This window comes from Oncorhynchus mykiss, chromosome 25 (assembly GCF_013265735.2).
Source record: "Oncorhynchus mykiss isolate Arlee chromosome 25, USDA_OmykA_1.1, whole genome shotgun sequence".
NCBI classification, from domain to species: Eukaryota; Metazoa; Chordata; class Actinopteri; order Salmoniformes; family Salmonidae; genus Oncorhynchus; species Oncorhynchus mykiss.
The window spans coordinates 17,312,489-17,446,090 of NC_048589.1; the positions used below are offsets into that span (position 1 = coordinate 17,312,489).

At 42.5% G+C, this 133,602-nt stretch overlaps 6 protein-coding genes and 1 pseudogene across 9 annotated transcripts; 5 read left to right on the top strand and 2 right to left on the bottom strand.

Annotated features, from left to right (window-relative positions):
- The first annotated feature begins 12,172 nt into the window (after positions 1-12,172).
- LOC110505464 (kelch-like protein 28) lies at positions 12,173-22,079 on the top strand. The gene is made up of 6 exons (XM_021584699.2): positions 12,173-12,541; positions 14,020-14,280; positions 14,397-15,034; positions 15,182-15,625; positions 17,308-17,516; positions 18,042-22,079. The coding sequence occupies exons 2-6, from the start codon at positions 14,020-14,022 to the stop codon at positions 18,203-18,205; spliced, it is 1,716 nt and encodes a 571-aa protein (XP_021440374.1). The 5' UTR covers positions 12,173-12,541; the 3' UTR covers positions 18,206-22,079.
- Positions 22,080-22,980: 901 nt separating this feature from the next.
- LOC110505467 (uncharacterized protein C14orf28 homolog) lies at positions 22,981-29,812 on the bottom strand. 2 transcript variants are annotated; one of them, XM_021584702.2, is made up of 6 exons: positions 29,587-29,812; positions 26,567-27,091; positions 24,527-24,616; positions 24,305-24,439; positions 23,881-24,065; positions 22,981-23,782 (listed from the first exon to the last, which is right to left on the bottom strand). In XM_021584702.2, the coding sequence occupies exons 1-5, from the start codon at positions 29,670-29,672 to the stop codon at positions 23,882-23,884; spliced, it is 1,020 nt and encodes a 339-aa protein (XP_021440377.2). In that variant the 5' UTR covers positions 29,673-29,812; the 3' UTR covers positions 22,981-23,782; position 23,881. The 2 variants fall into 2 exon arrangements, with proteins under 2 accessions (XP_021440377.2, XP_021440376.2); XM_021584701.2 differs by having other exon boundaries at positions 23,871-24,065.
- Positions 29,813-36,543: 6,731 nt separating this feature from the next.
- LOC110504198 lies at positions 36,544-53,778 on the top strand (annotated as a pseudogene).
- A 1,447-nt stretch (positions 53,779-55,225) lies between these two features.
- On the top strand, positions 55,226-59,148 carry LOC110505465. The gene is made up of 2 exons (XM_021584700.2): positions 55,226-55,333; positions 55,944-59,148. The coding sequence occupies exon 2, from the start codon at positions 56,072-56,074 to the stop codon at positions 57,746-57,748; it is 1,677 nt and encodes a 558-aa protein (XP_021440375.2). The 5' UTR covers positions 55,226-55,333; positions 55,944-56,071; the 3' UTR covers positions 57,749-59,148.
- Positions 59,149-59,970: 822 nt separating this feature from the next.
- LOC110505463 (coiled-coil domain-containing protein 9B) lies at positions 59,971-87,208 on the top strand. 3 transcript variants are annotated; one of them, XM_021584696.2, is made up of 15 exons: positions 59,971-60,218; positions 60,529-60,635; positions 68,377-68,481; positions 68,793-68,897; positions 69,594-69,749; positions 69,960-70,130; positions 73,841-73,912; positions 78,366-78,550; positions 81,732-81,781; positions 81,895-81,945; positions 82,073-82,169; positions 82,840-82,873; positions 83,559-84,072; positions 84,173-84,255; positions 84,651-87,208. In XM_021584696.2, exons 1-15 carry the CDS (start codon positions 60,200-60,202, stop codon positions 84,675-84,677), a joined length of 1,776 nt encoding a protein of 591 aa, XP_021440371.2. In that variant the 5' UTR covers positions 59,971-60,199; the 3' UTR covers positions 84,678-87,208. The 3 variants fall into 3 exon arrangements, with proteins under 3 accessions (XP_021440371.2, XP_021440372.2, XP_021440373.2); XM_021584697.2 differs by lacking the exons at positions 59,971-60,218; positions 60,529-60,635 and adding an exon at positions 63,867-64,148; XM_021584698.2 differs by lacking the exons at positions 59,971-60,218; positions 60,529-60,635 and adding an exon at positions 64,550-64,818.
- A 7,541-nt stretch (positions 87,209-94,749) lies between these two features.
- LOC110505468 lies at positions 94,750-97,071 on the bottom strand. The gene has a single exon (XM_021584703.2). The coding sequence runs from the start codon at positions 96,618-96,620 to the stop codon at positions 95,958-95,960; it is 663 nt and encodes a 220-aa protein (XP_021440378.1). The 5' UTR covers positions 96,621-97,071; the 3' UTR covers positions 94,750-95,957.
- Positions 97,072-107,033: 9,962 nt separating this feature from the next.
- Positions 107,034-132,172, top strand: LOC110505469 (phospholipase C, beta 2). Its single transcript, XM_036963009.1, has 32 exons — positions 107,034-107,640; positions 107,934-108,011; positions 109,428-109,496; positions 110,312-110,452; positions 110,991-111,070; positions 111,155-111,208; positions 111,467-111,542; positions 111,691-111,791; positions 111,989-112,155; positions 112,363-112,509; positions 112,809-112,966; positions 113,721-113,803; positions 113,994-114,078; positions 116,896-117,097; positions 117,221-117,339; positions 117,425-117,521; positions 117,734-117,818; positions 117,918-118,042; positions 118,372-118,523; positions 119,112-119,276; positions 119,378-119,477; positions 119,761-119,865; positions 120,064-120,125; positions 120,321-120,408; positions 120,534-121,040; positions 122,351-122,534; positions 123,520-123,661; positions 124,948-125,012; positions 126,538-126,597; positions 129,587-129,652; positions 130,562-130,640; positions 131,641-132,172. Exons 1-32 carry the CDS (start codon positions 107,557-107,559, stop codon positions 131,809-131,811), a joined length of 3,897 nt encoding a protein of 1,298 aa, XP_036818904.1. The 5' UTR covers positions 107,034-107,556; the 3' UTR covers positions 131,812-132,172.
- The last annotated feature ends 1,430 nt before the right edge of the window (positions 132,173-133,602 follow it).

Below are 133,602 nucleotides of genomic sequence, written 5' to 3' on the forward strand. Positions count from 1 at the left end.
ATTTACTCCTGAGGTGCTGACTTGCTGCACCCTCGACAACTACTGTGATTATTATTATTTGACCATGCTGGTCATTTATGAACATTTGAACATCTTGGTCATGTTATAATCTGTTATAATCTCCACCCGGCACAGCCAGAAGAGGACTGGCCACCCCTCATAGCCTGGTTCCTCTATAGGTTTATTCCCAGGTTTTGGCCTTTCTCTGGAGTTTTTCCTAGCCACCATGCTTCTACACCTGCATTGCTTGCTGTTTGGGGTTTTAGGCTGGGTTTCTGTACAGCACTTTGAGATATCAGATGATGTACGAAGGGCTATATAAATACATTTGATTTGATTTTGATTGGAGTTAAGAACAAATTCTTATTTACAATGACGGCCTATCCCGGCCAAACCCAGACGATGCTGGGCCAATTGTGCGCTGCCCAATGGGACTCCCAATCACAGCCAGATGTGATTTCAAACCAAGGACTGTAGTTCTGGCTCTTGCACTGAGATGTAGTGCCTTAGACCGCTGTGCCGCTTGGGAGACCAATAAAAGATTTGTGAAATGATCGACTTGGAATCTCATAGAAAGATAAAAAGTTTGAGCGTCCCACTTGGAAAGTAGCAGAATCAACCAAATAGGAACTTAAGAAGCTCTATGCAACAACAACAAAAAACATGCTCAAATTTTAACTTGGAGTTCCGAGTTGTCTTAAACTCTGCATTTACCTGAGCATTGGGATATGTATGGAGTTATATATTTAGGTTGAGAACATAGAGAATGATAGATGACTCATTGTATCTATCCCATTTGTCCATACACATATACATTTTCAACGAAAATCACGTAAGCGGGGTATGGAAGCAATTTTTCACCTTTGAAAGCAGTTAATCCATGCCTGATTTCAAGCAATAACGAAACACATACACATATAGTACCAGTCAAAAGTTTGGACACAGCTACTCAAGGGTTTCTTTATTTTCTACATTGTAGAATAATAGAGAAGACATCAAAACGGTGAAATAACATGTAGAATCATGTAGTTAGCAAATGTTAAACAAATCAAAATATATTTGATATACTTCAAAGTAGCCAACAATTGCCTTGATGACAGCTTTGCACACTCTTGGCATTCTCTCAGCCAGCTTCACCTGGAATGCTTTTCCAAAAGTCTTGAAGGAGTTCCCACATATGCTGAGCACTTGTCTGCTTTTCCTTCACTCTGTGGTCCAACTCATTCCAAACCATCTCAATTGTGGAGGCCAGGTCATCTGATGCAGCTCTCCATCACTTTCCTTTTTGGTCAAGCAGCCCTTACATGGCCTGGAGGTGTGTTAGGTCATTGTCCTGTTGAAAAACAAATGAGAGTCCAACCAGATGGGATGGCGTATTACTGCAGAATGCTGTGGTAGCCATACTGGTTAAGTGTACCTTGAATTCTAAATAAATCACTGACAGTGTCACCAGCAAAGCACCCCCACACCATCACACCTCCTCCTCCATGCTTCACAGTGGGAACCACACATGCGGAGAACATCCTTTCACCCACTCGGCATCTCACAAAGACACTGTGGTTGAAACCAAAAAAACTCATTCTCATAGACTCTTCAGACAAAATTACAGATTTCCACCGGTCTAATGTCCTTTGCTTGTGTTTCTTGGCCCAAGCAAGTCTCTTCTTATTGGTGTCCTTTAGTAGTGGCTTCTTTGCAGCAATTCGACCATGAAGGCCTGATTCACACTGATTCTGAACAGTTGATGTTGAGATGTGTCTGTTACTTGAACTTTGAAGCATTTATTTGGGATGCAATTTCTGAGGCTGGTAACTCTAATGAACTTATCCTCTGCAGCAGAGGTAACTCTGGGTCTTCCTTCCCTGTGGCGGTCCTCATGAGAGCCAGTTTCATCGTAGCGCTTGATGGTTTTTGCAACTGCACTTGAAGAAACTATCAAAGTTCTTGAAATGTTCCGGATTGACTGACCTTCATGTCTTAAAGTAATGCTAGACTGACGTTTCTCTTTGCTTATTTGCGCTATTCTTGCAATCTTCTGTATACCAACCCTACCTTGTCACAACACAACTGATTGGTTTAAGAAGGAAAGAAATTCCACAAATTAACTTAACAAGGCACACCTGTTAATTGAAATGTATTCCAGGTGACGACCTCATGAGGCTGATTGAGAGAATGCTAAGAGTGTGCAAAGCTGTCATCAAGAGAAAGGTTGGCTACTTTGAAGAATCTAAAATCTTAAATATTGTTTAACACTTTATTTGTTACTACATGATTCCATATGTGTTATTTTTATAGTTTTGATGTCTTCATATAGCTTTCCTCCAAATGTTGTAAATTATATATATAATAGTCATCAGTCAACAATATTACACTCAGAAGTTACTTCAACTTCAACCAGTAAAGGCTAGTGATGGCTAGCTATGCTACTTGTTATCCTAGTCTGTCTTAATGAGTGTTAGCATGCTAATAGTACACCCTGCACAACTTTATTAAAACATTTTAGGGGTACGCAAGTTGATAACCATATCAAGTATGTTGCATTGTACATTTCAAACAACATTCCCAGCTAATGAGAGAACAGTCATCAACTTAAGAGAATGAACTAAATTTAACAAGGTTACCTTGGGGCTAATTAAATGGGTGCCAACAAAACAAACTTGTGTTAGAATTTGAAAATCAATTAATCCACTATCATTAACACAATGGAAAAATCAAATGATTTATTATTTAATTATTGAAATAGCATGGGTGACAGAGAAAAACGAATTGGTACAATTTAAGGCCATGTGGCAAACAATAATGCAGGCACTAGGAATGAACAGTTGAAGTCGGAAGTTTACACACACTTAGGTTGGAGTCATAAACTAGTTTTTCAACCACTCCACAAATTTCTTGTGAACAAACTATAGTTTTGGGAAGTCGGTCAGGACATCTACTTTGTGCATGACAAGTAATTTTTCCAACAATTGTTTACAGACAGATTATTTCTCTTATAATTCACTGTATCACAATTCCACTGGGTCAGAAGTTTACGTACACTAAGTTGACTGTGCCTTTAAACAGCTTGGAAAATTCCAGAAAATGATGTCATTGCTTTAGAAGCTTCTGGTAGGCTAATTGACATCATTTGAGTCAATTGGAGGTGTACCTGTGGATGTATTTCAAGGCCTACCTTCAAACTCTTTGCTTGACATCATTGCTTGACATCATGGGAAATCAAAAGAAATTAGCCAAGACCTCAGGAAAAAAATGGTAGACCTCCACAAGTCTGGTTCATCCTTGGGAGCAATTTCCAAATGCCTGAAGCTACCACGTTCATTTGTACAAACAATAGTACACATGTATTAAAACCTCTTGGGGCTAGGGGGCAGAATTTTCACTTTTGGATAAATAGCGTGCCCAATTTCAACTTCCTGCTACTCATGCCTAGAATATAAGATATGCATATCATTCATAAATTTGGATAGAAGACACTCTGAAGTTTCTAAAACTGTTTGAATCATGTCTGTGAGTATAACAGAACTTATGTAGCAGGCAAAACCCGAGGACTAACTGTTCAGAATTTTTTTCCCCCCTTCTCTGTTGCCTGATTTGTCATTGCCAAGGGATATTTCTTAAGAACCTGTTTTCAGTTCCTACCGCTTCCACTGGATGTCACCAGTCTTTGGAATTTGGTTGAGGTTATTCCTTTGTGCAATAAAGAAGTAAACCAACTAGGAACTAGGTAACACTTTTGTGAGTAACGCAAGACGTGAAAAGTAACGCTGGTTTGTTTTCTTCCTGTATTGAAAACAGATTGCCCCGTCTACAATTTGATCGATTATTAACGTTAATAATAATAATAATAATAATTAACGCTACAAAAGTAGTTTGAAATATTTTGGCAAAGTTTATAGGCAACTTTTGAAATATTTTGTAGTGACGTTGCGTTTTTTGTAAGCTGTTTTTTTCTGGATCAAATGCGCTTTATAAATGGACATTTTTGATATATATGGACGGAATTAATCGAACAAAAGGACCAATTGTGATGTTTATGGGACATATTGGAGTGCCAACAAAATAAGCTCATCAAAGGTAATGCATGTTTTATATTTTATTTCAGCGTTTTGTGTAGCACCTGCAGGGTTGAAATATGCTAACCCCTTTGTTTACTGCTGGTACTATCATCAGATAATAGCTTCTTATGCTTTCGCCGAAAAGCATTTTAAAAATCTGACATGTTGGCTGGATTCACAATGAGTGTAGCTTTAATTGAATATCTTACATGTGTGATTTAATGAAAGTGTGAATTTTATAGTATTTTATTTGAATCTGGCACTCTGCATTTTCCCTGACAATTGGCCAGTTGAGACATTTGCGTCCCGCCTATCCCAAAGAGGCACCATGGGACCACACAGCTGTCATACAGCTCAGGAAGGAGAGGCGTTCTGTCTCCTAGAGATGAATGTACTTTGGTGCGAAAAAAGGAAATCAATCCCAGAAAAACATCAAAGGACCTTTTTTTTTTTTTTTTTTTTTTTTTCACCTTTATTTAACCAGGTAGGCTAGTTGAGAACAAGTTCTCATTTGCAACTGCGACCTGGCCAAGATAAAGCATAGCAGTGTGAGCAGACAACACAGAGTTACACATGGAGTAAACAATTAACAAGTCAATAACACAGTAGAAAACAAAGGGGGAGTCTATATACAATGTGTGCAAAAGGCATGAGGAGGTAGGCGAATAATTACAATTTTGCAGATTAACACTGGAGTGATAAATGATCAGATGGTCATGTACAGGTAGAGATGTTGGTGTGCAAAAGAGCAGAAAAGTAAATAAATAAAAACAGTATGGGGATGAGGTAGGTGAAAATGGGTGGGCTATTTACCAATAGACTATGTACAGCTGCAGCGATCGGTTAGCTGCTCAGATAGCTGATGTTTGAAGTTGGTGAGGGAGATAAAAGTCTCCAACTTCAGCGATTTTTGCAATTCGTTCCAGTCACAGGCAGCAGAGTACTGGAATGAAAGGCGGCCAAATGAGGTGTTGGCTTTAGGGATGATCAGTGAGATACACCTGCTGGAGCGCGTGCTACGGATGGGTGTTGCCATCGTGACCAGTGAGCTGAGATAAGGCGGAGCTTTACCTAGCATGGACTTGTAGATGACCTGGAGCCAGTGGGTCTGGCGACGAATATGTAGCGAGGGCCAGCCGACTAGAGCATACAAGTCGCAGTGGTGGGTGGTATAAGGTGCTTTAGTGATAAAACGGATGGCACTGTGATAGACTGCATCCAGTTTGCTGAGTAGAGTGTTGGAAGCCATTTTGTAGATGACATCGCCGAAGTCGAGGATCGGTAGGATAGTCAGTTTTACTAGGGTAAGCTTGGCGGCGTGAGTGAAGGAGGCTTTGTTGCGGAATAGAAAGCCAACTCTTGATTTGATTTTCGATTGGAGATGTTTGATATGAGTCTGGAAGGAGAGTTTGCAGTCTAGCCAGACACCTAGGTACTTATAGATGTCCACATATTCTAGGTCGGAACCATCCAGGGTGGTGATGCTAGTCGGGCATGCGGGTGCAGGCAGCGATCGGTTGAAAAGCATGCATTTGGTTTTACTAGCGTTTAAGAGCAGTTGGAGGCCACGGAAGGAGTGTTGTATGGCATTGAAGCTTGTTTGGAGGTTAGATAGCACAGTGTCCAATGACGGGTATATAGAATGGTGTCGTCTGCGTAGAGGTGGATCAGGGAATCGCCCGCAGCAAGAGCAACATCATTGATGTATACAGAGAAAAGAGTCGGCCCGAGAGTTTAACCCTGTGGCACCCCCATAGAGACTGCCAGAGGACCGGACAGCATGCCCTCCGATTTGACACACTGAACTCTGTCTGCAAAGTAATTGGTGAACCAGGCAAGGCAGTCATCCAAAAAACCGAGGCTACTGAGTCTGCCGATAAGAATATGGTGATTGACAGAGTCGAAAGCCTTGGCAAGGTCGATGAAGACGGCTGCACAGTACTGTCTTTTATCGATGGCGGTTATGATATCGTTTAGTACCTTGAGTGTGGCTGAGGTGCACCCGTGACCGGCTCGGAAACCAGATTGCACAGCGGAGAAGGTACAGTGGGATTCGAGATGGTCAGTGACCTGTTTGTTGACTTGGCTTTCGAAGACCTTAGATAGGCAGGGCAGGATGGATATAGGTCTGTAACAGTTTGGGTCCAGGGTGTCTCCCCCTTTGAAGAGGGGGATGACTGTGGCAGCTTTCCAATCCTTGGGGATCTCAGATGATATGAAAGAGAGGTTGAACAGGCTGGTAATAGGGGTTGCGACAATGGTGGCGGATAGTTTCAGAAATAGAGGGTCCAGATTGTCAAGCCCAGCTGATTTGTACGGGTCCAGGTTTTGCAGCTCTTTCAGAACATCTGCTATCTGGATTTGGGTAAAGGAGAACCTGGAGAGGCTTGGGCGTGGAGCAGCGGGGGGGGCGGGGCTGTTGGCCGAGGTTGAAGTAGCCAGGCGGAAGGCATGGCCAGCCGTTGAGAAATGCTTATTGAAGTTTTTGATAATCATGGATTTATCGGTGGTGACCGTGTTACCTAGCCTCAGTGCATTGGGCAGCTGGGAGGAGGTGCTCTTGTTCTCCATGGACTTCACAGTGTCCCATAACTTTTTGGAGTTGGAGCTACAGGATGCAAACTTCTGCCTGAAGAAGCTGGCCTTAGCTTTCCTGACTGACTGCGTGTATTGGTTCCGGACTTTCCTGAACAGTTGCATATCACGGGGACTATTCGATGCTATTGCAGTCCGCCACAGGATGTTTTTGTGCTGGTCGAGGGCAGTCAGGTCTGCCTTGTGAAGATGCTGGAGGAAACAGGTACAACATCATCAATATCCACAGTAAAACGAGTCCTATATTGACAAAACCTGAAAGGCCACTCGGCAAGGAAGAAGCCACTGCTCCAAAACCGCCATAAAAAAGCCAGACTACGGTTTGGAACTGCACATGAGGACAAAGATCATACTTTTTTGGAGAAATGTCCTCTGGTCTGATGAAACATAAAGAGAACTGTTTGGCCATAATGACCATCGTTATGTTTGGAGGAAAAATGGGGATGCTTGCAAGCCGAAGAACACCATCCCAACCGACTGGTGTACTTCACAAAATAGATGACATCATGATGAAGGGAAATTATGCACCTATATTGAAGCGACATCTCAAGACCTCAGTCAGGAAGTTAAAGCTTGGTCGCAAATGGATCTTCCAAATGGACAATGACCCCAAGCATACTTCCAAAGTTGTGGCAAAATGGCTTAAGGACAACAAAGTAAAGGTATTGGAGTGGCCATCACAAAGCCCTGATCTTAATCCCATAGAAAATTTGTGGGCAGAACTGAAAAAGCATGTGCGAGCAAGGAGGCCTACAAACCTGACTCAGTTACACCAGTTCTGTCAGGCGGAATGGGTCAAAATTCACCCAGCTTATTGTGGGAAGCTTGTGGAAGGCTACCCGAACAGTTTGACCCAAGTTAAACAATTTAAATGCAATGCTACCAAATACATTGAGTGAATGTAAACTTCTGACCCACTGGGAATGTGTTGAAAGAAATAAAAGCTGAAATAAATCATTCTCTCTATTATTCTGACATTTCCCATTCTTAAAATAAAGTGGTGATCCTAACACAGGGAATTTTTACTTGGATTAAATGTCAGGAATTGTGAAAAACTAAGTTTAAATGTATTTGGCTAAGGTGTATGTAAACTTCCGACTTCAACTGTAGCTGTGAGCATGGAGTACTTTTATATTATGGAGTACTTTTATATTATGGGGTATTGTGTGTAGATTGGTGAGAAAAAAAAGCTTTTTAATATATTTTCAGTTCAGGCTGTAACACAACAAAGTGTGGAATAAGTCAAGGGGTATAAATACTTTCTGTTGGCACTGTATGTAGTTGTTGTTTGTGTGTGTTTGTACGTTGTAAATGTATGTTTGTTTTTGGTGTAAAAAATAAAATATTATAAATGGTGCCAATGAAACATTTACCGTAGGAAGCTAGGCTGGCGTAGGCTACGGATTAGCTTGAATATTTTGGTTAGTAGATATTGTCAAACCGCTCAATCCACTAGTTTATTAGTGACTCATCACACTGACATTTCAGCTGTATCTAATTTTGTCTTGTTTTGGTCAGCCATCAACTGGATGAGTCTCCATTCAGTTTGGTGGAAATTATCCAACCATTATGTAGGGTGGTGGAAATCCCCATCGACTGAGGATGAGAGGTCTCCATTATGTAGATGTGTAAAAATTACATTGAATAATAAACTACATTTATCAATCTGACTCCAGTATTATGTGAACGCTATAGACCCATAATCGTAATCAGTGGGTATAGCCAAGGTTGCGAGCCTTGCGTCACCACTCGGAATACTATAAAATGCTAGAGTCTATGTTTACCGTTATGCAATTATTAAGTGGCTGAGGAACAAGGAGTTAATATCTTGCAATCTATGTCTTAGCATTAAATTATTGACTTAACCTTAACTCAGAGATGCACAATTAGAGACCGAGTATATATGCTATGTATATTGTCAATAATATTAACCATTAGACATGTCAAATAATAATTCAAGGAATATTACTCAGAAATGTGAGGACTACGATTCATATCCATTTAAAAGTAATCAGATGTATTACAGTTACGCAATAAGAATACAATTAACAAATGGTACATACCAAAAATCTTCACAATAAATATAATACAAAATATCCTAATTCTTAACAGCATATAAAATTAATCACTATGACATACAAAATTACGTCAGGAGATCGGTTTACCAATGACTCCATGATCTAGGTTTAAGCCCAGCTTTTTTTCTTCCAAGAGCACCAAATATCTCCTATCGTCTAATTAATATAACCTTGCATGGCCCAAAACATTAAAACAAAATGCATAAAACTTCACCAGCATTCTCTACAGGTATTCCCAAACTGCCATCGGGGGTACGCCAAATAAAAATGTGATTCACATTTTTTTTTTAAATCCTTCACATTTTCAAACAGTCTATTTATATTCTCCAACGGGCTATATATTTGGGTGAGGTAGCCTCGTTTCACTGCCAAAAATAAAATTAAATTAGTGTTCAGCGAAATAACAACACAATTGTTAAATACAGGTAGCCTAGTCAAATAATTAACATCCAATCACATTAACCGTTACTTTCTGGCAGGAATTCCACTAACGGTCCACATGAGGGAGACATAGTGGAGTGGTAATGCGCTTGCAAGCAGTTGCTCCCGACTCCACTTGGGTACACTGCAGCATCGACCGAGAGGCTCTTAATGCCTAGAGAATGCCTGAAGAGCTTGAAAGATGTTTTGGACACTACAGTGAAAACGGTTAACTTTATTAATGGGCAGCGACCATGTAACGCTTATTCTTATGTTTAATAAATATATTGTATAGCTTGTGTGTGGCAATTTGAGAGTGCGTTGACCCTGGTGCTAGAGGGGGTACGCAGCTGGAGGTTGAATGTTTGAAGGAGTACGGGACTATAAAAAGTTTGGGAACCACTGCTCTAATCTAATAATCACACCTCAACACTGTATGATAAGAGCACACCCGTGTCGCTCCACTTTGAATTATCCGCCATCCGACAAACAGAATAATATAGTTTCCCTGTAACAATAAATCCATAGCACTTACAGTTCAATGAAACATATCAGAATTCATAGCTCTTTATAAACTATTAAAACAATCCAAATATGATATTTTAATTCACACTAAGGTTCATTTCATCAATTCAAGTTTCATTAGTCGTCACACCTCTCCTGGCGTGACTTCCATGAGACTGCCAGTTGCTAATTGCTAGTTGCGATTATCACCTTCTCTCATTCTTCCACTACAAGAGGGTTGACTCCAACAACTCTGATGGCAGGAGTTGGAATCGTTCACCACTAGATTTACCGCCACCTGCAGTTATGGAACGTTTGCTCATGATTATAACTCATTGGCTGATCCCTCCTGATGACCTGGATGGAAATATGTGATCAATCCTTAATCCATAGGAAGTCTTACGCAATGGTGCTGCCCATGCATTTTTTTTAACTATCAGTGTACAGTGATATCTTTGTATTTCACACTACATGAACAAATAGCCAAGTTTATTAAACACATGATATATATATAAAATATGTACACTGATCTTTCAACAATTTATATACTCTAGCTTGACACCTTGATAAGCTAATTTCCTGACTATGGCTCACCACTCATTATACTGGGTGACTTCAACCTTCCGACGCCTAACTTGGATTAATTTCTTTCCACCTCTTTCTTTCCTTTCCTCTTTTGACCTCACCCTTTCACAGTCCCCTCCCACTCAAGGCTGCCTGCAATGCACTTGACCTCATCTTTACTAGAGGCTGTTTGTCTACTAATCTTGGTGCAATCTTACTGCGATCACTACTTTGTTTCCTTTTCTCTACCTCTCTCCTTCAACGCTACCCACCCGGCCCCTACCCAGATGGTCAGGTATCGTCACAATCTTCGCTCTCTCTCTCCCACTACTCTCTCCTCTTCTATCCTATAATCTATACCTTCTGCTTTAATTTTTCCTCCTGTCTCTGTCTCTTCTACCCTACTCTCCTCCCTTTCCACATCCTTTGACTATTACTGTCCCCTCCCCACCTGCTCTGTGGCTGAGTGACACTGCATGCCCACAGAACAGGGCTGCAGGCAGCTGAGCAAAAATGGAGACAAAATTCAGCTTCCGGAGGATCTATAATCCATCCACTCCCTCCTCTCTGCCTTCTCTTCCTCTGTATACACTGCTAAAGCTGCTTTCTATCAATCTACATTTCAAACTACAGGTCAAACCCTGGGAAACTCTTTTCCCCATCCCTACTCCCTCTTTGTGACTGACTTTGTCAACCACTTTGAAAAAAAGTTTCAGATGAAATTCTGCGGCTAGTGATGTCCAGCTGCCTGACAACCTGCCCCCTCGACCTCCTCCCTTCTCCAAACTATCTCTGGAGACCTTCTCCCATCCTAACTTACCTCATCAACTCATCCCTGACCACACTTCAGACTTCAAGATGGCCAGAGTTGTTTCGCTCTTCAAGAAACCAACACTCGACCCCTCTGACATCAAACTACAGACCAGTATCCCTTCTTTCTTTTATTTCCAAAACACTTGAGCGTGCTGTCTTTGACCAACTCTTGTTATCTCTCTCAGAATGATCTTCTTGAGCATAACCAGTCAGGTTTCAAGATGGCTCACTCAACTGAGACCACACGTTTCTGTGTCATGGAGGCTCTCCGCTCTGCCTTAGCTGACGCTCTCTTCTCTGTTCTCATCTTCCTAGAACTATCCTCTGCCTTCTACACCATGAACCATCGGGAACCTCCTCTCCACCTTTTCAGGGCTGGGCTTCTCAGGCTCTGCACACTCCTGCATTTCATCCTACCTGCCAGGTTGCTCCTACCAGGTGACATGGAGAGGATCTGTGTCTGCACTACATGCTGTCACTACTGGTGTCACCCAGGGCTCCGTTCTAGGCCCTCTCCTCTTTTCTTTATACACCAAATCACTTGACTCTGTCATATTCTCACATGGTCTCTCCTATTATGGCTATTTGGATGATATTAAACTGATTTTCTGCTTCCCCCTTCTGACACCCAGGTGGCGACAAGCTTAGTGGTTAGAGCGTTGGACTAGTAATATTTTATTTATTTAATCCATAGAATAAGGCTCTAACGTGGGTTCCCGAGTGGTGGGGTGGTCTAAGGCACTGCATTTCAATGCTAGAGGTGTCACTACAGACCCTGGTTTGATTCCACGTATCACAACCAGCCGTGATTGGGAGTCCCATAGGTTGGCGCACAATTGGCTCAGCGTCGTCTGGGTTAGGGTTTGGCCTGGGTAGACCATCTTTGTAAATAAGAATTTAACTGACTTGCCTGGTTAAGGAAAAAAAAAATATATATATGGAAAATGTCAAGGGGTCTGAATACTTTCCGATGGCACTGTATATCATAACTGTTCTTGTTCAAATACGTTTATAAATGACTAATTGTGATATTGTAGCCCTTCTAATGACTATGTTGATACCAGCAGAGCCTCATATATTGATTTGCTGGGCACCTCTGCTGGGAAACAGAGGGAGTGCAACTTCTACCATAAAGCTACTGTACATTTGTCAATTTAGCGAATTGACAAAGTATTACACTATTTCATCATACCAAATTAAAATTGGGATTTCTTTATGTTGATATTTGTATTTTATTTTCATGACTCCTAGTTGGTTGTTGCCTTCTTTCCGTTCTAACTTGTATGATGTACTATGGTTGTGTATAAAAAAAGATTATCAATGGCAATGTGTGCAAAATAGCTACAAATATACCATTCCTTTAGAAGTACCCGGCTTGCTCCTAAAAATTACGCAGCATAAAGTGTTTGGTTTTTGTTTTCCTGACAGACGCTGGGGTTCCTGCGGTTTCTGGATTATACTCCGCTGCTGCAATAAAACCGATCTTGTCGGCTCATCTGACGCTCAACACAGGTTTGTCTAGTTTGCATAGTGTTGAACATTTTTTGAAGATATTTAGCTAGTAGCTATCACACGTTACAATAGATAGCACTCAACAAGCTGGAGATCAATGTTTAGCTTGATTAGTACTGTTTTTATTTTAGCAGCAACAGTGTACTGGCTTCGTGGTAATGCATTGGAAATAACACCCTTGTTGCTAGCTAAATTAATTTCTCACACGATGCCTCAAACCCCTCAAACATCCGATAGCCCGGTTATTGCAGGCTACGCATTATTACTAGCTATATTATAAAATGCAAGCAATATTCATCAGCTAGTCTGAAAAATCAGAACAGTAATTTTGTAGCTTGCAAGGCTGTTGCTATTTATGCTAAATGGGCCGACGTCGCGAAGGCAGCTACTGATACTATCCAGATTAGCTAACTAAACTAGTAGGGTTCATAATACACCTTTGCTAGTCGCTAAACAGATGACGTTACCCTTGAGAAATGTAATGTTAATATTTTACATTGGTATTCATTACAGGTCCTCGACAAGTTTTGAAAGGATTGGAGCACCGATATTTGGCAAATAGATGCTGTTGTTGTGCTAAACTGTTAGCAAGCTTGCTCGCTCAGTTTAGTTATAGCTAAGCAATGGTAGACTAGCTAGTTTGCTGACAACATTTGACAGCTAGCTAACGGAGCCTTGCAGTTTTGAGGCGTCGCTCAAGCTTGGTCGAAATATGCTTTGAAGATGCAAAGCTACTAGCATAGCCAAATATACTACCGTAGCTAGATGGCAATGTTTGACAGGTAGCTATGGCAGAGTTCTTAAACATCTTACATTTTAATATTATTTAGTAACTGGGGTTATTATTAGCTAGTTGGCCATATAACTAGCTAGCTAGATGAAATTTGCTCAATTCTAGCGATTTAAGGGAGCTAAACTGTACGCATTCAATAGTGAAAGAACACGTCTTTACTAAAGGATTATCAAGGCAAACTGAATTCTTGTTGATATACATATTTTTCACCGTTTTGTGTAAATAAATAAAAGGCTGCTTAGATTTTCAGTTGCTGTGTCCTCTTTTATCAGGCCATTTTTTTAAAATGCCATTCCCTACTCATCAGATTTAGCTAATTCGCATCCCTGATATGAAACGTGTAGACACACACTCAGATATATTGTATGCTGTGCACTGCATATTGTATGTTGTACTTAACTATAGCATAAACCATATTGGCATGACTTAGGTGGCTCACGTGTTTACCTTGCTAGATACTGCAAGTCAATTCAGTCCTTCCCTTAGATTTGACCTGGAGAGGGAATTGTTGTCTTGAGTTTCCTCCTCCACTTGTCTATAGTTCTGTATTTTGGTTTCATGAAATTGATGCTGTTATCAGGCTGTCCTGCAACTTTACATGGAGATTATGCTGCAACAATGTCTATTTAAACTGTACGTGTCCCTTACATTTGACTGCATGGTAATGTGTGTTTTTTCTTCAAAGATGGACCAGCAGGCCCAGTCCTATATGCTTGCCAGTCTGACGCGGCCCCACTCTGAGCAGCTGTTGCAAGGCCTCCAGCTGTTGCGGCAGGACCATGAGCTGTGCGACATTGTGCTGCGCGTGGGTGAATGCAAGATCCATGCCCACAAAGTGGTGCTGGCGAGCATCAGTCCCTACTTCAAGGCCATGTTCACGGGCAACCTGTCAGAGAAGGAGACCTCCGAGGTGGAGTTTCAGTGCATTGACGAGGCTGCGCTACAGGTAATGCTCATTTAAGCTCACTGTCATCATTTGGAAGATTCCACTCTGTTTCCTAAAAGCACACTTTGTCTGGCTTTTTAATAGCATGATTGTGTTTTTTATTTCTCCCCCTGTAGGCAATTGTTGAGTATGCCTACACTGGCACGGTATTCATCTCACAGGAAAGAGTGGAGTCCCTATTGCCAGCTGCTAACTTGCTCCAGGTCAAGCTGGTGCTGAAGGAGTGCTGCTCCTTCTTAGAGAGTCAGCTAGATGCTGGGAACTGTATAGGCATCTCACGCTTTGCTGAGACCTATGGCTGCCATGATCTCTGCCTGGCTGCCACTAAATTCATCTGTCAGAATTTTGAAGAGGTGTGCCTGACAGAGGAGTTCTTTGAGCTGACACGGGCGGAATTGGATGAAATAGTGTCAAATGACTGTCTGAAGGTGGTAACGGAAGAGACTGTGTTCTACGCCCTGGAGTCGTGGATCAAGTACGATGTGACTGAGCGGCAGCAGCACCTAGCTCAGCTACTGCACTGTGTCCGTTTGCCTTTCCTCAGCGTTAAGTTCCTCACCCGCCTCTACGAGGCCAACCACCTTATCCGGGATGACCACGCCTGCAAGCACCTCCTCAATGAGGCCCTCAAATACCATTTCATGCCTGAGCACCGGCTCTCCTACCAGACGGTGTTGTCCACAAGGCCACGCTGTGCTGCCAAAGTGCTCCTTGCTGTGGGAGGCAAGGCTGGACTCTTTGCCACCCTCGAGAGGTAATGCTGAGCCCCAAACAGAATCATTCAAAACTGTTTGTCAACCCCCCCCACCCCTTTTTATTTTTTAAATATGTAGATTCTTAATTTGTTTCATGTGAATTAGAAAGAAATTGAACAAATGTAACTTATTTCTTTCTCTCGTAGCATGGAAATGTACTTCCCTCAAACTGATTCATGGATTGGGCTTGCCCCTCTTAGTGTGCCCCGCTATGAGTTTGGAGTGGCAGTGTTGGACCAGAAGGTGTATGTGGTGGGTGGTATCGCCACACACATGCGACAGGGCATTAGCTATCGGAGACATGAGAGCACAGTGGAGAGCTGGGACCCTGACAGCAACACGTGGTCCACAGTGGAGCGTATGGCAGAGTGTCGCAGCACCCTGGGGGTGGTGGTCTTGGCTGGGGAGCTCTATGCCCTGGGGGGCTATGATGGCCAGTACTACCTACAGTCTGTAGAAAAATATGTCCCCAAGGTGAAGGAGTGGCAGCCTGTGGCACCTATGACCAAGTCACGCAGCTGCTTTGCCACGGCTGTGCTGGATGGCATGGTCTATGCCATTGGTGGCTATGGACCCGCCCATATGAACAGGTACGTTTTCACTTCATCTAGCCAATCTGCGGTGGTATTACGGATTTTCACAGGCTTTGCTCATGAGGGTTCCAATAGACTTTTGAAATACTAGGTCTACTTCAAAACCTGCCATCAACCTTTTTGTTCGTTGACCGTTTTCACATCAGAAAGGTTATTTATGGTCGACCCCACAACCTTTGAATGCTTTGATCCATCCATTCAAAGAGTTTCAGCCCCCTGCTCTGTTACTAGCCTGCGGTGCCACCCATATTCTGTAAAAACAGGATTTGTTGTCTTCTACTCAGATGGTTATACAGTGCCCTCTGTAATTATTGGAACAGTGAAGCATTTTTTCTTCTTTTGGCCCTATACTTTAAAAGATGGGATTTGAAATCGAGCAATGAGTGATGTTGAAGTGCAGACCGTCAGCTTTTTTATTTGTGGGGATTTTCACCTTTTAGAAATTACAGCACTTTGTGTAGATCGCCCCCCCCCCTCACATTTTAGAGGAGCAAAAGTATTGGGACAAATTCACTTGTGTATTAAAAAGGTTAGTATTTGGTCCTATATTTATAACACGCAATGACTACGTCAAGTCTGTGATGCTGCATTTGTTTATTTTGGTTGTTTCAGATTATTTTGTGCCCAATAGAAATTAATGGTAAATAATGTACTGTCATTTTGTAGTCACTTTTATTGTTTCTAAACACTTCTATGTGGATGCTACCATGACTACAGATAATCCTGAATGAATATTGATGAGTGACAAAGTTAGATGCAGAAATATCATACTACCATATTCTATTCTTATTTACAATAAAAGTGACTCCAAAATGACACACTATATTATTTACCATTAATTTCTATTGGGCACACAATAATCTGAAACACAACCAAAAAAAACAGCAAATGCATCCAACAAATTTGTAGAGTCGACACACTTGATGTAGTCATTGTGTGCTATGAATATGGGATCAAATACTTTTTACTACTATAATACACAAGTGTCTCAATTATTTTGCTCCCCTAATATAGGGGGACTGCTGTAATTTCTAAATGGTTCACCTGATATGGATGAAAATACCCTCAAATGAAAGCTGACAGTCTGCACTTTAATCTCGTAGTCATTGTTTGATTTCAAATCCCAACTTTTAAAGTATAGAACCAAAAGAAGGAATTGACCCAATAATACAGCGGGCACTGTAGTTGCTTTCATAGAATAAGTGCTGGCTTGCTGGTTAGACCTCTGTTGTTGACTAGAGGGATGTGTTACAGTTTCCTTGACTCCCCAAACCCCTCAGGAGAATGTGTTTGGACAGGGAAGCTGTGGGGACTTATTTGTTCCAAGGTAATTCCCAAATTGACAGTTTTCCGACAACGTTGTCGAGGTTTTCATTGCTTTGATATTGCCAGAAAAATATAGGACTGGAATAGATGGCCTCGTTAAATGGGGCTGCATTGGTTTGAGATGACAATGGCACAGCTATATAATGTCTAAGAACAAAAAATAGCAATAGTGAATTGTATTGGCTTTGGTACAGGAAAAAGTGAGTCAGTCATTTTATGATGGCTATAATTCCTGCTACTGTACTAACCTGTTTAAAAAGACAGCAGTGATATTGTCAATGTACAGTATGACTATAACTGTGCCACTTGAAGGACAGTGTTTAATTTATTAACTCTGTCTTTCTACTGTGCAGTGTGGAGCGGTACGACCCCAGCAAGGATGCCTGGGAAATGGTAGCCCCCATGGCAGACAAACGGATCAATTTTGCTGTGGGTGTCATGCTAGGGTTCATATTTGTGGTTGGGGGACACAATGGGGTATCTCATCTGTCCAGCATTGAGAGGTATGACCCACACCAGAACCAGTGGACAGCCTGTCGGCCCATGAATGAACCACGCACAGGTGAGTTGGGAAATTACTTTTATTTTTTTATTTCACCTTTATTTAACCAGGTAGGCAAGTTGAGAACAAGTTCTCGTTTACAACTGCGACCTGGCCAAGATAAAGCATAGCAGTGTGAACAGACAACAACACAGTTACACATGGAGTAAACAATAAGTCAATAACACAGTAGAAAAAAAAAGGAGTCTATATACATTGTGTACAAAAGGCATGATGGAGGTAGGCGAATAATTACAATTTAGCAGATTAACACTGGAGTGATAAATGATCAGATGGTCATGTGCAGGTAGAGATACTGGTGTGCAAAAGAGTAGAAAAGTAAATAAATAAAAACAGTATGGGGATGAGGTAGGTAAATTGGGTGGGCTATTTACAGATGGACTATGTACAGCTGCAGCGATCGGTTAGCTGCTCAGATAGCAGATGTTTAAAGTTGGTGAGGGAGAGAGAGGTTTATGTTGATGCTGGGAAGTTGACCTATTATTCCTGGCCAGGAATAACCATTTATAATATTTATCTTCCCAGGGGTTGGCTCCGCGATCGTGGACAACTATCTCTATGTGGTGGGGGGTCACTCGGGATCATCCTACCTGAACACTGTCCAGCGATACGACCCCATCACAGACAGCTGGCTGGACTCAAGCGGCATGATGTACTGCCGCTGTAACTTTGGCATGACTGCTCTTTGACCCATGGCACCCCTGGGTAGGACTCCTTAAGAAGACTTAGACAAAAGGCTATTTTTTTTCTTTCTTCCCTCCATTCATCGCCAACAGGCTGAGGAGGCCTCCACACTGCTGTGGATCCCAGAGAGAGAGAGAGCTTGTTGCTGGATGAATGAGCCCGGCTGGCACCAGGGAACCACAGATGGCCAGAGTGAAAGGGTCTGGGTGGAGGAGAGGAGCAGATCACCATGAATCTTGTCACAGAGAAGAGATGACTGCTGCTAGACCACAATGACAACTTTTCACAGGACCGTGGGTGAAAACTGTCACTTTTTTAATTGTAGACTTTTTATTTTTTTCATTTTTTTCATTTTTTTCTGCTATGAGCAGAACATGTTCCAGTTGTTTTTTTTTCACTAGATCTTTAAAGTATGTGTGTGGCGCAGAGTGTCTGTATGCTTGTGAGTAGACGCATGATTGTTCTTCTGTGTCTGTGTGCAGGACTAAAGCTCAGGCAAGGTGATCGGCTCACAGTTTGAAATGTCTGCATCTAAATCAGTGCTTCACAAAGAGAGATCTGAATATTTATATTCACTTAAAGGGCTGCCTTTTTTTCTCTGTAAATAGTTTAAATTTAAAGAAATGTATAGATAATAATATCCTCTAGTGCATTGCCTGTAAATGTTTTTTTGCACTGGGTTACTAGTTATGCTGTGTGTGTGTATACATGTATTTGATTCAAGGGTTGAGGTTGTGAAGGATTAACAAACCCCACTGAATTCTCTTGAGAGTACTTGCCACCTGTCTTTCATCCTCGGAGCAATTGATAAATCCCCATCTTACGGCTTCTGTTACATCTTCCTGAGGTTGGGTCACACTTCATCCCTCTTCATAAGTATTGAAGTTATCCTGTCCTGCTTTTCACTGTTGGGTTTGTACACAATACTAACTGGTGCTATTAGGATTCAGCTGTTGTCTGTGTTGCCTCAATGTATCAGGTTTCTTTTATTTGTTCTTCTGTGTTGTTGTAGATGTTGGTTGTGCATCAAAATGCCCCCATGCTATAAAGCAGTGTCTTGCTAGAAGGCAAGCTTGTGACTGGAATACCTCAACCACCAGTCTTTACTTTGAGCCCCGTTTTTAAATTGGACTCGTTAGGTACCATCTATGGATCCATTTATGATCTGATGCTTTCCCTCTTGAGCCCCACTGCTGTCATTCGTTTAGCGATAGTTTGTCTGAAACATTGTCCCTGCATTATGAAGTAGTGGATCTGGTTGTATGGCTCACTGCCAATTTCCTCACAAAGAAAGTCTGAGATTGTTGGTCTCTAATGGGTTAGGAAGAAGCCTAGCGGTTAAGAGTGTTGGGCCAGTAACCGAAAGGTCACTGGTTTGAATCCTTGAGCCGACTAGGGGAAAAATCTCTGTGCCCTTGAGTAAGGCACTTAACCCTAATTGCTCCTACAAGTCGTTCTGGATAAGAGTGTCTGCAAAATGCCTAAAATGTAATGACCCCTACACCCCCGCTCTCTGCTTGCTCTGATGAAGCATGTGTGAGAAGCCACATGTGGCCAAGGTCTTCCTGAGGAGCTCAGGCAAGAGTACATATACACAGCCTTGTGAAGTGCCAAAAGATTACCTGCTTTCACAAGTCTGGTGTAACTTTCTCCTGTGTGCCAGAATCAAAAGGGTTATTGTCACTGCTAATGCATAGTACGTGTGACATTCTGTCATATGGATGGGGTGGATATGGAGCAGTAAGGGCTGTGTTCTATGTCAAGCAAAATTGTCACTGTCACAGAGAGAGACATGGCAGACAGACAAGGGCATGGAGACATGACTGAGCTCAAAGTGCTCGCCTGGGTTAATGGCTGCAGGCCGAGTCTGGGTGTTGTAGCCTTGGGGCCACGCTGAAGGACAGGTAACATGAGACTATAGATCAAGAAACTCAGTCCCTGTTGTTGGTCCAGAGTGTAAGAGCAGTTTCCTTGTATTGTACATTTTATAGATGTTTGCACATGAGGAAAACTTAAAGGGAGCTCTGCATTGCACTTACTGGACTTATTGATGAGTGGTGCAATTTCAATTTGTACATAGGTCTCAATTTAGGTTCATGGAATTTAAACAATGCAATACATTTGTGGATAATTATTTTTGCTTTGAATTTAGCCTCAAAAGTCAAGGCGTATCATTGCTGTGACGTTATCACACGTTTTATATTGTCTGAAAGACCACCACCGTTCAAACCTTTTGTCTCTGTTTTCCCCATCCCACTTTGCATCGTTTGCTCTCATCTTTGAAGAGCCATTAACAATGTTGTGCAAGTCAATTCACATGTACTGAGGAAAGTTTGCAGACAATCAAATGGATTGTATTCCAGTAAAAATTCCAGTTTGCATGTAATGTAAGATTGGCACAAGACTGACTGTATGGGTCTTGCTCTAAGCCATCTGATCTAGTTACTCACCAGAGAGCAGCCTTGCAGTTACAGTGCTGTGTTGTGTTCCATTTACACACTTGGCAATTGTGATTACCTATACTCTTTAGCTCTTACCCTCTAAACGTTACCTTAGACGTAATAAATTAAGATCAAGGGAAGCCCTGCCCCCCAAACAAACATCTTAAGACTGTTTATTCTTGCTCTAGCAATAAGAGACCATTGTCAGCATCTCAGCAGTATGAGAGCTTGTCTGAACAAGCATGCAAGTTCTTCACTTGACTTCTCTTCTTTAAATGCTGATGGTTGAATCTTAGTTGATGTTAAATTGCCTTTAAAAGTGAATTTATTACTAAAACAAGTTGTTTCATGGTTAGACCTGCTGCTGTTTCCCCCCCATCTTAGAATAGTGGGCTTTAACATTTCACAGTGGAAACATCTAAATTAATCTACGATTGCAAAAAAAGTTTACGCTGCCATGGGGTGGAAGTAAATATGCCATTTCAACCTGCATGAATGTACAGCTCCTATTCACATAACCATGAATTGGTTTTCATTTTCTTCAATGTCCTTCGTATGAATAATCAACGCAAATCCAACATATTGCAATAGGTGAAATATGACATCCTTGGAACATCCTAAGATAACTTAGTGCACATAGTATAAAATGAACTAATACTGTATTACATTAACCATTTTAATTTAATAGTCTTTTCCCTTTTAGATTTTCTTGCAATTGGGCTTTTCTGTTTCAATTCTTGATGTTAGGCAAATTAGGCATTTGTCCATCCACAACATCTTGGGAGGATGAGCCAGAACAGAGTGAAAATCACGCAGGCATGATTGTCTGCAGCTGCCATCCATTGTCAAGCATTTGATACTACATTTTGAAAGATGTTATCCTTGGGGATATTGAAGACAACATACATTTTAGGGATGAATGTATACAGACTTAGTCTTTACTGTGCTGTGGAGGGACATTTTTTGACCATACGTGCAATCTGAAAACGTGAAACTGCAAAATGAAGGGATGTATAGCTAAATGTGAATTTTTTTCAAAGAAAAATAAGTGTACTTTTATCATGCCCTAACCATGTCTTGTTTTGCCACCACTCACCAAAGTGCTTGTTTTATTTATGAATGCAGAGGGGATACTAAAATCAAGTCTGGAGGAAGTCATTTGAAACTGATGTCAATGTTAGCCAAATTATCTCTGCTTCTTTTACATTTCCCATGAGTGTCTGAACTGGCTTAAGGTGAAAATGTTGAATTCTATATCCTGTGGATTATTACTGGAACTACAAGAACCTTGATGTAGAAGCAGTATTTTTGTTTCCAAAATGTTATCATGCTTTGATTGAACATACATTTTAGCCAGTTTGTGTGTGCCGTTGTACCGAGTTAAAATGAATAAATGCCTGCCTTAAAGGCACGCTGTTCTTTGGCTCTTGTTTCTTAGTTATGGTGCACAAGCAACGAAAACAGACACGTTCGCATATAAAACATTTGTATTGGTAAAAAAGAACTTAACAATGAAAGCATAGATACAAGTATTTTTGTTCTAAGAGTTTCATTATGTAGTTCTGTCAAGACTGAAATTGTACACTGATAAATTGGCAAGAGGCACAATGTGATGGTTCAATGCTCTGTTCATTTCTAAATTATCAAATGCATTACAAAATCACATTTGTATACTAATATTTACTACAGGTTTGACATCTTTAGATTGGGATGTAGTAATTTACCTTATTGAATTGTGCAGGATATCATATGCTACTATGAAAGGCAAACAAGCGAGCACTCAAGAAGCACTTCTGTAATGTCACTTTGCTGGGGTACTTGTAAGTAATTACTGACATTAAGACAGAACTGATGTTATACAATTATTGGAGCATGTATTCTAACAATCACTGACATCAAGTAGTCAGCAGCATACCACCACTGCTGGCTTGCTTCTGAAGCGAAGCAGGGTTGGTCCTGGTCAGTCCCTGGATGGAAGACCAGATGCTGCCGGAAGTGGTGTTGGAGGGCCAATAGGAGGCACTCTTTCCTCTGGTCTAAAAAATATCCCAATGCCCTAGGGCAGTGATTGGGGACACTGCCCTGTGTAGGGTGCCCTCTTTCGGATGGGACGTTAAATGGGTGTCCTGACAGGTCATTAAAGATCCCATGGCACTTATTGTAAGAGTAAGGATGTTAACCCCGGTGTCCTGGCTAAAATTCTCAATCTGGCCTTCAAACCATCAGTCACCTAATAATCCCCAGTTTACAATTGGCTCATTCATCCCCCTCCTCTCCCCTGTAACTATTCCCCAGATCGTTGCTGTAAATGAGAACGTGTTCTCAGTCAACTTACCTGGTAAAATAATGGATAAATAAAAAAGCTTAATGGACAATTTAAAACAAGCAAGTAAATCAAGGATAATGATTGAATTTCCACAACATACAAAGCAATACTTAAACGGTTTCTAATGTTTTCAAACCACAGTGGAAATAGTATTTAAAAAAGCACCAGTTTAATCTGAAGTCAGGGCTGGTATGCACAAATAGATTGTAGTATTGTACCAACTCTCACAGAAGCTTTGCTGGTCTAGCTTATATACCCTGTTGACAAGTCTACATCAAAGTTGAATTAGCTGAATTTGCTTCTCTGAATGCCATCCCACCCAAGAGAACACACTGCAAGCAAACTTTTCAACAAACATTTACGCAGTAAAACTATTTAAGTTCGAGTCCATTCTTCAATATGCATACCTGCCCAGAACTACTATAGTTCATACATAAATTCTTGGATTCCAAGCATGCCCAAAGAGAAGACGCACTTATCACTTTGCACACAGAGTTTCAGAGGCAACAGTAAGGCAAAATAGAGCACATCATTTCAAAAATAATCTTAAAAGTATAAAACAGAACAAGGAAGTTGTTGACATGTCATTAAAATATGATTTGGTGCAACAACAAAAAAGTTGTGGCATGTTCTCACTGAGGAATGGAAGACAAAACCATGATTAACTAAATGTAAGGTAAAGGGTTATTTTTCTGTGAACTAAGGGCAACAAAAAGACAGGAAGGTGTAAGTGTAGGGTGAGCAATTTTCGAAAGATTCCTTTCTATTAGTGCTGTCGAGTGTCTCCCTCCTTCCTTCTGTGTCCCGTCAGGACCCTGGTGACAAAGTTGGGGTTAATTCTATTCAGGAGAATTTTAATTCAAGTAATGAAAAATGGATCTGACCCCATCCCTGTTTGGTTACTTTTGTGCACCTCATTTGTCTGAGGCGCGGATGTAGACAAGGGAAGAGAGCAGCAGGAGTTCAGGGGGCTTGTTTAACAGGATCAGATTGTCGCTCCTCAGCCCGTCATAGTGCATCCAGTAGCCGTCTATCTGGAAGGCTGCAGAGTAGTGATGCTCTTCCTTGTTGAAGAGTGTGGCACCTTCCAGTGAGTACCTATTGAAAAGCAGAGACGGTTGTATTTTTTAGCATGTTAAAAACCAGTCTCGGTTACCAGAAAAAGCTTAATGAAATCAATGAAAATAGCAAAGTACAGATAAGGAGGTTACTGTTTCAACAAAATAAAAAAACCAGACGGGCGATATTGACATTAAATGAACAACCAGGGAGAAAAATAACAGCATCAGACAATGAGGCTGGGATCGGAGTCCTCCTGCTCTACATGGTTTCCTTACCTGTGTTGGGACAGAGCCAGATGGTAAGGAACGTAGGACAGCTCCTCAGACTTCCATAGCTGCATGTTGAGAATGACAAAAGGAGGTGGGCCATGGCAGAAGACCCTCTGAGAGAACTCCCTCAACCCATTACACCTGCACAACAGGAAATCAGTCAGCATCATAGAAAAGACCAGGAGAGATTATAGGATATGATGGTTCAACATTCACGTTATGTCTCACCCCAGTTCTTTGCAGAGAATGATTTTGGGACAGAAGAACTCCTCCACCGCTGACTGAATGGGATCTCTATGGGGCAGCTCATGAGGAGGACTGGGAAAGAAGAACAAGGTTAAGAAGTTGAACTCTGAACACCATGTAGTTAGGGTTAACTCTAACCATCACCAGTATTAGGCTACATAGATGCATTTACACAAACCTAATTCATAATTTTAATCTCCACCAGAAAGAAAAGCACCTATGAAAACAACTGAAATAGTTTTGATTTGGTAATAGGTATAGTCCACTGTCTAAATACAGCCAACTGTGGGTAAACATACCTTTATAAGGCTCTGGCAGAGATTGAACCAGAGCTGTTTAGAAACCAACTGCTCTCTTCATTATTTTCTACTGTGAGCCAGGATTATGCTCAATTCTTTCCAATTCAATTCAAGTAGTAAACAGGATACAGAATTGCAATATAATTGAATTTTGTGAAATTCAAATGCCTCTTCTATTCAACACTGAGTGTATAAAACATTAGGAACGCCTTCCTAATATTGAGTTGTACACCCTTTTGCCGCCAGAACAGAATTAATTTGTTGGGGCATGGACTCCACAAAGGTGTTGAAAGCGTTCCACAGGGATGCTGGCCCATATTGACCCCAATGCTTCCCACAGTTGTGTCAAGTTGGCTGGATGTCCTTTAGGTGGTGGACCATTCTTTATACACACGGGAAACTGTTGAGTGAAAAACCCTTTGGAATTTTGGCAGATGTCCTTTATTTAATTCCCCAGAGTCAGACGAACTCGTGGATACCATTTTTGTGTCTCTGTGTCCAGTATGAAGGAAGTTAGAGGTAGTTTTGCGAGCCAATGCTAACTAGCATTAGCACAATGACTGGAAGTCTATGGGTATCTACTAGCCTAAAGGCATCTGCCAAAATCCCGAAGAATACCTTTAACCTGTCTCCTTCCCTTCATTGAAGTGGATACAACAAGTGACATCAATAAGGGTTCATAGCTTTCACCAGGATTCACCTGGTCAGTCTAATGGAAAGAACAGGTGTTTCTAATGTTTTGTACACTCAGAGTATATTATGTGTAGTCTATACAAATATACATCTTGTATATAAAACATCAAGCATGTCGTTATATACATTCAAATAAAATATTGATGATACAATTGATTTTAAAAAATCCTTTAAAAAAAAATCACAAAGAATATATTACATGGTATGAAAGAACACTCCAAGGTTGCAGCTTCATACAACTCTTCAAACAGAGAACGGATACTGTATACTGGCCTTTGACCAATTACTTGGATTCCTCACATTGTAATCATTGTTAAGAAGAGGTTTTTGTGCAAATCGAACATTAGCTACTATATTTATTGAATACTATATAAATCCTATAAATTGAAATGGCCAATTTGGGTGCAATCAACAAAATGGTGCAGAAATGCTTATCTTATCTCTTTCTAACTACAAACAATTTCAGAACAATTGGAGATGGTGTCAAAATCTTATGTGCTTTTTGATGTGGAACAACCCACCTGCCAGATTCAATTACACTCTTATGTTCTATGACTGTGTGGAATTTCTTTGAATTGCACAGAATTAAAAATTCTACTTCCTGCCACTCAAACTCAACATGTGGGGTGTGGCCAATTCAATTTCAACTCATGAGTTGAATGGGAGTCAATTCTGAATTGAGCACAACCCTGCTGTGAGCATTATAGACAGCTGGGCCTTATTTTAGTCAAGCAGCGAGTCAAGGGGAAGAAATAAAAGCTTCTTGAAGACAGAGGTGTAGACCAGCTGTCCAGAAGAATTAGCAAAGCCAGCAATAGAAACAAGGAAGGCCCTCCCATTTGGACATAGTCCAGTTCACCCCACTGAACTAACTGAGTTCATACTTTATTTGTAGTAACTAACTATTCATTTATATACTAATGGAGGATCACTGTTCTCTGATCAGAAACTCTGGGAGATACAGAACAAATAAAATCCTCCCACACTGACCAGCTATCAGACTTTGACTTACAGCCTCTGCCTCTCTTACTTGATGTTGATGGTTCTCTGTAAGAACTCCTGGAAGCGAGCAGGACAGCTCCAGTTGGTGCATAGGCTCTCCTGCATAGTGGACAGCATTGTCTCTAAGTTCTTGGTGAAGTTCTCATGTTCGTTACCAAACAGATCGATCTCCAACGCTGCATGGTGGATCACTGAGCGGTACTGCCTCTTGGACATCCTGTCCCAGATCCACAGCATCTTAACGGTGGTGTAGTCATATGAGTCCATCAGGTAGAGGAAATGCTCTACAAACTGCCTGCCCAGAAAGATGCCCACCTCTCGGGGAAAGCTATGGTTGTCTCTCAGTATTATATAGAGGATCATGAGGAACCCGTCAATTGTGCAGGTGTTCTTTAGGCTTATCTTAACATACAGAGGCGTGCATGAGATGGCCCTCCTCCCCGCCTTGATGGTGTAGACACCCCCCCATGGGAGCACAGGCCTCCAAAAGGAACGGTCCTCTTCTTCATTGTTGTTGATGGATGCACGGATCTCCTCAAACAAAGTCTTTGTCCTAAGGAGACAACATGAAGGTACAGTGCCTTGCGAAAGTATTCGGCCCCCTTGAACTTTGCGACCTTTTGCCACATTTCAGGCTTCAAACATAAAGATATAAAACTGTATTTTTTTGTGAAGAATCAACAACAAGTGGGACACAATCATGAAGTGGAACGACATTTATTGGATATTTCAAACTTTTTTAACAAATCAAAAACTGAAAAATTGGGCGTGCAAAATTATTCAGCCCCTTTACTTTCAGTGCAGCAAACTCTCTCCAGAAGTTCAGTGAGGATCTCTGAATGATCCAATGTTGACCTAAATGACTAATGATGATAAATACAATCCACCTGTGTGTAATCAAGTCTCCGTATAAATACACCTGCACTGTGATAGTCTCAGAGGTCCGTTAAAAGCGCAGAGAGTATCATGAAGAACAAGGAACACACAAGGCAGGTCCGAGATACTGTTGTGAAGAAGTTTAAAGCTGGATTTGGATACAAAAATATTTCCCAAGCTTTAAACATCCCAAGGAGCACTGTGCAAGCGATAATATTGAAATGGAAGGAGTATCAGACCACTGCAAATCTACCAAGACCTGGCCGTCCCTCTAAACTTTCAGCTCATACAAGGAGAAGACTGATCAGAGATGCAGCCAAGAAGCCCATGATCACTCTGGATGAACTGCAGAGATCTACAGCTGAGGTGGGAGACTCTGTCCATAGGACAACAATCAGTCGTATATTGCACAAATCTGGCCTTTATGGAAGAGTGGCAAGAAGAAAGCAATTTCTTAAAGATATCCATAAAAAGTGTCATTTAAAGTTTGCCACAAGCCACCTGGGAGACACACCAAACATGTGGAAGAAGGTGCTCTGGTCAGATGAAACCAAAATGGAACTTTTTGGCAACAATGCAAAACGTTATGTTTGGCGTAAAAGCAACACAGCTGAACACACCATCCCCACTGTCAAACATGGTGGTGGCAGCATCATGGTTTGGGCCTGCTTTTCTTCAGCAGGGACAGGGAAGATGGTTAAAATTGATGGGAAGATGGATGGAGCCAAATACAGGACCATTCTGGAAGAAAACCTGATGGAGTCTGCAAAAGACCTGAGACTGGGACAGAGATTTGTCTTCCAACAAGACAATGATCCAAAACATAAAGCAAAATCTACAATGGAATGGTTCAAAAATAAACATATCCGGGTGTTAGAATGGCCAAGTTAAGGTCCAGACCTGAATCCAATCGAATCTGTGGAAAGAACTGAAAACTGCTGTTCACAAATGCTCTCCATCCAACCTCAGAGCTCGAGCTGTTTTGCAAGGAGGAATGGGAAAAAATGTCAGTCTCTCGATGTGCAAAACTGATAGAGACATACCCCAAGCGACTTACAGCTGTAATCGCAGCAAAAGGTGGCGCTACAAAGTATTAACTTAAGGGGGCTGAATAATTTTGCACGCCCAATTTTTCAGTTTTTGATTTGTTAAAGCTTGAAATATCCAATAAATGTCGTTCCACTTCATGATTGTGTCCCACTTGTTGTTGATTCTTCACAAAAAAAATACAGTTTTATATCTTTATGTTTGAAGCCTGAAATGTGGCAAAAGGTCGCAAAGTTCAAGGGGGCCGAATACTTTCGCAAGGCACTGTATAAGTTATCATTCTCCTAGGCTAAGGGGTGAGTGAAGTTGATTTTAAACAGAGCTAGGCTCAGCTTATATCCTCGATCCTAAATCGTCCTTATGACTAATAAGGGTTTTCCTGTATGGTCTTGATGAAGGAATGTATTCATTATTTACTAAATGCCTAATTCATTAAAGTACAAATGAGTGTACTGCAAAACATTCCTCAAGCCAGAGCCCAGGGATCACCTTGTAAACGTTAGCAAGCAAACTGTCTGATGCACATTTGAAATGCAATCCCAGGTAAAATTACATAAAATCTTATGCTACATGCTTCGTAAACAACAGGTGTAGACTAACAGTGAAATGCTTACAGTGCAGAGAATAAAAAAAACAAATAGAAAAATAATAACACGAGTAATAAATACAGCCAGTTACATTATACATAAAAAAAATATATATTATCAGTTTTTAGTCAGCATTGTTATTGTAGTCAACATAATTTGATAAATTGAATAGAAGATGAACATGGCAGCTAACGTTAGTTAGCTATAATTAATGCTCTTGCACGCAAACTGCAACACACACCATGGTATACGCCAGCTGACGTTAGTTTGCAGACCATTAAACTTGTTAATTATGTACCTCCATTGTAACTGACTAGTATTAACGCTAGCTAGCTATGAAAATAGCTAGTTAGATAGTTAGCTACCTAGCTAAGTGCAACCTTCTAAAACCTAGTATTGATGCGTTTAGTTGTCGATGCAATATTGAATACTGTTGATATCGGTTAATCTACTGTTTGGCAATATATTTAGTTATTGGTTTGCTAGCCTAGCAAGCTAGCCCCGCCAATGAAATTTAGCTAGCTAGCTAACGCGTTACCTTTCAATTTGCTGATTATTTTCGGTACTTGAAATTAGGGTTCTGAGGTCTTCTGTGTCGGTCAAAATGCAGAATTTGCTCTCCATCGTTCTCTGTATTTCTTCATGTCTTAATTCAGGCCAACAGCCACAAATCCTTATATGACCACTATTGGTATTTTCTGTAACCCTCGAGAAAGCTTAAAAACATCCTGAGCAATGTCAAGTTACGCCCATTGCACCACATAGCCACGCCCACATTCATTGTTTTGTTACGCCCTTCAGCCCTTTTTTCAGAAGTGCAATGCTGCCACCTGCTGTCTAAAAGATCTTTGCTTTTCATGCGATTTTCCACACATCTGCCTCCTCATCAAGAGGAGGCGCGCAGTGGTGTACATTTTATTGCGTCCTCTGTGGTAGGGGTTTAGAATGATTTTAAGACGCATGTGATTGGCCAACAGTTCCTGCCCTCAACTCAGACTGTTCTCTGGTAGGTTGACCGCATTGACAGCAACACAAATGTCTCCACCCACTAGTATTTTTGTCTTTAGTTACTTATGCCAATATTCTTAGAAGTTTTTATGGCCATATCGAAAAATTGTACGAGCATTATTGATGTGGGCTACGCTAGCATCGTAGCTCATTCACAACATTACCACCATCAGTAATCAGAATCAAAAAACAGTCAGACTGAAAAGACAAGCTGAGAGAGAGACAGAGTTCATGACCAGATGAGCTCCTGCATTTTTCAGCATGTTCTTAAAAAAGATAGATTTAGACTTAGGTAAACTTTTATTTTTTTGTCAGGAACATATACAGGATACTACACTCTACAACATAACCTTCACTCCAAATCAAATCGTACCAACTGATTTTGGACGTAATAACGAAATCACCTGGAAGGTTTACAACTACCAAAGCTTATTATTCCAACACTGCAGCAAATGCTCTGGGAAAACAACAGAAACCTGAAAACAGCATCCAACCTGGAACTGAGTGAGTAATGTTTAGTAATGTTTAGTCTGAAGCTATATTTTATTTCCAAAAGCCATGATGAAAAATACATTACATTAACTTTATAAGGACTGCATGCTAAATTAAGGCTGCCAAGCTTGATACAACTTAAATTAGTCCTGACGTGTCAAGTGAGAATGTCAAAGCCCTTTAGCCCGACAATGGCAGGAGAGTTGAACAGTCTACTCCAAACAAATGGAGAGGCCTTAGAAGCTGCCTCCTGCTGTTCAGAGGTAATTCAAATACAATAAAGAATGATAAGGCAAGAAAAGATCACAAAATGAAGCTCCTTATGGAAAATCAAGAGACACTTTTTGCTGACTATTATAAACATGGGAACATCAGCAACCTTCCACACCAACCATCCCCTGGCAAGGCCCAGTGCTATATTAGCACACTACCCCTTTGTTAAGAGAGGGGTTGTTAATGAGGGGTACTAGACACCGAGGACTCCTGAGTCAGCTAATATAAATCTCTATAAGTCTGGAACAGTAATGGTACAGGGCAACCCCAAACAGTTTTAGCTGGACTTTCACCTAATCAAATACTTGGCCCAGCAGGATAAGCTCTCCCTTGAGAAAGATACCACCATCCCGAGCGGGTCAGACCAGACCTCTTCATTATATAACCCCACAGACGAGCAACCCCAAGTGGAAAGTCAACCTCCCAGCACAGAGTACTACTCACTCAATGAAATGAAGGATATATTTGCCCAGCTGGAGGTAAGGCAGGTGGAGCTGGAACAGCAGGTGATTACATTCCAGTCAGCACAGACCCAGACAACAGTCCAGCACAACAACAACCCCTTAACCAGACCCGGAGAGCTGTAGGTGGAAAGAGATATCTGCACTCTGGACTGTGGTGAAACAACTTCAAAAATATAAAAAGCAAGAGCAGGAGAAGAACAGAGCACGAGAGGTGAGGATCAGACTGCTAGAGGAAAGGTTGAGGGGGATGGCGTGTGACTGAGAACAACCCACTAGAGTTGGCCACCCCTGCAGAGAAGCCAGCAGAACAGCCCACCTCAGCTCCCGACAAAAGTCTTGTCAGCAGAACAGTCCAAACCAGACCCTGACCATAGCGTCAACATCGCAGCAGAACAGACAAATGAAGAACCCCAAGCCACCCTGATATCCCTCCCGACAAGCCCCCCACACCCACTGAGTGAGGGCATACACAAGACACAGAATGTACTCCTTATGGACTCAAATGGGAAATATATTCAAGAAAAAAACACTTTTCCCCAAACACAGTGTGTCTAAACTCTGGTGTCCTAATGTCCAGCCCGCCCTAGATCTTCTGTCTGAGAACTAACTAGGATCACCCAGTACCATAATAATACACACAGGCACAAATGACCTGAGAACACAGCAGGAAAGGGTGGCCACAGCACTGAAGGGAGTGATTGAAATAGCTTCTTCTACTTTCCCCAATGCACAAGTGGTTATCTCCACCCTGCTACCATGAAAAGACTTCCACCCTGCTACCATTCGGTGGGTAAACACAAGTATTTCCCATGACTGTGCCTCAAAACCAAATGTTTTCCTGGCCCACCACTCCACCCTGGTCTTGAACAGCCTCTATGACCAGGTCCACCTATACAAGGCAGCAGTGCCCACCTTCGCCCGGACTCTAAAGGACATCGCTCTCAAATGTAGCCCCAGCACTTCACACAGGAGCAACAGATCAATAGACACCCCCACCCATGCCAAGAGGACCTATATCCAGGACACAACACCACCAGCCACAAACACACCGCCATCCCAACCAATCAACCCCCCCCCCCCCAAGTCAACCATGCCCACACCCCATTTAGGCCCCCTCAGATCAGACCTATGCCCCTCCTGCCCACCCCATACACCCCACCCCCGCAAAGAGGGCCTCAACATGGATACAGATACGCCCAGGCCGTGAGCGGGAAAACAGGCCCAACCCCCACTCTTACACTAGCCCAAGCCAATGGCATGTACCAGATGCTCAGTAGGCTCTGGTCACACTTACTGGCCTGAGGCCAAACCACACGACCAACAACATTGGACACTTTATGGGACACAAAGCCTTCACTATCTCATCCTGGAATATCCAAGACCTGAGGTCATCTGCCTTTGACCTAAAGAGCAGGAACCTAGACTTCATCAAAGAAATCAGAAATACAGGCATTGTCATCCTACAAGAAACCTGGTATAGAGGATGGACCCACTGGTTGCCCTCTAGGTTACAGAGCGCTGGTAGTCCCATCTACCAAACTACCAGTGTGAAACAGGGAAGGGACTCAAGGGGTATGCTAATTTGGTATAGAGCAGACCTAACTCACTCCATTAAATTAACGAAAACAGGAACATTTTACATTTGGCTAGAAATTCAAAAGGAAATGATCTTAACAGAGAAAAATGTCCTCCTGTGTGCTACCTATAACCCCCACTAGAATCCCCTTACTTTAATGAAGACAGCTTCTCCATCCTGGAGGGTGACATCAATCATTTCCAGGCCCAGGGACATGTACTAGTCTGTGGCGACCTAAATGCCAGAACCGGACAAGAACCTGACACCCTGAGCACACAGGGGGACAAGCACCTGCCTGGAGGTGACAGCATTCCTTCCCCCATATCCCCCCCTAGGCACAACTTTGACAACATAACCAACAAAAACGGGTCACAACTCCTGCAACTCTGTCGCACGCTGGGTATGTACATAGTCAATGGTATGCTTCAAGGGTACACCTATAGCTCATCTCTTGGCAGTAGTACTGTAGACTACTTTATCACTGACCTCAACCCAGAGTCTCTCAGAGTATATGTTCACAGTCAGCCCACTGACACCCCTATCAGACCACAGCAAAATCACAGTCTACTTGAACAGAGCAATACTCAAATCATGAGGCATCAAAGCCAAAGGAACTGAGTAATATTAGGAAATGCTATAGATCGAAGGAATATAGTTTGGAAACCTAACAAAAAACAATTAGGCAACAACAAATTCAATCCCTTTTAGACAACTTCCTGGATAAAACGTTCCACTGTAATAGTAAAGGTGTAAACTTGGCAGTAGAAAATCTTAACAGTATATTTGACCTCTCAGCTTCCCTATCAAATCTAAAAATCTCAACTAGAAAACCGAAGAAAATTAACAACAATGACAAATGGTTGATGAAGAATGCAAAAATCTAAGAAAGAAATTGAGAAACCTGTCCAACCAAAAACATAGATACCCGGAAAACAGGGAAGTCTAAGCCTTCACTATGGTGAATCACTAAAACAATACAGAAATACACTATGGAAAAAGAATGAACAGCACGTCAGAAATCAGCTCAATGTAATTGAAGAATCCATCAACTCTAACCACTTCTGGGAAAATTGGAAAACACTAAACAACAACATGAAGACTTGTCTATCCAAAATGGAGATGTATGGGTAAACCACTTCTCCAATCTTTTTGGCTCTATATCAAAGAACAAACAGCAAAACCATATACAATGGGGCAAAAAAGTATTTAGTCAGCCACCAATTGTGCAAGTTCTCCCACTTAAAAAGATGAGAGGCCTGTAATTTTCATCATAGGTACACTTCAACTATGACAGACAAAATGAGCAAAACAAATCTAGAAAATCACATTGTAGGAGTTTTAATGAATTTATTTGCAAATTATGGTGGAAAATAAGTATTTGGTCACCTACAAACAAGCAAGATTTCTGGCTCTCACAGACCTGTAACTTCTTCTTTAAGAGGCTCCTCTGTCCTCCACTCGTTACCTGTATTAATGGCACCTGTTTGAACTTGTTATCAGTATAAAAGACACCTGTCCACAACCTCAAACAGTCACACTCCAAACTCCACTATGGCGAAAACCAAAGAGCTGTCAAAGGACACCAGAAACACAATTGTAGACCTGCACCAGGCTGGGAAGACTGAATCTGCAATAGGTAAGAAGCTTGGTTTGAAGAAATCAACTGTGGGAGCAATTATTAGGAAATGGAAGACATACAAGACCACTGATAATCTCCCTCGATCTGGGGCTCCACGCAAGATCTCACCCCGTGAGGTCAAAAGGATCACAAGAACGGTGAACAAAAATCCCTGAACCACACGGGGGACCTAGCGAATGACCTGCAGAGAGCTGGGACCAAAGTAACAAAGCCTACCATCAGTAACACACTACGCCGCCAGGGACTCAAATCCTGCAGTGCCAGACGTGTCCCCCTGCTTAAGCCAGTACATGTCCTGGCCCATCTGAAGTTTGCTAGAGAGCATTTGGATGATCCAGAAGAAGATTGGGAGAATGTCATATGGTCAGATGAAACCAAAATATAACTTTTTGGTAAAGACTCAACTCATCGTGTTTGGAGGACAAAGAATGCTGAGTTGCATCCAAAGAACACCATACCTACTGTGAAGCATGGGGGTGGAAACATCATGCTTTGGGGCTGTTTTTCTGCAAAGGGACCAGGACGACTGGTAAAGGAAAGAATGAATGGGGCCATGTATCGTGAGATTTTGAGTGAAAACCTCCTTCCATCAGCAAGGGCATTGAAGATGAAACATGGCTGGGTCTTTCAGCATGACAATGATCCCAAACACACCGCCCGGGCAACGAAGGAGTGGCTTCGTAAGAAGCATTTCAAGGTCTTGGAGTGGCCTGGCCAGTCTCCAGATCTCAACCCCATAGAAAATCTTTGGAGGGAGTTGAAAGTCCGTGTTGCCCAGCAACAGCCCCAAAACATCACTGCTCTAGAGGAGATCTGCATGGAGGAATGGACCAAAATACCAGTAACAGTGTGTGAAAGCCTTGTGAAGACTGACAGAAAACGTTTGACCTCTGTATTTGCCAACAAAGGGTATATAACAAAGTATTGAGATAAACTTTTGTTATTGACCAAATACTTATTTTCCACCATAATTTGCAAATAAATTCATTAAAAATCCTACAATGTGATTTTCTAGATGTTTTTTGCTCATTTTGTCTGTCATAGTTGAAGTGTACCTATGATGAAAATTACAGGCCTCTCATCTTTTTAAGTGGGAGAACTTGCACAATTGGTTGCTGACTAAATACTTTTTTGCCCCACTGTTTATTTCCCATGCCAATTTTATTTTTTAATTTTTTAAATTTCATTTAACCAGGTAGGCTAGTTGAGAACAAGTTCAATACAGCCCCTTGAATTTAATTGTTGTCTCGGGACGAACTTTCTTTCAGCCAACAATGCCAGCCCAAATCATCAGTGGATAAGATGTTTCTGCGTAAGAGATTTACTGTCCGTTTCTGTAATATTTCTGACCATGTCTGTTGGATCAAAATGGTACTGCTGCTGGGCGACCACAGCAAGTGTATCACGCACAGCAAGTGTATCACGCACATTTTTGTAACTTTGCTCGACTAGCACACAGCTCTTGTGCAGAGGGTTTAGAAAGCACTATGACGTTGATTTTGTGTAAACCTTTGACATAGCTTCCTCGTAGCAGGTTGCTTTTCTCACGTATCTCTACGTTCTGTTGCATTCTGCAGACATTGTACATGGTGAACAACAGCCACATGCATCAAGCATGACTTGGCAACCTCATTCTATTCATAATGTTCTGTAGAATTTCTACCCAAAACTTTGCAAACCACAAACAAGGTTGGAACAGATTCTGAAGAACGTGTTCCTGAGAATTCCATACATCCTTTATTCTGGTATCAACAGTATGCACTTGTTAGTGTGTAGCTAATAACAGTCTAATTCCTTAGCAAGACTTTCTCTGTCACATATCATATATTGCTGTCCTCTCCCATGCCAAAATAACCAGCTAATACACCCAAGGTTGCCTGTGGTCTGAGTCTCTTAGCGCTATAAGGGCTCTTTCCTAGCATTGCACTCCAGGGGTTGCTCTTTGCCATACTCCTGGAGTTGTCCCTCAGCTGGTAATCATGCTGCACCTCACCTCCTGCAAAGATCTGAGTTGTGCTGTGGACAGTTGGAGGATGGAGGTCCATGGCTTCAGTGGTGTCTGGGAACACCACGTCCCTGTAAGACTATCCAGGTTCTACCCCCGAGTAATGGTCCCCTGCTTTCTCTTTGTGAGACTGTAGCTTGTCTTATGTCCACAGCCAGGTGAGGGAGAGGCTGCAGAAGAATGTGGAGCAGATGAAGTCTCAGGACCCTAACTTTTGACCAAGACTGGTTGTGTTAAAGGTAAGAGCAAGAGTTTGTGTTTAGGGCTGCAGTTCAAATCTTGATTCTGTCCATGTAGCCTATTTTCCCATGGCCTGTTTCCTTAGATTGTCTATGGGTAGTCTTTGTATCATTTGAGTGTACTTGAGAGGGTAACGAATTTGTGTTGTCTGCTAAAAGGGATACAGAATAAAGCCTGGGGGTCATATCTTTCCTCAGGCAGATTCAGAACCACTCAGAGTGGAGAGAGGAGAATTTATTCCATTCTTATACAGTTGAATTATGAAACGTAATGTACATAATAACTGACATTGGTTATTCAATCATTATTGCAACAAATGAAGAATACCTATTTGCTCCAATGTGCTGTGTACTTTTCAGGTGGGGGACTGAGATGATTCAAGCCTCTACATCAGCATGAAGCTGAAGGCAGCAGCCGAGGTAAATAACAGTAGAAAGTTTGACGTGATTATTTATGTCTGATACATGTTCCACGTTGTTCCCTGTTCACTTCATAAACTCTGTTTTTCTTGTGCCTATTGTAGATTGGAATAAATGCCACACACCTAAGGCTCCCGAGGACTGCCACAGAGGATGAGGTGAGGAGGGATCCTGAGGGGGTTGACTTCACAGCTTGCATAGTGTTTCTTCCTAGTGGTCCCTGCAGGCCACTTTCTGTCGCTCTCTTTGTCTCAGTCATTCCCTTTCTTGTGATTTCTTTCCCTTCCTCTCTCTTTTACACACCCCACATCTCTGTAGGTTCTGCACAGCATTACGGAGGTGAATGAGAACTCTGCTATCCATGGCCTCGTCGTTCAGCTGCCTCTAGACTCCATCCACAAAATAGATACTGAGAAGGTGACTAATGCTGCGGCCCCAGAGAAGGATGTGGATGGGAAAGCACTAATATGTTTCAACATGTTTGTCATGTTCTGTGTGACCAGTTTACTGTCAATCAAACTGTGATAAACTCTCAAAAACGGTTTTCATTTTATTTTGTGACACTCCGGCAAATCATGGAGATTTCACATCCACATCTTTGCCATTCTCGGAGCGTTCTAGTTGAATTTGTGAAGTATAATGACGCCACAAGCTTGGCACCCCTGTATTTGGGGAGTTTCTCCCATTATTCTCTGCAGATCGTCTCAAGCTCTGTCAGGTTGAATGGGGAGCGTCGCTGCACAGGTATTTTCAGGTCTCTCCAGAGATGTTCGATCGGGTTCAAGTCCGGGCTCTGGCTGGGCTGCTCAAGGACATTCAGAGACTTGTCCCGAAGCCACTCCTGCGTTGTCTTGGCTGTGTGCTAAGGGTCATTGTCCTGTTGGAAGGTGAACCTTCACCCCAGTCTGAGAATCTGCTCCATGGCGCTCAGGATTTCATCAAGAATCTCTCTGTACTTTGCTCCATTCATCTTTCATTCAGTCCTGACTAATCTCCCAGGCCCTTCCACTGAAAAACATCCTCACAGCATGATGCTGCCACCACCATGCTTCACCGAAAGGATGGTGCAAGGTTTCCTCCAGATGTGACACTTGGCATTCAGGCCAAAGAGTTCCATCTTGGTTTCATCAGATCAGAGAATCTTGTTTCTCATGTTCTGAGTCCTTTAGGTGCCTTTTGGTAAACAAGCGGGCTGTCCTGTGACTTTTACTGAGGAGTGGCTTCCGTCGGCTACTCTAGCATAAAGGCCTGATTGGTGGAGTGCTGCAGAGATGGTTGTCCTTCTGGAAGGATCTCCCATCTCCACAGAGGAACTCTGGAGCTCTGTCAGAGTGACCATCGGGTTCTTTGTCACCTCACTGACCAAGGCCCTTCTCCCCCGATTGCTCAGTCTTCCCAGCCTGTGGGCCAGCTCTAGGAAGGGTCTTGGTGGTTCCAAACTTCTTCCATTTAAGAATGATGGAGGCCACTGTGTTCTTGGGGACCTTCAATGCTTCCGGACATTTTTGGTACCCTTTCCCAGATTTTTGCCCTCGACACAATCCTGTCTCGGAGCTCTACGGACAATTCCTTCAACCTCATGGCTTGGTTTTTGCTCTGACATGCACTGTCAACTTTGGGACCTTATATAGACAGGTGTGTGCCTTTCCAAATCATGTCCAATCAATTGAATTTACCACAGGTGGACTCCCAAGTTGTAGAAACATCTCAAGGATGATCAATGGAAACAGGATGCACCTGAGCTCAATTTCGAGTCTCATAGCAAAGGGTCTGAATACTTATGTAAATAAGGTATTTCTGTTTAATAAATTAGCTAAAATTTCAACAAAAAAACAGCTGTTTTTGCTTTGTCATTATGGGGTATTGTAGATTGTGTAGATTGAGAAACAAAATAAATTTAATCAATTTCAGAATAAAGCTGTAACGTAATAAAATGTGGAAAAAGTTAAGGGATCTGAATACTTTCCTAATGCACTGTAATAGAGAGAGATATTGTATGTCTGACCGTATACAAATGTAAGCTAGGTTTAGTCAAATATTACTAAACCTTGAGCATCCGCTCAAGAACAAATCGGCGCGCGGCTGAATCTATACTGAACAAAAATATAAATGAAACGTGGGTTGGTCCCATGTTTCATGAGCTGGTATAAAAGATCCCAGAAATGTTCCATACGCATGAAAAGCTTCTCTCAAAATTTGTGCACAAATTTGTTTACATCTCTGTAAGTGAGCATTTCTCTTTTACCAAGAAAGTCCATCCACCCGACAGATGTGGCATGATTAAACAGCATGATAATTACACAGGTGCATCTTGTGCTAGGGACAATAAGACCAATCTACAATCTCCGGTTTTGTCACACAACACAATGCCACAGATGACTCAAGTTTTGAGGGAGCATGCAATTGTCATGCTGACTGCAGGAATGTCACCAAAACTGTTGCCAGTGAATTGAATGTTAATTTCTCTACCATAAGCCGCCTCATGTTTTAGAGAATTTGGCAGTACATCCAACCGGCCTCACAACCGCAGACCACATGTAACCACACCAACCCAGGACCTCCACATCCAGGTTCTTTTCCTGTGGGATCATCTGAGACGAGGCACCCAGACAGCTGATGAAACTGAGTTGTATTTCTGTCTGTAATAAAGCCTTTTAGTGGGAAAAACTCATTCTGATTGGCTGGCACTGGCTCCCCAGTAGGTGGGCCTGGCGCCCAAGCGGGTGGGCCTATGCCCCCCCACCCCTGCCCATTCATGTGAAATGAAGTCACTACAGAGAAGTCACTACAGTCCCTGGTTCAAATCCAGGCTGTATCACATCCGCCCGTGATTGGGAGTCCCATAGGGCGGCACACAATTGGCCCAGCGTCGTCCGGGTTTGGCCGTCATTGTAAATAACAATTTGTTCTTAACTGACTTGCCTAGTTAAATTTAACAAAAATGTCATTCAATTAAAAAAATACTGTATCAAGGTTGGGAATACGCCGACATTAACAATAGAATGAAACATTATTGTTCTGTAGTAGCAGCTTCACCCAGGATGTTTTCTCAATATTCCCTTAAAGCTGCAAAAAAATGGGGGAATTATGTAATTTTATACTAACACAATTGCTCAGAGAAAGATTTTGTTTAATGTGAATAATGATGAGTAATCGTGAATAATGATGAGTACCCCCAAGATATGCTAACCTCTCACCATTACCAATAACGGGGGTGTGATCTTTGACCTCTAACTTTCTCACTCATCATTATTCACGACTCATTCAGGATTATCCATGATCATGATAGGATCCACATTAATATAGTAGTGTTTAGAACCACTAGGCTACCCTGGGGTAGCAGGGCAGTTAGAGCGTTGGACTAGTAACCGGAAGGTTGCAAGTTCAAATTCCCGAGCTGACAAGGTACAAATCTGTCATTCTGCCACTGAACAGGCAGTTAACCCACTGTTCCTAGGCCGTCATTGAAAATAAGAATTTGTTCTTAATTAACTGACTTGCCTAGTTAAATAAAGGTAAAATAAAAACATATTCTATTCTTATTTAGAATAAAAATGACTCCAAAATGAACTACAAATGCATCCAACAAGTTTGTAGCATCAGAAGCATGTTGTGAATATGGGACCAAATACTAAACTTTTGACCTTTTATTTCTAAGAATCTTTAAGGGTGTCAATAATTTCGACCCCCTACTTTGTTTTAGAAAAAATATGACTTATTAAACAAAATTGTATTAGCAATTGTATTAGTATAAAATTATATAATTTCCAGAATGTTTTTGAGCATATAATATAGCTTAGTATTTGAATAAACTATTTAAAAAAAAAATCATTATCGCTCATCTTTATCAAAGGTGTCAATAATTTCGGACCCCACTGTATGTGTAAGTATGACTAACTCTTAGTGGTTAGAATTGTTGATCAGAAAACGGATGCTGATAATGAGTGTACTGTTTGTGTGTTCCCAGTCTGACTAGTATAAATGCAGGGAAATTGTCCTGTGGGGACCTGGGTGACTGTTTCATCCCCTGTACTCCTAACGGCTGCATGGAGCTCATCAGACAGACTGGTGGGTACAGTGGAGAAAATAGGACTAAATGCCAGTCAGCTGAATCACTTGACTTGAATGATAATGCAAAATATAGATTTCCGCCTAAATAGACATAGCCAAAAGTTATAATTTTTCATGATGCCCATAAACAAAAACTAGTAATGCTGCCTAGTTCTAGAAAGGACGGGAACTCACCTTTCTGGTAGAAATAATTATAAATTGCTGAGTTGAACTCACTTTTGAGGTGTTCTCAAGTACAAGCTCAAGTACATCTTACAAATATTGTGAAAATATAACAAAAATCTTCAAAAGTGTGGAAAAACGACTTGAAATGACTGAAAAGCTTTTAAAATATAGTAACAATCAAATTACGAATGACTTATAAGATTAAAATTTTCTTAGAACTGGAAAATAAATATGATCATATTTAGTTAGTGTACAAATGTGGCTCCATTTCATAACTGATGACAGAGCATTTTCTGTAAAGTCTCCTCTGAGTGATGCAGAGACACCATTCAAATTGCTGCAGACTCGTTAGAACTTCAGCTTTATGCACAAAGTGACCAAGTGAAAGTGGTTATAATGAGATGAAACCACAACTGCTGGAATCGCTAGACTGTCCTCTTTCATATGCAGTCTCCAAGGTTGGGCTCCCGTCGTTTAGAGGGAGAGCAAATATATTATTTGTCTGGATAGGCCAGACAATGTGACACGTCATTCCCTATGCAAATGTAGAGTGTGAAACCTGACACTTCAAGTCTGCTCCGCTGACAGAGTGGTTGTGGAGAGCGGACAGCTGGGGCTTTCTGGTACTATAAGGCACTGGACCCTACGACTTTCAGATCGCTTTGTACACCAAAATGTCAGTCAGAACCAGTCCAGAACCGCTCAAAGTTCATAAGAGGTATGTAAAAGTGCTCAATTTAATGATTGTGTGTCGGTGGCTGGGAAGAAAACTGTAGTGATTGGCCGCAGTAAGATAGTGGGTGCGCCCATGCATGACCTGCTGCTGTAGAACCACGCTACCGTGACAACCTGCCATTAAAAAACTGCTGACCTCGCTGCTGAGGTAAACCCAAGCCCAGAACATGTCGCACGCTCACTCAGAACATGAACACACTCACAACCATAACCTGTCATATACAGGCCATTACTACATCCAACTCGTCACGATCATGTATACAGGTACAGTGCCTTGCGAAAGTATTCGGCCCCCTTGAACTTTGCGACCTTTTGCCACATTTCAGGCTTCAAACATAAAGATATAAAACTGTATTTTTTTGTGAAGAATCAACAACAAGTGGGACACAATCATGAAGTGGAACGACATTTATTGGATATTTCAAACTTTTTTAACAAATCAAAAACTGAAAAATTGGGCGTGCAAAATTATTGGCCTTTTTATTCACTTTTATGGCACTCTGCAGTCCACGGTTGCTCAGAGCACATTCCCTTAGAATTAATAGCTTTTGTCCATAAGGCAGAACCATAGCAAATTGCCTTCGAGTTATGTACAAATTCCAAGCTGAACGTGTAGTCAGAGCTTTTTATTGGCTGTGTGGTTTGTGACTTTTCTTCATCTCCAGAACACAGTGCCAAGCGATTCCTGGAGTCTCACCAGCCAGGCAAGTGGAGCATCACCTACATCAAGCTCAACCTGCCTGTGCCAAGGTTGGTCCCCTCATCCTCTGCCTACCTTCTCTGATGTGGAATCACTCTATTTCGTAGTCACTTAGTCATACTTTTAATACTCCTCCATACTGTTGCTGAATAATTCAAGCATCCACTAACTGAGGAGGCTCTAGTCTTGAGTCTCTACCTTCATGGTGGAAAGCCCTAAACCTGGTCCTCAGAGGCTTGCGGAACATTTTCTGTCTGCTGTTACTGCTGACTAGATGAGTGTGACCCCACTGTGGCCCTTAGTGACATCGTGATCTCACGTTCCTGCGCACTCAAGCCCATCGACCGGATGGCCAGGGAGGTGGGGCTGCTGTTGGAAGAGGTGGAGCTCTATGGGAAGACCAAGGCTAAGGTGCAGCTGGACATCCTCAAACGCCTGCGGGCACAGCCTGATGGGAAATACGTGGTGGTCGCTGGGTACGCTGTCTGTCTGTCTCGCTAGTTATTTTGTACTGGGTACAATAACCTTTTGTTCTTGACTTGAATCTGTTATTTTTCTTTCATGCTGTAGGTGTAATGTACAAATGTGCTCCTTGTCACTACAGTGGCCTGGTACAGAACTCTTGATTCATCAAGATTGATGATCTGTTATGCTCTTTGAAACTTTACAGTGTTAATGTTATCTGTATCTCTAGAATCACCTCCACCCCGCTTGGGGAGGGAAAAAGCACCACCACCATAGGACTGGTCCAGGCTCTGGGGGCTCACATGAAGCTTACCGTCTTCACTTGTGTTTGACCATATAGCTTAATTCTGATTCCAGTTCAACCTCCACCTCACTGGCGATATCCATGCCATCACAGCTGCCAACAACCTGGTGGTGGCAGCCATTGACGCCCGCGTGTTCCACGAAGCCACCCAAATAGACAAGGTGAACTCTCTCTCTCTCGACCTCTGTTGACCTCTGTTGTTGAGAAAGATTGCACTGCACAAAGTGGTATTTCATGTTTGATGAATGTGTGTCAGTCCATTTCTTATCTTTCTCACTTATTACCTCTCCCACAGGCTTTATATAACTGTCTGGTCCCCCTTAGTGGAGGTCAGCGGATGTTCTTCCCCATCCAGATAAACAGACTGAAGGTAAAAACATCAGAACAAAGAACGGCTCATTGGATGACAATTGGATAATGCCGTTATCATCTTGGCTGTGCTAGTGAGAGAATTTCTCTGCAAGTGTCTGTGTGTATGACTCCTATAGAGAGTGTGCATTGAAAAGACTGACCCCACCACTCTCACTGAGGAGATCAACCGCTTCGCCCACCTGGACATGGACCCAGACTCTCTTACCTGGCATGGAGGTACTGGAGATGCACTGTGTCTGGGAGACACAAGCAGCTGTTATTGTGCATACTGCATATTATCAAAAATCATGAGAAATATAATGTTTTATGGGTCTTTGCGTCATTTTCAGTGTTGGACACCAATGATCGTTTCCTGAGGAAGATCACCGTTGGCCAATCACCGACTGAGAAGGGACACACTAGTTTACCATTAGTTAGTCACCTAATACTGACATGTTCTGTCCCTCTCCCCCAGGCCCAGTTCAGTATCTTGGTGGCCAGTGCTGGATCTCACCAGCAGCCTGGAGGACATGGGCCAGCGCCTGGCCAAGGTGGTGGCCACCAGCCGCAGCGGGCAGCCCATCACCACAGAGGATCTGGTCAGTGGCCCTAGTCTTTTTCCTTCACTGTTAACCAATACATAGGCCGTCAACACATTCAATTGCTCTGTTTTTGACAACATTTTACTGTGGTTGTGCAATGATCAGTGGTTGGATTGAGGTTTGTGATGAGTGCTTGTTGATTCTGGGCTTGAAAGGTTCTTCCTATGCTTTCACTCTGTACAAGGTGTGAGCGGAGCCCTGACTGTGCTGAAGAGGGATGCCATCAAGCCCAACCTGATGCAGACTTTGGAGGTGGGTGGGGGCCACAGAGCCGGGGGGGCTGAACTGTACTGGCCCGGCGACTGGAGGAGAGGGAAGCAATGCAGTGTGGGAAAATGGGTTTTAGATTTATTTAATTGGTTAGGGTAGTGTGGATGTGAGACTTCCTACATTATCCCGGAGCAGTGATAACGCAGTCTGGAATAGACAGAAGGCATCTGCTTGTGGCTGTTTTTTAGCTTAGTTACTAATCCCCTATATCTCTTTTGAGAAGTACAGAGGCAGGATTTGGTCTAATCAACAGATATTTCAAAGCCTAGAACTTGCTTAGCTAAACTTATGTTGACTGCAGATAAGGGATTCTGAGTCAGTATGGCTTTTGATGTGGTAGACTGACTGCTGTGAGTCTGAGTGGTGACATTGCCACAGTCTGTATGTTCTGCTGCTGTGTGAGGCATTTCTCTCAACAGAAAACACCCGTGTTCGTCCATGCCGGACACTTCGCCAACATCGCCCATGGCAACTCCTCCATCTTGGCTGATAAGATGGCCCTGAAGCTGGTCGGCCAGGAGTGCTTTGTGGGTAAGTGGAGCTAAAACACACAGCCTCTACCTTGGCAAGAAACAAAGCTATGAACGAGTCATGCAATGTGAGTGTTGGTTGTCTCTCTCATGGGATAGCAACGGTGGCTGGGTTCGGTGCTTCCATGTCGGCATGCTTCAACATCAAATGCCGCTACTCCGGCCTCACGTGGTGGTGCTGGTGGCCACTGTCCGAGCCCTGAAGATGTTTTATAAATTGTTTTTATTTTACCTTTATTTAACTAGGCAAGTCAGTTAAGAACAAGTTCTTATTTTCAATGACAGCCTAGGAACAGTGGGTTAACTGCCTGTTCAGGGGCAGAACCACAGATTTGTTTTACCTTGTCAGCTCAGGGATTCGATCTTGCAACCTTTTGGTTACTAGTCCAACACTCTAACCACTAGGCTACCTGCCGCCCCATGCACGGAGATGCATGGAGATGGGCCAATGGTGAGTGACTGCACAGTTTTACCGGGGGTCTCCGAATATCTTTCCATCTCTGTCCTAACGGTGGTGACAACGGGCAGCTTTCAGAAAGACTGCTTCAGAAAAAACTATCGAAGGACAGGTTTTTATCCTCAAAGGAAAAAGAATGGTTGCTCACTGCAGTGAATTATAATCATCAGATCAGCCTAGAGAATGTTCACACGTTATTGTCACATATCTTCTCGTATGGAATGTTCTATCCCGCGTCAATGAATGCAGGTGCACTGCTGAGAATGTAATTACATTTCCTGCTGTTTGGCGGTCACACAGGAAGACCTCATTCATATTCACTCTGCTGCTGCTTTAGTTCTATCCCCACAAACACTAGTAAGTTTCATGTCATTGGGTAGGGATTGATCCCATAATTGCTTATGCTAGTTTGGTGGCTTTTTGACTGGACATCTCCCTTGCTGCAGGTTACTGCTGGACTGCCCGTGCCCAAAGAATATGTGGAAGAGGTAAGACACTACTTCGCCCCTCACCCCCACTGTCTTAACCTCACCCCCTCCCCCTTCACACCTCATCACATCAATGAAAGGGCATCTATCCTAAATGTGTCACTTCCCCTTTATGAAAATGTTTTGTTAATGACATATTACCCATCCTCTGCACTATGTCTTGGTTGTAAGACTCAATCATTCATTAGAAGGCATCAAGGGCATGAGCGTGGTACTTGCTCTGTCTTGTGACCTGGTTTAATTCTCATCTGATGCTATTAGTTGATCTGAATTACCCAGGCCCATCCATTATGGAGTGCAATTAGGTCCAGTTCACAAGCTCCCTTCATTTACATGGACCAGTGCATACTGCTGCACTTAACTTGGCTGCACTTAACTTGCTCGTCAAGGTCACTGGGGTGTCTCTACAAAGGCAGAGTATACACAATATGTTATGTAATGGGTATATATCAACAAGACCCATTGTGTGTTCTTGCGTAGAACCTTGAGCTTCTCGGAAAGGGCTGCAGTAACATGAGGAAACAGGTGGAAAATGCCACACACTTTGGAGTGCCAGTGGTGGTGGCCGTCAACGCTTTCAAGTAAGTCCTAGTCATGGTGAGCATCTGAAACTATTTTACCCCTATTGTCCTGTGTATTAGTGCTTTGACCTCTGACCTTTGTGACCCTGACTGCAGGACAGACACTGAAATCAGAGCTGGACCTGATCTGTAGCCTGGCCAAGGCAGCGGGAGCCTTTGATGCGGTGCGCTGCTCTCAATGGGCTGAAGGGGGTGCTGGTGCTGTGGGCCTGGGACAGGCTGTGCAGAGGGCTTCTGAGGCCCCCAGCGACTTCAAGTTTCTCTATGATGTAGAGGTAAAGCGAGCGTTGGACCTTACTGAAAGACCTTGGTTTTCACTTTATGACATAGGTGCATTGATTTCATCCTGCTCAGGTCGTAAAGATTTTTCTCATCTTGACTGTTCACTGGCTGGACTTCCATTCATACCATCTCACTATCAGTCTTGTGTCATGTCCGTAGATTAAATCACTGATTCACTTCTTATGCTCCGATGACTGTTTTCATCACAGAGTATCCATACATCAACCCCATGTCACTCCATCAGTCAATGTGCGACTGACAGGTGAGGAGAGATGTGCCTGTGACCCCTGAGTCGAGGTTAGTCGAAATGTGAAATGGCTCTATTCTCCACTACAGTGGATCTGTCAGAGACAGGAGCAGGACTGCTGCTGTACGCCCCTCTGGTGATTGGTGACTGAGAGCACAAGGGGAATCAGAGGAGAGGAGCAGTGGAATATTGGTTGATTCCTGATATACAGTGCCTTGCGAAAGTATTCGGCCCCCTTGAACTTTGCGACCTTTTGCCACATTTCAGGCTTCAAACATTAAGATATAAAACTGTATTTTTTTGTGAAGAATCAACAACAAGTGGGACACAATCATGAAGTGGAACGACATTTATTGGATATTTCAAGCTTTTTTAACAAATCAAAAACTGAAAAATTGGGTGTGCAAAATTATTCAGCCCCCTTAAGTTAATACTTTGTAGCGCCACCTTTTGCTGCGATTACAGCTGTAAGTCGCTTGGGGTATGTCTCTATCAGTTTTGCACATCGAGAGACTGAAATTTTTTCCCATTCCTCCTTGCAAAACAGCTCGAGCTCAGTGAGGTTGGATGGAGAGCATTTGTGAACAGCAGTTTTCAGTTCTTTCCACAGATTCTCGATTGGGATTCAGGTCTGGACTTTGACTTGGCTATTCTAACACCTGGATATGTTTATTTTTGAACCATTCCATTGTAGATTTTGCTTTATGTTTTTGATCATTGTCTTGTTGGAAGACAAATCTCCGTCCCAGTCTCAGGTCTTTTGCAGACTCCATCAGGTTTTCTTCCAGAATGGTCCTGTATTTGGCTCCATCCATCTTCCCATCAATTTTAACCATCTTCCCTGTCCCTGCTGAAGAAAAGCAGGCCCAAACCATGATGCTGCCACCACCACGTTTGACAGCGGGGATGGTGTGTTCAGCTGTGTTGCTTTTACGCCAAACATAACGTTTTGCATTGTTGCCAAAAAGTTCAATTTTGGTTTCATCTGACCAGAGCACTTTCTGCCACATGTTTGGTGTGTCTCCCAGGTGGCTTGTGGCAAACTTTAAACAACACTTTTTATGGATATCTTTAAGAAATGGCTTTCTTCTTGCCACTCTTCCATAAAGGCCAGATTTGTGCAATATACGACTGATTGTTGTCCTATGGACAGAGTCTCCCACCTCAGCTGTAGATCTCTGCAGTTCATCCAGAGTGATCATGGGCCTCTTGGCTGCATCTCTGATCAGTCTTCTCCTTGTATGAGCTGAAAGTTTAGAGGGACGGCCAGGTCTTGGTAGATTTGCCTTTGTCTGATACTCCTTCCATTTCAATATTATCGCTTGCACAGTGCTCCTTGGGATGTTTAAAGCTTGGGAAATATTTTTGTATCCAAATCCGGCTTTAAACTTCTTCACAACAGTATCTCTGACCTGCCTGGTGTGTTCCTTGTTCTTCAAGATGCTCTCTGTGCTTTTAACGGACCTCTGAGACTATCACAGTGCAGGTGCATTTATACGGAGACTTGATTACACACAGGTGGATTGTATTTATCATCATTAGTCATTTAGGTCAACATTGGATCATTCAGAGATCCTCACTGAACTTCTGGAGAGAGTTTGTTGCACTGAAAGTAAAGGGGCTGAATAATTTTGCACGCCCAATTTTTCAGTTTTTGATTTGTTAAAAAAGTTTGAAATATCCAATAAATGTCGTTCCACTTCATGATTGTGTTCCACTTGTTGTTGATTCTTCACAAAAAAATACAGTTTTATATCTTTATGTTTGAAGCCTGAAATGTGGCAAAAGGTCGCAAAGTTCAAGGGGGCCGAATACTTTCGCAAGGCACTGTAGGCTATGCAATGGCTTCCCACTGGGCACAAATTGGTTGAATCAACGTTATTTCAACATAATTTGTCAATGTACTGTAAAGTGGAATCTATGTGGAAAATACATTGAATTTGATCAAAGTAATCGACGTAAACTGTTGAGGGTGAAATTTAAACCACAGGATTATGTCATGGTAACCAAATTTCAACATAGGAAAAACCTTGTATAAAATATGTTGAATTTGTACCTTTAAAACGTCAGATCTTCAACGTTATATCCACTATCACAAAAAAAAGATAGGCAGGGACGCATCTTTTGCTTGGATAGTTATATCTGTGCCACTGCCTTAGTCTGGCTTTAATTCCAGTTTGTTTGCAAATGAATAATTGATATGTTGGATTTACGTCTCAATCTCAACTAAAAACCTAAGTTAAACAATAGGACTACATCAAATCAAACTTTAAATGCACTTTAAATAAAGTTTTATTTGATTTAGTCCTATTCTTTAACTTAGATTTTTGGTTGAGATGGAGATGTGAATCCAACATATAACTTATTACTTTGCAGACAAACTGAAATTGAAGACTAGTCAGTGGCACAGATGGAATTAGCCAAGCACAATATAAATCTCCTTCAAATGTTGATATTTAGTTGCATTGACAACCAAACACAATTCAATATCACTTTTGAAATACACTATATATACAAAAGTATGTGGACACCCCTTCAAATTAGAGGATTTGGCTATTTCAGCCATACCCAATGCTGACAGGTGTATCAAATTGAGCACACAGCCACGTAACCTCCATAGACAAACATTGGCAGTAGAATGGCCCGTACTGAAGAGCTCAGTATCTTTTAATTTGGCACCGTCATAGGATGCGATCTTTCCAACAAGTCAGTTTGTAAAATGTCTGCTTGTAAGTGCTGTTATTGTGAAGTCAAAACATCTAGGAGAACTTGCCGACTCAGCCTCGAAGTGGTGAGCCACACAAGCTCACAGAACGGGACCGCCGAGAGCTGAGGCACGTAGCACGTGAAAGTCCTCGGTTGCAACACTCAATCCCGAGTTCCAAACTGCCTCTGGAAGCAATGTCAGCACAAGAACTGTTCGCTGGGAGCTTCATGAAATGGGTTTCCATGGCCGAGCAGCCGCACACAAGCCTAGGATAACCATGCGCAATGACAACCGTTGTGGCTGGGGTGGTGTAAGGCTCGCCATTGGACTCTGGAGCAGTGGAAATGCCTTCTCTGGAGTGATGAATCCCGCTTGACCATCTGGCAGTCCGATGCCAGGAAAACACTACCTGCCCGAATGCATAGTGTCAACTGTAAAGTTTGATGGAGGAGGAATGATGGTCTGTGGCTGTTTTTCATGGTTCGGGCTAGGTCCCTTAGTTCCAGTGAAGGGAAATCTTAACGCTACAGTATACAATTACATTCTAGACGATTCTGTGCTTCCAACTTTGTGGCAACAGTTTGGGGAAGGCCCTTTCCTGTTTCAGCATGACAATGCCCCCGTGCACAAAGCGAGGTCCATACAGAAATGGTTTGTCGAGATCTGTGTGGAAAAACTTGACTGGCCTGCACAGAGCCCTGACCTCAACCCCATCGACCACTTTTGGGATGAATTGGAATTCCGACTGTGAGCCAGGCCTAGTCACCCAACATCAGTGCCCGACCTCAATAATGCTTATGTGGCTGAATGGAAGCAAGTCCCCACAGCAATGTTCCAACATCTAGTGGAAAGCCTTCCCAGAAGAGTAGAGACTTATTGTAGCAAAGGGGGGACCAACTCCATATTAATGCCCATGATTTTGGAATGAGATGTTCGACGAGCAGCACACCTGCTTGTGTCGTGTAAAATATATAGCCTATTAACTTGTTAACAAATGATATGCTGGATTCACAACTCCAACTCAACCAAAAATAAATGATAAAGAATGGGATTAAGCCAGTGGCTCAGATGGAACTATACAAGCAGTAGATGCATACCCTTTAAATGTTGATATTTGGTTGTGTTGTCAACCAAACACAAGTCAATATGACTTTTACATGAAATATAGTAAATAGCCTAATGTTAAGGCTATCTTACAAACTAATGTAACATTCAACCTTAAAATGAGGAACACATCCATGGCCACATTGAGGTTAATGTGACTATAAATTTGTTCTTATGTAATCATATTAAGGGTGCATGTTCAAGATCTCATGCATGGGTCGTCTCAGGTCTGTGGAGATCTTCACAATTGCTGTTGCTGTTGTACTGTGCAGAATCTGGAACAGCATGTGTGACAACTAAACCAAAAATTGGACTTTGTTTTTCGATTGGAATTTGGTTGTGCTTTTATATGGTTGAAAGCATAGTGATAACACACTGGAAATTCAACTTACTCATTGACCAACGTCTCAACCAAATATTACCCAATTGTCCACGTTAAAATGACGTGGTGTGCCCAGTGGGTTGGTACTGTTGCAAATGCACTAAATTGAAACGTTGCCGAATCCGTGTAGATGACCTGAACCAGTTTTATGGTACTCATATGTCATGCATATGTGTGTGTTTGTCTGTCTGAATCACTTTTAGCTGCCCATTGTGGAGAAGATCCGGATCATTTCTCAGAAGATCTACGGGGCTGATAACATAGAGCTGCTGCCAGATGCCCAGCACAAGGTGGAGCTTTACACCAAATGGGTACAATGGCTATGAGACCAAGGATTTTAATCGAGATGGTTATTTGTTTACATGATATGTGGAGCTCATTCTACTCAAGGACATGGGCCTTCCGTTGTCAACTTCATCCTTGAAGGTTCAAGAAAAAAAAAGAGACTTAAGGCCAGACTTTATTTTTGTTGGTGAAATTCTGTCAACAGACTTGCATTTCTATTTGAGGTTTTAATCTCCTTTCAATGAATGCCATTACTGTCTTGTCCAGGGCTTTGGGGAATCTGCCCATCTGCATGGCAAAGACCCATCTGTCCCTGTCCCACGAGGCGGATAAAAAGGGGGTGCCCACAGGGTTCGTCCTGCCCATCAGGTTGGCATGGTAAGAAAGCACTGGCCTCAACAGAGAATCAACTGAATCTCTTGATCAGAGGACACAAATATACTGATATTGTTATTTTTTTCTGCCCCATCCTAGATGCCCACGATTCCAGGGCTACCCACAAGGCCATGTTGCTAAGACATTGACCTGGACCCTGAGACTGAGCAGGTCAACGGACTATTCTAATTGGTGCTCCACCCTGTGTACCTGAAGGAATCTGCTAACATTACAGCTAAATGAACGACATCAATACAACAACCCATACTAGTTTACAGATATGCTTGATGTCTGTGATGATTCTGGATATTCTCTCTTTCGATCTCTCCCTGGTCTGTAGTCTGCAGCACCCACAACGAGCCCTAATGAAATGTGGTGGAGCAATAACTGGAAGCTCTTCCCTCCCCTGTCAATAATGTCCTTCATTTTTCACTCAGTCTCTGACGCCTGTCAATAATTCATTTTGCTCTGCCTGTGGCCACTGAAGGGTAAATGTAAAGAAACTTAAACTGTTTGTCCCTCGAGACTAACTCTGTATTAGTATTCTAGCAGGGAGAAATGACCTACTTAACATTCCTTCAATAATCACCTCTAAAAATAAACAAACCTTCCCAGAAGCTACTGTATCTTATCCCTCCAGAAGTACAGTGTTGTGTCTGATAATACTGTGCATGGCAAGGAGACCCTAGGGAGAGGGAAGTCTCAGATCATGAATCGGGTGGTTATTTGTGTGTAAATCAGACTGTCTACTGCTATGGACTGGTAAAGATTCAAAACAGAGTTGAAAATTAAGCAGAACAAATTCAGACATTGCTGCATTATAAAAACTTCTGACATTGACCATCCTTGTTGTTTAAAGATTTGTCCTAATTGTGCCTCTCTTAAATGTTTCCTTTGGTCATTCTATATTACAATATAAAATAGAAACAATGTCAAATACTGTTAAAGTACTGTACACTAATTGATTCTGTGAAATTTGAGCATGTTGCTTAAAATCAATATGACACATATCAGAAAAAAACAATTAAATGGAGAAAAAAAACAGTTAAAATGGAAAATGTCTCTGTTCATTGGAATTTTTGGGGGGTTTTAATATATAGCACAGGTGTGATATAATTTTTTCTAGAGTGGATTTCCCCACTGAGGAGGTTGCTGTGTGCATTAGTTTTGTGACTGGTGACCAGAGAAGCTACAATTATTATAGAGCTGAGTCTGACATGGACCACCTGCTGGGGCTGCCATCTGCCTAGCAGCACAACTACATGCAGAATCAGAGCCAGGTAGCATGGCTGTGCAGCTAATTTAGAGAAGAGCAGGAAAAACAAACAGTACTGTAATCTTAACTATTCACAAAACGTTATATTGTATTGGCTGCAACCTTTACCCTCTTTGTCCCTGTTATTGAGACAGGTATTTATCTGTCTACACTGATTGTAGTATCAATCAGAATTGAGGGGGGTGGCCTTGGTGCATAATTATATATTGGTGCCAATTTTGTGTCAATTGAAAACAGAAATTCACAAATACAGTGCCATCAGAACGTATTCATGTCCCTTGACTTATTCTACATTGTGTTACATGCTGAATTCAAAATGGATTTCTCACCCATCTACACACAATTCAGAATGGCAAAAGTGAAAACTTGCTTTTAGAAATGTTTGCAAATTTATTAAAAATGAAATATGTAAATGAGATATTTCTGTAAGTATTCACACCAGAGTCAACAATTTGTTGCACTTTAGGTGGTGATTACAGCTGTGTGTCTTTCTGGGTAAGTCTCTTAAGAGCTTTCCACACCTGGATCGTGCAACATTTGGCCATTATTATTTTCAAAATGATTCAAGCTCTGTCAAATTGATTGTTGATCATTGCTAGACAACCATTTTCTGGTGTTTTGCATGTGCTTAGCTCCATTCCTTTTCTTTGTTATCCTGATAAACTCCCTAGTCCTTAAAGATTACAAGCATACCCATAGTATTATGCAATCACTTGAAAATATGGAGAGTGGTACTCAGTAATGCTATGTAATGGATTTCTCCCAAACATAACACTTTGTAATCAGGAAAAAAAGTTCATTGCTTTGCCACATTTCTTGCAGTATTACTTTAGTGCCTTGTTGCAAACAGGATGCATGTTTTGTAATATTTTCACTCTGTCAATTAGGTTAGTATTGTGGAGTAACGACAAAGTTGTTGATCCATCCTCAGTTTTCTCCTATCACAGCCATTAAACTCTGTAACTGTTTTAAAGTCACCATTGGCCTTATGGTCAAATCCCTGAGTGGTTTCCTTCCTCTCTGGCAACTGAGTTAGGAAGGACACCTGTATCTTTGTAGTGACTGGGTGTATAGATACACCATCCAAAGTGTAATTAATAACTTCACCATGCTCAAAGGGATCATCAATGTCTGCTTTGGTTGAATCTGTGTTCTGTGAAATCTGTGAAATTCACTGCTTGACTGAGGGACCTTACCGGTAATTGTATGTGTGGAGTACAGAAATGAGGCAGTCATTAAAAGAGCATGTTAAACACTATTATTGCACACAGTGAGTCCATGCAACTTATGTTAAGCAAATGTTTACTCCTGAACTGATTTAGGTTTGCCATAACAAAGGAGTTGAGTACTTATTGACTCAAGATATTTCAGCTCTTCATTTTTAATACATTTGTAAAAATGTCAACAACAAAAATATCCACTTTGACATTATGGGGTATTGCATGTAGTCCAGATGGAAAAACATCTCAATTTAATACATTTTGAATTCTGGTTGTAAAAAAATGAATGTGAAAAAGTCAAAGGGTGTGAATACTTTCTGAAGGCACTGTACGTTGTAGTGATAGTGGGCAGGGCATCGTGCTACAATCCAATCAATGCGTCACTATGGAAACCGGGTAGGATGCTGCTGCTTTGAAACATGTAAATGAAACATACTGCTTGCTCTCTGAGAGCTCTGTCGGACACTTGCACGCGGACTGCGGCTTGTCAGGACGTCTACAGGTATTGTGCCACCATGTATCTAATGGCATTGGGAAATTAAAAAATATTTTCCTACATAGTTGTACAAATGGTAAGTAGAACATGATTATTTACATATTATATATATTTTCTGAATAATTGTATTTGAATTGCTACTTCACCATTTAAATAGATGCAGTTAAATTATTCATTCATTGAAATTAATTGTAATTTATTAGGTTAGGAACTATTTGAAGAGAGGAGTTATTTCTTCCAAAGGTATCATTTGAGAGAAAATCCTATTGTTGTTTTGCTCAATGCTTTTACCTGATTGTAACCACCTTCTACCTTTCATCTCTTCTATATTAGCCTAATAAATGCAAATGTGATAACAACCTCAATATTCATTGAGTCATGGATGAGTCATGGGGTAAAAATAGACAACTAATGTTGGGTTGAAATGATCTAATTGGCATAATTAGTCTCATAATTGTGACTCATTCATGACAATAAAGACCTTTAAAGTTAGAAGCTGTAATATTGATGCATATTGTGCTTCTGCAAATAAGAACAAAGCCATTTGTTGCATCTCCTTTGAGACTCCTGTATCTGATACGTATACCTCAAAACACGCTTACTACTTTTGCACCAGGAAAACGTTATTGATTGCGCAAATCTTCACACTTTCGAACAATTCATCAATGTGTGCGTTTTATTCATAGGGCTGATATCCTGCCAGAGGGTCTTCAAGGATTTTGTCCCCTGGTGTCATGGTTGAGTAATGTTTTGACACATCCAACTTCCTCTGGAAGATAAATAACTGAAGAGCTGGTCTGATAATAAATCAACCATGTCAGTCAAAGAGGCTTCGATTGGACACGCTCAGGGAAGAGTGGGGCTGAGGAGAAAGCTGACAGGTCCTCCACGACGACTCCTTGGTAAATCAAAGACTAGCAGTGACATGGAGAGGAAGGGAAAGACTTGCGCTTGGGGACAGAGATCAGGGGATGGCAAAGGGACCAAGGAAGATTCCATGCCTGGCTGTCAGGACACCATCTTTGAAGAGGTTCCACTGGAATCTACCACAAAGAGCCCTCGGAAATCCACTGATTCCAAAGAGGAGGAAACACTAGAAAACACAATGGAAACCACAAAGTCACTCTCCACAGAACAAAGTGATGTAAAAGCTGACCATTCAAACCAAAAGCACAAGAGGGAAAAACAAGGCACAAGGAAGCGATGTTTCTCTCCATCACTCATCTGCATTAGAAGGTGGAGGAAGAGAGCTGGTGAAAAGGAAGACAAGGAAGGTCATGATATCACATTTTTCAACAAGCAAACCAGAGACTTTGCTGTTCAACCAACTGCAGTTTATGGGGTAACAACCAGTGAAAAGCAAGTTAATAATTGCTCTAGCATGGACACTCCTGCGATGAAAGGAAAGGATGAAAAGGTCAAAGTTAAAACCTGGAGAATCTTCAAAAGGCTCATGATCGCTCCCAACGACCATTCAGAAACAAAGCAAGAACAGCTAGGACCAGAGATTTCTCTACAAGATCATTCTCCTTGTGCTATTTCCTCCAAGAAAAAGACTGTGAATCTCTGGAGGCACAGAACCAAAAAGCCCTCTCCTTTCTTCCAGGAGCGTATTGGAGGCACACAGGAATACATTGAGGAGGAGACTATAGTCCTGGCTAACAGACATGCTGATGATATTACTGAGCTCATGAATCCTAATCCACATCCCCTAGATTTTGTCAGGGAGGTTAAGGGGCATTGCTCTGAGACACTAACAGTGAGTGTGGATGTGAGTGTTATGAAGTCAGAGGACACTGAGGTCAGAGACACCATAGAAACAAGTAAAGAAGAAACTAAGGCTTACGAAAACCCTGCCCCTACAACTGATAAAATGGAAGCTAAAAAATATCCTGAAAATAGACTGAAGCAGGCAGATGAGATGCTGGCAACCCCATATCCCATAGAGACCTATAGTTGTGCCGGCAATGACGGGGTGAATCTTGTTTCAGAGGTAGAGGAGGTGCAGAGACATTCAGGCTTTAGTGAAAGTGTTACCTCAAGCACAGTTGCCGCAGAGGATCCATCATTGGGGGGGGAATTCACATTAAACGCTTTTAACAAACACATTGACTTAAATGCAATTTGTGAGGATGCTTTTGTACATAATGGAATAAAAGCAATAGAGGAAAACACTCCAACGAGCATAATTGTAAATGAGAGTGTTAAAGAGGATTCACATTTAGAGAGTAACATGTGTGATGACGTGCATTTATACCCCATTGAACTGAACAACTCTTTGAAGACTGGTTGTGACACATTCCATGAAATCCTCAATGCTGAAAATAATGGTGATTCTAAGCAGAACTGTGATGTGCAGCAGAAAGAGGTCCACCTGCTGGAGACAGCATGCTCTGTGGTTCAGGTAGTCATAACCGCTGCCTTGGATCAGCTCAGAGTTGAGCTGGTGAACTCAGATACCACACTGACCCAAGAGGAAAAAGAGTGCTGAATGTTCACGTGCAAAGTCCAAAAACTCTCTCATTCAGAGGTACAATGACCTTTGCATCATCCTGCTTATGATAAATGATGAACCTGTATCACAACAGAAAGCTATGGTTTTATTGTTTGTATAAAAAAAAAAAGAGAAAACATGCTGTCTAAAGGTATAGATAGTTGCTAATATGTCATCTTGATCTTTGTGAATTTATGTCTTAGAAATATGATACTGTATCATGGATGGATAATATTTAAGCAGCTTCTTGCTTTTCTGTCATATTGTTTGTTTAGCAACTCATCGTGTGACATAACACCCCAGATTGTGGAAGACTTGTTTCCATAGCAATGAGATCCATATTATTATACTGTACTTTTACATGGACAATAAACTTTTGTCATGCCTTTTCTTTTCAATTTATATTCAACCAAATTAAAAAAACAAAAATGTAATCTGTGTACAAACATGCCATTGCTGTATAAATAACTGCATTTGAGAGACTATTTAGTAGCACAGACCCTGAATGTATTATCTTTAGAATATATTTCATAGGACATGTATGAGACAGCTAATTTGAGATGTGTATCCCTCTGGTGGTAAAGGTCACAACTGCAAGGACCATTGGGCGGCAGGTAGCCTAGCAGTTAGTGTTGGACTTGAAACCGAAAGGTTGCAAGATCGAATCCCTGAGCTGACAAGGTAAAAATCTGTCGTTCTACCCCTGAACAGGGCAGATATTTTCAATGATGGCAGTTCCTAGTTAAATAAAGGTCAAATTAAATTGGCCCTTTTACTGGGTCAATGCTGTGGGCTTTTTGTTGTACACAAACATTAGTCTTGGATTTTTTTTTCTGAAATGTTGTGGAAAGGATTGATAACAAGGGCTTATTACTAACCCGTTGGTTTATGTTCTCTATGTGAGTAAAATCATAAGAATTACTTAATTGACTGTTTGATCTGGGCAGTCTGGCATACACAAGAATGGTGGTGCGTCTCACTGACTCTTGACATATAAGGTCCTGTTTAGATATGTCATCGTATGAATATTTGCTTATGCATTAAGAAGTTAAACAATCATTTTGCTCAGTTTTATAAGTATGTTTTATTTGAGATTTGTCAACTTTACAAACTGTTTTCTTTGCCCAAACTGTTTTCTTTGTAATAAGTGTTGACAACAGATGCATGATCATATCTTTAATGTCCGCCACAACCTCCTCTTGCTCCGTGATCACCTCCTCCATGTTCACCTCCTCTACCACCTCTTCTCCCTTACCCATGACCGTGTTCCCCTCCACTATTGCCCTTCCCCTGGAAATTACCCCAAAAAATGACATCCTAGACTCACCCTTCCGACTCTCCTTTTTTTTTGTTTTCCCAAGTTAATGTTGATAGTTAATAAACATTTTTGCAACGTGTAAGCCACGTGTCCTACCTCTTATTTGCCCTCTCTTCCGGAGCCCTGTGAAACAGACAGTATTCTGTTTACATCCCGCAGGACAACACTGGCAGCTGAGATTTGCTAAAGTGATTTAAGACTGAGTTGACTGAAGTAAAGAAGCCTAGAGAGACAAATCTTTCCCAAAGCGCGCGCACAAGTCTGAAACCATTTTTTATATTTCAAAAGTAAGTGAACTGACTTACCTCTGCCTTTTTGTGTCTTGGCCCACTCATCTTAATATTGTAAATGTAAAGGGCAGAGCTAAACATATTTCTATCTCTGTCACATCACCCCACTGCTTCTGTGGGCAGTAATTGTGCCCTTCCCATTTAAAGGGGACATTGCCTGGCTGATAAAGTCCTCCTGACTTCAGCGATGTACACCCATCATTCATGCAAACCAAAGAGGAATGGTCGATACTTATTGGGTCTATTCTATACTATTTTACTATGTGCACACAAAGAATGGCACTACCAGACTGATTTCCACTGAATAGGCAGGCCTAACCCATAGTCCCATATGAGTGATAACGAGTCAGACAATGTCACAGTAGTGGTCTACGGGGGCTCTCTAACCCCTCTTGGTTAAGATTAGTTGAATCTCTAGTTGATCATAGATATATAACGTTAATGGTCTTTCCTTCACCAACAATGACATGAAAGCATAAATTAACGCATGAGAGCCAACAAAAGTTGATGCAAGCCTATGTATGTATGGCAGGTGAGGCTTTGGAATAAACCACCAACCAGAAGGATAAAGCAAGTAATCCACCTAGTGGTTAAAAGGGGTAATTATTCACCATTGCCGTCTCGTCCACATGTTTTTTCCAATTTGCACAGAGGCTGCACAATTTCGCTATAATGATACCTTAAAATTGTATAGGCATACACGTCAACAAGTTTATGAATTTGTACATTTCCAAAAAATACACACTGCTGCTTCCTATTTATCATATGTGTTAGCAGATTGTTAGCTTGATAAGTACCAACGTGTTCTACTTCGACGACGGTGGAAAATCACCATCCAACATGGCTTGCTACATCCCAGGTAGAGCTAGCAATCTAATATAATCTATCCCGTTTTTTCTTTAAATAAACTAGCTTGCCAAATTGATATCCGTTGAGGATTTCATGGTCAGCAGTGGATTTTGTTTGTTCTTTTTTAGCGCCAAATCTAAAAACTCACTTGTCAGTGTCATTCCAAGTAGCTAGTTTGCTAACGTTAGCCTAAACAAATATCTACATGTAAACATGTGTCAATTCATCATGCATGCAGGTTATGCATGAAAATCGAGTGTCATTGCAAATCACTTACTGTTAATGGAAAGCAATTATAATGAATGTGGCCATCTCTTTAGTCAGGCAACTTTCAACAGTTGGACAGGTGGAGGTGGGCATCGAATACCAGCACCTGCACGATGAGAGTGGATACGTGGTAGAGGGTAGAGACCGCAGTGACTATGCCGTGAGTGTTATTGATCTTCTTCGCCTGCTGCAACTGTCCCTGTGTCATTGCTGTTAATTACAATGGGATCTCAGTGAGCCTATGCAGCCTGTACAAGGTCAGAGACATCCAAGGTCTTTTGAACATGTGAACGATGATGATGTTCCAAAAGTTAGTTTATAGCAAATAAGAATAGACTACTGTCCTCATCATGGATGGTACCTGGCAAGTGCCGGAGAACATTTTTATTTTGTTAAGTTTAGCCAAAAATATTTATAAATAACCCAAGATGGTTCATCTGTGCCGTTTTCAATGGGAGCAAATGAAGCAAAGTGGGCAGAGCCAAGCACGAGCTAGCAAGATCCTATTGGGTTCTATCATAGTGGTAGACCACATACATTTTGCCATTCATTGTAGCTCTGTAGAGTTGCTATTTTCTCGTGGCATTATTGGATTACTCATTATTCTAATAAAGTCTTGATTTTAATCAACAAATACGAAAGTCAGTTCAAAAAATGTTAAGGGTACAACACTGTGTACATATCTCGCTGAATCGGGTTTGGCTGAGGTAGGCCGTCATTATAAATAATACATTGTTTTTAACTGACTTGCCTAGTTAAATAAAGGTTACCAAATTAAATAATAGGCTAAATCATTACATATCCCATCAAGCCAAGTGGGGGAGGCTGCCTGTTGACACAGTTCCAAGAACCGTCAGAAACATTCCATCTAACTCTACGCCAATGACGACAGTGGATCTCAAAACTGAATTTGAGTCCGCGCTAAGTAGCAATGATATCCTTCGCCCCGTTGTTTACGACACGACACATAGCTCGAACCAGTCATGACTATTTAACAAAACAAATAATTTTATGGTGAAGTATTTATGAAGTTTGCCAATGAGGACAAAAACTAGCATAGTTCAGCTAGTTTAGCCACGAAAAAACGGGGAAAACAAGCTCGGGACAGGATATAGCTGGGCGCACATGCGCACCAGGCTAATTCAGGAAATTGTAGTTTTTATGCCCCGATATCAGGAGCTTGCGGCGAAAAGTTAGATGAAACAATTCAGAGACTGAATCAAATTACAAATATTAAAGGAGAGCAAATCGATCGGTATAGAATCCCGAAATCAGCTGCAACTTAGTAAAACAACGCTTAAAACGATGTTTGAGTGAGCCTGAATCCAGAAAAGTAATGGTGAAGTTGCTTCCGGACACAGTAGACCACTCTATAACTCAATTCGCACTTGTAAACAATGCACTTTTTAAAAGCTTTGGCAAGGGGTCACGTCTACAAAACGTAGTGCATTCTGTTCGTAACATATTTTAGTTTGGGGAACAGAAAACTGTATTGAGGTCGGGGGTTTTCCTCGATGATAAAATCATGCAGAATGTCTGCCCAGTTCCATCTCGCTCCATACTCTCCCACTATCGGCCACTGGGCTTCCTCTCCTCACCATATTTGGTAGGGAGTGGAACTTCCAACCGGATGCTTCAGATTTATACATCCGTTGAAACATCGGACTACTTGTTCTATCTGTGGTTTAGCTATGTCCTTGAAACATTTGGAACTCATGTATTGAAATTCATGCATGTTCCAGGCATATGTTTGATTACACTAAATGCAATTTGAACTAAAGGTGAGTTTACAGTAAAGGTAGATTAATTAAATTAATTAACTCATAATTATGTTAGGGAATTACCCCAAAATCTGTAAAGGAAATACTGCAACTGAACTGGCTACAATAGGAACTCCTAATGTTCACAAATTACAGTTGGGTCACCTGCTACTGTCCTCCCCTTCCACTGGAATACTTTTATGTTCAGCTAATAGCTGTTTTCTTTGTCTTTCTGACATCTGGTGGTCAAACCAAGAGTGTTAAAACAGTCTTCTCTCTCGCTCTCTAATGTCAACTCTCCCAGCTCTTACCAAGAAAGCCCACTTTCTTTCCATTTACTGTAACCAGCATCCTCAGCCACTGTGCACCAACTGACACCGGATGTCCATGGACTTTGACAAGTAGTTTAAATTTGTTCAGTCCACCCTGGCCTTGATTTCAACGTCCACAGATGGACTGGATTTATCATAGATGTATGTTTCACAAGTTTGGATATCACGGTACAGGACAGTTAAAAAAAAAAAAAGGTAGGTAAATGTTCAGTACAATACTGTACAGTAGAGCACACTAGAGTACAGTATAATGTACTCTACTTTATTACTTTACTGCACTATACTGCTCTGAACTCCACTGTGGTACACTGTGATGTCCAAACTTGTGAAACATATGGAGAATGACATTCATACCCATAATTATGCATTTCTGTGTACTACAGATCAGGGAGCCATGATGTAATTCCATTTCTGTAATTCTGTTACCGGGTGTAAATCCACTTCACTTACTGTAGTTCAATAACAAAATAGATTATTTTCAAGATGAAGGTGTAATGTGACACTCCATTCTTTCTGCTGACATCTTTGAATTCGGAGCAGATATTTTTGAGGGGAAAGGTGGTCACATAAAAAAAAAACGAGGGAGATTTTACTGTAATTCTTTTACCAAAGTTTGCATCTGCACAGTTCTTACACTTAATTTTGTTTTTGTATTTTTTTCAGTGGAAATTGTTAAACTTAGTCATTGTGCATAGAGTTTGTTAAACTTTTAAATAAATGTGTTTTGTTTGGCATACATTTTAAATAGAAAAAACTGAGTCTCAGTGTAATTCCGTTACCGTGGAATTGCCCTACTCTATCAAAGAAGCTATCTGTGTGTCTGAAGCACTCTGGGAAAACTATGCGACTGACTGCAAGTCACAGCATTTTGATTTCCCTGCTGCTTCCTGAGCAGTCTGGCATTTGTCTGACTGCAGAAGGAGTCGTGGGAAATCCTGCAGGCAACCCCCCCCCATACAACCCCCAACCCATACCCTGTCTGGGCACTCGCACGCAAACCAGCTGTGAAAGAGATGGTAGGGGGAATTGTTCTAACAATCAAATACATGCATCTCATTACTGGCTGGGACATGTTTGGAATAACATTGACAGTGGCTGCAAATATAACACTGACTGGACTGCTGTTATTAGTATTTGAGGGGCTGTATCATGCTCAGGAAGACAGCATGTGTTTGGTAACACTAACTTAAAATAATCTCCCGTTTCCCTTTAAATTCAGAGAGGGTTGAGTGCATGTATTGGGAGGGGGGCAGTATTTAACCATTGTGTTTTGAGCAGAGGACAGGGGGAGGAGGGAAAAGGGTAATTTTAACTGAGAGCAAGTGCCCCAGAGAGAGAGAAATGGAAAGCGCAAGAGCATGTGTGTGAGAGTGGGAAGGATGGAGAGAGGGTGAGTGCGAGAGCAAGCGGGCAGGCGCTGTAAAATCCATTAACAGGGGCGCTCTGTGCATTTGTTAGATGTCTTGGCTGTCCGCCCAACTTGGTTCATTGTAATCAAGGCATGATCGCGGACTCTGCCGCTTCGGCTGCTGCTTCGCGTTTGGACCCAGCCCAGGTTTCAATGCTGACATGGAGAGACCTGTGAGTGCATTCTCTCTCTCTCTCTCTCTCTCTCTCGCTCTAGTTCTCGTTCTCGCATCTCTAGTTCTTTCTCTCCTTACTCTCGTTGTCTCCTGCTACAGGCTCGTCTCTACTTCCTCCCGGCTCTCTTCAGCTAGAGGTTGTAGCTGTAAGTAAATGCAGGGCTTCAGTCAGATGTGCTGGCTCTATTCTCCACCTTGGTCCTCCACTAGATGCTGGGGTCGCTGGGTGGGTAGGGATTAAGGCGAAAGGCTCTGCCAGCCTCAGTTCCGCAGGCCTCCCTGCCTGGGCATGGGTGCCATTAGCTGACAGTCCCACAGCCTGTGTGTGTATGTTTACGTGTGTGGGTCTGAGCCAGCTACCGTATGCTAAGGACCCACCCCCTTCACAGGCGATCACAGTGAGAGGGACTCCGAGAGGGAGAAAAGAGGTACCTCAAACCCTGAAGGGTAAATCCACGTCCCCCTCACGTTTTCAACTTGTGGTGTCTCTCTCGCTCACTTTGATACTTTAGCTGGCTATTCTCATGAGCCGCCACTTGCCTGCGTGAGAGCTGGTGGTGTTCTTTTCCCTCGCTGTCCTATTCCTGGTGTGTGATCATGGCCTGTTGTGTTTGGATACCCTGACAACTAGAAGCTCTAAAGCAGTTGGCACTTCCCATCGCCTCTCTGTGAGTCCCAACTTCTATCTCACTGTTTTCAAAAGCTTTAGATTGGATTTTATGCTCTCTTGTCCCGTTAAGCTGCAGTATGTCATTCATTGAAAGCAAGTCTAAAGTGGTATATCTGTTCTATGTGCACTATTTCTATGCTTTCCGTTCTTAAGTTTAGTTTTTGCATATTGCACCTTTTTAAAGCTATTTTGCTAATGTTCCTGTTGGGCTGTCTGTGAATCATTGCTATTGGCTATGCTGCACTGCAAGCAAACTGATTTTAAAATTGTCAGTATGTCCATTAAAAAAAATGTCCATTAAAAAATGAATGTGCCATATTCAACCTGCATTTTTTTAGGTTCATGATGAATGTGAATGTTGGTCATTTTAAACATGGAGCTTCAAATAATACGATATTCTTTTCTTCAGTCAATTTTAAAAACAAGACGTCTGACCAACGCCCCTCCTCCAAAATCTCCTACCATCTGCGCTAGGAGTCTGGCAGCCATTATTTGCGGCCAGGGCAGTGACAGTGCAATGGCAGTGGAACGGCATGGAAGGATCCTGTACAAATGCTGTGTTGTGTAGGCTACGCTGTGACTCATTGTTCTGCACTGAGCGGAATGTCACATTGAGCAGCCAGGATTCTCTTTTGTCGTCACTGTGGCGACGGCGGGTAACTGGCAGGCAGGCAGGCAGCTTTGCAGTGAGTGCCACCTCCTGCCTTTCTCTGTCTTTGACAGTCAGGCTGTCTGCAAGGTATGCAGTAGCCCCTTTTTATAGGGGGAATTGTACAGCACAGGGTTGAAAGGTGTAAATGTTTGTTATGGTTTCGGGTTAGGATTGTTGTCATACTGCCTCTGATGTCAAGTAAGTGTATGAGTAGATTTGATTAAGGCCTGGGTCTAGTTTTGTTTTGTTATGGCCACTTCACTTGTTGGTTGTATTATTTTTTTAGACTCACCATTAGCATTATTTGCTGTATACAGTGCTCCTAATGATAAACTCATTACACAGATGACAGGGGAATGACAAAGTGGAATTGCATTTATTTCATGCTGACAGGTTGAATTGTAAGCATCCTTAATTGACAGCACACATGGTGCTTGTTTGAGTGTGTGCATGTGTCTTTGTGTATGTATTGTTGGAGCTCAAGGTTTAGTCACATCATGAGTGCTCGGCTTATATGAAAGGATCTAGTGAACTTTTGGAGTTGCATCTCACAGTGCTGAGTACAGAGTACAGAGCCAATGCGATCTGACATTTTCCTCTGAGAACTGTGAAGGGCTGTTGAGTGGTGTGGGCGTTCACTACGCCTGGAGAGGAAACAAGTGTTATTCAATGCTCCATCACTAGCTCTGCTCAGGGCATCCATTTTCCTCTGAGAACGTGTTCCAAAGTCTACGTTTTACTTCTCATACACAGGTGTCAGTTCAGCACAGACACCGCTGGAGTTACACCTAAAGGACCCACGTGGAATGACCATGCTGCAATCTCAACAGATAAAATAATCGTAAGATGAGATCAAATCGGCTGTTTTGTACAGTTGGCCGTAAGCACGTCTGCTTTCTGTTTGCGGCTCCCAAATGTTTTTTTTCATTGAGTGTAGTGATCGTAGGCTACTTTTCGTTCCATCGTATCATATATACAGTCAGATAGTCTTGTCTGTATAGTGAAACAGAAAGAGTCCTGCGTTACTTTACTCCCTCTGGCCTGTCATACACGTGCCCTTTAGCCCACGCTGCAGCCATTTAAATTAACGCCATTAGAGACTGCTACAAGAATTCTTATGATCAGAAGGGGAAGAACCAAAGTTGAATCAGATTGTATTTTAGATTAGATTCCCCATCACTGGGTTGTGTACCCTGGATACATTAAAAAAATGTGTTTGTCAACACACCAGCTGTTAGGCCTAGCTGCCTTCTGTAATGCAGGGGTCTCCAACATATTGCGAGGTTATTTATTTTGCGAGGCACATTCTTGTCCTCTCCTCTACCCTGTAACTCTTCACGGGGTCTTTTTCTATTGTAAGAGATGTGTTTTCTGGTAATGGTTAATAAACAGCAATGGGCATGACAGGCCCCATAAAATTATATTTTCTATTTTCCAGAAATCTGTTTTCTCCGTTTTTCTTTTTCCTGAGTTGCAAGTTTTTTACTCTCAATATTACAATTATTCATAGAGAAACAACTAAAAATTATGTTCTGAGTCCATGTCAATGGACAAATCTTGATTTATGAGTCTAATTCCCCTAATTGTGAACCTAGCAAGAGAGGAATGTGTCGGTTTAGCAATGTTTCTGCAGTAAGGCTTACTGCTGCAAAACAATGTCCAAATGAATCATGAAATAGTTCTGTCTGGGAAGCCAACTTTGCAGTTTTACATTTAATTAAGAAGGTTTTTGGGGAAAGACCGTCTACCCACAAGATGCCGGGTATCATTAACATCGCTAATTGGCTACATACTGACTGATGATGGACAACTGTACGCACCAAACAGACAGAAGGGCAATATTGCTGGAAATTAATTGGCAGATATTGTGTTACGTTGGACTTTTTAAGCCAATAGTGGGATAGTACACCAGGGGTGGGATAATGTCAATATGGCTTTGATTGGATAGTAGCTGGGTGCTTTATGTCTATGGACAGTTTGATTGTTGAGCTACTCCTAGGTGGGCTGCGAGCTACTGTTAGTTTGCGATCTACCTGTTGGACACCCCTGCTGTAATGCCTATTGCTCAATAAATTCCAGTGTCACAGTGGTATGACGTATGAAATGCCTTCGGGCTTTAAAAGCAGTGTAACACACCCTGTTACAGTCCCACAAGAAGTCATCAAGGCTTTAGCCAGATGCCTCTTGTCACGTGAGGAGGCATGCTGCTCTGTGCTCTAGTGCTAACATGCGCACGCATTTTGGTCTGTACTACTGTTACTGTGTTGACCAACAGGCACAGTGGTGTAGAACGACTGGAATACGATTCCATACTCGTGATCCTTCTGTTAATCATGGCAAGTCGTCAGTCATCAGTACTTGCTACATATTGTTCAAATCAAATTGTATTAGTCACATGCGCCGAATACAACAGGTGTAGGTAGACCTTAGAGTGAAACGCTTACTTACGAGCCCCTAACCAACAATGCAGTAAAATAACAATATACTGGTACAATGAACCGGGGCACACTGGTTAGTTGAGGTAATACATGTAGGTAGAGTTATTAAAGTGACTATACATAGATGATAACAACAGAGAGTAGCAGCGGTGGGGGGGGTGGCAGGTAGGCAACGCAAATATTCTGGGTAGCCATTTGATTAGGTGTTCAGGTGGCTTGGGGGTAGAAGCTGTTTTAGAAGCCTCTTGGACTTAGACTTGGCGCTCCGGTACCGCTTTCCACGTGGTAGCAGAGAGAGCAGTCTTAAGTTTTTGGCCTGCTTTTGCTGCGAGTTCATCATTCTGAATGCCCATCAAGCATAGCATGTCCAGGATAATGGACTGTTTACTGTAGGGACTGTAGCCACTTACAAGTAGCACAAGATTCTACAGTTCTAATTAGCTGAGTGTTGTGCGTCTCTCTCCAGACCTCCAGTGACGTCATGCTGAAGAAGGAGCAGAAGGATGTGGAGCTGGATAAAAAGATCGAGGCTCTCCGCAGGAAGAATGAAGCCCTCATGAAGAGGTATCAGGTGAGTTGGTATTCTACTGTTCTTACTCTGAAAACAGAAGGACACCATTTTTAAAACTAGGAGGGATTGAGCTTGACAAAGACCTGGTGTCTTTCTGGAATGGTTTAATCATCATATCCCTAACAAAATGGCAAGTGGCATTGGAAACCTTAGATAATGTAAGTCTCTCTCTAACAACCTGCCTTGTATGGAGTGAAGACTGCATTTCAACAAATGAACAAATCTTTTAGGTCTTTTACAGGGTTCGCTGAGGACTAATATCAGGATCATTTGGTTGTTCTGGGTTTCATGTTCTGTTTCATTCCATACAGGAGGTAGAGGAGGACAAAAAGAGAGCAGAGGAGGAAGGAATGGCACTGCAGAGCCCCAAGGGCAACGCAGGGGACTTGACCATCACCATCAACAAGTCTACCACCGTGAGTGACCCCCTATCTCCCTACAGAGATGTACACAGAGATGCTTTTACCTGTCAGAACAGTTCTGAAATATGAATATTCTTACCAATATAATGACCTGTCCATCTTGATGAAAGACCCACCTTATCCATAAATATACACTGAGTGTACAAAACACATTGATCTTCCCATGACATGCACTGACCAGGTGAATCCAGGTGAAAGGTATGATCCCTTATTGATGTCACTTGTTAAATCCACTTCAATCAGTGTAGATGATGGGGAGGAGACAGGTTTAATAAGGATTTTGAGACATGGATTGTGTATGTGTGCCATTTAGTGGGTGAAGGGGTAAGACAAAATATTTAAGTGCCTTTGAACGGGGTATGGTAGTAGGTGCCAGGCGCACGGGTTTGAGTGTGTCAAGAATTACACCGCATGTATCAAGATTGGTCCACTGCTTCAAGACCATCCAACCGACATGACAAAACTGTGGGAAGCATTGGAGTAAACAAAGACCAGAATCCCTGTGGAACGCTTTCGACACCTTGTAGAGTCCGATGAATTAAGGCTGTTCTGAAGGCAAAAGGGGGTGCAACTCAATAATAGGAAGGTGTTCCTAATGTTTAATACACTCAGTGTATGTTTATCAGCAAGAGAGATGTATTATCCCAATTCAGTGATTTACACTGTCATGTTCACTTTGCTATTGAGCAGGAGCCTCGTGTTGTGATGACCAAACCAGGCACGGGTGGTTCTCCCACCCCAAAGGGGGTCCAGGAGCTTGGGGAGAGGGAGGCGGAGGGGAACCTGTTGGGCTCAGGACGGGGCAGGAGGAAGCAGCTACTGGTCACCATGGCTGGCAACACAAAGGTAAACAACATGACAGGTGTCTATGAGAGACCGTAGGGGAATTATTAAGTTGTGTGGCCAACAGTGGTCAAATATTGCCATTGAACGATATGAAGGATGTTTAGGACCAGGAGTTCTTCCTGATCAAGTCATTTGGTCAGGAGAAACTCCTAACCCCATGTAAATGATCCATATTGATGTGAAGGATGATCCCTGTTTGTTTGATCCCAGGGTAAGAGGGTGGTGAGCGAGAGGCTGGAGAGAAGACCAGGTCCAGGTCCCCCCGGTCTGCTGAATGTGAAGAGCCTTACAGAGGATGGCTTGCACCAGCACCTTGTGGAATCAGCAGGCAGAGGAAAACACCAGCACACTAACACAGCAAAGAAGGACACGGGACCACAGGTCAGCAGTGCATACACACTGGGCCGAATCATCATTTGAGACATTGTAGTATAAGTGTAGTGCTGCTGCACACTCTAAACAGAGTCCTGGAGGAAACCAGCCTGCTTTTTATTAGAAAATATAGCAGTGACTATGTACTTTTTACACTATCAAGACTTTGGCTAGTTTATATTGCCTCCACATCCTCCCCTGCTCTTTACCTTGTTGTTAATTAAGCCACCCTCTCCTCTCTCGTGTCTGTTCTCTCATACAATGCTGTCTTGTTTTACACAGTTGTCAGACATGTCAGCAGGCAACTCCCGTCCTGTGAAGAAGCACAAAGGCTGTTGGACAGGGGGAGGGCCCCAGGGGTGGTGATTGATTAGGGGGCGGGACTGGGAACTGTTCTGTCACACTGGTCTGGCCTGGAGCTAGTCAGGCCTGCTGGGGTGTAGCTAGTAAATCAAATCAAATTGTATTTGTCACACGCGCCAAATACAACAGGTGTAGACCTTACAGTGAAACGCTTACTTACAAGCCCTTAACCAACAATGCAGTTTTAAGTAAAAATATAAATTTAAATAAAATAAAAGTAACAAGTAATTAAAGAGCAGCAGTAAAATAACAATAGCGAGAATATATACAGGGGGTACCGGTACAGAGTCAATGTACGGGGGCACCAGTTAGTCGAGGTAACTGAGGTAATATGTACATGTAGGTAGAGTTATTAAAGTGACTATACATAGATAATAACAGAGAGTAGCAGCATTGTAAAAGAGGGAGGGGGGGGCAATGCAAATGGTCTGGGTAGCCATTTGATTAGATGTTCAGGAGTCTTATGACTTGGGGGTAGAAGCTGTTTAGAAGCCTCTTGGACCTAGACTTGGCACTCCGGTACCCCTTGCCGTGCGGTAGCAGAGAGAACACTCAACGACCAGGGCGGCTGGAGTAGCTAGTCACGTCTGAGAGCCCTCAGTTCACATACGTGTGTTAAAACATGTACATTTCCCATTCGATGGTAAATGGCGTCTTTTTTTTCTCAGAGGTCTGATCTGGAGGGCCGTAGCAGAGCCCCTCAAGCAGTCCTGGTGGGATGTAGCTGCTGTATTCAGACAGAGCTGAGAGCGCTCAGCATACATACAGCTTGTTAGTCCCTCTGTCTTTACAGTGGCCTGGCTGTTATGGCCATAATGAGACTGTAGGGAGAAGTATTTATCTAGCTGATCCAGGGCTTTCATTACGCTCACTCACACTGGTCTGGCCGTTGGGAATGACTGCAGTGAATAACTTGGAAAATAGATCAGAAATGGTTTGTGTGTGTATTTCCTCCAAGGTCTTTTAGTGTTTTTCTTTCTTTTATTTAGCTTTTAGGTGCCATTGTTTAATCACAGCTTGATTATTTCAAGGATAATTACGATGCTCCTTGTTGAGTCACTGTATTTGAAATCCCTAACATCCTGCCTTGTAGTGCTGCCTTTAGCTTTACTACTTAATGAGTTATGATGCAGTGATATGGGTGTTTATAAATACTTATAGATGGAAGAGTTTTAATTAACTGCCTGATGCAGGTTGTTTCATAGAAGATGTGGGGACACTCACACACACACACACACACAGTACTGCCGGCTGCTGCCATACGGTTTCTGATTTAGACCCTTGGGCACACAGTCTCTGGAACAGCTGCTAGTGCTCCGGCTGTGGTCTGGCACTCACATCAACACACACGCACATTGGCCCAATCAACGCGCTGATACACATCACAGACAGTTGATCCTCCAACACTAAAATGTGAAACTCAGTCAGACGGGCTCTGTGAACAGAGATCAGTGTTGCAGGAGGAGAGGATGGATGCACAACGTTGTAGCGTGGTGTGGGACAGGACAGACAGAGGCTCTAGAATGATCTAGAACCCTACCCTGTTACAGCCAGGTCCAGCAATTTAACGTGACACATTTACAGGGTGAACAGGATGTTTCCTGGCTGTGTTTCTGGCCTGTATCTATCTGGTCAGACGCTCCTAGTCATGTCATGCTCACTGAATTAGCGTTTGAACTATGGCCAGTGTTTGAGCCACCTCAGCTGTGGAAAACTAGACCTTTATCCCTGGGCCACTTGGACCCTACTTATATAATGTTGTTCACCTCTTGTTGTTCACCTCTTGAGCCTCTCCCCCATATGCTCTCCTCAGACAGCCAACACTCTTACTGCAGCAGCATAGCCCCTACTGATCCACAGCTGACTCTATGGTCCACTGTGCCCTGCCCTGTCTTCCTCTGGTCTTCTGTGTGTGTCCAGACCAGGTAGTCTCTCCATCGTGGAGGGTGGGGTAGCTGCTGTACCCCAGAGACAGAACAGGAGGAGGGATGGGAGTGTCCCTGAGAAAGGGGGAGGATGGGAAGACAGGAAGCATTCCTGGTGGAGGGTGAGGAGGGCTGAGACTGGGAGTCTCTGGAAAGGATGACTGCTGGAGTATCAGTAGGAAAATATGAGGGTGATAGTACCGTGAGGCACTACCTATCAGGCCCTGGGGATACGAAGGGGTAAGGGGGGAGAAGAGAACCTGCCATGCAGACATGCTGCTTCCAGTCTCTTTCTCCCCTGAGCCACGGAGAGTCTGCTTTCCTCCTCCACATTGTTTCCTCATTCCCACCATCATGAAAGAATGATTTAATCTAATTAACATTTGGCTGCTTTTTGTTCTGAATGGGCTCATTATGCCGCTGACAGGACCGAGTGGGCAGCATGCCAAGGAAGGGTGAAGGAGAGAGGAGATGAAAGAGTGTGAGAGAGGGATGACGAGTGTGAGATGGGGAGGAAAGAGAGAGAGTTGTAAGAGAGCGAGAGCGAGGGATCCTTTGTGTGTGTGCTCACAGGGGTACAAAATCCCAGGCTCAGTGGTGTGACTCTGAAGGTATTCTAAATCACTCCTCAGACAGTCTCCCTGACTCTTTCCAGAATTCCCAGTACCTCTATCACACAGTGTCTCTCACTGTTCTGGAGATGTTTGCTAGTAGAACCTGCAGTCTCGGGCAGGATTCTCCAACTGGCAGTGTTTTTTATTGTTAGACGTAAGTCTGTAAAAACACCAGCAAATCAGCTCTAAGTGATTGTAATCTTGGAAACCTGTTCCAAAGTAGTCCCATGCATAAAATATAGAGATATGTGAATGTACAAATGTAAGCAAGGTTTGAAAAGATTAAGTTTTAGTCAGCTATTATGTCTGTTTGGGCTTCTTGCGGTCAATTTGCAGTCTACAAATTATTTGTAATTATGTTACGGCTCCTTGACTTTCCGCTCAAGAGAAAATTGGCCCAAGGCTGAATTTAGTTGATGATCCCTGGTAGGGCCTTAAGCAGTAGTGGAAGGTTGGCAATAGAAACGTTGTAGTGAATGGATACTGGGAAGAAAATGGTGCTGTGTCAAGACTATAAATAGCATTATATGAAAAGTCATAGAAAAAAGATTGGGTAAGATAGGTTTGAGGTATATGTACTGCTGTTGCTGTACTGCTGTTCCTGCTCAGGAGGGATCTGACTATTCATAGGGTGTTGGCTGTTAAAAAAAACTTTGATACTCTATGTCCACTTGGGGGCAGTGTAGCTCTCTGAAAGTCTGCATGAATTGTTGTCCTGCTGAGGACAGGAATACATCATTTGTTATCATTTGATAACTTTCTTTCGCTCGTTCTCTTTCTCTCGTTCTCTTTTTCTTTCTCTCTCTTTCTCTCTCAGGATGAAGGGGGGCAGGGAAAGGGTGTGACAGAGGAGCGTCACTGGCTGTCAGAGTGTGAGCCTTACTACCAGGTAAGAGACCAGACCCCTTCCTATTGGCCCCCGGGGGGCCACACTCCCTGTCTTCTGAGGTGACGATAGACTGCCTCTTTTCCAAAACACAAGTATCCTCCACCCCCCCACTCCCTCTGGTAAGCTGTCCCCATGTGCCTTCTGTGTGTTAGTGTTTCCAGTGAAATATAGGGCATAAACACTCGGAGGCAGGCAGAGAGAGAGGGAGTTAGGCAAGGAGGGAGGGCACAGAGCTGCCAGAGCAGGAGGGAAGGAGTCACATGACAAGTGATGCTGTTCATGTCCACTCTGTTATACTACCTTGCTGTGTTCTCAGCCTGATTGTGGAGAATGCAATGAGTTAGTCAACCTCTTCCACCTGGACTGGTTTTTGGAAGCCAGTGTTGCATAAGAAGAACCAGATCAGAGACCCACCCCAGTAAAGCTTTGTTAGCGGCTTTGTTCTGTTAAAGCCTAGATGTGAAGTTTTTCTGAGAGGGCCCTAAGAAAATGTGGGGCCTGATTCAGTTCAGTTTGTCCCTAAATTCATTTTTTCCAGGTTTCTGTTTTTCCCAGTTGAAAAAAAATGGATGTTGTAAGTCCACAACAATGCTTAAACCAGATCAGGAGAACACTTTGAGGGCTGGGAAAAATATAAGAAATGTTGATTTTTGGGTGTAGGTACCCTTTAGTGCACGTGTGCACCAGCAAGACTGTTGTTTGGTTAGTGAGGTTTCTGTAACCCTCATATGATTGCAGAATTTGCTAAACAAATGGCCACTGGATTGATGCAAATAATCATGATATCATTCTGCTAGGTAGGCATGGGTTACTTTGTAGTTAACATTTAATTGAGAAGGTTTTTGGGAAAGCCTTTCCATCTACCAGAAGAAGGTTATCATTTGCATCATCAGATAAAGGCACACACATAGAGAGTGGCATTCCTGTGCCGTTTCAGAAAATTGCAGGAAAATACGAATCGCTGATGCCTTTAGTTCGTCTTATGATTAACTTTGGCAAATTAATGAATTTTCTAATATGTTCAATGCATTTAGTTGATTTCCTACTAAGTTAATGTTAATGTTGATTCCGTTATTCCGTCCTCGTTCTCTGCAACGCTCTATTCTGATATTTGGGAAGTATCCAACACCGCTTCAGAGTAAGTATGGTCATAGAGTTCAGGACAAGACAGCCCAGAGTTGTGTTCAATGGACACCAAATAAGGGAAAACAGATGAAACTTATTGTACTTGTCCCAATAAGAAATGTATGTTTTTCATTTTCTGTTGCAAAATGTTTTGCTACATTTTGCTACGATGCCCTAATGAATATGACCCAGGTCCTTTCTGTTGGCCAGTGTGCCGCTCCTCCAAAGACTGTATATGAATGGAGAAAGCCATCGATGACATCACATCATGCATTCCTAAGAATCATTGGCGAATTTGAAGCTCAGGAAGTTGGTTTTAGCTTGGTAAGATGGCCTCTCATGGGAGAGATTTATGTAGACTTAATACAGTGTACAATATGAGTCGTTGTACTAAAGGAGGGAAGGCAGATGGTCTGATTATAAAGCAGACTGATAAGCAGAATCGCTGTATTCCCGCATGGACAGATTTTGATGGGAGCGGACCCTCTCGCTTCGCTTCTTCCTCTCTGACAGCTCAGTGCTGCCCCCTCTCATTCAGTATCTCGTTGAAGGCCGACTGTGGTACTGCAGGCTGTCATTAGCAACTGAATTATCCATAACTTATTCGTGAATTTGAAATAAGTGGTTCAGGGACATGAATCTGGTGTAATAGAAGCAATTATTGGTACCATGATTGTCTTTGATTTTTTAAATGTTATTTACACGAAGATTGACATTTTCCCATTCACAATAATGAGGGATCCTGTTTTCTGAAAACATTGACTGCAGTATTGTGGTCGTCCTTGACCTTTTGTGGCTTCAATGAGAGGGGCGGTCGTTCTCCCCTGGGCTCCTCCCTGGCCCCTGTAACCCTGGGAGAGAGCGCCTGCAGAGGCAGGAAATTGAAAGTGCTAATTAGTGGTGTGGCTGGTGGAGCCAGCGGGGGCCGGCCTGTTAGAACATGTGAGACGTGCTGTCCCCTGTGGGCCCTGCGTCCTCCAGGACTGGTGGAGAAAAGACAGAGAGGAGAGGATGATCACGGATGCCACGTTCCCGATACCACCTGCAGGAGAGCCACATGTTTACCTGTCTCTGATTGGTCCATACCTTTGAGGAAAACATCACCTCTGTCTGCCCCTACTTTATACCTCTGTGCCCTGTCACTACCTCTCCCTGTCTCGCTCTCCCTCCCTGTCTCGCTCTCCCTCCCTGTCTGTCTGTCTGTCTCCTGGTTCGGGCGTAAAAACCCTCCACAGACCGACCACACATTGGTTTGTACAGTGGTAGCTCTGTTATTGTTTCTGTATCTTCACTGATCATCATGACGTCCTCTGTCCTGACACACTCTTAGCAATGACAACTTCCAGCCTTGTTCTTCTCCCTTCTTTTGCCAAGCATCTAACCTCCCTTAAGGCAGAGTTCATTGACATTTGAGATGCATCTTTGGGGCCATGTGGATGTTGTGAAGGGCATTTCTCAGAGCTTAATGTAATTCATTACTTTCCACTTCTGGAGCTCAAATTAGTGGTAGTGGTGTGGGTAAAATCACTGGGGAAGCCAAACCAAAAACAACTACGTATTCCAACCTATGTGGTGTGATAATTGCGTTGTTTGCTCTATAACCTGTTAGTTCATACACCTCGCCACCGTGATCTATAGGCCTAAGGCTGAGACGGAAATAATAAAACAGTGGCAGAATAAATTCAACCACCTTTTTGTTTCATCACAAAACCGGAGCGCAACATCAGTCCGGGGAAGTCCACAAAGCATGTTGCATGTAAACAAACAGTCAAGCAAGTTAATATTTTCAGACCATTAAACAACTATTGATTTTAGAACCACGGAGAGTTACCGCAAGTCGCAAATAAAACAGAAGCTGCCTCCACTATTCCAGCACCATTTCAACTTCAACATTTCAACATGATCAAATCATCTATGCTTAGTCTAGTACAGTGACAACTAAAAGATACCAAAAACGATTTAGTCCAGTCAACGTAAGCTAAATATTATGTGGATGTCCATAGTTTTGTGTGCGTTCGTGCAAGTAGAAAAAACATGTTGACTCACCCTCACCCTAGAGAAATGCCATCCTCCTTTCTTTCATGTTGATGAAAGTCAATCACTCTGTCATATAGTACAGACTTTCATTTTTTGTTGTCTTAGGCTATCTAGTTGAAATGCTTGCTCGCCAGCGTAACTTTCTTACATGGGCAACATTAGCTAGTTAACATTAGCCTTCTACATCTAGCTACATATTGAACTTCCATCCTCTCAGGCCAGGTGTATGAATGAATGAATGAATGGTTGGATCAGAATTGCCGTTATAATCATTGGCCAGTACGGAGAATTCAATAAAACCACAAGTCTATCTCCCTATCTCCATCCATGGCTAATTTAGGAAAGGGACAATTTTAGATAACCCGTTTCTGTCAATGATGCGATGTGGTTGGAGTGAAGCCAAATCCAAATGTGCTTCCCTTGACACTTTTTTTTTTTTTTTGGTGCACCAGGACCATTCACAGTTGAGCTCACTCAGTTTAGCTCAACGCTGATTGGCTATTATTTTATTTTTTTGTCAAGGGAGGCCAAATGCTCACTGGCTTTCCTTGCATTCAATGCTAGGGGCAGCAACAATGTCATACTCTTTGAGCAGACAGCATCAGATAGATGGCCTACACATTCAGAGACAGAGGGGGGCTGTTTCGCTTGCTTGGATGCTTTCTCCAGTGAGATACATTCAGCCTCCTGCGAATGGAGGGAATATTATGAAACGCAGAAAGACGAAATATGGTTTTTATTTATGGGGAAGCCTGGCCTCCCTTGGCAACTATGAATACACACCACTGCATATTAGTAGCAGTCCAGTGGTTTGGTCATCCATGGAAACATTACCACTATCATCACACTACAGAATTCCACTACCAACACTGGGCAGAGAGGATGAATCACAATGGGACGGATAATGAGTGAAACAAGATAATAACTTGGATGAAAGCCTGCAGACAGTGTAGTTATCTGGGACCCCAGGTGACTAGTCCCAGTGATGCGATAAAAGCCTATCCAGTCTACAGACATGTCCTCTTTCATGTAAGAACCAGGAGCACTTGTTCAGTTCTACCCCATACCCCTGTTGTTCCTCTGATCTTCTGGACTGCACAGAGGCTTCACCAACCCAAGGCCAGCTGATTGTTGGCTGTTATTTTGACCTTTTATTGCTATTGTCTCCCATAGTTTGTTGAAAGCTACCTCTCACACCCAAAATACAGCTTTGATATCTGACTATGGTAAGCCTTTCACAGTTTTCACTACTGGCACTGAACTATGACTGGTACGTGTGTTCTCCTTGCAGAAGTCTGAGGGGCCAGGCCTGGCAGGTGACACAGACCTCACCATTCCCACGTCCAAAGAGGAGCAGCAGGAGTACCTGCGCTGGAAGAAGGAGCGTGAGCAGATCGACCGGGAGCGTGTGGCCCGCCACAGAAATGCCAATGGCCAGTGGAGGCGGGCATGGGACATGGACAAAACAGAGAATATGTAAGCCCACTGCTCCCATTGCTGGCTGCTTTGCTCTTCGCTTTAGTTTGCATTGTCAATCATTTCAGTTTCTGCAGGTTTGGCTGTTCCATTTGCTTGATGCATGTTTAAGTGCTCATTTTTCATTTCATTATAAAGTCATGTTACAATTAAAAATGAGTGTACTCTTCTGTATGTGCTCGTCTTCTGGTCTTTTTGTTTTCACATATCAACTTCAGCTTGCAGCTAACTACCACACATGTCGTGTCTTACCATGCAATAGAGACCATGCTTTTGCCATTGTAACTAAACTAACACATTAACTCACTCACTCATCACGCAGATTACCTGCTCTGTTACCTCGCTGTTCAATAGAGGAAGTAGCCCGGTCTCTCTCTCTCTTTTCTCTACTTTTTGTCTGCTTCTATACAGAGCCATTGACTGTTTTCTAAGGAAGCGCAGAATGATGTCTGTGGAGAAGACAGTGGTGAAAACAGGGAAAGCAATACTGTGACGTTCTTATCCTCATGGCTATGGCCCTTTTATCAAATTACTGGTAATGAACTAATAGGCTTGTTTCCTGTTGTGACTCTCTAAGGTACTTTCAGTATGTTGAATTAGGCTGACGGAAGATGTAAATTGTTTGTAGGTATTAACACAATTGGAGGCAGCCTCCAACCAAAAATAATTATATATTTTTGGTTGGGGGGGCCCCCCCCAGACAGCATATGAACATGTCATAAGGTATGGCAAAAGGTTTATAATTGCAGGAAATTTGCTTTATAACTGCCATTTCCTCTCAGCCTCATGGCAGAATGTGTAGAATAGCAGTGAATCTGGCTTTTAAACTGCAACATTTTCTCTCCGCCTCATGGAAATATTTTTTTAGAATACTGAACTGCATGAGATTACTCTAAAACTAATCCTGGAGGTCGGTGCCCTGTGGCCCCAGATGCCCGTGCCTCATCCCATGATACTGATTTCACACTGTCACAAGGTTTAATCCAAACAAGTCACAAGACTGTAAAACAATTCACAGCAAATTGGAGACTGGCATATAATGCTATTAGAGGGAAGCCTTGGAAAAATGTGTTTGTTTTCTGAGGTAACATCTTTATTGGATCACCTTAGTTTGTGAGCCATTCTTAGAAAAAGGCTCTGTTAGACCTTGAAAGGGGAAAGATGCCCTCTTAAGATGTGTATCATGTAGTACTCAAACTACCTTCTCCCTAGTACTCTAACCTCCATCTCCATTGGTTAGCTATTTTAGACATTGGACGCTTCCACTAGAAGAAGTTGACCTGTGGTTTGTGATAAGCTGAAAGGTAACGTGATGGAACCAGGGAGAAGTAGAGTTGACCTTACTGACTCAACTTTGGTACGCATCTTGGTAAACCTAGGCCAGTTTAGGCTTACTTGGGAGTTTGTCCACCCTTTGCTGCTATAACAGCCTCCACTCTTCTGGGAAGGCTTTCCACTAGATGTTGGAACATTGCTGTGCGGACTTGCTTCCATTCAGCCACAAGCGCATTAGTGAGGTCGGGTACTGGGCGATTAGGCCTGACTCTCAGTCGGTGTTCCAATTCATCCCAAAGGTGTTCGATGGGGTTGAGGTCAGGGCTCTGTGCAGGCTGGTCAAGTTCTTCCACACCGAACCCTACAAACCATTTCTGTATGGTCCTCGCTTTGTGCATGGGGACATGTTCATGCTGAAACGGGAAAGGGCGTTCCCCAAACTGTTGCCACGAAGTTGGAAGCACAGAATCATCTAGAATGTCATTGTATGCTGTAGCATTAAGATTTCCCTTCACTGGAACTAAGGGGCCTAGCCCAAACCATTATTCCTCCTCCACCAAACGTTACAATTGGCACTATGGATTCGGGCAGGTAGCGTTCTCCTGGCATCCGCCAAACCCAGATTTGTCTGTCGGACTGCCAGATGGTGAAGTGTGATTCAACACTCCAGAGAACAAGTTTCCACTGCTCCAGAGTCCAATGGCGGCGAGCTTTACACCACTCCATCCGACGCTTGGCACTGCGCATGGTGATCTTAGTCTTGTGTGCTGCTGCTTGACCATGGAAACCCATTTCATGAAGCTCCCAACTAAGTTATTGTGCTGACGTTGCTTCCAGAGGTAGTTTGGAACTCGGTGGTGAGTGTTGCAACCCAGGACAGACGTTTTTTATGAGTTTCAGCACTCGGCGTCCCGTTCTGTGAGCTTGTGTGTCCTATCACTTTGCCGCTGAGCCTTTGTTGTTCTTAGACATTTCCACTTCACAATAACAGCACTTTCAGTTGACCTCTAGCAGGGCAGAAATTTGACAAACTGACTTGTTAGAAAGGTGGCATCCTTTGAGAGTGCCACGTTGAAAGTCACTGAGCTCTTCAGTAAGGCCATTCTACGGCCAATGTTTGTCTATGGAGATTGCATGGCGGTGTGCTCAATTTTATACACCTGTCACGTGTGGCTGAAATAGCCGAATTGACTAACTTCAAGTGATGTCCACATACTTTTGTATATAGTGTATAACCTGCATTATTTGATTTTGAAACCCACTATTTGGCTATGTATTGAGGCACTATCCTTTCAGACAGTGTCATCCTTACTACCAGGAAAAGAAAAATGAACACCCCCTTCTTTTTCTGTTGTTTTTTTAGGTTTCAAACACAGCTGATGTGCTGTGAGTGGCCCAGTGGCTGGATAAATAAAAGTACTGTTTAGAAGAAAGAAGCATCTAACTTTAAAGAGAGGAGAGAACAGGAGACTATATTTAGCTGGGCTTGGGATGCCTTTCCTTTTTTGGCATGGTTTTAAAAAAGGCCCCAGAGACTAAATAGAGCAAGAAAAGTATTTTTTTGATTCAGCAGCTTAATGTTCTCAATGAATAAGGAGTGTAGAAGCATGACTTCAAGATACCATACTCATCTTTGTACAATGTGTCATTCTATCTCTGATCACAGAACATAATGATACAGGGAAATGAATATGGCTGAATTGTTAGGTTAGTGGAACAATACAGATATTTAAGAATGTCCAAATGCATGGGACCCTTCATGAACCCTGGCATGAAAGAGTTTGCCTGTTTACTTTTTAACACCAAAACCATGGCTTCATTATCTGGTAGTTCTTCTGTTGATGGAACATCCTGGCTGTGTATTTGGTTTTAGTTCTTTCACTGTAAACGAAATGTCTCTATTTAGGTTTTCAGATAAATCTCCCGAGGAGAGAGTACAGGGGCCTCCAGATAGAGGTGAGAAATTCACTCTGTAATAAATTTGAAACATTCTTGTCAACTCGAACACAGGAATAGTCAGACCATAATCAAGTGATACCCAATAATTGTTGAACTTGTTTCATTTCAAGGAGGAAGAAATGCAAGAAGAGGTTACCCCAAATCAAATCATGAGTCACGGGGTGAGTTGAAATGCTGTGAACTGTGCACCAGCAGCTGAGTCAGTTCAACATCAGTGTTGCGGTTCTAAGTTCATGCTACGTACTGATAGAGGAACTATTCTGATGTTTCTCTTGTTTGTATCGACAGTTCAGAAACCACGGGGCAGAGACAAGGGGGTTAAAAAAGTGCCTGTGGTCAGCAGTAAAGCCAAGGGCAAGGATCGGCTGACTGGCAGGGCCAGGAGGTGAGTAGCAGCAGATTTAAAATGTAGTAGCAGCCCGTGTTGAGAGAAGGAAACCACACACATACAGTAGCCTGGCTGTATGCAAAACACACTGGGACTTACTCGAAAAGTGCACATTTGTCAAATGATAAAAAAACATCATATTCACTTTTTCACACTGTTATTTTAAAAAGCCAACTATTCCAGCGTTTTATACTGTAGCCATTCGTGAGGCTAGAATGCTTTTAGTCTGTTAGCAGTGCTTGAGAGGCAGGTGTTGGTGGCTGTGCAGTTCTCTGAGATTGAGCTAGCCATGGGAAAGAGCAGTCAGGTCTGTCCAGAGAGTGGTCCCTGGCCTCAGTTGCCTGTTATTAGGCTTTGCTGCTGGTGCAAATGGGAAAAGAGCAGTGCGTGAAGAGAACTGCTGAGACCAGCCTATAGCATTTCTCAGGATGTGCAGAGATGATGATTAAACACAAGTGTGTAAGAGGACCTATCATCCTTCTCCATTTCCTTCTTGTGTCACTCACACGCTATATTTCTCTCTCTATCTGTGATACCATACAGAACAGAAATAGTGTTTTTTCTGTGTATTTTTCTAAGCGCAAAAGCACTCTTTGTTACCAGGATACTGAAGTACATTGACCACTCGTTCTGAATGCTTCTAATCATAAACCTTTTAACATTTCAGATGGGATGCCAGCGAGGATGGGGATGATTTGCAGGTGGGGTTTAAACTGAATGCTTTGCTTTGATAATGTACACTGAACAAAATATAAACGCAACAAATACTGTAAAGTGTTGGTCCCAAGTTTCATGAGCGGAAATTAAAAAAATCACAGAAATGTTTGATATGCACAAAAATCTTATTTCTCTTAAATTTTGTGCACAAATTTGTTTCCATCCCTGTTGGTGAGCATTTTTCCTTCGCCAAGATAATCGCTCCACCTTACAGGTGTGGCATATCAAGAAGCTGATTAACACAACATGATCATTACACAGGTGCACTTTGTGCTGGGGACAATAAAAGGACACTTTAAAAGTGCAGTTTTGTCACACGACACAATGCCACAGATGTCTCAAGTTTTGAGGGTGTATGCAATTGGCATGTTGACTGCAGGGATGTCTACCAGAGCTGTTGCCAGAGAATTTAATGTTAATTTCTCTACCATAAGCTGCCTCCGACGTTGTTTTAGAGAATTTGGCAGTTCGTCCAACCTGCCTCAACCGTAGACCACGTGTGCTGAGGAGTATTTCTGTCTGTAATAAAGCCATTTTGTAGCTCAGTAAAATCTTTATTGTTGCTGTATGTTGCGTTTTATATTTTTGTTCTGTATAGCTCTGTGCTTCGATGAAAGATGGCTGTGCTTGGGCTCATATTACCAATGGAATTTGTTTTTGGTTTTTTAGGCCTCCGAGACAAGTTTGGAGGAATTCTTAGAAGAGCTTGATGCTTTGGGTGGACCTGACGTAGACGACTCCACTGCAGAAACTCCAGAGGTCAAAGATGTTTACCTCAAAATTGAGTCTTTCCTGACCCCGGATGTGGTGAAGACTGAGGAGGTGAGTGGACCCGTCAATCCTGCCCTGGACCAAGCCGACTGGCTCCACGCCCCAGCCGACCCCTCAGAGGAGGGTACACCCAGACAGGAGAAGGCTAAGGAATCGTCCCCTCGAGCTGCAGAGAAGAAGGTCCGCTTCTCGGTGGAGCTCAATGGGCCCGGGGCCTACGAGCAGACACCGGGGCAGGAGGGCTCTGAGCTTTCCGATTCCTCCAAAACAGAGTGTGCTGAAAGCGGCCATGACAGTGTGCTCACCCCTGTTTTTCCCACTTCACACAGCAATGTCGAAGATGCTGCCCCTCCACAGGAGAATGCTGTCCAGCCTTTAGAACACGCTAAGAGCAATAGCAACAGAAATACAGGTAGGCAATGGTTTTGTTCATGGATGCTCCCTGTCAAATAGGTACAGTGAATAGCTATCACTATGATGTAATGTTTTTAAAAAATGGGTTCCCTTCACAGAGGAACTGATTGACTCTAGTCTGTCTGTTCTGAGGCTGGAGTCAGGAGAGACTCACCCAACCCACACCACCAGCACTGACAAGGTCAGTACAGACTGAGAGGATGAAACTGTGATGGATGGATGGATGGCTCATCTGCATTGTAGTCTGGACTGAGAGATGGAGCGAATGAGAGAAAGAAACTGGATGGATAGAGAGAAGTGTGTATGATTCATCAGGGCTGCAAAATGTGGATATTTGATTGCTGCATGAGTGTATTCACTATGCTCTTCTGTAGTGTTCAAGTGGATTTAAAATAGCTGAGAGACAATGCATATTCAGATTCCAGCTCTTCACCACTGTAGCATGGTGCATTACCAACCACTTGTGCAAAAATAAGTACTGTATGCCTACCATTGAGTAAAAACAATAATGTACTTACTTACACTTGTTTAAAAAATCACATTGTTTAACCCCTTTTTCATTGTTTTGTTTTATAGGCAAGAGAAAATGGGAAGATTGTTTGAAGGACTTTCAACATTTATATGAATTGGTCAATATGTAAAACCAAAACATGCTTAAGTAGAGAATTTACCATAAGCCTTTTAGTTTAAAGTGGAAATCACAGCACTTTAACAACTTTGCAGATATGAAACAGACAATCATAATATCAGTCAAAAATATCACATTTCCAGTTCATGCTACAAAACCAACTTTGAAAGAGGTTTTAAAAATAGGTTCTATTTGTCAAAAACATTTCATGATGTAGAGTAAGTCATTGTTGCAGAATAGATGGATGCAGTTCAATGCATGATTCATATAATTCACCAATACATTTCATGGTAGTCCAAAAATGTTGCTATCAGCTTGTAAATCACAGCTGGCCTGGTACATTGTTTGCTGCCTCCATTCGTGACGCACTGTTTCAGTTTCAATAACATATATAGTTTAGGCTCGGAATGTCAATACAATAGTGATGGACATTCAGAGTATTTTCTGTGAGTTGGCTAATTTGGCTCCGCTCACTTAAAATAGCTGGTTTATTTGGCTCTGAAACAGCTCTTTGTTCCAACTGCTTAAAAATGGACTTTGAACCATGATTTTTTAGAACCACCTAGAATCAATCTCCAATGTCAAGCCCAAAAAGTAGGCTACCATTATATCAGATCGGGAAATTCGGATTCAAATATATTTTTACCTGGCCAAATTTATTAGATTATTATTGGTTTAAGCACTGCAAAAATTAGTGTGGGCCTGAATGTATGCATAGTTTTGGTATAGTAGCAGTATGCAAATCAGGAAGCCAAATGAACGTCTCATTGCAATTCGGTTCCCGACGTTCACCAAAAAGTTAACGACCCATCACTACAATCAAACTAGCAAGGGCAATGATCACAAGTCAGCCATAACGTGGCTAATAGGCTAGCGTATCTATTTATGTAGCTATTTATTTAGCAAGCTAAAAACACAGCCAAATGAGCTAGCTGCTGGGAGGATGTCATGTCATTGGATGAGTTTCCCCTCATATCGTTTTTCGGTGGCAACAGCTAGAGATGAATTTGGTTAGTTAGCAAGAGACGTGAATCGCTTGGCTAGCTAGCTGAACTTGAACGACCGTTACACACAGTTAGCATGCAGATCTCTTTAGTTGTCAATCAAATGCATTTGGCATCAATCAAATGGGCGGGCAGGCAGTTCCCATTCAGTTGGGAAAACGTAGGTTGGGACAAGCATGCATTGGCAGGCAAGCTGCAGAAAGGTTAGCAGGCTACTTATTCTCCGTCGTTTCAGTGCAATTTTGAGGGCAAACTACAAGCTGAAAAAGTTTGAGAGGGTTTATCTATTCTTTGAAATCATCTAGCTCTGGCTAACATTCGTTGTTGATCTTAGGGAGGGATAATCTACCTGTTCTTGGTTGTTTGATCAATAGGACTGTAAAGTTCCCAAATGTAAGAGGACAACCGTGGTGTTTGCATATTTGCAGAAATCAATTTTCAGGTGTATTTTTTTGGCTAATGATTTAAAGTCACGCTGTTGCTACTGCCTGTAAACACAGTCCAGTTCAAAGTGAAAGATGGCAGGCCCATGTGGAAAATGGCTTATTTGCATATAGGCCTACTGTGTAGAGTCCGGTCTGTGTAGAATCCTGTTTAGGACAGGACTGACACGTTTTTTAATTAGGTTTCATTTACTGCGGTGTCTATTGTACAAGCGCAGGGCCGCTTTCCCCACTATATATTGCTATAGAATTTTCACAAATGACTTGCTCTACATAATTTCCAAACATTCTGTGAAAGTAGCAAAATAACCATATTTTAGTCAGAAAATGCTGTCAGTTCCACTTTAATAGCACATTTGCTTCCAATAGCTCTTTGAAGGTGTCCTGTGCCTAGTTGGTCAAGGTGAGACTAGCATCCACAATGTTCTTTCATTTGAAATTATGCTAGTTGCTCACAGTGGGAAAAGGAAACGATAAATGTTCAAAGTAAGTCATTTTGAGAATTTTGTCTGCTTGAAAATACTTCCAAGCACTTTACTCTTTGAGGTATGAGTATTGACACGTCATACATTAGGTAAGTGTGCTATTTGAATGGCAAACTTATGTTGAATGACTGTCTTTGTTTACATTTGAAGTGTTATTTCAAGGTACCAGTCCTAATGCTTGTATTAGTTCAGTTCCTATGGATGACTAACCTACATGACCTGAACAGGCCCTGCGTTTAAACTTCACTGCCGCAAGTGATTGTCAATCAAATTACCTGGTGTTGTTGTGTCACTCTTTGCCTTAGCAGTAGGCCTAATTTGAATGATGAAATATAATTAGCATTATATGCTTATAGTTATACTGTACACTGGCTGTATTTATAGTGCTGTGAAAAAGTTTTTGTCCCCTTGTACTCAGTAACTGGTTGTGCCACCTTTAGTTGCAATGAGCTGCACATATTTTTGTGTCTGAATGTTATCAGATCTTCAACCAAAACCTAATATTAAAGGGAACCTGCGTTTACAAATAACAAAAAAATATGCAGTATATACTTATCTTATTTATTTAATTAACAAAGTTATGCAACACCCAATGCCCCTGTGTGAAAAAATAATTGCCCCCTTATACTCAATAACTGGTTGTGCCACCTTTAGCTGCAATGACTCCAACCAAACGCTTCCTGTAGTTGATCAGTCTCTCACGTCACTGTGGAGGAATTTTGTCCCAGTCTTGCATGTAGAACTGCTTTAACTCCGTGACATTTGTGGGTTTTTAAGCATCAACTGCTTGTTTCAAGTCCTGCCACAACATCTCAAATTGGGATTAGGTCTGGACTTTAACTAGGCCATTCCAAAACTTCAAATGTGTCGCTTTCTAGCCATTTTCATGTCAACTTGATTGTGTGTTTTGGATCATTGTTTTGCTGCATGACCCAGCTGCGCTTCAGTTTCAGCTCACAGACGGATGGCCTGACATTCTCCTGTAGAATTTTCTGATACAGAGCAGAATTCATGGTTCCTTCTATTAAGGCAATTCGTGCAGGTCCTGAGGCAGTAAAGCATCCTCAGACCATCACACTACCACCACCTTGCTTGACCGTTGGTATGAGGTTCTTACTGTGGAATGCAGTGTTTGGTTTTCACCAGATATAATGGGACCCATGTCATCCAAAAAGTTGACTCAAGTTTGCCAAAAAGCACCTGAAAACACCTGGATGATAATCAAGACTTTTGGAAGTATGTTCTATGGACAGATTATTCAAAAGTATAACTTTTTGCACACTGAGTTACAGCAGTTTTGCATTGAAGGGCGTCCTTCACAGTGACGTGAGAGACTGATCAACTACAGGAAGCGTTTGGTTGGAGTCATTGCAGCTAAAGGTGGCACAACCAGTTATTGAGTATAAGGGGGCAATTACTTTTCCAGACAGGGCCATTGGGTGTTGCATAACTTTGTTTATAAAATAAATAAAATGAGTATGTAATTGTTGTGGTATTTGTTCACTCAGGTTCCATTTATCTAATATTAGGTTTTGGTTGAAGATCTGATAACATTCCGTATCAAAAATATACAAAAGTAGAGAACATTAAAAAGGGGGCAAATACTTTTCATGGCGCTGTATGTAACTTTTCTTATTATCAATTAAGTAGAAAGCTCCAACCATTGCACTTATCTGATATGATAGCTCATTCATTCATACAGTAGTTTACGGCTTGGTTTGGTGAAACCAGTTACATGAAGTCAAAGTCCATTCAAGTGCATTATTTAAGTGTGGGATTACTATGTAATATAAAGTTCAGTATACATTTTCTGCTATTTTCAAATACAAATCGTATTGGCAGAAAAGTTCAAATATAACTAAAATGCTAGAAGGTTCCTCCTTCAATGATGGTTGTTAATTGTTGCATTGTTTTTCTTCAAAGAAAATGTAGGAACTATTTCACGTTTAGTTTTGAGTGATGTGGTATTAACGAACGGTCAATGTTGATTTTATTTATTGCTCTCAATTGGATTGTCAAGTACTATTTGCTGGAGTGTAAAGTCTTACTTGATGACATTAGCGGATGGAGTGCTTTATTTAAAGTAGGGAAAGGGTCATTAAGTTGCTGTTGTTGTTTTATCATACTTTGATACAACAAAATATGACTGAGCGCCTTACCATGTAATAAATAGTAAGTGTATTAATGAAACACTTTCATTCTTCATTTTAGAGTACTTCTTTATGCAATTCAGTGTACAGCACATGTTGGAGAACATGGTATTAAAAGCACATTGCCATAACCAAGTGACAATTTACAGGAGCAAGGTGAGGTTCTTTCGATTGTTATTAAAAGGAGGTGAAAAATAAAGAGTGAAATTGAGAGCTAACAGAATTGAAGTTATTTTGTTGGGAGAAAACAGAAGTGAACAAATTGATCCTGGGAGAGGGAGAGAGTTGAACGTAGGGAGGTTTGTTTGTGCGAAGTAGTGGAATTGACTTCAACCATGTGACTGTAGTGCAAAACGTACTTCTCCTGTTCAGTGCCTGTTTAGATAAGGGTTACAGTTTGTTTGTTTGTTTGTTTGTTTGGTAAGTGTATTTATTGCTTGACATTTACGTCATCACCAAGCCTTGCCTAATGACACTTGAACATTTTAGAAATGATTGTCTGCCATATTACTGCTCCTTTCAACATTGTGTATCACTGTGAGCCCTGTGCTCCATGGACTCACACAGGATTTTTGAATAATTCAAAAAAATGTGTGTCCATCGAGTTTTTTACAGTCAAAATTTCTTCTTTGTTTGTATTAACTTGAGTGCAAATTCCATGATTGTAAAACAGTTGTAAGTTAGCATACAGCACAATAAAAAAAAAGTACCCCCTGTTTCAGATTCTGTCTTTCTCTTTCTGTCTTACACAGAGGTGCACAACTGACTGCACAAAATATGATCTCTTGTCCCCTAACCCTGACCTATAGAAACATCATGAAAACGGAGTGAATGTGAAACGTATTTTTCCTATGTAATATACACAGAGTATACAAAACATTAAGAAAACCTTCTCTTTCCATGACATAGACTGTCCAGGTGAAAGCTATGATCCCTTATTGATGTCACTTGTTAAATCCACTTCAATCATTGTAGATGAAAGGATAGCAGACAGGTTAAAGAATGATTTTTAAGCCTTGGGACAATTGAGACATTGATAGTGTATGTGTGCCATTGAGGGTGAAATGGGCAAGAACATATTTAAGTGCCTTTAAACGGGGGTATGATAGTCGGTGCCAGGCGCATTGGTTTGTGTCAAGAACTGCATCGCTGCTGGGTTTTTCACACTCAACAGTTTCCTGTGTGTCTCAAGAATGGTCCACCACCCAAAGGACATCCAGCCATCTTGACACAACTGTGGGAAGCATTGGAGTCAACATGGGCCAGCATCTCTGTGGAATGCTTTCTGAGGGGTGCAACTCAACATTAGGAAGGTGTTCCTAATGTTTGGTATACTCAGTGTACACTACAATATGTCATGTTTTGTATACACATCTAATTCACTTCTTATATTCATTTTGAGCACTGATAAGCAACACCAGTACATTTCCCAAGAGGTTTCTGATGATTCACATACATGCATGGGAAAGTTGGCTGCTAATATGTATCTAATAGCTTATGTAAAATACTTAACCACCACTGATAGCATGACAACTTTAGAAAAAATAATGATTCTGTGTCCCATAAGAGATTGAATAATGTAATATGACACGATAGCAGCACATGCATACCCTTGATTTGATTACATTTGGCTGAACTTACAGTAAAAAACAAATGGTGTTTCAGAATGGGAGACTGTGACAGTATGGTGTTTCAGAATGGGAGAGTGTGACAGTATGGTATGGTGTTTCAGAATGGGAGACTGTGACAGTATGGTGTTTCAGAATGGGAGACTGTGACAGTATGGTGTTTCAGAATGGGAGACTGTGACAGTATGGTGTTTCAGAATGGGAGACTGACAGTATGGTGTTTCAGAATGGGAGACAGTGACAGTATGGTGTTTCAGAATGGGAGACTGTGACAGTATGGTGTTTCAGAATGGGAGACTGACAGTATGGTGTTTCAGAATGGGAGACTGTGACAGTATGGTGTTTCAGAATGGGAGACTGTGACAGTATGGTGTTTCAGAATGGGAGACTGACAGTATGGTGTTTCAGAATGGGAGACTGTGACAGTATGGTGTTTCAGAATGGGAGACTGTGGCAGTATGGTGTTTCAGAATGGGAGACTGTGACAGTATGGTGTTTCAAAATGGGAGACTGTGACAGTATGGTGTTTCAGAATGGGAGACTGTGACAGTATGGTGTTTCAGAATGGGAGACTGTGACAGTATGGTGTTTCAGAATGGGAGACTGTGACAGTATGGTGTTTCAGAATGGGAGACTGACAGTATGGTGTTTCAGAATGGGAGACTGTGACAGTATGGTGTTTCAGAATGGGAGACTGTGACAGTATGGTGTTTCAGAATGGGAGACTGTGACAGTATGGTGTTGCCTGTGTTAAGCTGCCTCCATGTGGGAGTCATTTTTGATTAATTTCAAATGAGCTCTCCATGGGACTGTTGTGTTGGAGACCATTCCCTCCATCTCCTCGGGTGAGAATCCTCCAAGGTGTTACTCTTTTAATTACCTTCTCCACAGGCGTTCTCTAGGGCCACCTTCTACCATTAAACCCCTGGGTCCTGTGACCTCGGCATAGTGCTTTGTTGCTCCTTGTTTTTCAGTTGAGTCTGCATCAGCCCTTACGTTCATGTTTCATTGCCTGTTGTTTTCTTGCAGGTAATAGGCTCTCCTCTGTCCCTTTTTAAAACACATCTGGTTCTCATTTCATGGCCATGGGGGAACAGTCTCTAGGCTTTCATTACATTACTTACATTTTGTTTATCTCACTGAACCACCAGATGTAACTATTCATCTGCAGTTTGATTACATTTAGAATGATCTCCCTCCCCAGTTCTCCCAGTGGTGACTAATGGATGTTGAGGGGTGTGATGCAACTCAATGCTTTAACAGTGGGAGTACAGGTAGCTCTGGAAATTGAAGAGGGCTGTGGGATTATGTCACCAGTATTCATACACAGTGGGATAAGATTTGAAATGCAGAAGGTATTCTGTCGTAAAGGAGGTGACAGCAGCTCAGCTGTAAGTCTAAAGCACTGTAACGTTTGGAGGCAGAAAGGCTCTGAGCGGGAAACCAAGCCTGTCACCAAGGATATTCGCATGTTTCAGTCCTGACTCCTGCATTCTCACCCGGGGCTGGTATTGAAGCCTCACAAGGTGTCTCCTTCAGACATGCTCTGTCAAAGCCAATTCCTTATCGGAACCAGGCTCAGAGACGCTTGCAGCCCTCAGTGTCGGGGTGAGGAAAGTAAGCTCCTAATGCTACGCTCTGGATATGCAACCCCCTTTCTCTCAAGTGCATGAGAGTGTCTCTGAGGCGCCATGACATTTTACATATATGGCTGCATTTGGACAGGTGGTCTTTGGCAGGTCTCTTCCCCAACTGAGCGTGTGCGTCATCCCTCTGCCTCTATATGGCCCAGGATGTACAAACCAACCACGCCTCAGCAGCTGGAGTTATCTGAGCGTGTTCTGCTCTTCTTTTCCTCACGCCTCGCAAACAAGGCTGTCAATGTACAGCTTGCCTTATTGATTTGAGCCATGGGGTCATGTCCCCACTGTTAGTGTCATAAAACAGCTCCAGCAGACAGCCTGGCAGACCACTATATGGATTGTTACTGTGATGTGTTGTATGAAATAGCTCTATTGCTCTCACTGAAGTCGTACCGATTCCACGGGTTAAAGAGGTCAGTCAATCTGAAGGTCCAGGCAGCCCCCAGTAGCCTTCTATGTAACACAAAATGGTGGGTGTCAGTAACAAGCATTTTTTTCCCTGTCCACTGTTGTTCTGAACAGAATATGGATGAGCCAAGATGAATCTTTCCTATTGGGAACCGCAGCTAAACTGGCTGGAGACCAGCACTTCCGTTGCTCCCTATAATGCATTTTGTTTTGAAAAAGCAGCATAGGGTCTTGGCAGGTGTCGTTTGAGATGTTCAATAGACAGCCTGGTTCTGCAAAGCATAGGGAGAGAACTCAGCATTTAGGTCACCATCTGCTTATTGTATTATGTCATGACTCTGCACCTGTGCCCCATGTTGTCATGGTGAAATCATGCACACCTTCATAGTAAAAGGGCCCTGAGAACAGAGGGCTTAATTCAGTTGAATTTACACTTACATTTACACAGTAGCTATTTCTCTTAGGGTCAAATAAATCCCAGCATAGTTTGGGACACTGTATAAACCTCTTGCACTGCACCATATGTTATCTTACGTTAGAGTGACTGCTACACCATGGGTCTATCTATAGTTTGAGTAATAATGCACAGGCCCATAATTCTTCCCTGACGTTAATTGAAGAGCCTATTATGATCTTGCTTTATATTGCTCTCCTGTGTTGCAAACCCTCATTAATTATTCACAAGTATTGTGATAGTGTCTTGTTCAGACAATGAGGTTCTAAAATGCCTTTGTTTTAAAGGTTTCTCCTGGGTGGCATTTTGGCACATTGAAATAATGCTTGGTGTCACTGCAGTACATGCTGAGACTGATAAACAGAAGAAGTTCTGCGAAATCCAAAGTTAGGCTGTGCTATTGCTCTGATAACAAACACTGTCATCAGTATCAACAGTAATTCATCCTCTATAGCTGGCATTAAGCTGTGTAGCCTAACGACCAATGGTAACTCTCAACACCCCGGGACCCAAGACGTTGATTGCTCAGCATTGCATTGCCCCGGTAGTGGTAGCTGTGCTTGAGCTCAACATACTGTAACATCTAATCGTGCTGCAGCTGTAAGATTGAGAAAAACGTTGTTTTTTAAACACACACGTTTTTTTAAACGCCTTAAAAAAGAGGACAACAGGACAGCTTTTATATTCTGCTAGATTGTCTGACTCAGGTGTGATTTTTTTTGAGAGGTGTGGTGATGACTAGGGCCAGGTCACATGGTCAGGAAAAACAGAGCAGTGATGAAAGAGCAGCAACCAAATAATTTGTCATTTAATAGGATCTTTGTTGCAGCAACCGCCATCTCCTACGGAGTACTCCATCCTGTAAACATTCTCCCAGGTGACTGGGAGGTCAAAAGTTAACTAGCCCCTCCCCGTCCTTGTCACGGACATATTGTAGGGCCTATAGGGAAACTACTGTAGGGATATCCAGTGTGTTCTGTGCACAATTCTGTTCAAAGTACCCTGATACTGCCTGCTCTTTTACAATAGGTGTCGTCATGACAGGGTTGCAGTGCAGCACTACTCAACTGAGGCTTACATTTCACTGTGATTCTCGCCACCAGCAACAAAACCTCTCCACCACTCAGTGAAAAAAAGAAGCTTTTCAAAGAGCGGTAGCTGGAAATAGTACCGGCCAGTATTGTGTAATGCATTCCTTCTTCCTTTCTGCACCGTAACTACCGAGCGCTCAATCGATACACCTCCCTCACATGCCGTTCAGTGTGTTCAGTTCAAGTAGATACATACATACATACAGGCTTGTTGTTTTCCCCTCTCCAGAGTTCACCAGAAGTGAGTCAGAAGCAGGAAGGAGAGAGAGAGAGAGAGATCTGACTATAAGATGTGGCAGACTGATAAACAATGGGCCATTTTTTGTATTTTTTATACCTCTGTTCACTTGCCTGCTGCAAAACTCAGATTTAATGACAGGCTCACATGAAGACATTGACAGTAAACTGACTGTCCTTTGAGCTGTCGGACTACTAATTGGCCAGAATATTACTGCTTCTCTGTTCAACTGGGTAGCTGATAAAGAGTGAACTATGTCAACAATAATCCCGTAGACTGGATAGAGATATAATATACCTGATAATCTAATGTATCATATTTTACCAGAGGATAATTAGACTAGGCGATTTGAAAACGGCTTCTATCAAACTCCAAAACATCAACACTTGACATTATTTTCCATGTATGATTTCAGATCACTCAAAATAATAGAATGTTTCATATTAAAGGGGTTATTATTAAGTTGCGTTGCATGTAAAAAAAACAACATCTAATCAAAGAAACATTTTCTAGGACGTTTATTTTCCTTGTGATTTAGACCTAAGTGACAGTCTCAATAAAAAGTATCTAATTAGACTAGAAGTTAGATCAAGGCCAAAGGATGTACACTATCTGCCCTATATACATGACCAAATACACAATACATTTACATGGTTATATGCACAAATATACCTGAGCTTAACTCAATAATACAGGTTCCTATATACCAGGAATCCAGATGTATCCGTGAAAGGAAATATAGAGGACACAATGCTTTGTAAATGCGTTCCTGTTGTTCAATAGCTCGGCCAATCAATGGCAATAATAAATGGCTATGCTATTGAATAAAATTGGAGGCCCATAGTTTATGCGTAATTTACATATCCTACAAACCACAGGCATATCTCCTGTACCAGTTAATAAAGCTAGAATCCTTAGGTGCTAAATTATTTGACTTATTAAGGATATATAACCATTGATTCTCGAAGAATTGAACTTCTAAGTGCCTCAGGAGCTTAGAGTTCAACTGTCGTACCCCATCAGAACCCAACATATAAGCTTGTTTTACCCCAATGTTTGTAAACAATGTAAATAGTAACAAACACTGTATAGCCTCAAAACATGGTTAAACTAGATTTTTTTTAAATATAATGAATGGTCAGTCCTTGCACGCATACCTCTGTCTATAACTTTGAGAATGGTTACATTTCTCCAGGCCCATCCCTTAGCGTTTTACCAAAACAGAGGTGGGATGCCGCTTTGTTATTGTTTCAAGTAAGGATTCTAGCTTTAAATACAGGTGTATGTCATATGTCCTTGCCCATAATATGGATATAAATAAATGACCTTGGTGGAGATGTCCAAAGGAAAGATGACGTAGGCCTACATCAATTAATGCATAGCCTAAAGTAGCCTAACAGAAAACGCATAGTGTTTTAGGGAAAAACAATATTCCTTTGAAGCAGTTTGTCTATAATTGTCAGTCATACTCATTCAGATTATTGGTATATAACATATCAATAAAATACGTGCATGAAGCCTGTGCAATTTTCGCAGCATCCCCTGTTCTTCGACATCTGTTCCACGAAGACGCCTGTCTGCAGGCAATTGTATCCGACCGCAGCATAAGTCTGTCAAACACTGGTTAGATCACTGTTTAAAGGCCTGGCCAGTCTCCTTTGTGCAATCACTGTTGGCTCGTGGCGGAGGTGCGCAGCTGAGCCTTTGAGGTTTAAGGAGCAGCATCTGCAGCTGCTTGATCCGCACTGCCAGTAGCTGGTCGGTCCGCATCCTTCTCCCCTCTCCCATGCATGGGGTTGTGTGCTCCAGTGCGCAACGGACCCCGATTGTCCCCAGTGAGCTGAGACGGTTGACTGTCTCTCCCCACAGTGTTTGGTCTATCCGCAGTTTGTGCGGCTGTGTGTCTTTGAGTAGACTCGTAGAGCCGTTTCGGTTGCGAGTGAGCACTTTCTGATAAAATACCGTCGGAGATGATGGCCGGGCTCTTGCTTCTGCCCTCCCAGTTAAATGCCTTGGTCTGAGGCTTTGCGCTTAACCTGGTGTCATTGACAGATAAAAGCTCTGTCTGTGTAGAGTTAGTGTCTAAGACGTTGATGCTTGTGGAGCTGTTTGTTGAGATGTTAGCGGAGGCTGTGACCTCCTCTGGCACCACCGGCTTTCCCGCTGGAGAGGATGCGCTCGTTGGCTTCCATATCAAGCTGTAGTAAATGGCTAGAATGATGGCTGCTAAGGACACAGACAATACATATGCGAAGACAGTGGCTAGTCTCACCCACTTTTTGTTCGTCTTCGCAGCCATCTTAGCCTTTTTGTCCCCCGTATAGGTGGCAGGTTTGCCCCTCTCCATGTTGGGCATAAAGTCCCGCTCTCTCATATTGCCCCGATTTTTCCCTCGATGCTCTACCACCCCGTCCGTCTTGAAGGTTTATTGTTATCCACAATACAAAAGAACACAGGAACCTATCCGGTCGAGAGAAGACGTAGAGCCACAGCCTTACTGTGGACCGTCCGCGCTCTTTGACTGTCTATTTTATTTCTAAATATATTTTGGGTTCATTCATTTCATCCTAGAAGGCACTGCGGTTTGTCTCAGAAACCCAGTGCAGCATTGCGTTTCATCATGGACGGATGAGGCAAGCAGCTCAGAGGCTCTTGTGATTTTCAGCATCCGCCAGCAGAATCCCAGACAACTAATGTTTATTCCAACAATATTTCCTAAGGAATCAGCAGTAAAGGATTCGATGTAATTTATTAAAACGATTAAGTTTTACCATACCATACGGTAGGCCTACACAACTGTCTGTACGGTTGCCTACAACAAACGAAGTGAATGGCTCAGCTAAAAATACTTAAGGGTGTGGGGGGTGGGGTGGGGTGGGGGGGGGGGGGGGGGGGGGGGGGGTGAAGGTTCTTAAAGTGCCAGCAGCTATGCAGCGGGCTGGATTAACTAATTAAACGTCACTAAACGCACAGCTCATCCCAAAACTACTTGAGTAAATACATATATTTATGCGCATGGTTTAACTGTCCAGAGCGAGTGCCTATGTTTACATATTGACATCAACGTGGAACTGATGACTAGGAATTTATAGTTTGTGATGATCTAGAGACCACTACTGAAGGCTCAAATTGACACATTTAGCAGTCCCAACGCTTGCTGCAGGATTTCAACCCATTATGATTTCAGCACCTTGGACAGTGGCCAGTAGCTGATAATTACGCGATAGTAGCTGATCCTAAATTGGCAGAGTAGTCGGACATTGCGTGAAAAATATTTCATATAGCATATGTGAATTAAATACAAACCTTTTATTTAAACATAATTGATTTACGGATTGAGTCAATAGCTTGAAAGGTCAGCTGTTTAAACAAATATGTTAGCGTCTGCGAATCATGGCAGCTCATGGGATCATCTGGGATTATATACTTACTGTATATGTTCTTAGATTAACAAACAGGTTCACATATCTTCTGAGAATGCCATTTCTAAATAATGTCTTAAGAGTAAGAATGTAGGTTAATCTCAGACCTCTGGGAGCCCATCAAATAATTGAGTGCACACGAGCGTGTGTGCCGTTTGCGTGCGCGTGTTGATATGGGATAGCCAGTGGTATTCAAACTTTTTCAGCGAGGACCCCATTTTTTCCTCCAGAACTTCTGGCGACCCCATTTCCCCTCCAAGAATTTTATGCTGACCCCACAATTCCCCAAATCTAATGACACAACCATAACATTGTAAAATGTGGATTTTTACATGAACAAATAACCACAATGAAAAGAAACCAATATAAACATTTACTCAATAAATTTTTATTTGTCAAATGATCTGTTTCAAAAACGTTGTGTATTGTCCCATACAATAATCTGTACTGGTAATTCAATAATTATTTTTATTGCTATTTTGGGGGGGCTACCCCACTACAGTTCCCCACTATGGGTCGCGACCCTGACTGTCAATACCACTGCTCTTCTTGGCTGTAGTTCATCTGTGCCCAGCGTGTGGTCAAGCAACACATTACACACGTTCTCACCCAGCTAGCACAGTGGATCTGGGCCGATTCCGGCTGAGAGTCGGGGCACTCGGCTGAGAGTCAGACTTGACCGACGTCATGTGGCCCGAGTCTGGGCCGTATTAGGCAGTATTACTTTTGGCTAGGATGCAGGTATTGAGTTCGGGACGATTCCGGTGACAGTTATCTGGCCCAAATGTATTACTTGGGTCTCGGGCCGATTGGGGATACTCTCTGGCAGATGATTACACTTGCTGCTTAATATAATTCACTTTTCATTTTTATTTATTTTTCCATATTTTCTCATTGTTTCTGTGATTAAAAAATACAATTAACATTTCAATGACATTCTTTAAGAGTCCTGTTTAAGTTGTATTTTAGTATTTCGGTACTTTGTGCAAGGCAATTGATTAGCATTAAAGACTTTGTGAATGGAGCTTCCGGAGTGGCGCAGCGGCGCAGCTGACACGATCACCAGGTGTAGAGTGTTTCCTCCGACAAAACATATATTTTTTGGTAGATGCGTATATTTATATATATATTATATATATTATAATATATTTATATATTGCGCATATATTTGTATGCATAAAATGTATTTGTGTATAATGTGTATACATTTATTTACATTTGCATCAGGCCGATTCTGGGAAGTCATTCATTTTGATTCCGGGCCGAGTTCGAAACCCGATTCTGTCCCGATTCAATCAGTTCCAGCCCCCCGGAAAAGGGCCGCTTCTGGGCCGATTCCTCATTGCTAGCTGGGCAGGTGACTGGGGGCTTGACTGACTTATTTGGCTGCCAGATTTAGATGAAGAGTGAGAAATATGAGTGATCAAAAACAGTTTTTCCATTTGATCCTGTTCCATCCATTGATAGGCTACATTACATTTGTATTTTGAATGTATTATGGATCCCCAATAGCAGCTACTCTTTCTGTGGTCTGGCAAAATTAAGGCAGACATTACAATACATTCATAACAGATTTCACAACACACTAAGTGTGTGCCCTCAGGCCCCTACTCCACTACCACATATCTGCAACACAAAATCCATGTGTACGTGTGTGTATAGTGTGTATGTTATCATGTGTGTATCCGTCTGCGCTTATGTTTGTGTTGCTTCACAGTCCTCGCTGTTCCATAAGGTATTTGTATCAGTTGTTTTTATCTGATTCTACTGCTTGCATCAGTTAGTCATTTGGTATTTGGTATTTTATTAGGATCCCCATTAGCTGTTGCAAAAAGCAGCAGGTACTCTTCCAGGGGTCCACACAAAACATGAAACATGACATAATACAGAACATCAATAGACAAGAACAGCTCAGGGACAGAACTACATAAAAAAATGTAAAGGCACATGTAGCCTACATATCAATACATACACACAAACTATCTAGGTCAAATAGGGGAGGGGCGTTGTGCCGTGAGGTGTTGCTTTATCTGTTTTTTGAAACCAGGTTTGCTGTTTATTTGAGCAATATGCGATGGAAGGAAGTTCCATGCAATAAGGGCTCTATATAATACTGTACGCTTTCTTGAATTTGTTCTGGATTTGGGGACTGTGAAAAGACCCCTGGTGGCATGTCTGGTGGGGTATGTGTGTGTGTCAGAGCTGTGTGTAAGTTGACTATGCAAACAATTTGGAATTTCCAACACAATGTTTCTTATAAAAATAAGTGATGCAGTCAGTCTCTCCTCAACTCTTAGCCAAAATGTGCCACTCTGATCTGGGCCAGCTGCATCTTAATTAGGTCTTTCCTTGCAGCACTGGACCACACAACTGGACAATAATAAATATTAGACTAAACTAGATTCTACAGAACTTGCTTTATTACGGACAGACCTCTCTTTATTACGGACAGACCTCTCCCCATCTTTACTTCCATTGAATCTATATGTTTTGGCCATGACAGTTTATAATCTAAGGTAACGCCAAGTAATTTAGTCTCCTCAATTTGTTCAACAGCCACACCATTCATTATCTGATTCAGCTGAGGTCTAGAACTTAAGGAATGATTTGTACCAAATACAATGCTCTTAGTTTTAGAGATGTTCAGGACTATTTTATTACTGGACACCCATTCCAAAACAGACTGCAACTCTTTGTTAAGGATTTCAGTGACATCATTAGCTGTGGTTGCTGATGGGTATATGGTTGAATTATCAGCATACATGGACACACATGCTTTGTTTAATGCCAGCAGCAGGTCATTGGTAAAAATAGAAAGAGAGGGCCTAGAGAGCTGCCCTGCGGTACACCACACTTTACATGTTTGACATTAGAGAAGCTTCCATTAAAGAAAACCATTTGAGTTATATTAGTTCTATTAGATTGATAGCTCTGAAAAGCTATAACACATGTTTTTTCAACAACAGGTTATGTTCAGTCATGGCTCTACATAGTACTGTGCGCCTACCATATTCTGTTCTGGACTTGGGGACTGTTAAGAGACCTCTGATGGCATGTGTTGTGGGGTATGCATGGGTGTCTGAGCTGTGTGCTAGTCATTTAAACAGACAGCTCGGTGCTTTCAACATGTCGTTACCTCTCACAAATACAAGTAGTGATGAAGTCAATCTCTCCTCAACTTTGAGCCAGGAGAGTTTGACATGCATATTATTAATGTTTACTCTCTGTGTGCATCCACGGGCCAGCCGTGCTGCCCTCTTCTGAGCAAATTGTAACGCTCGTCGGAAGAAGTGGACCAAGGTGCAGCGTGGTAATTGTTCATACTTTATTTCAACTGAACACTAAACAAAACAACAAAAATAACATCACGTTCTGAAGGCTACACAGAGCTAACAAAAACCAACATCCCACAACCTCAGGTGGCAAAACAGGTTGCCTAAGTATGATTCCCAATCAGAGACAACGATAGACAGCTGTACCTGATTGAGAACCATACCCGGCCAAAACATAGAAACACAAAACCTAGAAATAAAGAACATAGAATGCCCACCCAAATCACACCCTGACCAAACCAAAATAGAGACATAAAAAGCTCTGAGGTCAGGACGTGACACAAATTGCACATTTTTTCCCCCTCTTTGCGGCACCTGACCACACGACTGAACAGTAGTCCAGGTGCAACAAAACTATAGGCTGTAGGACCTGCCTTGTTGATAGTGCTGTTAAGAAGGTAGAGCAGCGCTTCATTATGGACAGACTTCTCCCCATCTTAGCTAATGTTGTATCAATATGTGTTGACCATGCCAGTTTACAATCCGGGTTACTCCAAGCAGTTTAGTCACCTCAAGTTGCTCAATTTCCACATTATGTATTACAACATTTGGTTGAGGTTTAGGGTTTAGTGAATGATTTGTCCCAATCACAATGCTTTTAGTTTTTTAAATATTTAGAACTGACTTATTCCTTGACACCCATTCTGAAACTAACTGCAGCTCTCTGTTTCAGTCGCTGTAGTAGCTGATGTGTATAGGGGCGGCCTGTAACCTAGTGGGCAGCAGGTAGCTTAGTGGTTAGAGCGTTGGACCAGTAACCGAAAGGTTGCTAGATCGAATCCCCGAGCTAACAAGGTAAACATCTGTTGTTCTGCCCCTGAACAAGGCAGTTAACACACTGTAAATAAGAATTTGTTCTTATCTGACTTGCCTATTTAAATAAAGGTAAAAATAGTGTTGAGTCATCCGCATGCATAGACACACTAACTTTACTCAAAGCCAGTGGCTTGTCGTTAGTAAAGATAGAAACAAGTAAGGGACAGCTGCCCTGGGGAATTCCTGATTCTACCTGGATTATGTTGGAGAGGCTTCCATTAAAGAACACCCTCTGTGTTCTGTTAGACAGGTAACTCTTTATCCGTAATATAGCAGGAGGTGTAAAGCCGTAACACATATCACATTTTTCCAGCAGCAGACTATCGATCGATAATGTCAAAAGCAGCACTTAACTCTAAAAAAACAGCCTCCACAATCTTTTTTTATCATCAATTTCTCTCTCAATCCTTAGTCATTTGTGTAAGTGCTGTGCTTGTTGAATGTCCTTCCCTATAAGTGTGCTGAAAGTCTGTTGTCAATTTGTTTACACAATTTTTTCCAAAACTTTACTAAAGGTTGGTAACAGGCTGATTGGTCGGCTATTTGAGCCAGTAAAGATTTGGCTTTAATATTCCTAGATAGTGGAATGACTTTTGATTCCCTCCAGGCCTGAGGGCACACACTTTCTAGTAGGCTTACATTTAAGATATGGCAAATAGGAGTGGCGATATCATCTGCTATTATCCTCTGTAATTTTCCATCTGTCACGCCCTGACCTTAGAGAGCGGTTTTATTTCTCTATTTGGTTATGTCAGGGTGTGATGTGGGGTGGGCATTCTATGTTTTGTTTTCAATGTTTCTTTATTTCTATGTTTTGGCCGGGTATGGTTCTCAATCAGGGACAGCTGTCTATCGTGATCTCTGATTGGGAATCATACTTAGGTTTCCCTTTTTCCCTCCTTTCAGTGTGGGTAGTTATCTTTGTTAGTGGCACAATAGCACTGTAAGCTTCACGGTTGTTTCTTCGGTTCTTGTTTTGTTGGCGACATTCTAAATAAAAAGGAAAATGTACGCTCACCACGCTGCACCTTGGTCCACTTCCTTCGACAGCCGTGACAGAAGTACCCACCACCAAAGGACCAGGAGGCCCGGGAGAAGAGAGAAGGCCCGGGAGAAGAGAGAATGGAAGACATATTGGACATGGGAGGAGGTTATGGCAGGGGACATGACCCTGCCATGGAAACAGGCTGAAGTAGCGAGGGAGGAATGACTTCGCTACTAGGAGTCACGGCAACGGAGCAGGCATGAGAGGCAGCCCCCACATAATTTTTTTGGGGGTGGCACATGGGGAGTCTGGCTGAGTCAGGTTGGAGACCTGAGCCAATTCCCCGTGCTTACCGTGGCGAGCGTCGTACTGGTCAGGCACCGTGTTATGCGGTGGAGTGCACGGTGTCTCCAGTGCGCGTTCATAGTCCGGTGCGCTACCTTCTCTACGGCCCAGGATATCCTGCGCCAGCTCTGTGCACTGTGTCTCCGGTGCATCTGCACAGCCTAGTGCGTCCTGTGCCTGCGTCCCGCACGTGCCGGGCTAAAGTAACCATCCAACCAGGACTGGTTGTGCAGGCTCTACGCTCGAGACCTCCAGTGCGCCTCCACAGCCTACTGTATCCTGTGCCCGCTCCCAGAACCAGGCCTTCTGTATGTCTTCCCAGCCTGGTGAACCTGGTGAGTCCTGAAGTGATGATCCATGGCATGAAGCCTCCAGTGATGATCCATGGCACGAAGCCTCCAGTGATGATCCATGGCACGAAGCCTCCAGTGATGATCCATGGCATGAAGCTTCCAGTGATGATCCATGGCACGAAGCCTCCAGTGATGACCCATGGCAAGAAGCCTCCAGTGATGATCCATGGCAAGAAGTCTCCAGTGATGATCTACGGCAAGAAGCCTCCAGTGATGATCCATGGCACGAAGCCTCCAGTGATGATCCATGGCACGAAGCCTCCAGTGATGATCCATGGCATGAAGCTTCCAGTGATGATCCATGGCACGAAGCCTCCAGTGATGACCCATGGCAAGAAGCCTCCAGTGATGATCCATGGCAAGAAGTCTCCAGTGATGATCTACGGCAAGAAGCCTCCAGTGATGATCCATGGCACGAAGCCTCCAGTGATGATCCATGGCACGAAGCCTCCAGTGAGGAGTCATGGCACAAAGCCTCCAACGACGGCCTCCAGTCCGGAGCCCCCAGCGACGGCGCCCAGTCCGGGGCCCCCAGCGACGGCGCCCAGTCTGGGGCCCACCGCGAGGGTCCCCACACCAGAGGCGCCACCAAAGTGGGGTGAGCCAGAGGAGGAGCGGGGTCTACGTCCCACACCAGAGCCGCCACCACGGATAGTTGCTCACCCGGACCCTCCCTTATAGGTTCAGGTTTTGCGGCCAGAGTCCGCACCTTTGGGTGGGGGGGTTACTGTCACGCCCTGACCTTAGAGACCCGTTTTATTTCTCTATTTGGATTATTTCTCTATTTGGTTAGGTGTGATGTGGGGTGGGCATTCTGTTTTGTTTTCCCTCCTTTCAGTGTGGGTAGTTATCTTTGCTAGTGACACTATAGCCCTGTAAACTTCACGGTTGTTTCTTGTTTTGTTGGCGACATTTTAAATAAAAAAGAAAATTTAAGCTCACCACAATGCACCATGGTCCACTTCTATCGACGGCGGTGACACCATCCAAATTGTTAGATCCCTGTGGCTCGTCATTGTTGATAGACAACAATACTTTTTTCACCTCTACCACACTCACTTTATGGAATTCAAAAGTACAATTCTTGTCTTTCAAAATTTGGTCAGCTATACTTGGATGTTTAGTGTCAGCGTTTGTGGCTGGCATGTCATGCCTAAGTTTGCTAATTTGCCAATGAACAAAATCATTAAAGTAGTTGGCAGTATCAGTCGGTTTTGTAATGAATGAGCCATCTGATTCAATGAATGATGGCGCAGAGTTGGCCTTTTTTCCCAAAATGTAATTTAAGGTGCTCCAAAGCTTTTAACTATCATTCTTTATGTAATTTATCTTTGTTTCATAGTATTGTTTCTTCTTTTTATTCAGTTTAGTCACATAATTTCTCAATTTGCAGTATGTTTGTCAATCGGTTGTGCAGCCAGACTTATTTGCCATTCCTTTTGCCTCATCCCTCTCAACCATACAATTTTTAAATTCCTCATCAATCCACAGGGATTTAACAGTTTTCAGTTATTTTCTTAATGGGTGCGTGCTTGTTAGTAACTGGGATAAGCAATTTCCTAAATGTGTGAAGTGCAGTGTCTGGTTGCGCCTCATTACATAATTCTCATTACATAAGAATTTGTTCTTAACTGACTTGCCTAGTAAAATAAAGGTAAAATAAAATAAAAAAACACACCACAAATATTCTTTACATCATCAACATATGAATCACTATAAAACTTCTTCTATGATCTCTTAAACACTATATTAGGCCCAGCCTTAGGAACTTTCCTAGATTTGGCTACTATATTATGATCACTACATCCTGTGGATTTGGATAATGCTTTAGAGCAGATTTCTGCAGCATTAGTAAAGATGTGGTCAATACATGTGGATGATTTCATTCCTGAGCTGTTTAAATACCCTGGTAGGTTGACTGATAACCTGAACCAGGTTGCAGGCACTGGTTACAGTTTGAAGCTTTTTATTGAGTGGGCAGCTTGACAAAAGCCAGTCAATATTTAAATCACCCATAAAATATACCTCTCTGTTGATATCACATACATTATCAAGCATTTCACACATGTTATCCAGATACTGACTGTTAACACTTGGTGGTCTGTAGCAGCTTCCCACAAGAACGGGTGTTTAGGTGAGGCATATGAACCTGTACTCATATTACATCAACAGTATTTAACATGAGATCCTCTCTAATCTTGACAGGAATGTGGTTCTGAATATAAACAGCAACACCTCCACCACTAGCATTCGTGTCTTTTCTGTAAATGTTATAACCTTCTATTGCTACCACTGTATCATCAAAGGTATTGTCTAAGTGAGTTTCAGAGATAGTCAGAATATGAATGTCCTTTGTTACTGGCAAGTTATTAATTGCATGAACCTTCTTTGCTAGGCTACATATGTTAACGTAGGCTATTTTGAGCACTTTTCTGGTATGCTTGTTTGTTTTCATTGCTTTACTGGGAAGCTTAGCAGAAGTAGATATTCTCATGTTGTTTATGCTAGTGCAGGGTGAGTTGCATCCAGTGGTCTTCCTACTAGAGCACACCTCCTCAGTGCTCACAGCATAAATCTGGTTCATAGGCACATGATTGCTGCATACAATAGCTGTAGGATCAGCAGAGGCATTCAGGGCAGTTAGAGGGACATACATTAGATTAATTACATGTCGTCTACCAATGCCCCTGCTATAATGTACATTTGCCAAAGCATTATGATGACTCTGTGACACAATGGTAGGGGGTAACTGAGCTGGGCTTGGGTCATGAATCACATACAGGTACTTTCGACTTAGAAACTCTACAGTGTAAATGCTGGATACGGTATGTTGTACGCGTAAATGCTGGATACGGTATGTTGTATGCTTTTATTGCTGCCTTGGAAATATTGCCATACATCAAGTTTCCCCTTCAAAAGTGTGAATGATGTGCTATTTGATCTAATATAATGTTCTATTTGTTCTAATATAATGTTCTATTTGATCTAATATAACGTTCTATTTGTTCTAATATAATGTTCTATTTGTTCTAATATAATGTTCTATTTGTTCTAATATAATGTTCTATTTGATCTAATATAATGTTATATTTGTTCTAATATAATGTTCTATTTGTTCTAATATAATGTTCTATTTGTTCTAATATAATGTTATATTTGATCTAATATAATGTTCTATTTGTTCTAATATAATGTTCTATTTGATCTAATATAATGTTCTATTTGATCTAATGTAGGACATTATTATTAGGCCTACCACAAACACTCCTGTCCTTATGTAACTTGGGTCCTCCTATCCCTATGCAATTGTCCTAAAGTATTGCTCTCAAGTGGATATTTGCATATTACACAAATTACAGGGAACAGTCAGAAGCAGAAGCAATGAATCAGCATTAATCAGTGCCCTCTCTGCCACCTCTGGCCATCTAACATGATACAGTACATTTCATTTCTCTACACCACATTATTAAAAGCAAATTAAAATCAATATACCATTAGATCAGTAATCCATCACAGATAGAACAAGCATCCTGGCAATTGTCTCTCAATATTGTACAGTATGCAGTCTACATTTGGGAACTGATTGTTATGTCCAGCAGCATGCTGTGATTGTGTTGTAAAATATGTGTCTGGAGAAGAGGAAAAACATTAACAGACTAAATTAAAGCTCAGGTCCATGGAAGTTCAGTCATTATTTGCCAGTGGCAAGGGGATGATCAAAATAAATTAGATTTGTAAACAGAATACTAATTCATATCATCATCAAACATTGTGTGCATTCAGTGTCACACTATTTAAGTTAGATTTTCTGACAACCCTTTCACCAAGTCAAATAATGTCATTTTTATTGCTGGGCTCATTTGCAATGCATATTTGTTGGGGTGCCTCCTCCCTTGTCATTCCTACCTGTGTCTGACTGTAGCTACAGTACATCTCTCCAAGGGCACAGTGAGAGTACAGGTAGGGTTGATCAGTCACTGGTCAGCTCCATGGTGTAGAGGGGTCACCTCCACCAGTCACACACAACAGGAGAGGAGACAATAGAGGGACCAACACAATGGACAAGAGACGGTATACCCTGGAGCCACCAGAGGTCAAACTCTACTTGGTCAAAGGAGACAGGTTTACCAAATGGTCAGAGGTGAGTTGGCTACTCTTGAAAGTAAATTCCTGGAGAAAATCTTCTATTGAAAACAAGTTCATTAGTTCACTTTGAATGAGAATCACAGAAAGATCTCTCCAAAATACATTGCATTTACAAAGACTCCATTGATGTAAAACATCCATTACAATTTCCAGGGTTGCCTCTATAAATAATACAAGTTGTCTGTCCTCAAGACCCTGAGCTATAGCTCTGTCACAAAACTAGCTGGGCCAAGTATAAATTCTGTGATAAGGTTTGCAATAACTCAAAATATATTTCTCCTCAATCAGGAGTCAACCAAGACTGTGCCTGTCACCATGAAAATGGACCCTAAGGGCTTCTACCTCTACTGGACTAACCAAAGCAAGGTAAGGTAACAGAAATGACATTGCACAATGAGATAATTACTGCCAAATAATTGGGTTACAGTGAGTAAATATTGCCCCCTTATATAATCTGCCTGGTTGCTTAGTTGAGCAGTTTAGGTCCTTATGTGTTAAATCCAGGCCATATGAAATGTGTTCTGGCTGCCTCAGGCTCCACAGCTCTAGAATGGGGTCCGTCAGGCTGTGGGATGACTTAGAGCCTCAACCGCTGTAACCACAATGTACTGTATGTTAACAGTGAATTACATTTAGCTGAAGAATGGTTTAGAGCGTTGCATTGCGCCTCACAGTCCCAGCAGCCTTGTGGATTGTATTGATTGAAGCTGATGTGGGTTTTACCAGCCTGCTCCGCTGCAAAGATGAATTCAGAACAATGCTCATTGGGCTTCTCTTCTCTCTCTCTCTCTCTCTCTCTCTCTCTCTCTCTCTCTCTCTCTCTCTCTCTCTCTCTCTCTCTCTCTCTCTCTCTCTCTCTCTCTCTCTCTCTCTCTCTCTCTCTCTCTCTCTCTCTCTCTCTCTCTCTCTCTCTCTCTCTCTCTCTCTCTCTCTCTCTCTCTCTCTCTCTCTCTCTCTCTCTCTCTCTCTCTCTCTCTCTCTCTCTCTCTCTCTCTCTCTTTTGCTCTTTCTTTCTTTCTTTCTTTCCCTCTCTCTCTCTCTCCTCTCTCCTCTCTCTCGGCACCTTCTGGTCTGCAGTACATTCTGATGCCCACCGAGGCTTAAACACACACGTGTGCTTACAGTGTGGGAGCTTCCATACAGAGTATTCATGCAAGTAATAGAAAAGCATATTACAGTTGAATATGGGTGAAGCCTATCTCTTGATGCAATCATAAAATAATCATTGTTTTATCATAGAAAGATATCATTTGTTTTCTCAGTATGCAGTGGGTTCTACTTCACACTGAGTGTACAAAACATTAGGAACACCTGCTCTTTTAACCACAGACTGACCAGGCGAATCCAGGTGAAAGCTATGATCCTTATTGATGTCACTTGTTAAATCCACTTAGTGTAGATGTAGTGGAGGATTTTTAAGCGTTGAGAGAATTGAGACGTGTATGTGTGCCATTCAGAAGGGTGAATGGGCGAGACAAAAGATTTAAGAGCCTTTGAACGGGGTATGATAGTAGGTGCCAGGTGCACCGGTTTGTGTCAAGAACTGCAACACTGCTGGGTTTTTAACGTTCAACAGTTTCCTGTGTGTATCAAGAATGGTCCACCACCTAATGGACATCCAACCAACTTGACACAACTGTGGGAAGCATTGGAGTCAACATGCCCCGACAGATTGACGCTAGTCTGAGGGAAAAGGTGGGGGGGGGTAACTCAATAATTGGAAGGTTTCCTCAATGTTTTGTACACTCAGTGGGTTTTAATTTTATAATTCCCCATTCCTAGGAGACAGAGTTCCTGGATGTTGCAAACATCAGAGATACCAGATCAGGAAAATATGCAAAACTTCCTAAAGTGAGTACCATTACGTAAGAGCTATAATGCTTTCACTGCTGCGTGATCCACTCAATACAACCATTCTCTATCTGTTTGTCTGTAAAAACCTCTGCATGCATTCTGAAGTGTGTTGTATAATTGAGGGGGGAATTTGCATTGCAAAATCAGCAATAAACACAATGCCAGTGCACACACACACCCAGACACACACAGTGTTAGTGATGTGATTGCAGCCAAAGCGAGAGCCCAGCTGTGTGATTTCTGTGCTGCAGATCAAGCTGTAGAGATATGATTGAGTTTGACAGTTTGAATTTCTCCCACTGCTTTCTCCCACACTGAGCTGTCTCCATAGAGAGTTTCAGTATGCAGCCATTACTCCCTACTACTGGGGTAGGTCACAGCTATTCCCTGGGGGATAAACAACATCATCCCCATAGCTGGTGTGCCATCTATCTATGCAGTCTGTCTTATGTGTTGCCGTCAAGGAGAGCAGTTGCTCTTCTATAAGCCATGGATACTGTATCAAAACAAATGCTGTAGCATCATTGATCTGTTGGTACTGTAGTAGTTGAGGACATAGTAACTTCCCAGTTCCTCTGCTGAGCTGCTGCTCTCATGTTTCTCAGCTCTGGTCGGGAGTTTGCATGCACTGATTTGCCTGGTCCAGCTTGAGCTCCCAGGCGTCCTGTGTATGGAAAACAGACACTAGGGTGCAGCAGGGCTCATTTCCCTCTCTCCAAACAGACATTGCGATAACATAGGTACAAAGGAACAATTACTTGTGGTCACTGGAATTTAGGTTTTTACAAATGTCTGTCCGTTCTCATCAACAGCACCCTAAAGTCAGGAATGTGTTCAACCTGGATTTTCCAAACAGCGACCATCTAGTCAAAACCCTGACTGTTGTCACAGGCCCTGACATGGTGAATTTGACTTACCACAACTTCTTTGCTTACAAGGAGAAAGTGACACAGGTAATGCACATTAATAATCCTTACTTCGTTCCATCTTCTTTACAGCAACATGACATAACCAGAGCTCATACTGCCCGTACTGCATGTAAAATAACTTCAATCATTAAGTGTCATACATATATATATATATATATATATATATATAAATTAAACATAATGAGATAGGCAAATTTACTCTCAATGTTTACATACCTATCAGCATCACCTTACCACCAACATTTGTTTAAGTGATATTCGTTGCCTGATTCCATACTGGCTCTGCAGCTCTATCCTCAGGTCAACCACTAATATATAAGCCTTCATTTCCACCACAAAGCAGCCTCTGTCCTAGCCCTCTTTTTGAGTTTACGACTACAATATCCGGTTTTAATAAACTCTAATTAAAATAACAATTGATAGACAGTCAACATGCGTGACTCTCTCTTCCTGAAGCACAGATCAGTTCCGTGCCCCCTAGTGGTCACAAATAAAACAATATTATCAGGACATGTCGTAAATCCAGACAGCTATTTCATGCAGCTATGGTGTGATGTTGTAGAACTGGGCTGCTGATATCCTGTCCATTGCTTACAACCCATCGAGGAACAACGCTTGCAGACAAGTCTTCATGGAGAAAATGTGAGTGGACATGGACCGGTCTCTCTCTATGTTGTTAGCCAGTAAATTATAATATTTTTTTTTTGATAAACCTCTCCATCCTAGGTATGTCCGCATCTCCCTTCAGACCAATAAGGATGGCAAGATCCCTGTCAAAAAGTGAGTCACAGACAATGTCATGTCGAATTGGTTTAACATCTGCACTATCTAGAACCTGAAAGGGTTCTTTGGCTGTCCCCATAGGAGGGTTCTACATGGAGGGTTCTACCTGGAACCAAAAAGTGTTCTCCTATGGGGACAGCTGAAGAACCCTTTTGGAAACCTTTTTTCTACGAGTGTACAACAACAGTTGAACAGATTCAGTCAATTTAAACTACATTCAAGCCTCTCATTAGCTGTCTTTATTTCCATCCTCAGTATTTACAAGATGTTTCCAGCTGATAAGAAGAGGGTGGAGGGAGCTCTAGCTTCAGCACACCTCCCCAAAGGAAAGGTCAGAGAGAAACCCCAGTGTTTTTCAACAGTCACAATTCTGGGGTCCTATGTAGTCCAAGTACTTATTGTAATCCTTTTTAAAGGTTTATCATAAATTATTTTCAGTAAAGTGTCATAATGTGACAGGCTGTTGTGTGTTCTCTCAGGGTGACACTATGAAGCCGGACGTCTTCACTGAAGCTGCTTTCAAGCTCTTCCTGATGAGTCTTTGTCCCCGGCCTGAGATCTATGAGATCTTCACATCCTAGTAAGTAACATTCATACTTACCAATTGGAGAATACAGGCATGAGGTGATGCCAGGTGTAATTGTCATCATGTTCTCCTCAATGGTTGGTCGGTCGAGTGTCCAGCTCATGCATTAGTTCCCTGGCTCAGGGTTTGTCTGGGCCCTGGCTGATGTAAGATGCTGTTGATGGGAATGTCATGGCTGATTGTCCCTCCAGCTCTGCCAAGGCTAAGCCCTACATGACCAAGGAGAGCCTGGCCAAGTTCGTCAACGAAAAGCAGCGTGACTCCCGCCTCAATGAAGAGCTATTCCCCCGCTTCAGACCTGACCAGGTGAAGGCCCTTATTGAGAAGTACGAACCCTGCTCCTCCAACTCCAACAGAGGTAAGAGACACATATATACAGTTTGATTACTAAAGGTCAGGACAGTAGAACTAACATAGAAGCCTAAATCATCACATTACTACTGCATTAGCCAATCTCCATCATTGACTACACTCTATTCCCAATCGTTACTGTATTCTAAATCTAGTGTTTTATAGAAGAGAGATGTGTAACACTGTTATAATGCACAGGTATCTTATTCTACAGGTCAGATTTCTCCGGAAGGTCTGCTGTTCTACTTGATGGGGCCTGAGACATCTGTGGTCATACTGGACAAGCTGGCCAAGTGTCAGGACATGAGCCAACCTTTGCCCCACTACCTCATCAAGTCTTCCCATAACACATACCTGACGGGTGAGATGGGAACAGTCTTTAAACTATCACACATTTCAACAAAGCTATGGTACACAAGGTTGTAAAAGGCTACTCAGAGCAATGCAAATGGGAATGCCTATTTTTCTTATCAGAAACTGTGAGCCCAGAGCTAGTAGTAGAAGCAGTAGAAAGACAATGGCTGAATGATCTTTGACAATCCTTTCTGGTTATTTCCTTAATTGAAATGACCGAAAATCTTATAGACTGTGGTTTTAATGCGTCTTTGAGTGTCTCTAAAGTGTAAAATGACCCCCAAAAATGTTGTGATCCCTCCACAGCTGGTCAGTTTTCCGGCGTGTCGTCTCCAGAGATGTACCGCCAGTGTCTGCTGGCCGGCTGCCGCTGCCTGGAGCTGGATTGCTGGAAGGGAAAACCACCGGATGAGGAGCCTATTATCACCCACGGCTTCACCATGACAACTGAGATTCTGTTCAAGGTCAGGTGTCAGTCAGCCCTCATCTCTCAGTGCTGGACAGTGCAATAGTGCTGTAAAACCAAATATTCATACATTTTGAAAGGAATATACAACCTGTTTTTGGGGGATTCTAGCCTTAGCCTCAATCCTACTGATCCAATATGATGCGTGCCAACCAAAGACAAAGCATCTAACTAAATGTACACCATTGACCCATTGTGACCACTGTTGCAGTCCCCATTTACACAGCCCTGATTCATTAAGACTCACAGACAACAGAGATAGTGTCACTAATGCCGGGCCCTGACTGTTACTGTTACGCGACGGTAGTCCAGACCCAAGCACCTACTGTAGCAGTGCCCCAGGAAGTGGCCCCTGCTTTACGTCTCACAGTGACAGCTTTCTTTGTGGCTCTGCCAGCAGGTGTCAATAGAGACACAGCGCAGAGTGTCATGATGGGCCTGGGCACTGGAGCCCGCGTGCAGCACGGCAGCCTCAGCACACCACACCATACGTCCCCTGGGCCCCTCACTCAACACTGCCATTTAAGGGCACCCAGAGCTCCACTCTAACTGGCACACAGACCAAACCAAACGCCTCAGCATAGTTTACTGTCAAACACGGATTTCCTCCAGCCTTGATGATGTTTGGCCTGCCTCCAGCTCGTTTAGCTGGGTCTGATAGAGTTGTGTTGATACTGCCAGTCATGCTGTGTGTCTACTTAGTATGTCCCAGAGTCCAGATCGGTCTGTCTGTCTGTTTGTCTGTGTGACAGGATGTGATTGAGGCCATCGCGGAAAGCGCCTTCAAGACGTCACAGTACCCCGTCATCCTCTCCTTTGAGAACCATGTGGACTCGTAAGACAATGCATTTCACTCCTCTTTTCAAATTAAAAACATGCAAGTTTAGCGTTCAGTGCCCCTACCATCACAAACATTTCTTTGGGTTCTTAATATCATGTGACTATTTATATCATATGATTGATCCTGTAACCTGCATGTAGACAATAATGGATTATCATTGAAGCTGTATGTTATGTTTTTCCAGGGTGAAGCAGCAGGAGAAAATGGCTAACTACTGTAAGACCATATTTGGAGATATGCTGCTAATGGATCCTCTGGACAAGTACCCTGTGAGTGGGACTGTCTATTAGGAACAAACATGTCCATTTGTCTCAGTCATATCCATTCATGGACAAGCCATATTCATTTTCATCTGTTAAACATAAGAAGTTCACATGGTGTGTGGAGGCGCCACCATAACCTGGCGTTCGGTCCAGGAGCCCTATAGGACAGCGCACAATTGGCCCAGCGCTGTTCGGAGTAAGGGAGAGTTTGGCCGGTGGGGCTTTCCTTGGCTCATCATGCTCTAGCGACTACTTTTGACAGGACTGGTCGCCTGCAAGCTGACTCCAGTCGTCAATCGATCAGTGTTTCCTCTGACACGTTGGTGCTGCTGACATCCGGATTAAGCGAACAGTGTTTCCTCTGACACGTTGGTGCGGCTGACATCCAGATTAAGCGAGCAGTGTTTCCTCTGACACATTGGTGCGGCTGACATCCAGATTAAGCGATCAGTGTTTCCTCTGACACGTTGGTGCGGCTGACATCCAGATTAAGCGAGCAGTGTTTCCTCTGACACATTGGTGCGGCTGACATCCGGGTTAAGCGAGCAGTGTTTCCTCTGACACGTTGGTGCTGCTGACATCCGGATTAAGCGAGCAGTGTTTCCTCTGACACATTGGTGCGGCTGACATCCGGATTAAGCGAGCAGTGTTTCCTCTGACACGTTGGTGCGGCTGACATCCAGATTAAGCGATCAGTGTTTCCTCTGACACGTTGGTGCGGCTGACATCCAGATTAAGCGATCAGTGTTTCCTCTGACACGTTGGTGCGGCTGACATCCAGATTAAGCGAGCAGTGTTTCCTCTGACACATTGGTGCGGCTGACATCCGGATTAAGCGAGCAGTGTTTCCTCTGACACGTTGGTGCGGCTGACATCCAGATTAAGCGAGCAGTGTTTCCTCTGACACATTGGTGCGGCTGACATCCGGGTTAAGCGAGCAGTGTTTCCTCTGACACATTGGTGCGGCTGACATCCGGGTTAAGCGAGCAGTGTTTCCTCTGACACGTTGGTGCTGCTGACATCCGGGTTAAGCGAGCAGTGTGATAAGAAGTAGGCGGGCCATGTTTCAGAGGATGCATGACTCAAACTCTTGCAGAGATGAGCCAAGAGATCTAACGCGAGGAGAAAATGGTGTAAAAAATACACTTGTGACCACAATAGTGAAGACATAGATAACACATATGGAATCATGTAGAAAGAAAAAAGTGTTAAACAAATCTAAAAATATTTTATAATTGAGATTCTTCAAAGTAGCCACCCTTTGCCTTTATGACAGCTTTGCACACTATTGGCATTCTCTCAACCAGCTTCACCTGGAATGCTTTTCTAACAGTCTTGTTGGAGTTCCCACATATGCTGAGCCCTTTTGGGCTGCTCTTCCTTCACTCTGCATTCCAACTCATCTCAAACCATCTCAACTGGGTTGAGGTCGGGTGATTGTGGAGGCCAGGTCATCTGATGCAGCATTCCATCACTCTCCTTCTTGGTCAATTAGCCTTTACACAGGCTGGAGGTGTGTTAGGTCATTGTCCTGTTGAAAAACAAATGATAGCCCCACTATGGGCAAACCAGATGGGATGGTGTATCGCTTCAGAATGCTGTGGTAGCCATGCTGGTTAAGTGTACCTTGAATTCTAAATAAACCATTGACAGTGTCACCAGCAAAGCACCCCCACACCATCACACCTCCTCCTCCATGCTTCACGGTGGGAAGCATACATGCAGAGATCATCCGTTCACCTATACTCACAAAGACAAAGTGGTTGAAACCAAAGTCTCTTCTTATTGGTGTCCTTTATTAGTGGCTTCTTTGCAATTTGACCATGATGGCCTGATTCTCACAGTCCCTTCTGAACAGTTGATGTTGAGAAGTGTCTGTTACTTGAACTTTGTGAGGCATTTATTTGGGCTTCAATTTCTGAGGCTGGTAGCTCTAATGAACTTATCCTCTTCAGTAGAGGTAATTCTGGGTCATCCTTTCCTGTGGAGGTCCTCATGAGAGCCAGTTTCATCATAGCGCTTGATGGTTTTTGCGACTGCACTTGAAGAAACGTTCAATGTTTTTGACATTTTCTGGATTGACTGACCTTCATGTCTTAAAGTAATGATGGACTGTTGTTTCTCTTTGCTTATTTGAGCTGTTCTTGCCATAATATGGACTTGGTCTTTTACCAAATAGGGCTATCTTCTGTATACCACCCCTACCTTGTCACAACACAACTGATTGGCTCAAAGGCATTAAGAAGGAAAGAAATTCCACAAATGAACTTTTAACAAGGCACATCTGTTATTTCAAATGCATTCCAGGTGACAAATTGTTGAAGCTGGTTGAGAAATTGCCAAGAGTGTGCAAACCTGTCATCAAGGCAATGGTTGGCTGCTTTGAAGAATCCCAAATATAAAATATATTTTGATTTGTTTAATACTTTTTTGGTTACTACTTGATTCCATATGTATTATTTCATAGTTTTGATGTTTTCACTATTATTATATTATTAGAAAATAGTACAAACAAAACAAACCCTTGAATGAGTAGGTTTGTCCAAACTTTTAACCGTATATATACGGTCTATATCCTCAGTTTAAACGTACATAAATTTAAAGACCGAACCTTCACCCTCACCACCTTTTCCTGTTACACATTACTACTACAGTTGACTCTTATCAGCCTCTGTAGCCTTCTAAACTGATTTATGTGTTAAGCTAACCAATATTGACCTTCCCTGAACAGAGCACAAGTACACTGTATGTGTGTTGCCACCTGAGTGTGTGTGCGTGTGTGCCTGGCCTCCTTCCCTGAAGTGTGTTTTCTCCCATGAGCAGATGAAGCCAGGTCTGCAGATCCCCAGCCCAGCAGAGCTCATGGGGAAGATCCTGATCAAGAACAAGAAGGGCAGCCATGGGAAGCCCAGCCAGGCCTGCCCCAAGAAGACAGAAGAGTCAGAGCAGCCCATAGTCACAGCTAGCGCTGGCCAGGAGCCCAACCAGACAGGCCCTACTAACCCTGAGGACCAGTGTGTGACTGGTGTGTAATACAGGGCACAAACCAAATGACATTGTATGGTGATTGTACTGTATTAATCCTCCAGATAATGTTGCAGCCACATTGTTGTAGTAAATATTGAGGCTGTATGTGTCTTATGTCCAGAAGGGGAGATGACCATGACCGGGGAGGAGGTGACCCTGACCGGGGAGATGACTGATGATCATGAAGAACAGCAGGAGGATGAAGACCAGGATGAGGAGAAGATGAAGAACTCGGACGAGGTATGGCAAGATGGTGTTTCTAAGCCTCTTTCTAGGTCAGTAGATGTTTCAGACAGGAGATAACTTCCTGTCTATCCTCCTATAGGGTACAGCGGGACAGGAAGTGACAGCGTATGAGGAGATGTCTGCCATTGTCAACTACATCCAACCCACCAAATTCATCTCCTTTGATAACTCCCGAAGTAAGTTGTGATTTGTTGATGCTAATTTGGGGTAGGGGTTAGATGAGGGTAACTTGTCCCTCTACAAAAAATAAGAAGGAGCAGTTTTAAAATAATAACGTTATATGATATACATTTTTACACAAAGTAAATGTCATATTACTGTTTATCTAGTTGTTGTTGCTGATGGAAACTAATATTCTGCTTGATCACTCTCATTCTCCTGTGGACAGAGAAAAACAAGAGCTACCTCATCTCATCTTTTGTAGAGACCAAAGGGGAAAGTATGATCTCCAAGACTGCAGTGGAGTTTGTGGAGTATCCTTTGACAACTGTTTATTTAGCTCTGATTGAATTACTCTCAAATAATTTTCTGTCACATTTGTGAATGCAAACTTCCTTAGTATGACAACCCAGATACAACAAGAGGCAGATGAGTAGGATTTACCCTAAAGGAACCAGAATGGACTCTTCCAACTACAGCCCTCAGCCCTTCTGGAACGCTGGATGCCAGATGGTGGCGCTCAACTACCAAACAATGGGTTAAGCTATATCAGCTGTCTGGGATTGGTATTAGTTTATGGCTGAAAAACTGGTGTGACAACTTCTGATTGTTCCCATTATTGTTGTTGTCATGATAAGGCACACTTGCAGAGTTTGTTTCCTGAAATTGTAATCTTGAGTCGGAGATTGAGTAGCGTTTCTTATATCCACCACTGGAGGTCAGTGTTGTACTGTTTTGAGTTGGACAATGGTCTACTGCACATGCCATAAAAATACAGATCTATCTCACATTTGTGTTATAATGCAGTAATGAATTAACATGTTTTGAAATTGTGAAATGTTCTGAAAATGTTGTTTTTTCCCCCAGATTTCCCAATGCAGCACAACATGTCTCTATTTGAATTCAACGGGAGGACAGGCTACCTCCTCAAGCATGACCTCCTCCGCCGTAGTGACAAGAAGTTTGACCCCTATTGTGAAAGGATCGACACCATTGTGGCCAACACACTGACCATCAAGGCACGTTTACGCCAACCTCACAGAGAGAGCAGCAGACCTCTATTCACCATTCTTGCTTTAGGTTTTGGTTGCAGGCATTTAGACAGTTAATTTTAAAATGATAGGACTAAAATGTGTGAGTTATAATGTAATTATACGACTGTGATGGTCATTATCAAACTGCATTCTGGATCATTATTCATGGATTTACTTTGGGAGAACTGCTTCAGCTGGTTGTTTGCAGCTCGGGGCTAATTTCCTCCCACTTGTTTTGATGTCCTTAGGCTCTCTCTCTCTCTCTCTCTCTCTCTCTCTCTCTCTCTCTCTCTCTCTCTCTCTCTCTCTCTCTCTCTGTGTGTGTCTCTGTGTGTCTCTGTGTCTCTCTCTCTCTCTCTCTCTCTCTCGCTCTCTCTCTCTCTCTCTCTCTCTATGTGTGTCTCTGTGTCTCTCTCTCTCTGTGTCTTGGCTCAATATGCCTGTCTGTTTTGTGATATGTGTACAGGCCTGCTGTCAGCTGTATTTTCTTCCTTATTTACTCTTGGCCTACATGTGTTTCTAAAGGTTATAGTGTACAGTACACTGTATATCCATTATCATAATTCCCTTCAGATATACTCAGGCCAGTTCCTGTCAGACAAGAGTGTGAAGACAGGCGTAGAGGTGGAGATCATTGGGTTGCCAGGAGACCCCAAGAAGAAGTACCGGACCAGGTGGTCAACCACACCGAACGCCATTAACCCAGTTTGGAATGAAGAACCCTTTGTTTTTGAGAAGGTATATTCATTCAATTCGTTCAGTTATTATTTTTTATAAGCAAACAAATTTGCCTTGTCGAATGCATGTCAGAAGGGTCAAGCTTGTTGTTGTGTGGACAGATCCTGCTGCCTGACATGGCCTCTCTCAGGGTCGTGGTTCACGAGGAGGGAGGGAAGTTTCTGGGCCACAGGATCATCCCCATCGAGGCCCTTCAGTCAGGTCTGTTTGAATACATGTTACATAACCTTTCTCCTATGTGTAGTAACACTGTCATTACTCTAGTGAAAACACAGTATGAACATGGTGTTGTTACAGTGTTAAGTGATTACAGATTTACTACACAGATATAAGAGCAATTTCATGTAAATAGTTACCTATTTCTACCTGGGTTTCAAATTTCACTTCTACCCAGAATTCCAGAGCATGAGGCTGATTGAAGTAGACCTTGCACCAGAAAGCTTCTGCGTTTGTCTGATTGATTCATGGGGTTTGTGCTCTGCAGGCTTCCAGCACATCTGTCTGCGCAGTGAGAGCAACATGCCGCTCACTCTGCCAGCTCTCTTTGTGTACATCGAGGTCAAGGACTACATCCCTGCTGCTTTTGCAGGTACAGTACAGTTACTTTCAGTTCCTATTTCCAGAAAACGCATTTTAATTTGCATGCTTATGCCTAATTTGGGCAGGTAAGATTTAAGCCTATAGATGGTGTTTTAAGAGTAAATTATTATTTTGCACTGAGTGACTGATTATGAAACAGGACTATAACGTTGTGTAATTTGTTCAGTATTGTCTTGTTCTGTCCCAGATTTTACAGATGCCTTATTCAACCCAACAAAAAATTCTGAGAAGACAACAAAGACGACAGAGGTAAATCAATTCCAAGACAGAACTCATTGATCCACGTGAAAATGACGTGTTTCACTCGCAAGGTCCTCGTCCTTTTACAACAAAATATGTCCATAGTGAGATGCTTACTGAAAATGGCTTAAGCACTGAAAAGGGATTTGTGGTTTTATAAAGACTTTCTTATGGGACTGATGCTCTTGTGTTCTGTTCCCGAAGTCATCAGCAGACTACATCTCCCCATACGAGATGCCCCTTGTTAACGTAATACCGACTGTTGGAGAGAAGGCTACATATACAAAAAGAGGTAAAGGAGGCTGTTTCCTGTTAGTAGGGCCAAGTTATCTATTCACTAGAGTTTGAGTGCAAAGTGTGTGAAAAGTAATGTTGTTTTGTAGTTCACTGAGCTCTTTGCCAATGCTGTTTCACTAGAGCCTGAGACTAAAGCTCCCTCTCCAGTGGAGGAAGCTGATACTACCACTGGTACCCAGGATACTCCGCCTACTCCTGAAGAGGCCCCTCCAGAGCCTGAACCCAACATGGACTCACCGTCTCCCGCAAACACCATCAGTGTGGAGGCTGAACCTGTTCCAATCATTCAGCCATCTGTTGTTGGCCCCATCCAGAGTGTAGAGCACGTTACAGAGCCTGAGGCCCGCCCTAACACCCCTGATGTGGACCCAGAGGCTGCCCTAGCCACAGAGTTGACCCCTGACCCTAAGGTTGACTCTACTACCTGTACAGACCCCAACAGTAACGTCGACCCCACCTCAAATGTTGACTCCACTCTAGATGTTAACTCCAATGTCGTCCCTACCCCTGATCCAGATGTTGAGTCCACTCCTGTTGCCGACCCTGCTATAGCTCCTGTCCCTCCATCTGAGCCCAGCTCATCCGATCCTGCACCTGAGGACTCCACTCCTCCAGATGACAATGAAGGTAACACCAGTGACTCTTCTATGTCCAGAATATACTTAAAACAATTACATGCATACAGTACCAGTCAAAAGTTTGGACACACCTACACATTCAAGGGTTTTTCTTTATTTTGACTATTTTCTACCTTGTAGAATAATAGTTAAGACATCAAAACTATGAATGAACACATATGGAATCATGTAGTAAGCAAAATAGTGTTAAACAAATCAAAATATATTTTAGATTTTAGATTCCTGAAACTAGCCACCCTTTGCCTTAATGACAGGTTTGCACACTCTTGGCATTCTCTCAAACAGCTTCACCTTGAATGCTTTTCCAATAGTCTTGAAGGAGTTCCCACATATGCTGAGCACTTGTTGGCTGCTTTTCCTTCACTCTGTCTAATGTCCATTGCTTGTGTTTCTTGGCCCAAGCAAGTCTCTTCTTCTTATTGTTGTCCTTCAGTAGTGGTTTCTTTGCAGCAATTCGACCATGAAGACTTGATTCTCGCGGTCTCCTCTGAACAGTTGATGTTGAGATGTGTCTGTTATTTGAACTCTGTGAAACATTTATTTGGGCTCCAATTTCTGAGGCTCGTAACTAATGAACTCATCCTCTGCATAAGAATAAATAAGAATTTGTTCTTAACTGACATGCCTAGTTAAAGGTTAAATAAAAATAAAAGCAGAGATAACTCTGGGTCTTCCTTTCCTGTGGCGGTCCTCATGAGATCCAGTTTCACCATAGCACTTGATGGTTTTTGCGATTGCACTTGAAATGTTCCATATTGACTGACCTTCATGTCTTAAAGTAATGATGGACTGTCATTTCTCTTTGCTTATTTAAGCCGTTCTTGCCATAATATGGACTGTCTTTTGCCAAATAGGGTTATATTCTGTATACCACCCCTACCTTGTTACAACACAACTGATTGGCTCAAACGCATTAAGAAGGAAAGAAATTCCACAAATTAACTTTTAACAACGCACGCCTGTTAATTGAAATGCATTCCAGGTGACTACCTCATGAAGCTGGTTGAGAGAATGCCAAAAGTGTGCAAGCCTGTCATCAAGTCAAAGCTCGGCTACTTTGAAGAATCTCAAATGTAAAATATATTTTTTGGTTACTACACGATACTTCCATATGTGTTATTTCATAGTTTTGATGTCTTCAGCATTATTCTACAACGTAGAAAATTGTAACAATAAAGAAAAAACATGAGTAGGTGAGTCCAAACTTTTGACTGGTACTGTATGTCCGAAAAAATAGGAGCCGTGTAAAATCTGACAACCTCCAACCATATTGTCCCCTTTCCTCTTCTCCCCTTTTAGAGCCATCCACAGTTCCATGTGAGGAGCTACTACAGCACAAGAGTTTCCTGAAGGTCACCAAGAGACAGGAGAAAGACATGAAGGAGCTGGAGAAGAAGTTCCAGAAGAAAGGGGAGGAGTTGATCCAGAAATACAGCGACACCTTCAAAGCCCTCAAGAAGAAGAACTCCATGAAGAAAAAAGAGTAATGGAATACAGTCTTTTTTATATTTTCTTTTAGCCTTGTGTTCATCTTATTCCCCTCTGATCCACTAGGTGGTGGTGGCAGACACACCAAATGTAATCAAGTTGCTTTTCTGTTGGCCAGTTTAATTAACAATAATTGTATTTAGACCAATAATAATTCCTTTCAGGGAGATTTTGAATATTCTTTATTTAATGTTTTTTTGGTGGAGCAATTAATGGAGGGATAATGATATCCTCTATGAATATATGTTTTTAACTTGCAAAGACATAAAAACATGTTTTATTTAACTAGGCAGGTCAGTTAAGAAAAAATTGTTATTTACTATTACGGCCTACCCCGGCCAAATCCAGACGACCCTGGGCCGGTTGTGATACAGCCTGGATTTGAACCAGGGACTGTAGTGACATTGAGATGCAGTGCCTTAGACCGCTGTGCCACTCGGGAGACTTACCCAGTAACCTTTCTTGGAAAAGCCATGATTATGCACTGTCAAAGTGCCAACCACATTATTGATACTAGGGACAGCAGTGTTTCCTGTCCTCGTATCCTGACCAGTTAAACTTGGGGCCCTGGTCAGGTCACATTATCAGGAAAAAAAAAACCCTGGCCCTACAATCGTACTTGATTTATTATTTTAACATGGTGTCATATTGAGACCAAGTCTCTTCTTTGAATGATCCTTGCACAATACAAACACAAACATCAGTACAAAACACAATAAAATACTACATGACAAAGCATGATAATAAAAAAACAGCGATTAGCCATACTGCTGGGATGAAGTAACAGACCTCCATGTGAGGCAGTGATGTGCAGAGCCCCCTGGTAGAGCTCCTTGGTAGAGCCCCCTGGTAGAGCTCCTTGGTAGAGCCCCTGGTAGACCCCTGGGTATTACAGGGGTCAGCAGACAGACTCAATTGTAGCGTCTAGTGTCATTTCATGTCCAGTGCCTGGTCCCTGACATTTTGACTGTGTCCCCCAGGGTAGGGGGTGAAACGGCAGAGCCCGGCCCCAGGGTGGAGAGGGTGATGGAGCAGAAGGAGAGGCTGCAGGTGGAGCTCAAAGCTCTGTGGGTGGAGCAGTGTGATCAGCTGAAGAAGAGGAAGGAGCAGCATGCCACTGAGGTACAGTAAAGTACAGACCAACTCTACCTGCCAGAGTCGGTTTGATATTAAGGATATTATTGATAGTTATTTGCATAAACATACTGTACACTCTTATTCAAGGATGTCTTTCTTTTTACATTTAATCTATGTACTGGATAAGTAGTTGAGGTAAGATTATGTTTAATCCCCACCACCATGCACCTAACTAACCTCAGAGTGAATCTCACTTCCGGCCTTCAGCTGATGGCTGGGAGCCAGGCATGTAAGCACAGTATTGATTATCCATCACAGCCAGGTGCTCTTGGGTGCTCTTAGCATAAGCTCTGGATCTGCATCAGATAGAGGTCAATCAGGTTGTGACCTCACCACTCAGGGAATAGACTCCCCTGGCCCGGAAGGCCAATCGAGTGTGTGACAGTAGCATCTCGTAGTCAGGTCTCAGCCAGAGTCACAGTCAGAATCACATTCAGCCAGAGTCACAGTCAGAATCACATTCAGCCAGAGTCACAGTCAGAATCACATTCAGCCAGAGTCACAGTCAGAATCACATTCAGCCAAAGTCACAGTCAGAATCACATTCAGCCAGAGTCACAGTCAGAATCAAATTCAGCCAAAGTCACAGTCAGAATCACATTCAGCCAGAGTCACAGTCAGAATCACATTCAGCCAGAGTCACAGTCAGAATCACATTCAGCCAGAGTCACAGTCAGAATCACATTCAGCCGGAGTCACAGTCAGAATCACATTCAGCCCGAGTCACAGTCAGAATCACATTCAGCCAGAGTCACAGTCAGAATCACATTCAGCCGGAGTCACAGTCAGAATCACATTCAGCCGGAGTCACAGTCAGAATCACATTCAGCCGGAGTCACAGTCAGAATCACATTCAGCCGGAGTCACAGTCAGAATCACATTCAGCCGGAGTCACAGTCAGAATCACATTCAGCCGGAGTCACAGTCAGAATCACATTCAGCCGGAGTCACAGTTAGAATCACATTCAGCTGGAGTCACAGTCAGAATCACATTCAGCCGGAGTCACAGTCAGAATCACATTCAGCTGGAGTCACAGTCAGAATCACATTCAGCTGGAGTCACAGTCAGAATCACATTCATTCAGAGTGCATGGAAATGCATGGCAAAAGTTGTGTTACAGTAGTTTATTTATGTCTGAAGTTTAACAGCATATACTGCATGCTGTTTATCAGATCTCTAATACATTTCAGGGGTAACTTCAACTAGGTCTGTTTTGCTGTTGGTAGAGCTGCCACATTGTTACTGACGCATCCTGTTTCCTGTGTGACAGCGATTAGCCAAACTGTTGGAGATGGCCACAGAGAGACACATCAGTGAACTCAACACTCTGGCGAGGTGGGCCAACAGACACATCACAGTAGCCTTCTGCCTTCCTAAATTCAGGATCTCTAGATATATAGCAAATATAAGGAACTTGTACAGCTAACTGGCAAAATAAAGGAAACACTTGAGTAAATTAGGAATACAACATATATTGAAAGCAGGTGCTTCCACACAGGTGTGGTTCCTGAGTTAATTAAGCAATGAACATCCCATCATGTTTCGGGTCATGTGTAACAATGCCCAGTTCCCCAATATTTTGGCCTCCATGGCTAGAAGTAATCTCAGTGACCATGAAAGAGGTGTCTCAAGGAGCATAGGGTGTTTAAAGGGTGTGTGTGTGTTTCTCAGTCACCAGATCTCAACCCAATTGAACACTTATGGGAGATTCTGGAGCGGTGTCTGAGACAGCGTTTTCCACCCCCATCAACAAAACACCAAATTATGGAATTTCTTGTGGAAGAATGGTGTCACATCCCTCCAATAGAGTTCCAGACACTTGTAGAATCTATGCCAAGACAAATTGAAGCTGTCCTGGAGGCTCATGGTGGCCCAATGCCCTATTAAGACACTTGATGTTGGTGTTTCCTTTATTTAGGCAGTTACTTGTATGTGCGCCTGTGTGTGTGTGTGTGTGTGTGTGTGTGTGTGTGTGTGTGTGTGTGTGTGTGTGTGTGTGTGTGTAAAGCATGTGCTTGCATGTGTGTGTTAGACAGGGAAAGTATTTGACCTTTTGCAAAGAAAATAACTGAAGTAATAAATGATTCAGCCATCCTTGCAGGTTATTCAGGGACCTCAGGGAACAGGTTATTCATGGACCTCAGGGACCAGGTTATTCAGGGACCTTGGGGACCAGGTTATTCAGGGACCTTGGGGACCAGGTTATTCAGGGACCTCAGGGAACAGGTTATTTGGGGATCTCAGGGACCAGGCTATTCAGGGACTTGGGGACCAGGTTATTTGGGGATCTCAGGGACCTGGCTATTCAGGGACCTCGGGGACCAGGTTATTTGGGGATCTCAGGGACCAGGCTATTCAGGGACTTCGGGGACCAGGTTATTTGGGGATCTCAGGGACCAGGCTATTCAGAGACCTCGGGGACCAGGTTATTCAGGGACCTCAGGCGGTTTATGCTGGTCTAAAGTGTGTGGGTTTTTGCGTACAGTATGTGTGTATGAGAGACAGAGAGACTGTGCCTATGTGTGTGTGTGTGTGTGTGTGAGAAAAGAGAGTGTGTGTGAGTGTTATCCAGTTTCCCCAGCTGGCAGATGGTTATCTAATGCCTGCCATTAGCCACCAGGTGATCAAACAGCAGTATGAGGGATAAGAAAGCCTCTGTTTTAACTCATCAAACAGACACTGGACTACTTTATTGACCCTTTTTCACTTAGAAAATATGAACTGGAACATGGTCACACAGCCCGGCTGCATAAGACGCTTTATTGAGTGGGAGTTTTCATGTAATGGGCTGAGTGAGGCTTTCACTTGAATGGCCTTAAAATCACACCCAGTGATGTGCGCTCTCTGTTTCCTCCCCAAGTGAATCGAAGGAGGCAAAGAAGAAAGGGATGTCAAAGCGCTCAGGTTCAGACAAGGCAAGGTGAGCTGAATGTGTGCTAATGGAATCACATTAAAGGGCGCTCATTTGACTCATTGATTCTGTCATTGTTCGATGTACAGTACAAACAGTACAGGGTTCAAGTGTTAATGTCACGTGCACAAGCACAGTGAAATGCCTTTCTTGCTAACTCAAAACCCAACAATGCAGTAATCCATAACATAAAAATAACATAAGGTAAAACAAAAACGCACAATAATAAAAAAAATAAGAAATAAGAAGAACTCAAGAAAGTAAGAAGCTATTTACAGGGTTCCAGTACCATATTTACAATGTGCAGGGATAGGTGGTGCTAGGGTAAGATATGTATAGGGGTAAGGTGACTAGGCATCAGGATATATGATAAACAGAGTAGCAGCAGGGTAAATTATGATTGTACAGTGCCTTGCGAAAGTATTCGGCCCCCTTGAACTTTGCGACCTTTTGCCACATTTCAGGCTTCAAACATAAAGATATAAAACTGTATTTTTTTGTGAAGAATCAACAACAAGTGGGACACAATCATGAAGTGGAACGGCATTTATTGGATATTTCAAACTTTTTTAACAAATCAAAAACGGAAAAATTGGGCGTGCAAAATTATTCAGCCCCCTTAAGTTAATACTTTGTAGCACCACCTTTTTCTGCGATTACAGCTGTAAGTCGCTTGGGGTATGTCTCTATCAGTTTTGCACATCGAGAGACTGAAATTATTTCCCATTCCTCCTTGCAAAACAGCTCGAGCTCAGTGAGGTTGGATGGAGAGCATTTGTGAACAGCAGTTTTCAGTTCTTTCCACAGATTCTCGATTGGATTCAGGTCTGCACTTTGACTTGGCCATTCTAACACCTGGATATGTTTACTTTTGAACCATTCCATTGTAGATTTTGCTTTATGTTTTGGATCATTGTCTTGTTGGAAGACAAATCTCCGTCCCAGTCTCAGGTCTTTTGCAGACTCCATCAGGTTTTCTTCCAGAATGGTCCTGTATTTGGCTCCATCCATCTTCCCATCAATTTTAACCATCTTCCCTGTCCCTGCTGAAGAAAAGCAGGCCCAAACCATGATGCTGCCACCACCATGTTTGACAGTGGGGATGGTGTGTTCAGCTGTGTTGCTTTTACGCCAAACATAACGTTTTGCATTGTTGCCAAAAAGTTCAATTTTGGTTTCATCTGACCAGAGCACCTTCTTCCACATGTTTGGTGTGTCTCCCAGGTGGCTTGTGGCAAACTTTAAACAACACTTTTTATGGATATCTTTAAGAAATTGCTTTCTTCTTGCCACTCTTCCATAAATGCCAGATTTGTGCAATATACGACTGATTGTTGTCCTATGGACAGTCTCCCACCTCAGCTGTAGATCTCTGCAGTTCATCCAGAGTGATCATGGGCCTCTTGGCTGCATCTCTGATCAGTCTTCTCCTTGTATGAGCTGAAAGTTTAGAGGGACGGCCAGGTCTTGGTAGATTTGCAGTGGTCTGATACTCCTTCCATTTCAATATTATCGCTTGCACAGTGCTCCTTGGGATGTTTAAAGCTTGGGAAATCTTTTTGTATCCAAATCCGGCTTTAAACTTCTTCACAACAGTATCTCGGACCTGCCTGGTGTGTTCCTTGTTCTTCATGATGCTCTCTGCGCTTTTAACGGACCTCTGAGACTATCACAGAGCAGGTGCATTTATACGGAGACTTGATTACACACAGGTGAATTGTATTTATCATCATTAGTCATTTAGGTCAACATTGGATCATTCAGAGATCCTCGCTGAACTTCTGGAGAGAGTTTGCTGCACTGAAAGTAAAGGGGCTGAATAATTTTGCACGCCCAATTTTTCAGTTTTTGATTCGTTAAAAAAGTTTGAAATATCCAATAAATGACGTTCCACTTCATGACTGTGTCCCACTTGTTGTTGATTCTTCACAAAAAAATACAGTTTTATATCTTTATGTTTGAAGCCTGAAATGTGGCAAAAGGTCGCAAAGTTCAAGGGGGCCGAATACTTTCGCAAGGCACTGTATGTGAGTGTGTGCATGTGTGTAGAGCACAGGGGGTTGGTAGCACCTTAATTGGGGAGGACGGGCTTGTGGTAGTGGCTGGAGCGGAATCAGTGGAATGTTATCAAATACATCAAACACATGGTTTCCATGGTTTCCAGGTGTTTGATGCCATTCCATTTACTCTGTTCCAGACATTATTATGAGACTTCCTGTCCTCAGCAGCCCCCTGTGGTATAGAGTCAGTATAAATGTCTGCATGATATGTGTGTGTTGGAGTGCCATTGTGAGTGAGTGTGTAGAGTCCTTTAGAGACAGTGCAAAAATGTAAATAAAATACAAGGGTCAACTCAGATAATCCGTGTAGCGATTCTGTAAGCTACTTAGCAGTGTTTTGGATTTGGGATAGAAGCTGATCAGGAGCCTGTTGGTGTCAGACTTGATGCAACGGTACCGCTTGCCATGTGGAAGCAGAGAGAGCAGTCAATGGCTTTGGTGGCTGGAAACTTTAATGATTTTCCCGTGCCTTCCTTTCACACCGCCTGGTATAGAGGTCCTGAATTGCAGGGAGCTCAGACCCAGTGATGTGCTGGGCAGTCCGCACCATTCTCTGTAGCGTCATGCGATTGAGGAAGGTGCCGTTGCCATACCAAGCAGTGATGCAGCCAGTCAAGATGCTCTCAAGGGTGCAGCTGTATAACTATTTGTGGATTTGAGGGCCCATGCCAAACCTTTTCATATCAAATCAAATCAAATGTATTTATATAGCCCTTCGTACATCAGCTGATATCTCAAACAAATGGCCCATGCATTGGAACCTAGGTCCTAGGAGTATTTGAAATATGCAGAGTATACAGAGCTTTAAATGTTGGTCGGAAAGCTAAATTGCTTCCACGTGGCAGAGTGCTGCTGTGTTCTGAGTTGGAACAACTTTGTCATAGACCTAGACTACATAGTTTAATGGTAACATAATATATATATTTCTCTATACTTAGGCTGAAAAGGGCAATGAGCGTGGACCTGGCTGAGGAGTCTGCAAAGACTGATACAGTGGCAAGTATATTCCTTTTGAAATAAAATAGAACCGGCTATTATAGATGTCTCAGGTCTATGCTTTAATGGCAACACCTGGATGTACACGTGTCTCTGTAATTGATGCAGTACTTTCCACATCCATATAGAGAAATTCACATGGTTTTCATTCTCATTTGTCCATCTACTGTGGTAGACTGGGAGAGTAACTATGGTTACACTGAGCTAAAGAGCTTTTACAGAAGTGTACCGTACACAAAAGTGTCGGATTCATTAACATGACCACCCTCTCTGTTTACACACACTCCCACGTGCATGTGCTCTCTTGCTCTCTCACACAAAAAAAGAACACACACACACACGCATTGAGTTGAGTGAGGAGCAGAGCACTCACTCACCTCAGAGAGAGGACGGAGCACATGTAGAGTGGAGAGATGACTCACTGAGAGAGAGGTGGTGTTGCTCTTCTCAGCTGTTTACCATGTTGGCTCATCAGGAGTCATCCCAACTGTTCACAAGCACATCACTTCTACTCTGCTCCTTTCACACCAGTTCAACCAGGTTGATCTGAACACCTCAACGAAGGAGGGTTTAAAAGCATATTTTTTGTCTCTTTCATGAGTCTCTGAGAGGGGTTATGATGTGATAACGTCTTTGGTCAACCCAGCTTGTAGCTAATGTTTCACAGCGTAAAGAGCACTTGATGGAATTGGTCCAATCTGTTGTGACCCAACAGTATTGATCTCTCAGGTTGGATCCCCCTGGGTTTACTGTACAAGATACCTCACACTGTCTCTCTCTCCTCATCTCTCTCTCTGTGTCTCTCTCTCATACTCTTCCTGTCCTTCAAGCTTTTACGCTTTCTCGGCGCACACACACACAGCCATACAAAGCCTCTGCTCTCATTGACATGTTGCTACTGTACTCTTCTAGTCCACAGACAGCAGTCCTCAGCAGGATGCTCTCGTGAAGAGACAAACGGCCACACTGGATGAGATCAAAGGCATGGCCAATCAGGTACTGTAAACAAATAAACACACCCACACACACACACACACACACACACACACACACACACACACACACACACACACACACACACACGCACACACACACCTGACCTGGGTTCAAATACTATTTCAATGACTTAAATGACTTTCACATATATTTTGAAGTAAGTATTGATATTTTGGGGGTTGAAAATACAAGCAGTTGAATATTGGAATGTATTTGGAAATACACTTTGAAAGCATTGGCATCTTTTTGAAAATACTCAATTACACAGAGTATTTTCAAATACAAACAAATGGTCCCATGCATTGGAACCTAGGTCCTAGGAGTATTTGAAATAATATATTGACCAAGTATTTGAAAACATTTTCAAATAGTAGGCTATTTATAGGAAATTATTAGAAAAAATACTTCCAATATAAGTAATTGACTTGGGACACATAATTAGAAAATACAAAAATACACAGAAAGTAAGTATTTAAATAACAAATAATCAAATACACATGTATTTGAACCCAGGTCTGGCACACACACATGCAAATGCACATGTACATGCACATACACACCTGTCCACACGTATCCGTATGCATACATGGGTATAAAGTGGCGGTTGTCATAAATGTTATTTTAAGAGAATGTCCATCCAGGCCAATCAACATCCAATATGTAAATGACGTAACACATGTAATGATGCATGCTGTATACTGTCTTCAGCATGCACAGAACAGGTCCTATAAGCCTACTGGTAGACTAATCACACATTTGATTAAATCTAACTTGTGTCAGATACAGTATAGTTCCGATATTGATGTTTGATGAACGCATAGATTACACAGTAGATTTTCCAGTTGACCATGTGTCCAAAATGAATGACATGGATGAATCCACCTTGCCCTGTGGATAACATCTATAAAGGATAATTATACAGTGCAAATAGAGGCATTTTCAACTCTCACCTCTTCCTCTCTCCTTCTCTCTCTGACCTCTCACCTCCACCTATCTGCAGCTCAATCAGGAGGCCCTGGCGGAGTATGAGAAGAAGATTAGGTCACTTCCTGTTGATCTGCGGGAGGCTGTGAACGTGTGTGTGGGGGCCCATTTCCCTGAGCAGATAGACCAGGCTGGGGAGAAGCAGCAGGATGGGGTGGGCTTCTATGGCAATGTCTTCCTGGGGTAGACATGCTCCTGGACCTTTCTCCTTTCCTCTGTATATGTGGTCGATATCTGAGAACATCAGGTGTGACATGTTAGTGGTGTTGATACTACAGTATGGGATACAAATTGGAAAGTTATCAATGCGTTGTAATGATAATGATTTATCATGATTTATCAATGAGTCAATATAGAGATCAGTACACATTTGGGATATTAAGAACACATGCCTCTACCTCTTACTTAAGTCATATGGTCACAGCCTCAAGTGGTTCTCTTTCTGGCTTAACCTTTTACTGCAGTGGGCTAAATTAGAGTCACAGTGTTTCTTGGTTCTCTTCAACAAATCTACTTTGAAACTAAAGTATACACCACCTCACACACATGGTTATGGGCTTTAAAAAAAGAAAACACCTGTACCATGTCAGAGATGTATTACATTTTGAGTTTGCATCCGAATATTACACTTTATATACATCACAGAAGACTGAAATATAACAAAACCGTTTGACATAGAAACTGTTTTTTTCTGCGTTGAAATTATGTTCATGTTTATTAATTATGAAATTATGAAAAATATGAATAACATTCCACCCATGAGGTCACTAGAGGGGGATTTCGTCATTTGACTACAGGAAAGAGACAATTAGATTGATGAATTAGGTATAATGTGGAGAGAAGTGACTTTCTCTCAGTCTACTTGAATTGAGTGAATAAGTCAATCTGTCACAGTTCAATTGGACTGGGCTTTATTAATTTGATACTCCCCCACACATTTCAGAGATTGGCTTTATGTACATGGGAGCACAAAATCCATTTTGTGATTGTAATTTGCTGAGAAACTTTAAATAAAGGAAAGGTAGAAGTTTAAACTGTTATCAGAACAGAGGAGTAGGCCATGATGCTGGCTTTGTGTCAGTTATATTCTGATGAATTTAGACTTACTCTCACTATGGGAGACTATCTATCTTTACCAGCGTCTGTGTGGTTAGTAGCAGTGATGTTATCTATTTATGTGTTTATTAAATTACAATTTCGTACTTAATTATGTCACTAAAGGAACTTTATCTGCATTATGGATTACAGTGCCTTCGGGAAGTATTCAGACCCCTTGACTTTACTCAGTACTTTGATGAAGCACCTTTGGCAGCGGTTACAGCCTTGAGTCTTCTTGGGTATGACGCTACGAGCTTGGCACACCTGTTTTCGAGGAGTTTCTCACATTCTTCTCTGCAGATCCTCTCAAGTTCTGTCAGGTTGGATGGAGAGCGTCGCTGCGCAGCTATTTTCAGGTCTCTCCAGAAATGTTCGATCAGGTTTAAGTCCTGGCTCTGGCTGGGCCTCTCAAGGACATTCAGAGACTTGTCCCGAAGCCACTCCTGCGTTGTCTTGGCTGTGTGATTACAGTAGGTCGTTGTCCTGTTGGTAGGTGAACCTTCACCCCAGTCTGATGTCCTGAGAACTCTGGAGCAGGTTTTCATCAAGGATCTCTCTGTACTTTTTTCTGTTAATCTTTGCCTCGATCTTGACTAGTCTCCCAGTCCCTGCCGCTGAAAAACATCTCTACAGCATGATTCTGCCAGCACCATGCTTCACCGTAGGGATGGCGCAAGGTTTCCTCCAGACTTGACACTTAGCAGTCATGCCAAAGAGTTCAACCTTAGTTTCATCAGACCAGAGAATCTTGTTTCTCTTGGTCTGAGAGTCTGTAGGTGTCTTTTGGCAAACTCCAAGCGGGCTGTCATGGCCTTTTATTTAGGAGTGGCTTCCATCTGGCCACTCTACCATAAAGGCCTCATTGGTGGAGTGCTGCAGA

Bases quoted from the DNA above. Each gene is read 5' to 3' on its own strand.
- LOC110505464 (XM_021584699.2), top strand. From the start codon at position 14,020: ATGGACCAGCAGGCCCAGTCCTATATGCTTGCCAGTCTGACGCGGCCC. The intron at 15,035-15,181 runs GTAATGCTGAGC...TTTCTCTCGTAG, and splicing joins CTCTTTGCCACCCTCGAGAG to CATGGAAATGTACTTCCCTC. The intron at 15,626-17,307 runs GTACGTTTTCAC...TCTACTGTGCAG, and splicing joins GGACCCGCCCATATGAACAG to TGTGGAGCGGTACGACCCCA.
- LOC110505467 (XM_021584702.2), bottom strand. From the start codon at position 29,672: ATGGAGAGCAAATTCTGCATTTTGACCGACACAGAAGACCTCAGAACC. The intron at 24,440-24,526 runs GTGAGACATAAC...CCTGTTGTGCAG, and splicing joins ATTCTCTGCAAAGAACTGGG to GTGTAATGGGTTGAGGGAGT. The intron at 24,066-24,304 runs GTAAGGAAACCA...GCTTTTCAATAG, and splicing joins CTGGCTCTGTCCCAACACAG to GTACTCACTGGAAGGTGCCA.
- LOC110505465 (XM_021584700.2), top strand. From the start codon at position 56,072: ATGTCAGTCAAAGAGGCTTCGATTGGACACGCTCAGGGAAGAGTGGGG.
- LOC110505463 (XM_021584696.2), top strand. The intron at 60,636-68,376 runs GTGAGTGTTATT...GTCTCTCTCCAG, and splicing joins GAGACCGCAGTGACTATGCC to ACCTCCAGTGACGTCATGCT. The intron at 82,874-83,558 runs GTGGGGTTTAAA...TTGGTTTTTTAG, and splicing joins AGGATGGGGATGATTTGCAG to GCCTCCGAGACAAGTTTGGA.
- LOC110505468 (XM_021584703.2), bottom strand. From the start codon at position 96,620: ATGAGAGAGCGGGACTTTATGCCCAACATGGAGAGGGGCAAACCTGCC.
- LOC110505469 (XM_036963009.1), top strand. From the start codon at position 107,557: ATGGACAAGAGACGGTATACCCTGGAGCCACCAGAGGTCAAACTCTAC. The intron at 107,641-107,933 runs GTGAGTTGGCTA...CTCCTCAATCAG, and splicing joins GGTTTACCAAATGGTCAGAG to GAGTCAACCAAGACTGTGCC. The intron at 108,012-109,427 runs GTAAGGTAACAG...CCCCATTCCTAG, and splicing joins ACTGGACTAACCAAAGCAAG to GAGACAGAGTTCCTGGATGT.